Below are 142,733 nucleotides of genomic sequence, written 5' to 3'. Positions count from 1 at the left end.
TCCTCTTAGGAATGGGGTGAGGTCAATGGTAGACAGTTTTTGGTTAAAGCTTTGGGGAGTTTGAGAAGAGACCACAGAGTGAGGTAGTGTGTTAACAACTCTGTTACAAAAGTCATGTTTTCTGCAATCAAGATTGAAGTGGTTAACATTAAGTTTGAATCTATTGTTTGCTCTTGTATTATTGCGATTGAAGCTGAAGTAGTCTTTAACAGGAAGGACATTGCAATAGATGATTCTGTGTGTTAAACACAGGCCTTGTCGGAGTCGGTGGAGTACTAAGTTTTCCAAGCCCAGGATTTCAAGTCTGGTGGCATAAGGTATTTTGTTGTTTTCAGAGGCTTTGTTTGATGTCTTCTGTCTAGGGGCTCTTTTATTCATATGGGGGTGGGGGTGTTGTTGTTTCTAAAATCCTACCTTGTTGGCATCATTGCCCCAAAGGTTCCATGGGGGCAGCCTGTGTGGTAATTACATTGTGCTGAAATGAATGTTCCTCTCCCACAAGCTTCCTTTTATTTATATTTTTCTTTTTGTAAAGAACTGTGATACTTGTTTTAATTGCTGGCTGTATGCTACCCAGGTCATATTTGGGGAGATAGGTGGTCATATTAATTAGAGAGAGGGAGATGATAAAGAGAGAGAGAGAGAGAGGCAGCTGATAGAAAGTGTAATGTATTACTGTAAGTTTTGGCGGGAGTTTTAGGCGGGAAGTATCTCGCTTCTGATTGGATACAGCCTCTGGCTGAAGTGTATATAAGGAGAGGTTTTTCTCCAGAGTTTTGCTGGGTCACACTATATTAAAGAGCTGTTGTCACTAACCTGGTCTCCTGCCTCGTCAATACCCAAACTTAACATTGGCGACGAAGGTGGGATATTGAGGCAGAGCACCAGAACAGAGCTGAACTCACTACGAGAATCAAACCCAGCAAGGTGACGGCGAATGCAGCGATGACCGGCTACACGCCACCCACTCCGTTTGACCCTGCCCAGGAGACATGGGGAATATATATGACCCGTTTGAAAGTTTCCTGGAGGCAACCGAGCTACAGGGAGTCTCCGACAACCGCAAACGGGCTTACTTCATAAGCCACTGTGGGTCCGCAGTCATCGCCGTCGCAGAAGCCCTAGCGGAGCCAACACCGCTACACTCCGTATCGTGGCAGACCCTTCAGACCCTCCTGAAGAATCACTACGCACCAGCCCCGTCCAAATCGTTCGGCAGTGCGAGTTTGGGGAGCGAGGCAACAAGAAGGCGAGTCTATCAGCGACTACATGGCAGCCCTGAGACAAGCCTCCAAGCATTGCGAGTACCGCGATCTGGACGAAGAGCTGCTGGAACAACTTATACGGGGGGTCAGAGACATCCGTTTGAGGAGACGGTTGCTAGCCAAGAGCAACCTGACATTGGCAAACGCTCTGGACGAAGCCAGAGCCCATGAGATGTCCAACCATGCAGCAGACACCTTACAAAAGCGACTCACGCCGATGGCGGGCGCAAAGCCGAGCACAGTCCACCACGAAGAAACCTATCGTGAGTCAACCAGCGAAGAGGAGGAAGAAGTCCACTACACCGGAAAATCGACAAGGAAGACCGGAGGAATGCGGAAGTTGCGGGCGACATCAGCGCCAAAGATGTAAGTTCAGGGCGCCATTTGCGGCGGTGTGAAAGGAAGGGCACCTGGCTCAAGTCTGCCGAGCACCCCAACCTTCCGCCGAAAATTCAAATCGGCCAATCAGAGCGGCTCTGAGTCAGAGATGCAAACCCCACATTCCGCGAAATTTCAAACCAGCCAATCAGAGCGCGAGATCGGCGAGGCGACCAGCGATTGGCCAGGAAAGAAAGAGCGAAGTCAAACCGAATGACTGTTACCATAGACCACGCAGCTACCCGCATCGAAGAAAAGATCTTCACAAACCCGACAATTGAAGGCGTACCGTGCCGACTGGAAGTAGACACAGGATCAGCTATCACAATCATGTCCTGGGACACTTTTGTGAAAGCCTTGCCGCACATCGCAAAGCGCAAGCTACAGAAACAACGGCTCCGGGTGCAGGATTACCAGGGCAACCGCATCCCTGTTCGAGGGACAACGACCGTCGAGGTCAAGTACGGGACATACGAAAAGACCCTGCCCATCACGTTAGTCGAGGGAACCTTGCCAAGCTTGCTGGGGCTAGACTGGTTCAGGCGTTGGGAATGGGGTGACTGGCGTCCACGGACGGATGCAACCTGCAAAACGCCCTAATGGAGGAATTCGCAGACGTATTCGAGGACCGTTTAGGCAAGTACAAGGGGACCCCTATCTCCTTCAATTTAGACCCCCAAATAGCTCCCATTAGGTTAAAGGCAAGGAGGGTTCCTTTTGCACTCAAACCTAAAATCGACAAAGAGTTAGATAAATTAGTCAGCCAGGGGATACTAGTGCCAGTTGACCATGCCAAATGGGAGACGCCAATCGTCACCCTATAAAACCAGACGGGTCCATAAGAATTTGCGCTGATTACAAGGCTACCTTGAACAAAGCATTGCAAAAGCGCCTACCCAGTTCCAGTAGTGCAACACTTATTGCACTCACTAGGGCACGGACAAGTTTTCGCCAAATTAGACTTGGCACAAGCGTACCAACAGCTACCCGTAGATGCTAGCACAGCTGAAGCCCAGACCATTGTAACGCACGGGTGCCTTTAAGTGCACCGGTTACAGTTCGGGTGAGTGTGGCCCGGGCTATTCAAAATTTGATGGAGCGGCTCCTACAAGGGTTACCGAGTCGTACCCTATTTCGATGATGTGTTGGTATCAGGGAAGATTTAAGAGAACTGGGGAAGCGATTAAGGAAAGTTTTGGCCATTTTAGGTCGGCAGGATTAAAAGTCAAAGCAAGCAAGTGTCAGATAGGGTCGAATCTGTTGAATTTTGGGCTATAGAATAGACAAAAAGGATTCACCCCACTGAGAGCAAAGTCAAGGTGATAAAGAGAGCCCCAGCACCCAAAAACAAGACAGAACTCCAGGCTTTCCTGGGTCTGGTAAACTTTTACGCCGTGTTTTTAAAAGACAAGGCAACCGTTGCTGAACCGCTGCATAAATTGCTTGGAAAAAACACTGCTTGGTCGTGGGGGAAGTCAGAGAATAGGGCATTTGAGGCAGTAAAAAGTTTGCTATCAAGCGATAGCCTGTTAATACAATACAACAACAGACTGCCGTTAGTATTGGTTTGTGATCGTCCCCTATGGAGTAGGAGCGGTACTTAGCCACAGACTCCCAAACGGCACTGAAGCCCCTATAGCGTTCTATTCACGAACGATGTCCCGGCTGAGAGGAATTACAGCCAGCTAGATAGGGAGGCTCTCGCAATAGTGTCAGGGTGAAAAATTTCACGAATACGTTTTGGGAGAGACTTTGAAATTATCACTGACCACAGACCGCTATTGGGATTACTGGCTGGCGACCGCCCAACGCCAGTGGCACTATCACCGGCTGACCAGATGGACTATTTTCTGGCCGCCTACTCTTACAAACTGCAGCATCGACCTGGAAAGAGCTGGGGCATGCGGACGCATTGAGCAGATGCCCATTGCCGGGAAATCGAGGACCCTACTCCGGGCACCCCGTTCTACTAATTGACTCTTGGGACTCTGGCCCAGTCACATCGCAGGAAGTGGCTCGGCCTCCTACCGACATTGTTTTAAGAACTGTAATCGGTTGGGTTCAAGGGATGGCCCGCTGGGCGACCGTTTTAGAGAGTTTGTAAAGAAAAGAGAAAGAAAAGAGAGAATAGACAGAGAGAGAGAGAGGCAGACACACAGAGAGAGAGATAGAGAGATAGATAGAGAGAGAGAGAGAAACAGAGTCAGACAGACAGAGATATACGATAGAGAGGCAGACACACAGAGAGAATAGAGATAGATAGATGATAGAAGGATGGACAGACAGATAGACAGACAGAGATATACGATAGAGAGGCAGAGAATAGACAGAGATAGATAGATGATAGAAGGATGGACAGACAGATAGACAGACAGATAGTGTAGAAAGACAGACAGACACACAGAGAGAGACAAAGACCAACAGACAGAGTGTAGAAAGAGAGAGAGAAACAGAGTCAGACAGACAGATAGACAGACAGACACACACAGATAGATATTAGCAGATAGATAGACAGACAGACAAACAGAGATATACAATAGAGAGAGAGAGGCAGACACACAGAGAGAATAGACAGAGATATACAATAGAGAGAGAGAAACAGAGTCAGACAGACAGATGGACAGATATAAAGACCGGCAGACAGAGTGTAGAAAGACAGACAGATAGACAGACAGACAAACAGACAGACAGATAGTGTAGAAAGACAGACAGATAGACAGACAGACAGACACACACAGATAGATATTAGCAGATAGATAGATAGATGATAGAAGGATGGACAGACAGACACACAGAGAGAGACACACAGAGAGAGACAGACAGATGATAGAAAGATAGACAGTGTAGAAAGAGAGAGACAGACAGAGATATACGATAGAGACACAGAGAGAGACAGACAGACAGATAGACAGACAGACAAACAGACAGACAAACAGACAGACAGATAGTGTAGAAAGGAGACAGACAGACAGACAGACAGACAGAGATATACAATAGAGAGAGAGAGATAGATAGACAGACAGATAGACAGATGATAGAAAGACCAACAGACAGAGTGTAGAAAGACAGACAGACAAACAAACAAACAGAGATATAGAGACACAGAGAATAGACATAGAGAGAGAGACACAGAGAGAGAGAGGCAGAGAATAGACAGAGAGAGACAAAGACCAACAGAAAGAAGAGAGAGAGATAGATAGACAGACAGACACACACAGATAGATATTAGCAGATAGATAGATAGATAGACAGACAGATATAGACAGAGTGTAGAAAGGAGACAGACAGACATAGATAGACAGATGATAGAAAGACAGACAGAGATATACGATAGAGAGGCAGAGAATAGACAGAGAGAGACAGACAGACAGACAGACAGATGATAGAAAGACCAACAGACAGAGTGTAGAAAGAGAGACAAACAGACAGACATAGATAGACAGACAGACAAACAGAGATATACAATAGAGAGAGAGAGAGGCAGACACACAGAGAGAGACACACAGAGAGAGAGAAACAGAGTCAGACAGACAGAGATATACGATAGAGAGGCAGAGAATAGACAGAGAGAGAGAGAGACACAGAGAGAGAGAAAGAAAAGAGAGACAGACAGACATAGATAGACAGACAGACACACAGAGAGAGACACAGAGAGAATAGACAGAGAGAGACAGACAGACACACACAGATAGATATTAGCAGATAGATAGAGAGAGAGATAGATAGACAGACAGATATAGACAGAGTGTAGAAAGAGAGAGAGAGGAGGAGTGTAATGTATTACTGTAAGTTTTGGCGGGAGTTTTAGGCGGGAAGTATCTCGCTTCTGATTGGATACAGCCTCTGGCTGAAGTGTATATAAGGAGAGGTTTTTCTCCAGAGTTTTGCTGGGTCACACTATATTAAAGAGCTGTTGTCACTAACCTGGTCTCCTGCCTCGTCAATACCCAAACTTAACAGAAAGACAGTGTAGAAAGACAGACAGACAGACAGACAAACAAACAAACAGAGATATAGAGACACAGAGAGAATAGAGATAGATAGATAGACAGACAGACAGACAGACAGATGATAGAAAGACCAACAGACAGAGTGTAGAAAGAGAGACAAACAGACAGACAGAGATATACGATAGAGAGGCAGAGAATAGACAGAGAGAGAGAGAGAGAGAGAGACAGACAGACATAGATAGACAGATGATAGAAAGACAGACAGATAGTGTAGAAAGGGAGACAGACAGACAAACAAACAGAGATATACGATAGAGACACAGAGAGAATAGAGATAGATAGATAGATAGATAGATAGATAGATAGATAGAGAGAGAGATAGATAGATAGATAGATAGATAGATAGAGACAGACAGACAGACAGACAGACAGACAGATGGACAGATAGAAAGACCGGCAGACAGAGTGTAGAAAGAGAGACAGACAAACAAACAGACAGAGATATACGATAGAGAGAGAGAGAGAGAGAGAGAAAGAGGAGGAGAGAGAGAAAGAAGAGAGACAGAGCCAGAAACAGAGAGAGGGGAGAGAAAGAAAAGAGAAAGAAAGGAGAGAGAGAGAAGAGCTGAGAAAAACAATGGAAAAAGAAGGGAGTTAAAAGGAGAGGCTTTAATTCATCCAGTTTAAAGCAGACACCTTCCCATCCACCTCCCAATCTTATGTTAGAGAGCTGACAGTAGAAGGGAAATGGGAAGGCTTTGATCAGGCTGGTAAGATTTCTTCTCTCTTAAGGGATATTGAGAAATTCGGTGTGCAAATCCCCCCCCCCGGCCTACCCCCCCCCCCGCCATCCATGCAAGGAATGGGGATGGAATTTTTACGAGGACAAAGGGAATGTCTCCGCTTTCCAGCGGATTGAAGTTGCAAATTTAATGTGTGCTGAAACGAGGAGTGGGTTTACCGTGGACTGAATAAGCCATAATCGATTGGGTTCACACCAGGGGGGTGAAATCCAGCAGGCTCTGACAGGTTCTGGAGAACCGGTAGCGGAAATTTTTAGCAGTTCGGAGAACCGGTAGCGGAAATTTTGAGTAATTCAGAGAACTGGGAAATACCACTTCCGGCTGGGGTGGGAATGGGGATATTGTAATCTCCTTCCCCTGCCATGCCCACCAAGCCATGCCCACAGAACTGGTAGTAAAAAAAAATTGGATTTCACCACTGGTTCACACATAGGGCATTGTTGGAAGAGGAGGAGGACTGAAATTCCTGACAGTGACAACCATTTTTTTTATTTTTTATTTATTTTTTGTCATCACTGTGTATATAAGCATTAACATGAAAGAACAATGTAGCATAAGTACGTAATAACTGTATGAATTGGATATAATGAAGAGGAACAATAGGACGGGAAATCCTGCCCTTAATCTTGTCCTTAATCCTGTCCTTAATCGGTGGAATGGCTTGCCTCCATTCCCTCCCCACTCCTGGGGGAAGGATATTGCAAAATCTCCATTCCCACCCCACTCTGGGGCCAGCCGGAGGTGGCATTTGCCGGTTCTCTGAACTGCTCAACATTTTCTTTATTTTTCTTTATTGATTTTGTCACAACAGTATATATAAGCATAAGCATGAAAATAACTATATTATATATAAGCGTAAGTATGTAATAACTATATAAATTGGATATAGTGAAAGGAAACAATAGGACAGGAACGGTAGGCATGTTTGTGCTCTTATGCACGCCCCTTACGGATCTCTTAGGAATGGGGTGAGGTCAATAGTAGACAGTTTTTGGTTAAAGCTTTGGGGATTTTGAGAAGAGACCACAGAGTCAGGTAGTGTGTTCCAAGCATTAACAAATCTGTTACAGAAGTCATATTTTCTGCAATCAAGATTGAAGCGGTTCACATTAAGTTTAAATCTATTGTTTGCTCTTGTATTGTTGCAATTGAAGCTGAAGTAACCTTCAACAGGAAGGACATTGCAATAGATGATTCTATGAGTTAAACACAGGTCCTGTCGAAGGCGGCGGAGTTCTAAGTTTTCTAAACCCAAGATTTCAAGTCTGGTGGCATATGGTATTTTGATGTATTCAGAGGAGTGAAACTCACTTCCACTACCGGTTCTCCCGAACCTGTCAGAACCTGCTGTATTTCACCCCTGCCATGTACATAAAGTTGCATGGATGTTCTAACACGGGGGGGGGGGGGGCTCCAAATCTGGCAACTTTGAGAGTTGTGGACTTCAACACTCCCCAGCGTGGGTGTCTGGGGAATCCTGGGAGTTGAAGTTCTCAAATCTTAAAAGTGGCCAAGTTTGGAGACCCTTGTTCAAACCCAGGAGGTCTCCATGGCTTCTAACACTCCTCTCCTCTGGCATGCCGTGATCCATCTGCTTGCTTTGTTTCTCTTCCTGTCCTGACTAGCCTGAAGCTTTTGGGGAAGGGAATGTTTTCACACCCCCTGTCTAGGAAATCCTTTTCCCAGGAAAGGCCAAGACTTGGTCGTGGTTGCATGCAAAGCACGTATCCTGCCTTTTCTCTTATTAGCGACCATTTCTGAGCAATGGAAGGAACAAACGGAAGGCCAATGCCGTTTCCCTCCCAAACAGTATGGAAAACTGGATCCACGTTTGATCCAAGTGAGGAATTCTTCGCCAGAAATGCCCTCGGAAGCCTTGAACTAGGTTGGGGAAATAGGGAAAAAAAACATTTAAAAATGCAGCTAGAACCAGGAGGGAACTGAAGGGAGAGGGAGGGATTGAGGGAGAGGGACATGATAGATAGATAGATAGATAGATAGATATAGATAGAGACAGACAGACAGACAGAGATATACAGTAGAGACACAGAGAATAGACAGAGATAGATAGATAGATAGATAGATAGATATAGATAGAGACAGACAGACAGACAGACACACACAGATAGATATTAGCAGATAGATAGATGATAGAAGGATGGACAGACAGATATAGACAGAGTGTAGAAAGAGAGGATAGGTAATAGAGAGACGTGTGTGTATTTATGTGTGTGTGTGTGTGTGTGTGTGTGTGTGTGTGTATAGGGGGCGGGGAGAAAGAGGGAGATAGAGAGAGAGAGATGATTGATAGAGATACCAATTGAGAAATTGTTACAATAATTCGAATATATTTCAGCACAAAGGGAAGGCTTGGTGACTCAAATGCCTTCTCCAGGCTGTCCAGACTCTTGATGGATGATTTCAAAGGGCTTCTTCTTAATTAAACAACAGCTGCCACCAGCCACATTAATTCACCTCTGACAGAACTTGTGGGAATTTAGATCTGCGGGGTGATTGTTTGTTGGCAGAGGAGGAAGAAATCTTCCAGCTCTCCTGAAGGAAGCGCATAATTTTACACCCCGGCAACCAGGATGCGAGTAAAACTATAACCACGTCCTTTATTAGGCCAGTTCCAGATTTCTAAAGCGAGACTTGTAACTAAAGAATTCAGAGCTAAGCAAGTGGGAAGAATGTCCATGGAGATTCTCCGTCATCCAGGTGGACACTGGATTTTTGTTTTTCCTTGAAGATGTTTCGCTTCTCATCCAAGAAGCTTCTTCTGTTCCCAAGTCAGAAGCTGCTTGGATGAGAAGTGAAACGTCTTCAAGGAAAAACAAAAGTCCAGGGGCCTTTGCAAAAAAGCACCTTTGGAACAAACAGGAGGAATCCAAACATTTCTTGGATGGAGGAATTGCTGAATGGAGAAGCATCTTTTAACCTTTTATCGGTTTTATTCTGATTTGTTGTGAGCCAGCCAGTATCATTTCTTTCATTGTTAAGATACAAAGCATTTAACTCATCCAAAGCTACTAAGTTGTGGCCTTTAGACATCCAAATATTCTCTCTGCTCCTCCTTGCAAATTATGAAAGATTTTTTAAAATTTAATTTATTTTGTCAATCATAAAATAACAGGTAAAAGTATAAACATAATTTGGATACGTGAAAAGTAAAAAAGGAATATTAGGACAAGGACGGTAGGCACTCTGGTGCACTTATGCACGCCCCTTACAGACCTCTTACGAATGGGGTGAGGTCAACAGTAGACAGTCTAAGGTTAAAGTTTTGGGGGTTTGGGGAAGAAGCCACAGAGTCAGATAGTACATTCCAGGCATTAACAACTCTCTTACTGAAGTCGTATTTTCTGCCATCGAGTTTGGAGCGCTTTACCTTGAGTTTGTATCTATTATTTGCTTGTATATTACTATGGTTGAAGCTGAAGTAGTCATTGACAGGTAGGACATTGTGGTAGATAATTTTATGTACTATGCTTAGGTCAGACTGAAGTTGGCATAGTTCTAAGTTGTCTAAGCCCAAAATTTGGAGTCTGGTGGCATAAGGTATTTTATTGCGAGCAGAGGAGTGGAGGACTCTTCTCGTAAAATATCTCTGGACTCTCTCGATTGTATTTATGTCCGATATGCAGTGCGGGTTCCAGACAGATGAGCTGTATTCAAGAACTGGTCTAGCAAATGTTTTGTATGCTGTAGTTAGTAGTACAATATTACTGGAGAAGAAGCTACTCAAGATTAGGTTAACAACTTTTAGTGCCTTTTTGGCAATGTTGTTACAGTGGGCTCTGGCACTTAAGAACTTTAGAAATGAGTCCTCCAAGGTCTTTGACAGAGTGAGGGTCATCTACAAGGTTATAGCCATCTAATTTGCATTTTATGTATTGATTTTTTTTGCCAATGGCGAAACATTGCTGACAGTAACAGAGTTGGAAGGGACCTTGGAGATCACCTAGTCCAACCCCCTGCTCATGCAGAAGGCCTGTACGAGGGATTCGAACTGCCGATCTTTCTGATCGACAAGTTCGGCGTACAGGTCACTCCCAGCCAGGAGTGGGAATTGGGGGTTCTCCAAACTCTTAACTAGAGGTTCTCCTCAGCCCCTGCAAACCCCCAGCAGCCGACCCCTGGTTTGAATGTAAGAGACTGAAAGTCATTTGAACCTCACGTCATTTTGTTAGCTTCATATTTGCTTTGTTTTTTGGGAAGAACAGCAAAAAAAACCAACCCAGCAACAACCAATTCTTGAATACAGCTCATCTGTCCAGAACCAGTACTGCATATTGGACATTAATACGATCAAACGAGTCCAGAGATATTTCACAAGAAGAGTCCTCCACTCGCAATAAAATACCTTATGCCACCAGACTCCAAATTTTGGGCTTAGACAACTTAGAACTTGGCCGCCTTCGGTCCGACCTAAGCATAGGACATAAAATCATCTGCTACAATGTCCTACCAGCCGATGAATACTTCAGCTTCAACCAAAACAATACAAGAGCACACAATAGATACAAACTCATGGTAAATCGATTCAAACTAGCCTGCAGAAAATACGACTTCAGTAACAGTGGTCAATGCCTGGAATGCACTACCTGACTCTGTGGTTTCTTCCCCAAATCCCCAAAACTTTAACCTTAGACTGTCTACTGTAGACCTCACCCCATTCCTAGGAGGTCTATAAGGGGCGTGTGCATAAGCGCACCAGTGTGCCTACCGTCCTTGTCCTAATGTTTTCTTTTATTTGTATCCTTTTCAGGTATTTATAATTATGTTTACACTTGTATCTGTCATAAAATACATGCTTGACGAAAATAAAATAAAAATAAATAAAATAAAAACCACAATCAGATTAAGTTCTCTTCTAGGTTTATTATGTAGCAAAATGCTTCCTTTTTCCCCACAAGGTGCCACCCTATCAAAGCATTGCCCAAAATGTATAGCTTGATCGCTTGGGGTGAAGTCAACTTATCAAAAGTTTCGCTCTCTGCAGATTCTGGAGATTAGGTTCTGCCATTTTCTGAACTAGAAAAAACATCCATGTGGAAAAAAAAAAAAGCACGATACACATCCGGAAACTATTATATTGGTATGTTTATGGAGAACAAGGATTATCCATCGTTCTGTTTTGGGCTCAGATATGATAACATATGAGGAATGCTGTGTTTCGGGATGTTATATCCATTGTTGGTGGAAAGAATCCCGCAAAGACATGCTAAGAATGCTGGAAGACACTCCTGCCAAATTTATGCTGCTCCACATAAGCCAGGGGCCCAAATTATCTGCCCTAAAACAACATCAGCTTGTGGTGGTATTGACAGAAGAAAAATTAAAAGAGCAGCTGTCTGGCTGGGATCATCATTCTCCTTTCACCGTTTCCCTCTGCCCAGCCTTCTCCTTCTTGCCAAAAGCTTTTCTGAAGACAGCTATGGGATTGTAGAAGAAAAGGCTGCAACGGATAATGCTCTCAGTGATGGTAAGGCAGGAGGGAGCAGGGGAGAGCAAGAAGACCAAAGAATGCAAAAAAGAGGGGGCGGGGGGAGAGAGAGAGAGAGGCAGGCAGACACACAGAGCGAGGAGAGAAAGGAAGAAAGAAAAGAGAAAGAAAGAAGAGAGAAAGAAACAGAGAGAGAGAAAGAAAGAAGACAGAGACAAGAGAGACAGAGAAGAGAAAGAAGAGAGAGAGAGAAACAGAGTCAGACAGACAGAAAGAAGAGAAGAGAGAAAGAAAAAGAGACACACAGAGAGAGACACACAGAGAGAGAGAGACAAAGACCAACAGAAAGAAGAGAGAGAGAGAAAGAAAAATAGAGAAAGAGGAGGAGAGAGAAAGAAAAGAGAAAGAAAGAGAGAGAGACACACAGAGAGAGACACACACAGAGAGAGAGAGACAAAGACCAACAGAAAGAAGAGAGAGAAAGAAAGAAAAAGAGAGAAAGAGGAGGAGAGAGAGAAAGAAGAGAGACAGAGACAGAAACAGAGAGAGGGGAGAGAAAGAAAAGAGAAAGAAAGGAGAGAGAGAGAAGAGCTGAGAAAAACAATGGAAAAAGAAGGGAGTTAAAAGGAGAGGCTTTAATTCATCCAGTTTAAAGCAGACACCTTCCCATCCACCTCCCAATCTTATGTTAGAGAGCTGACAGTAGAAGGGAAATGGGAAGGCTTTGATCAGGCTGGTAAGATTTCTTCTCTCTTAAGGGATATTGAGAAATTTGGTGTGCAAATCCCCCCCCCCGCTTCCTCCTCCCCCCGCCATCCATGCAAGGAATGGGGATGGAATTTTTACGAGGACAAAGGGAATGTCTCCGCTTTCCAGCGGGTTGAAGTTGCAAATTTAATGTGTGCCGAAACGAGGAGTGGGTTTACCATGGACTGAATAAGCCATAATCAATTGGGTTCACATCAGGGAGTGAAATCCAGCAGGCTCTGACAGGTTCTGGAGAACCGGTAGCGGAAATTTTTAGCAGTTCGGAGAACCGGTAGCGGAAATTTTGAGTAATTCAGAGAACCGGGAAATACCACTTCTGGCTGGGGTGGGAATGGGGATATTGTAATCTCCTTCCCCTGCCATGCCCACCAAGCCATGCCCACAGAACTGGTAGTAAAAAAAAATTGGATTTCACCACTGGTTCACACATAGGGCATTGTTGGAAGAGGAGGAGGACTTAAATTCCTGACAGTGACAACCATTTTTTTTATTTTTTATTTATTTTTTGTCATCACTGTGTATATAAGCATTAACATGAAAGAACAATGTAGCATAAGTACGTAATAACTGTATGAATTGGATATAATGAAGAGGAACAATAGGACGGGAAATCCTGCCCTTAATCTTGTCCTTAATCCTGTCCTTAATCGGTGGAATGGCTTGCCTCCATTCCCTCCCCACTCCTGGGGGAAGGATATTGCAAAATCTCCATTCCCACCCCACTCTGGGGCCAGCCGGAGGTGGCATTTGCCGGTTCTCTGAACTGCTCAACATTTTCTTTATTTTTCTTTATTGATTTTGTCACAACAGTATATATAAGCATAAGCATGAAAATAACTATATTATATATAAGCGTAAGTATGTAATAACTATATAAATTGGATATAGTGAAAGGAAACAATAGGACAGGAACGGTAGGCATGTTTGTGCTCTTATGCACGCCCCTTACGGATTTCTTAGGAATGGGGTGAGGTCAATAGTAGACAGTTTTTGGTTAAAGTTTTGGGGATTTTGAGAAGAGACCACAGAGTCAGGTAGTGTGTTCCAAGCATTAACAACTGTTACAAAAGTCATATTTTCTGCAATCAAGATTGAAGCGGTTAACATTAAGTTTAAATCTATTGTTTGCTCGTGTATTGTTGCAATTGAAGCTGAAGTAGTCTTTGACAGGAAGGACATTGCAATAGATGATTCTATGAGTTAAACACAGGTCCTGTCGAAGGTGGCGGAGTTCTAAGTTTTCTAAACCCAAGATTTCAAGTCTGGTGGCATAAGGTATTTTGTTGTATTCAGAGGAGTGAAACTCATTTCCGCTACCGGTTCTCCCGAACCTGTCAGAACCTGCTGGATTTCACCCCTGCCATATACATAAAGTTGCATGGATGTTCTAAGATGGGGAGGCGGGGGCTCCAAATCTGGCAACTTTGAGAGTTGTGGACTTCAACACTCCCCAGCGTGGGTGTTTGGGGAATCCTGGGAGTTGAAGTTCTCAAATCTTAAAAGTGGCCAAGTTTGGAGACCCTTGTTCAAACCCAGGAGGTCACCATGGCTTCTAACACTCCTCTCCTCTGGCATGCCGTGATCCATCTGCTTGCTTTGTTTCTCCTCCTGTCCTGACTAGCCTGAAGCTTTTGGGGAAGGGAATGTTTTCACACCCCCTGTCTAGGAAATCCTTTTCCCAGGAAAGGCCAAGACTTGGTCGTGGTTGCATGCAAAGCACGTATCCTGCCTTTTCTCTTATTAGCGACCATTTCTGAGCAATGGAAGGAACAAACGGAAGGCCAATGCCGTTTCCCTCCCAAACAGTATGGAAAACTGGATCCACGTTTGATCCAAGTGAGGAATTCTTCGCCAGAAATGCCCTCGGAAGCCTTGAACTAGGTTGGGGAAATAGGAAAAAAAAAACATTTAAAAATGCAGCTAGAACCAGGAGGGAACTGAAGGGAGAGGGAGGGATTGAGGGGGGAGAGGGACATGAAAGGATGGGGAAGGGGAAGGGAGGGAAGCGAAGGGAGAGGGAGGGAGCGGAAAGGGGAGAGGGAGGCGAAGGGATGGGGAAGGGGAGGGCAGAGAAGAGGAGGAGGAGGTGAATAGAGAGAAGGAAAGGAGAGAGGAGAGGAGGGAGAGGGACATGAATGGAGGGGAAGGGAGAAAAAGGTGAATAGAGGGAAGGAGAGAGGAGAGGAGGGAGAGGGACATGAATGAATGGGGAAGGGGAGAGGAGGGAAGGGAAGAGGAGAGGGAGGGAAAAGAAGGTGATTAGAGGGAATGGAAGGGAAGGGAAGGAAAGGGAAGGGAAGGGGGCATTGTTTGTAAAAAAAAAAATCCTTCCTTTACAAAAATAAAGACACTCATTGGGAAAATGCCGGATAGATGTTTGCCACACCCAGCTGAGAAGTTCCATTCTCTCGAACTCTGGAAAATTCTAGCAGTTCCATCCCCCCACCCTGCTAGCTCCCGTTATTATCTTACGGGCAACGGGCAATTTTCTCAGCCCTCTTCCTTTCTCTAGCTAGCAGTTGCTAGAAAAACTTCAGGACAATGAACTCCGATCGGACTAGCTCAGTGAACTGTGAAAAGCCAAGTAACACTTTATACTCTCCCTCCCTGCCTGGGAAGAAAGCCTCCTCTTCATCTGGCACAGGAGTTGACATTTAACAACAACAAAAAAAATCCAAACTCCTTTTCACGCCTTTTCATGGAAGCCTTTAGCTTAAGCCCGGCAGCTCAGCAGCCATTGAGTTGATCATTGGATGTCGCGTTGACTAAAGAACATCCAAAAATGGCTCCATTGACAGGGCAGGGTGGGAGACCTGCCCTTGAGAGACCCAAGGACCGCAGAAGAATGAAGGAAGGATGACTTTGCCATCTCTATTTTTTTCTCTTAAATGGGGGCAGCAGGACAGGAATGGTAGGCACGCTGGTGCGCTTATGCACGCCCCTTACAGACCTCTTAGGAATGGGGTGAGGTCCACAGTAGACAGTCTAAGGTTAAAATTTTGGGAGTTTGAGGAAGAATCCACATATTCAGGTAGTGCATTCCAGGTGTTGACAACTCTGTTGCTGAAGTCGTATTTTCTGCAATCAAGTTTGGAGCGTTTCACTTTAAGTTTGCCTCTATTGTGTGCTCGTGTATTGTTGCGATTAAGGCTGAAGTAGTCGTTGATATAGGGACACGGTGGCTCAGGGGCTAGGATGTTGAGCTTGTCGATTGAAAGGTCGGCAGCTCAGCGGTTCGAATCCCTAGTGCTGCCGTGTAACGGGGTGAGCTCCCGTGACTTGTCCCAGCTTCTGCCAACCTAGCAGTTTCGAAAGCACGTCAAAATGCAAGTAGAAAAAATAGGGACCACCTTTGGTGGGAAGGGAACAGCGTTCCGTGCGCCTTTGGCATTGAGTCATGCCGGCCACATGACCACGGAGACGTCTTTGGACAGCGCTGGCTCTTCGGCTTTGAAACAGAGATGAGCACCGCCCCCTAGAGTCGGGAACGACTAGCATGTATATGCGAGGGGAACCTTTACCTTTACTTTAGTCGTTGAGAGGTAGGATGTTGTAGCAGACAATTTTGTGTGAGATGCTTAGGTCAGACCGTAGACGGCATAGTTCTAAGTTGTCTAAGCCCAAAATTTCAAACCTGCATCTTTGTTCCGTGCATCTTTGGTGTTGAGTCATGCTGGCCACATGACCACAGAGACGTCTTCGGACAGCACTGGCTCTTCGGCTTAGAAATGGAGATGAGCACCGCCCCCTAAAGTCGGGAACGACTAGCACTTATATACGAGGGGAACCTTTACCTTTACCTATGACTGTAATAAACTAAATTGAACTGAATTGAATTGCAATGTCTTGCCTTCTAATCATATACCTTTCCTATATTCTTTGTACTACCGACGGATATTAATAACTATCCATTTCTGGGTCGTTCTGAGCTACAGATTATGTTCCCCATAAGAACTGGGACTTGAGAGACAGACAGGATGCTTGGGGTCAAGAAGATCTGAATGCCAAGTTGATTTTTAAAAAAAGTTTGCAAAATGGAAGATTCAGTAGAAGTGCTGCAAATCTTCTTGGGCAGCCAACATCTACACCCAAAAACAGCTGACATACATGAGTTAAGCATATGGAAACCTCACGAGGTCAGGTGGTTGGTCAACCCAACTCAACGGTTGGTTGAAGTAGCCTGGATCCAATCCAGATTCAAAATAACTTTGGGAAAGGAAGGGAGAGGAAATATATTTTATTTTCCGGTTCAGCAGACTCTCTGGGATTATCTAATCCTGTTCCGCCCCACCCAGCCTGCAACAATAATAGAATAGAATAGAATTTTTTTTATTGGCCAAGTGTGATTGGACACACAAGGAATTTATCTTTGGTGCAGAGGCTCTCAGTATACATAAAAAGAAAAGATACATTCGTCAAGAATCATAAGGTACAACACTTAATGACAGTCATAGGGTACAATAAGTAATCAATCATACTAGGAAACAATCAATATCAACGTAAATTTCAAGGATAAAGCAACAAAGTTACAGTCATGCAGTCATAAGTGGGAGGAGGTGGGTGATAGGAACGATGAGAAGACCAATAGCAATAGTAATGCAGCCTATAGTGAATAGTTTGACAGTGTTGAGGGAATTATTTGTTTAGCAGAGTGATAGCGTTCAGGAAAAAAAGACACTGGGTTTTCAAGATAATATTAAACATTAACCTTTTTTTACTGTGCTTCCCCGAAAATAAGACATCCCCTGATAATAAGCCCAATCGGGCTTTTGAGCGCATGCGCTAAAATAAGCCCACCCTGAAAATAAGCTCTCCCCGAAAATACTTAAAAAGCATGCGCAGCATGCTTTTAAATGGAGACTGAGCTGGAAATCAGGTAAGACGGCAAGAGGAGCCCCATCTTGCTCCACGCGCCCCAAAATAATAAGACCTCCCCGAAAATAAGGCCAAGCGCTTATTTTGGGTTCAAAAAATATAAGCGAGGGTCTTATTTTCGGGGAAACACGGGTACTAGGGAATATTTTTCGATGCTTGTTTGTTTTGATGGTCCGTTTTTATTGTACAGATTAGAGTTAACCTTACAGCCATTCATTTAATGACCATTCGAAGTTACGACGGCAGAGAAAAATAATGACTCATGCTTTTTCACACTTACGACCGCTGCGGCATCTCTGGGGTCACATGATTTAAACTTGGAGGTTTGGCAACTGGCATGTATTATGACAGTTGCAGTGTCCCGGGGTCACATGACCCCTTTTCACAACTTGACAAGGAAAAAAAAATGGCTTCCCCATTGACTTTGTTTGTGCAAGGTCGCAAAAGATGATCATGTGACCCCCGGGACACTACAACCGTCATAAATATGAGTCAGTTGCCAAGCGTCTGCATTTTAATTCCTGTGTCGAGACTGAAGCTGGCCTGACCGAGGCCATTTTGAAGCTTCAGTGTTTTCACACTGGAGTTGAGGGATAGAGAGGGGGGAATAGAGATAGCTGGGGATTTGTAGCCAAAACAAAATACTTTCTCCTGGGAACCAAGGTCATTCTCACACCAGGTCAGAGAGAGGAGGAGTGATGTTTCCCGACAACCGGACAGCATGTCGATTGGACCATGTGACTGATTGTTTGGGGAAACAGGGGAAAAAAACTTTTACTTCAGGTGAAACCCGCGGGAACCTTCAGAGTTGGTTTTCACCTGAACTGTGCCAATATGATAGATCCAATAAAAGTATTCTTTGAGGTATCGACCTGCCTTGGAGTTCTGTTTGCTACAGGTGTATTACTCGGAACCCTGACATCCTGACCATGAGGATGCTACAGTGGTCCTAAGTGTGAAAAACAACCGTAAGCCACTTTTTTTCGGTGGCTTTGTAACCTTGAGCGGTCACTAAGTGAACTGTTGCTACGTCTTTTACCTTCTGTGTGATATTACCGAGAGAGATGTCAAAGTTCCCGGTTCATACCCCTGTATAAAGTTTTGGGGCAGGTCCCAGGTCTCAGAAAAAAAGTTCTTGTAAATGAAGATGGAAGGAAAAACAGCCTGGGATGGACTGTGCCCGAAGGTAATTCAACAATGGGCGATCTGCAGGCGGAGAAACCGAACGGCGAGTTTGCTGCCTCTTTCAATTCTGCAGAGCTAGCACCTCGAAGGTGCTGTGCTCAGAATGAAAATTCAAGTCGGGAAAACAACAGTTCGCAGGAGCAAAGCATTGGTCATGCCTCCAAACACTTTGTCGGTGTGTGTGTGTGTGTGTGTGTGTGTGTGTGTGGCTCGCCCACAATACGACTTTGTGCGCTGGAAAAGATGCTGCATTGTACCACCCTGGCCCTGACGGAGCTGTTTCCTCCAGGCCCTTCCTCTTCCTCCCTTCCCCAGGAGAGAAACACGATGGCCCAAAGACAGAGGATAATCGTCCAATCCTATTCACTATCCAGAAGACTGAGGGGCTTCTCCATCCAGAATTAAATCCAGCCTGGGCATAGGATCAGAAAGTTGCTTTTCTTTTTGTTTTTAAGAGTCTCCCTTGTACAGCATCAGCTCAGAAAGTTGGTATGTGCAAGTGTTTATATCTGATGGATGAAGGCAAATATACATGTCCCAACATAACAATAGCACTCTGTTAGACTTATATGCCGCTTCACAGTGCTTTACAGCCCTCACTAAGGGGTTTACAGAGTCAGCATATTGTCCCCAACAATCTGGGTCCTCATTTTACACACTTCGGAAGGATGGAAGGCTGAGTCAACCTTGAGCCTGTTGAGATTTGAACTGCCAAATTGCAGGCATCCAGCAACCAGCAGAAGTAGCCTGCAGTACTGCACTCTAACCACTGCACCACCGCGGCTCATGTTTATCCACCAGGATAATGTTGCAAGATCCAATGTGGGTCGGTCATCAGGAGCAGAGGTTTTGTCTTGTGAGCTTTCGGACTCATGCTGGAAATTCCTCGGGGGATTTCTGTCTCACCAGAATGTTCGCTTTGTCCTTTGGTGACACTATGAAACAAGGCTTAATAACCGGCCACCAACACCATAATCAGCAACTAAAATGCCACACGCAACTAGGCGCCACACGCATAGAATAACTCAAGGGACATATTCCGGTAAAGTGAAATGCCCCGAGGATGGGCTCCAGCATGAGCCTGAAAGCTCAGAAGATTAAACCTCTGGTCTTGGTGACCGATCCAGATTGGATCCTGTGTCTATCTGCTTGTGGGTGTGGGTGTTTTTGTATGTCTGTGTACAAGGGGGGAAGAGCAGTTTTTCAATGGCACGGAAAGAGGGTCTTAAGCGGTCAGTTCAGGGGTCACCAACCTTTCAGACCCCAAGGACCACTAAATTCATAATTTTCAATCCCGCAGACCACTAATATGATCTGCCTAATGAACGGCTGGTCATGTGACTGGATGGGCATGGCCAACTCGATGCCATTCATGTCAAGGGGCACCTCGCCAGCCTCTACTCGCCCATCCCTTCCCAGCCACTCCTCGCCTGCCCGCTTGGGCTCCTTAGGGCCCCAACAGGAAGCAGTTGTTGGAGCTAAGCAGCCACTTTGAGAAAGAGTCCATAGTTTGAGAACCCCTGATTTAGTGCAATATTAAAAAATGCAAATAATTTTTCTGCGGACTACCAAGATTTTCTTGCGGACCACCAATGGTCCACGGACCACCAGTTGAGGACTGCTGGTTCAGATGATTCTAGGCACAAGAACATGAATGCAGAAGCAGAATGCCAATTAAGAGGTCATGACCAGTGTTTATTGATTGCTTTGTTTGATTTGAGATTTGACTCGATGCCAACGGAATTATATATACACACATATACATATATATATATACATCAGGGGTGAAATTTACTTACCTTCGCTACTGGTTTGCAAATTGGAAGTGTCTTGGCGGCGTTTCGGAAGTCTCATTCGTCATCTTCAGGCTTCAGCTTGTGCTTCTGGGAGCAAGCTGAAGCCTGAAGATGACGAAGCTGAGCTTCCTGTTGCCGATGCTACCGGTTTGCCCGAACCTGATAGACCGGATCAACCCAACAACCAAAGACCTATATACAAACACCCGTGAAAACCTCAGAAAACATATACATATATATATATACATCAGGGGTGAAATTTACTTACCTTCGCTACTGGTTTGCAAATGTGAGCATGCACGCTCCACACATGCGCAGCGGGTCAAAAACGGGACGTGAAGGCGTCTGGGGTGTGTATGGGCTGAGCTTCCTGCTGCCGATGCTACCGGTTTGCCCGAACCTGATAGACCGGATCAATTTCACCGCTGATATACATATACATATGAATGGAAGGGGGTGGCTTGAATGGAATTTTAAACTCAAATTTTTAGCAATTTTAATGGGGTTTTTGGTTTTATGGTAAATTTCTTACATTTTTCAGGCTCATTTAATAAGTTTTTAATTGATATTTTAACTTTGTATATTGTATATTGTTCTTTGTTGGTTTTATTCTGTACACCGCCCTGAGTCCTTCGGGAGAAGGGCGGTATAAAAATCAAATAAATATAAATATAATAAATATAAAAATAGGAACAAATGTCAACGTTCCAGAAAATCCCCTCCTGCAGAAAAGACTCCGAGGCAAACATCTTTCAAAGTTCTTTTACTAGCATAGGTAAACTGGCACAGCTGGATAAACTCCGAATCTGGAGATCCGGGTTTTTCCTCAGTAGTACAAAACCCCAGACCACCACCACCCCCTTGACTCCTCTGCAGATCACTTGCTCCAATCACCAACCGTCCCATCTCGAGGCATCACTCCGACCACTCCTTCTCCAGATGCCATCTTGGCCTGACCTTGACCGGCAGGAAGAATGTTATTATTCTTCCTTATTATTGTTGTTGTTGTTGTTGTTGTTATTATTATTATTATTATTTATAAAAAAAAAGCTCTTAAAAGTTGTAAACCTAATTTTGCGTAGCTTCTTTTCCAAAAACACCACACTACTAACCAGAGCATATAAAACATTTGCTAGACCAATTTTAGAATACAGCTCGCCTGTTTGGAACCCTCACCACATCTCTGACATCAATACAATTGAACGTGTCCAGAAATATTTTACAAGAAGAGTTCTCCATTCCTCTGAAAACAACAAAATACCTTATCCCACCAGACTTGAAATCCTAGGCTTAGAAAACTTGGAACTCCGTCGCCTTCGACAAGACCTAAGTTTAACTCACAGAATCATCTATTGTAATGTCCTTCCTGTCAAAGACTACTTCAGCTTTAATTGCAATAATACTAGAGCAACTAATAGATTTAAACTTAATGTCAACCGCTTTAATCTAGATTGCAGAAAATATGACTTCTGTAACAGAATCATCAGTGCTTGGAATACTTTACCTGACTCTGTGGTCTCTTCCCATAATCCTAAAAGCTTTAACCAAAAACTTTCTACTATTGACCTCACCCCATTCCTAAGAGGACCATAAGGGGCGTGCATAAGCGCACAAACGTGCCTACCGTTCCTGTCCTATTGTTTTTCTTTTCTTCTTCCTATATATATATATATATGCTTATACCTCCTTATATTTACTCATATATGTGTTTATATACTATATAATCTTTTTGTATGATACCTACATATATTGTTGTGACAAAATAAAATAAATAAATAAATAAATAAAATTATGTCTAATGGCCCCTTGTACCAACTTCTCCTTCTTTCCCACACAGGAGAAAGTGGCAGCGTGGAAGCCTTCGGCCTAGTATGGCTTCCAAAGCTGACAACACGTTAAGAAGGAACAAGGGGGGGGGGGGAAAGCAGGCTAAAAAGGAAATACGGTGGTCTCAGGAGGATACACAATGGAGTCTTAATAGTGGGAACCCTTCTGTTCGATGAAGCTGTTGGTTGAGTGCGACAGGGTGGGAAAACACGGTTCAGAGAGGGGTTCAAAGCATGTTGCCGCATGAAGGAAAAACAAAAACAGGTCTCGGCTGCGGTGAGCTAATTTGCAGCACACAAAATAATCTCTGAAGCCCAACGAAGGAATGGCTGGCTCTAGATCTGGTCTAGATCGGGTGGGAACAGCAGGACTAGTTTCCCCCTCTTATTGTTAAGTGTCTCCTTGGGGCCACTTTCCTTGACAGACAACAGTTTGTTTAGTGACCGTTCGAAGTTACAACGGCACTGAAAAAAAGTGACTTACGACGACTGCGCTTCATACTTACAAACCACGGCAGCATCCCCGTGGCCACGGGATCAACGTTCAGGTGCTCGGCAACTGACTCGTATTTACGACGGTTGCAGTGTCCCGGGGTCATGTGACACCCCCCCTTTTTTTGCGAACTTCTAATAAGCGAAGTCAATGTGGAAAGTCAGATTCACTTAACAACCGTGCCACTAACTCACCCATTGCAGTGATTCACTTACCAACGGTGTCAAGAAAAGTTGTAAAACGGCCCAAAACTCACTTAACCAATGTCTCATTTAGCAACAGAAGCTTTGGGTTCAGTGGTGGCCGTAAGTCGAGGGCTACCTGTACTGGGGGAGTCTTCATGGATGGATTTGGGAGGGGCTGTCTTTGAGGCGCTCTGAGGTGGAGAGTTCCCGCAGGGCAGCGTCCCCCAACCTTTTAGGCACCAGGGACGGGTTCGGTGGAGAGAGTTTCCCCCACGGGCCGGAGGGAGGAGTGGTTTCACGTGCTGCCTGCATTGCACCGGGTGGGGAGGGGGCATCACTTGTTTGCGCGTCCCAGTTGCAGCCCAGTTAGGGATCCACAGACCGGGGCTTGGGGATACCCCTGTCTTATGGCCTTGCATTTGCCTGTGGTTGCCAGGTGCTGTGGCTAATGCTGATATAAACCATCAATCAGGGTGGACTCGCAGTTCAAAAGAGGCACACTTTTGAAGGTCAGCTGTACTGTGAAGTCAGAATAGAATAGAATAACAGAGTTGGAGGTCTTCTAGTCCAACCCACTGCTTAGGCAGGAAACCCTACACCACTTCACAGAAATGGTTATCCAATCATTTCTTAAAAACTTCCAGTGTTGGAGCATTGACAACATCTGGAGGCAAGTTGTTCCACTGATTAATTGTTCTAACTGTCAGGAAATTTCTCCTTAGTTCTAAGTTGCTTCTCTCCTTGATTAGTTTCCACCCATTGCTTCTTGTTCTACCCTCTGGTGCTTTGGAGAATAGTTTGACTCCCTCTTCTTTGTGGCAGCCCCTGAGATATTGGAAGGCTGCTATCATGTCTCCCCTAGTCCTTCTTTTCATTAAATTAGACATGCCCAGTTCCTGCAACCGTTCTTCATATGTTTTAGCCTCCAGTCCCCTAATCCTCTTGGTTGCTCTTCTCTGCACTCTTTCTAGAGTCTCCATATCTTTTTTACATCGTGGCGACCAAAACTGAACACAGTATTCCAAGTGTGGCCTTAGCAAGGCATTACAGTATAAAGTGGTCTTAAGACTTCACGTGATCTTGATTCTATCCCTCTGTTGATGCAGCCTAGAACAGTGTTGGCTTTTTTGGCAGCTGCTACACACGGCTGGCTCCTATTTAAATGGTTGTCCAATAGGAGTCCAAGATCCCTCTCGCAGTTACTGCTATTGAGCGAGGTGCCACCTATACTGTACCTGTGCATTTTGCTTTTCTTGCCACTTCCATTTTTTTACCATTGAATTTCATTTTGTTAGAAAGCACTCTTTGGCTTGTAAGGATGATACACAAAGGGTAGATAAACCGAAGTGGAAGTAAGACATAAGAGACGCAGGCACAGAATCTGAGGGAAAATTTTTACAAAATGTTTTATAGATGGCATTTAGATCCTAAGAAATTATTGTGTATGTACCCAGATATGCAAGCAAAATGTTGGAGATGTAATTGTGATGACGCTACATATTTTCACATTTGGTGGACTTGTAAGGATATAAAGGCCTTTTGGATAAAAATTTGGTGGATTTTACAAAATGTTTTGAAAAAGAGGATAAAGTTCCTGCCGCAATTTTTTCTGTTGGGAATTATTACGGACTGTACAGTAATTGAGACTAAATTGATTTTAAATCTAATAACAGCAGCAAGATTACTAATAGGACAATACTGGAAGAAAAAAGTACTAGTATATAGAGAATGGATGTGTTTTCAGCATGTTTTTTGTGCTGAAACCCGTCCCCTCGGCTTATACTCGGGTCTATACGGCTTATACTCGAGTTTGTTTTTTTTTTAAGCCCCTCGGCTTATACTCGAGTATATACGGCTTATACTCGAGTTTTTTTTTCTTTTCTTTTTTCACATTTTACCGGACGGCGCGGGGAAGCCCTGCCGGTGCAGTGGGAGGGCGGGGCGGGGGGGCCGCCAGCCTTCTCAGCCGAGGGAGGAGGTTTCCCCAACCGTAGGTGCCTCATTTCCACCCTCGACATACTGAGTCCCCAGTTTACCCCAGTTTTGGGGTAAAATTGGGGACCTTATCTCGGATCGCTTATATTCGGGGACAATACGGTACCTACAATAGAAGAATGGATATTGAAAGTTGCCAATTTGGCTGAGATGGCGAAGATATCAGCCTTTTTGAAAGACAATACGCAAGAAAGATACTTAAAGGAATGGGAAAAATGGATTGACTATATTCAAAGTAGATATCAGACTAAGAGTTATCAGACTGTTTTTGAATCATTATGATGTATTATTTTTGATTGTTTTCGGGGGAAGTTAGGAATTGATGATTGTAGGGGTATAATTAAGTTGGGACAAAAAATTTTTAGCATATGTTTAATTTTAACTATACCTTGTGCTCATTCCAGGAAGTCGGGGGGGGGGGGAGGGGGGTTGTGAAGGGATGGGGGAGGGGAGGTGGGGGAAAAGGGGAAAAAAAATTTTCTGTAAAACTTTTTGAATAAAACAACAACAACAACACATAAGAGCACTCAGAATTGGCCCACAACAACAAATACAGGTAGCCCTCAACCTACGACCATAATCAAAGCCCAAAATTTATGTTGCTAAGTGAGACATTTGCCGAGTGAGCTTTGCCCCATTTTACGACTTTTCTTACCACAGTTGTTAAGTGAATCGCGCCTTGCTCATTGACTTTGGTTGTCAGAAGATCGCAAAAGGGGATCACCTGACCCTGGGCGACATAGCAACTGTCATGAATATGAGTCGGTTGCCAAGCGTCCAAATTTTGATCAATGACCAGGGGAATGCTGCCACAGTAACAAGTCTGAAAAAATGGTCATTTTTTTCCAGTGATGTTGAAAATCAGCCACTAAATCAGCAGTTCTCAACCTGTGGGTCGCCACCCTGTTGGGGGTCGAATGACGATTTGCTAGGGGTCGCCTAAGACCATCGGAAATATGGGAAGTATACTTGCGAGTCAAAGAATCACCCTCTTTGATGGTTGACTCCACAAGCCAGCTGCAGGTTCTTCAAATCCCTAGCCAAATTCGGCTTCAGGCGCGATGAATTAAAAAAGAGAGAAATCTTTGCTCTGATGTCTCCCTCTCAAGCCAGCTGCAATCACTCCCAATTGCTAGCCTAATCTGGCTTCAGGCGCCATAAACTTAATAGGGGAGGAGTCTCCGCTTTAATGCCTCCGTCCTCAAGGCAATCGCAAGCAGTTCAGATCGCTAGCCAATATGGCTTTAGGTGCGATAAATTCAAAAAAACAGTTTGCCGCTTTTTTCCCTCTTCTGCGGCTGCTGAGGCATGCTGAGATCGCTGCCTAAAAAAAATAATTTTACAGTTGGGGTCGCCACATCATGGGGAATTGTATTAAAGGGGTCGCAGCACTATAAAGGTTGAGAACCACTGCACTAAATGAACAGTTGAGGACTACCTGTAAAGATCCAGGTCAGGTCAGTAATAGCCCTAAAAATAAAAGTAAAAATCAAAGAGAGAGAAAGGTATGTTGATGATGGCTTGGTCTTTAGCAATCATGAGTAACTTAAGTGCTTTCAGGAAGGGAGTGTGCTGCTACAATCCACATGGAATCAGCCCAATTACTTTCCACAGAGATTTTTCTAGAGTTTATTTCTAAAGCAGATGTTCTTAACTCAGGAGCCTCGTGCATGCTAGAACTATGAACCTGAGAATGCCTAGCCATTCTAACCACAGGGCATCAGATGCAGGTTTCTGACACTTAAGACTAGAAACCTTTTTTCCTCCATGCCCAGGTGCCCATTAGTGCAATGGTGTGATAAAGCTAATTATGATCGCCCCATTAAGCAAAGACACCAAATTCAGTCCCGTCCTCTCCCCCACCAGGAGAGGTTCAAAGGAAATGTGCATCTTATCTATGACATATAATTAACGGATGGGCTGGCTTAAAACCAGCTTTTAAATAAACACCCGATGCACAATTGGCTGTGAATTCTAGTCTTCAGTCAAGGAAAGTTTGAAGATGATAAATAGTTAAGAATCTTTTGGGAGTCTTACTCCTGGCCTGGACCACCGACATGGCTTTGACAAGTAGGGAAATCGTATTTTCCAACCTGAAGGTCATCCTTCTTTGCTTAGGTTCAAGAAACTTGGACGGCATTCAATTAGCCAAAATAAAGATAAAGGTTCCCTTCGAACATTTGTGCTAGTCATTCCCGACTCTAGGGGGCGGTGCTCACCTTCGTTTCAAAGCCGAAGAGCCGGCGCTGTCCGAAGAAGTCTCCATGGTCATGTGGCCGGCATGACTCAATGCCAAAGGCGCACGGAACTCTGTTCCCTTCCTACCAAAGGTGGTCCCTATTTTTCTACTTGCATTTTTTACCTGCTTTCGAACTGCTAGGTTGGCAGAAGCTGGGACAAGTAACGGGAGCTCACCCCATTATGCACACTAGGGATTTGAACTGCTGAACTGCCGACCTTTCGATCAACAAGCTCAGTGTCTTAGCCACTGTGTCCCTTATATCATCATATATTATTAAATTGCATCCAAAATAGTCCTTGCTTAAAAAAGAAAAAAGGACCTCATTCATCACTCTGGAGTCCCTTGGCACCCACAAGAGATCTAAGTCCAGCCCACCTTGAATTTCGTTGACTCTTATCTACTGCCAGTTTGCCTTGACTGTTAGTAGTTCAGATTCTTGTAGACAGCACAAGCTTGCAATAAACCTTGATATTCATTTGAGCTGCCCGGACACCTGATTTCCTGTGCTTGATCATTGTTCAGGGTGCCTTTTTTTTTTTTTTAATTTTCTTCACCTATGTTTTGCATTTTTGGGTTCTGACAATATTTATTACTGTGGTTTTTATATTTGCATTTCTCTGTTTTTAATTGTAGGCTGCCCAGGGCTGCCTTCAGAGGGAGGGGCGGCTGTATACATTTGATTAATATGGTAATAATTAATAAACACGGGGAGGGAGGGAAGGAAGGAAGGAAGGAAGGAAGGAAGGAAGGAAGGAAGGAAGGAAGGAAGGAAGAAAGATGGGAATAAGAGAAGGAAGGAGAAGGAAGGAAAGAAGATGGGAATGAGAGAAGGAAGGAAGGAAGGAAGGAAGGAAGGAAGGAGATGGGAACGAGAAAAGGAAGAAAGGAAGGAGAAGGAAGGAAAGAAGATGGGAATGAGAGAAGGAAGGAAGGAAGGAAGGAAGGAAGGAAGGAAGGAAGGAAGAAAGATTGGAATAAGAGAAGGAAGGAGAAGGAAGGAAAGAAGATGGGAATGAGAGAAGGAAGGAAGGATGGATGGATGGATGGATGGAAGGAAGGAAGGAAGGAAGGAAGGAAAGAAGGAAGGAGATGGGAACAAGGTAAAGCAGAAAGGAAGGAAGGAAGGAAAGAAGGGCTTCCTCACACAGGCTAAAGTGCTGATGCAACTTATCTTGTTTCTGGCCCTTCCTGCTGGTTATTGCAATAGAAAAATCCTCTACAGTACATAGAAGCATGTCAGACGCTGGATTTAGATTTCTCCAAGTTCTGCAAGAATTCAGAGCCCAGCTGAAAAGATTGGTCTCCATCGTCCAGGATCCTGCTAGCAATAATAGACAGGAGCTGCTTCCCCCTTCAGTTCTTCCCAATGAGGAATGCAATCAAAGATGGCTGGGAAGCACTGGGTATCTTACTGAAGATCCTAGAATTCCAGCACCCTCTGGAACAGTGTTTCTCAAACCTTGGCAAGTTTAAGACGGATGGACTTCAACTCCCAGAATTCCGCAACCAGCATGCTGTTTTGGGGACTTCCTAGACGTGTCTATAAGTAATAAGCAATCAAATGGAATACAGGACATAAGCAGGACACCAAAAACTTGAGAGTCTATTTCTGAACCCTGTAGCCATTCAGTCTTGAGGGCTGAAAGGACCCAAAGAACTGGTTATTTGTGACTTCCCCTAGAACAGGGGTCTCCAACTTGGCAACTTGAAGCCTGGCGGACTTCAACTCCCAGAATTCCCCAGCCAGCAAAGCTGGCTGGGAAATTCTGGGAGTTGAAGTCCGCCAGGCTTCAAATTGCTAAGGTTGGCGACCTCTGCCCTAGAATGGGGGGGGGGAGGGAGGGTTGGTGAATTGGCAGAGGGAGAAGGGGATGGTTCTGTGTGAGTGGCAGGAGGGCGCATGAAGGTGTGCAGCTCCTGCTCGCACAAGCGGAACTGCACACCCCTTGTGAGGCCCTGTTCCAAATGGGCCACAGCCTGATAGTGAGTCGTGGCCTAGTGGGTTGGTGACCCCTACCCGAGACCCTTGCCGCAAGCAGTTTCTGAGTCAGTGATTGCAAACACCCAAAGTTTTTTTCTCCCAAGCGTTGACGTCCAAGTCTTGCAGAGAGTGGGCCCCCCAAAATGCCAGTGTATTTTTTTTTCTGGCTGGGGAATTCTGGGCGTTGAAGTCCACCCGTCTTCAAGTCGCCGGGGTTGAGAAACGCGGCTCTAGATGTGCAGCTACACCTTTACAGAAGGAGCTGCAGAAAACGACATGTCAGAACAAGGCAGGTGGAGAAATGGTACTGTGCGCTGGATACCACGGGGCGGGGTGGGGTGGGGAGGCTCGGGTGTGTGTGTGTTTGTGTGTGTGTGTGTGTGTGTGCTTGCCTTGCAGAATCGCTGCAGGTCCCCATCCCCAAAGCCCTCAAAAGGCACAGCCGGCGAATTCCGTACCCCGATGTTTCCAGAGGAGCAATCCCAAAGGCAGGTTACATCGGACGACGTGATCAGAAAGGACAGCTGGCGGAGGCAGCCGAGCGAGGAATTCATCGACTCCGTAGGAACGTCTTGCTCTCAGGTTCTTGACGGTGGAAGTCAGAACCAAGTACGCTTTGTGGCAAGAGATGCTCCCAAACTCCGATAGGTTCTCCAAGGCGTCTTTGGAGTTCCTCCTGGTTGTTCCCCCCCCCCCCCATATCAGTCTTGCTTCTCCTCCTTGTGCTTCCAAGGGTAAATGAGCTCTCCAACAAACAACTTCCTGCACAGAGAAGCCCAGGAGTCCTTGGGGTAGCAGCTGTAGGTTGGGAGCCTATAGATCTGGACCACGCGGCCGTAAGGAAGAGGGTTGATCTGGCAGGTCGAGAAGATGATGGGGAAAAGACATTCAGAGTGAGTAAATCAGGAGCAGGCCAAACCGTGTCCAGGTAGTCCTCGACTTACAGCAGTCCACTTAGCGAATTGTTCACTGTTGGGCAACAGTCCAACTTCAGTGCCATTTGAAGTTACAAGGGCACCGAACAAAAGTGACTTGTGATCGTTTTTCACGCTTAATGACGGTTGCCGCATCCCCGTAGTCACACGATCAAAATTCAGACACTTGGGAATTGACTCGTATTTATGACGGTGGCCGTGTCCCAGGGTCATGCAATCCCCTATTGCTACTCTCTGGCCGGAAAAGTCAATGGGGAAGCTAGATTCACTGAACGACCGGGTCACCCACTTAATAACTGCAGGGATTCGCTTAAACAACCAAGGCAAGAAAGAGATCATACAACGGGGCAAAATTCACTGAACCGGTGTCTCATTTAGCAGCAGGAATTTCGGGTTGAACTGTGGCTGTAAGTCGAGGACTGCTGGTACAACAAAATCGCAATGCAGCTTTGTGTGCAGATCGCTCAAGAGATGAGGCTGCGGTTGTGTCTTTCCTATATAAAGAGGAATCTGTTTGGGGGAGAATCTGCTCCCAAGCCAGTATTTAAATGAAGACGTTTCTTAACCATTTGATGATTCATCTTTCCCACTCTTAGAAACAAGAAGCCCAAATGACGTCACAATACCAAACGCACAAATAAAAATAATAACCCAAGTAAATCTCGTATTATATCTCCAGAGGGAAGAAATTTAAAATTTGTTACTACCGGTTCTGTGGGCATGGCTTGGTGGTGGTGGGGTAATGTGACTAGGTGGGTGTGGCCAACTTTTTCTTTTTTTTCTTACTTTTAAAATGCTTTTAAAAGCCTCAGATGATCAGGCAACTCAGCTGGGATCGCCAGAGAAGGCTTTTAAAAGCTATAAAGGGTCCTGATGATCCCAGCTGAGTTGCCTGATCGCCAGAACCTTTGAAAAACATTTTTTCTACAACTCTTCAGCCGAAGAAGTTGTAAAAAAACGCTTTTAAAAGGCTCTTCTGACGATCCCAGCTGAGTTGCCTGACCGTCAGAGGCTTTTTTTTCTTTTAAAGGCAAAAAAAATGCTTTTAAAAGCCTCTGATGATCAGGCAACTCAGCTGGGATTGCCAGAGGAGCCTTTTAAAAGCATTTTTTCTATAACCTCTTCAGCCGAAGAGGTTGTAGAAAAAATGCTTTTAAAAGGCTCTGATGATCCCAGCTGAGCCACGTGATCATCAGAGGCTTTTTTTTTTACTTTTAAAGGCAAAAAAAAATGCTTTTAAAAGCCTCTGATGATCAGGCAACTCAGCTGATTGTTAGAGGAGTTTTAAAAGCATTTTTCTATAACCTCTTCAGCCAAGAGGTTGTAGAAAAATGCTTTTAAAAGGTCTGATGATCAGCTGAGTTGCCTGACCGTCAGAGGCTTTTTACTTTTAAAAGCATTTTTTTGGCCAAAAGAAAATATGCTTTAAAAAGAAAGAAACACAAAAACCTCTGATGACCGCGGGGCCCACCTGAGCATTGGGAGGGGGCAGGGATTATTGCTACCGGTTCTCCGAACCACACGCCACCATCGCTACCAGATTGGGCGATCCGTCTGAACCGGGAGCATTTCACCCCTGGAAGAAACTCTATGCGTATCAGAGATAAGAGCATGGTTTTTAATGGACGGGGAGTTTACTAAAACCAGCCTGAAGAATCTTCCTTTTTGAGGACGTGGCACACAGCAGGTTAATATTTCTACATAACCAAAATGTTTACTCCGTTTGTAGCTCTATCCCCCCCACCCCCCATACACAATATGGTATATTTTCTGGCCCCGATCCAGCAAACCACTTCCATATAAGCTTGGCTCAGCATTTAAGAGAATTGAACTGTACTCACATTGAACGCAGTCCAAAATTAAATGCGGCCAGACCTGTTTCTTCTTGCCCCTCCCAGCACCTGTAAACCTAATAATTTATCCGAGGAAGTGGCTTTCTACCGGCACTCTGGTCAAACGGCACGGAAATCTTTGGAAATGGCTTCCATTTCACAGAAGGCCACTGGATCCAATAAAATATCTCCTCTTTGTCTTTGAAAGAATGAAATGTTTGTCTGTGCGTAGCTTCTTCTTCTTTTTTTTAAAGACGTCAGGTTTGAAAGCCAATGCCTGGTTTTTTTGTATGTTTTATTTTCCGCTGATTTCAGATCAGAAAACATGGCGGGAATGTTTTTCGAGGAAATATCTGTTCAATTTGACAGGGCCACCTACCAGTGGTGAAATCTGAACCGGTTTACTACTGATTCGCTGCCTGCGTATGCGCTGTGCGCACCATGAACCAAAAGGAGGCATGGGGTACAGCACGCGTGTGTGTAATTAGCTGTGGCATGCAATCTTTTTTTAAAAAGATTTTAAGTAAAAAAGGCTCTGATTACGCAGCTCCGCTGTGATTGTCAGAGCCTGTTTTTAACCTTTAAAACTATTTTTACAACCTAATTGGGCTGAATAGGTTGTTAAAAATGCTTTTAAAAGGCTCTTCTGATTTATCAGCTGAGTTGCCTGACCGTCAGAGGCTTTTTTCTTTTAAAGGCAAAAAATGCTTTTAAAGCCTCTGATGATCAGGCAACTCAGCTGATTGTTAGAGGAGTTTTAAAAGCATTTTTCTATAACCTCTTCAGCCAAGAGGTTGTAGAAAAATGCTTTTAAAAGGTCTGATGATCCCAGCTGAGACGTGATCATCAGAGGTTTTTTTACTTTTAAAAGCATTTTTTTGGCCAAAGAAAAAATGCTTTTAAAAGTAAGAAAACCAAAAACCTCTGATGATCGCGTGGCTCAGCTGAGCATTGGGAGGGGGCAGGGATTATTGCTACCGGTTCTCCGAACCACACGCCACCATCGCTACCAGATTGGGCGATCCGGTCTGAACCGGGAGCATTTCACCCCTGGAAGAAACTCTATGCGTATCAGAGATAAGAGCATGGTTTTTAATGGACGGGGAGTTTACTAAAACCAGCCTGAAGAATCTTCCTTTTTGAGGACGTGGCACACAGCAGGTTAATATTTCTACATAACCAAAATGTTTACTCCGTTTGTAGCTCTATCCCCCCCACCCCCCATACACAATATGGTATATTTTCTGGCCCCGATCCAGCAAACCACTTCCATATAAGCTTGGCTCAGCATTTAAGAGAATTGAACTGTACTCACATTGAACGCAGTCCAAAATTAAATGCGGCCAGACCTGTTTCTTCTTGCCCCTCCCAGCACCTGTAAACCTAATAATTTATCCGAGGAAGTGGCTTTCTACCGGCACTCTGGTCAAACGGCACGGAAATCTTTGGAAATGGCTTCCATTTCACAGAAGGCCACTGGATCCAATAAAATATCTCCTCTTTGTCTTTGAAAGAATGAAATGTTTGTCTGTGCGTAGCTTCTTCTTCTTTTTTTTAAAGACGTCAGGTTTGAAAGCCAATGCCTGGTTTTTTTGTATGTTTTATTTTCCGGCTGATTTCAGATCAGAAAACATGGCGGGAATGTTTTTCGAGGAAATATCTGTTCAATTTGACAGGGCCACCTACCAGTGGTGAAATCTGAACCGGTTTACTACTGATTCGCTGCCTGCGTATGCGCTGTGCGCACCATGAACCAAAAGGAGGCATGGGGTACAGCACGCGTGTGTGTAATTAGCTGTGGCATGCAATCTTTTTTTTTTAAAAAAGCATTTTAAGTAAAAAAAAAGGCTCTGACGATTACGCAGCTCCGCTGTGATTGTCAGAGCCTGTTTTTTTAACCTTTTAAAACTATTTTTTTACAACCTAATTGGGCTGAATAGGTTGTTAAAAAAATGCTTTTAAAAGTAAAAAAAAAAAAGGCTCTGACAATCGTGCGGCTCAGCTGAGATCATCAGAGCCTTTTTTGAAACTTTTAAAAACATTTTTTACAACCTATCCCTACCATTCGGGTGGGAAAAGCGAGCAAGCTGGAAAGAAGCGGCAAATGGGCAAGGGGGCGACTGGGTGGGCACGGGGGGGGGGGGTGTGTGGCAGGGATTTTTGCTACCGGTTCTACAAACCACCCACCACCATCACTACCGGATCAGTTGATCCGGTCTGAACCGGGAGCATTTCACACCTGCCACCTACCGTGTGGACATCTTTGTTAATAGGATGCCCTCCGTGTAGAACAGGTAAGAGGAGAAATATCTGTATTGGCTTTAGTAACATGCGCCAATTAATTAAATGTTTGATTCAACATTATACCATGTATTGATACAATGTCTTGAGATTAAGGCAGTGCTTCTCATCCTTGGCAAATTTAAGTAATGGGGTGGACTTCAGCTCCCAGAATTCTCCACAATTGCTGGCGCTTTGCTTCCACCTAATGGTCAGGCAAATTCTTACAATCCCAATTGTGATAGCTCTACTCCAGGGGTCAGCAACCTGTGGCTCTGGAGCCGCATGTGGCTCTTTCACCCCTCTGCTTCTCACTCAAAATATGCATCACAACTGCCAATGTGTGACACTGTTTCCGAAGAAAACAGAACGTTTAATTCAACTACATATGCTAGTTTTGTGGCCACTCAAGAAATAGTCAGGCACGGGAAGGGTTTTGTGGCTCCCGGTGTTTTCTTTTCTGTGGAAAACGGGTCCAAATGGCTCTTTGAGTGTTTGAGGTTGCAGACCCCTGGGCTACTCAGTGGAAATAACACAACAGTAGCATTTAAGACATATATACCGCTTCACGATGCTTTACAGCCCTAAGTGGTTTAAGAGTCAGCCTATGGCCCCCCCAACCATCTGGGTCCTCATTTTACCGGCCTCGGAAGGATGGAAGGCTGAGTCAACATTGAGCCAGTCAGAATCAAACTGCTGGCAGTCGGCAGAGTTAGTCTGCAAATGCTGCACTTTAACCACTGCACCACCAGGGCTCATATTACTAGGATCGTGGTGGTGAACCTATGGCACGCGTGCCAGAGGTGGCACGCAGAGCCCTCTCTGTGGGCACGCGTGCCGTCACCAGCTGGTCTTCTGTTTTTTGGGGCTCTGGCACGTGCAAAGATCAGCTGGCCGGCGCATATGCATGCACCGAAAACCAGAAGACCAGCTGGCCGGTGCGCGCATGCATATCGGCTGGCTGGTCTCCGAGTTTCCGGGGCTCCTGCGTGTTCCGGTTTGGGCACTTGGTGCCGAAAAGCTTCGCCATCACTGTACTGGAGTATTAGTAATAGTAAATGAAGCATGAGTATATGCCGACGGTAGGACAGAGTTGCAAGGCATTCTGAATATGAGACATTCCCCAAAGAAACCAAGAAAAAGGACGAGGATTTACCTGCATCAGAAGTCGAAGAGGGATTCCAGTTTCCTGTTCCAGAACTCTGAATTTGACACCAGCTGGAAATACACAAAAAATAAAAGCAGGTGTAGGAAGGAAAAAGGCTTCACTGACTAACCACCGCAATGAGCTGGAGGAATTTTGCAAAGGGCCAAATCTGGTTTTTAAAAACAGAGAATAACATGGAGGTTAAAATCCCACTTTCCTGCAGGAAGTTTAAATGCAACCAGGTTTGTTCATAGGAGTTTATGTTCCAAATGTTGGTTATGTGCTACCTTATCGTTGGTGAAACTCAACTTATAGGTAGCCCAATTACGACTACAATGGACTCTCAAATTTCCATGGCCAACTGTGGCAAGAAAGGTCGTAATTTTTTTTTTTTGTTTACATTTATACCCCGCCCTTCTCCGAAGACTCAGGGCGGCTTACAGTGTATAAGGCAATAGTCTCATTCTATTTGTATATTTTTACAAAGTCAACTTATTGCCCCCCCCAACAATCTGGGTCCTCATTTTACCTACCTTATAAAGGATGGAAGGCTGAGTCAACCTTGGGCCGGGCTCGAACCTGCAGTAATTGCAGGCTACTGTGTTCTTAATAACAGGCTTTTACCAGCGTGAGCTAAACCGGCCCAGTAATTGGGGGCAAAACACAACTGTCTTGCTTAGTAACAGACATATTGGGCTCAATTGTGGCTGTAACTCGAGGACTACCTGTAGTGAGTTGGAATTTACAGGACTTGACCTGTCAGCCGGTAGCAAGTTAATTCTCTGTCCAATTTAGTATGTATCTCTCCTTGTGCCACACTGATTCCTGATTTTAAGCATGTACGGCCAACATAAACGGGACTCCGGGCAAAATGTTCAACCCCACAATTTACAATATGGATTTATAGAGCTTACAGGCAAGTCTGTAGCCTCGGCAGAGTCGAAGGACGATGGCATAAAGGGGCAGAGAGTTGATGAGGTCCACCAGCAGATGGATTAGGCCTTGCACAAGGACCACCAGGAGACGAAGCTAAGGAGGAAAGATTTGTTTCTGTTAAATCTTGGTGTTAACATTCACTGGCCAACCCCTGGCAAGTTCTACAGTCAGGCAACAGTATAAAAATTTCCATCTTAACTGAGTCCCTGTTTGGCTTGGTGGCAGCAGTGCCTCAGATAGAAAGTCCCTACAGAGAGTGGTGAGGACAGCGGAGATTACAGGAAACTCACTTCCCTTTATTCAGGATACTGCTCATAAGCACTATGTGCTTAGAGCTCAAAGCATTGTTAGAGACCGCACACACCCACTTCACAGCCTGTTTCTGTTGCTCCCCTCTGGGAGGAGGTTTCAAAGTATTTCTAGAAGGACTTTCAGGTTCTGTAACTGCTTTGTTCCCTATGCCATCCCTCTGGTAAACTCATAAGATTAGTTTTTCCTTGCCATGCACATGTATATATCCAAAATAGACTGTTTTGTTTCTCTGTGTCATATAATATATGTGGGTATATACATAATTATGTATGTATGTATGTATGTATGTATGTTATGTGTTTGTTTGTTTATCTTGTCATGTTCATGTAGTGTGAAATTGGAGGTGGTGACCTTTTAAGAGCTGTATGCAGCTAAATTTCATTTTTAATGTATGCCAATTTGTGTACATTCAAAGTGACGAACTTTTCTATTCTGTTCTATTCTATTCTTCTATTCAACTGTTCTGTGCTTCTTCTTCCATGTCTAGATCAAACTTTCATAAAGCCACCTTTTTGGCTTTGCTGTTGGCCAAAAATAAGTCATTATTGGTACGTGTTTCTGGTAGTAGCCAACATAGTAACAGACGAGCCAGCCTCTGCGTCTCTCCCCATTCACACAGCGTGTTGCTATCTACTAAGAGCCGCCCCTTGAGCATTAAGATTAAGATTAAGAGAGTTGGAAGGGACCTTGTAGGTCATTTAGTCCAACCCCTCGTCCAGCAGACCCTACACCATTTCTGACAGATGGCAGTCCAGTCTCTTCTTGAAAGCTTCCAGGGATGAAGCTCCCACAACTTCCGAAGGCAACTTCTGTTCCATGGGTTGATGGCTCCCATTGTCAGAAAAATATTCCTTATTTCCAGGTTGAATCTCTCCTTGATCAGCTTCCATCCATTGCTCCTTGTCTGGCCTTCAGTACATTGGAAAATAGCTTGAGCCCCTCCTCTCTGTGGCAGCCCCTCAAATACTGTATTGGAAGATTGCTATCACATCACTCCTGGTCCTTCTCTTCACTAGACTAGCTATGCTCAGTTCCTGCAACCTTAGCATATTGGTGTAAATGTATCAGATATATACCGAGTATAAGCCGAGTTTTCAGCACGCTTTTGTGCTGAAAACGCCCCTCGCTTATACTCGAGTATATACGGCTTATACCGAGTTTTTTTTCTTCTTTTTTTCACATTATACCGGATGGCGCAAACTTGGCGGGCTTTTGCATTAGCGCGGGGAAGCCCTGCCGGTGCAGTGAGAGGGCGGGGCGGGGGAGCCGCCAGCCTTCTCGGCTGAGGGAGGGAGGGTTTCCCCGACCGGTAGCTGCCTCATTTCCCACCCTCGGCTTATACTCGAGTCCCCAGTTTACCCCAGTTTTTTGGGGTAAAATTGGGGACCTCGGCTTATACTCGGATCGGCTTATATTCGAGTATATACGGTAATGTAAAACGTAAATGTAAATCCAAGCATATTGGTTTTACATTTAGGCACTCCAACCCTCAACCTATTCAGGGTCCTCAAAGTAGTATAAGGGAGATCAGATCCCTCAGCCGTACTTCTGTACTGCCGATCTATGTCTTGACCTATCAGCCAGAGTTTTCTCTCGCACACTTAAATTTTGCCTCCTGTCATCCAAAATGATGCTGCTTGGGAAAAGCTGAGTGAGTTAGGGATTGGAATCTGTTTGCAGCCAAACATCGCCTCAACACTACTGAGCATACTAGATTTGAAAGAAGGGGATGTCTAATAAGATTGTGCAACAATTTGGAAAAACCGGAAAAGGTCCTTTTGCGGGCACACGATGGACATAAAGCACTGGTCTGCAAGTCCTTAAATCAAATCCATTTTTCCGGGGGGGGGGGCACAGGCCACTCACACAAGCCTCGAAAAAGAGGCCATTTTTGAAAGGAGAAGCAGACCCATGGCAAAAGAAGCATCATCTTGGCTTTGAATTCAAGGCTTGCCCGCCTCTGTCAATCATCTGAACTGGCTACTTAATTCTCTTGACGTTTTCTCCGGCGTTTTAACAGTCCTTCCAACTTTTTGCACTGCTTTAAATGCAAACCCTCTCAAATCGTGGATTAATTCCACGAAAGGGAGACTCACCAAAGTAAAAACCAAGTAATACAACGCAGTTGTGGGCAGCAGAAACAGCAAGATGGTAAACAGCAAAGTACCAATGAATAGCTGGAGAAGAAAAGACAAGTAAAATGATCAGAGATGATCAGTAAACAGTAATTTTAGAACGGTGGTAATAGAAAGCTGTCCCCATCTGAGTACTTAAAAACCAGGGGTGAAATCCAGCAGGTTCTGACAGGTTCTGGAGAACCAGTAGCGGAAATTTTGAGCAGTTCTGAGAAGCAGCAAATATCACCTTTTGGCTGGCCCCAGGAGTATGGAGGAATGGGATTTTGCAATATCCTTCCCCAGGAGTGGGAGGAATGGGATTTTGCAGTATCCTTCCCCAGGAGTGGGAGGAATGGGATTTTGCAGTATCCTTCCCCAGGAGTGGGAGGAATGGGATTTTGCAGTATCCTTCCCCAGGAGTGGGAGGAATGGGATTTTGCAGTATCCTTCCCCAGGAGTGGGAGGAATGGGATTTTGCAGTATCCTTCCCCAGGAGTGGGAGGAATGGGATTTTGCAGTATCCTTCCCCAGGAGTGGGAGGAATGGGATTTTGCAGTATCCTTCCCCAGGAGTGGGAGGAATGGGATTTTGCAGTATCCTTCCCCAGGAGTGGGAGGAATGGGATTTTGCAATATCCTTCCCCAGGAGTGGGAGGAATGGGATTTTGCAGTATCCTTCCCCAGGAGTGGGAGGAATGGGATTTTGCAGTATCCTTCCCCAGGAGTGGGAGGAATGGGATTTTGCAGTATCCTTCCCCAGGAGTGGGAGGAATGGGATTTTGCAGTATCCTTCCCCAGGAGTGGGAGGAATGGGATTTTGCAGTATCCTTCCCCAGGAGTGGGAGGAATGGGATTTTGCAGTATCCTTCCCCAGGAGTGGGAGGAATGGGATTTTGCAGTATCCTTCCCCAGGAGTGGGAGGAATGGGATTTTGCAATATCCTTCCCCAGGAGTGGGAGGAATGGGATTTTGCAGTATCCTTCCCCAGGAGTGGGAGGAATGGGATTTTGCAGTATCCTTCCCCAGGAGTGGGAGGAATGGGATTTTGCAGTATCCTTCCCCAGGAGTGGGAGGAATGGGATTTTGCAATATCCTTCCCCAGGAGTGGGAGGAATGGGATTTTGCAGTATCCTTCCCCAGGAGTGGGAGGAATGGGATTTTGCAATATCCTTCCCCAGGAGTGGGAGGAATGGGATTTTGCAGTATCCTTCCCCAGGAGTGGGAGGAATGGGATTTTGCAGTATCCTTCCCCAGGAGTGGGAGGAATGGGATTTTGCAGTATCCTTCCCCAGGAGTGGGAGGAATGGGATTTTGCAGTATCCTTCCCCAGGAGTGGGAGGAATGGGATTTTGCAATATCCTTCCCCAGGAGTGGGAGGAATGGGATTGCTATCACATCACTCCTGGTCCTTCTCTTCACTAGACTAGCTATGCTCAGTTCCTGCAACCTTAGCATATTGGTGTAAATGTATCAGATATATACCGAGTATAAGCCGAGTTTTCAGCACGCTTTTGTGCTGAAAACGCCCCTCGCTTATACTCGAGTATATACGGCTTATACCGAGTTTTTTTTTTTCTTTTTTTCACATTATACCGGATGGCGCAAACTTGGCGGGCTTTTGCATTAGCGCGGGGAAGCCCTGCCGGTGCAGTGAGAGGGCGGGGCGGGGGAGCCGCCAGCCTTCTCGGCTGAGGGAGGGAGGGTTTCCCCGACCGGTAGCTGCCTCATTTCCCACCCTCGGCTTATACTCGAGTCCCCAGTTTACCCCAGTTTTTTGGGGTAAAATTGGGGACCTCGGCTTATACTCGGATCGGCTTATATTCGAGTATATACGGTAAATGTAAAACGTAAATGTAAATCCAAGCATATTGGTTTTACATTTAGGCACTCCAACCCTCAACCTATTCAGGGTCCTCAAAGTAGTATAAGGGAGATCAGATCCCTCAGCCGTACTTCTGTACTGCCGATCTATGTCTTGACCTATCAGCCAGAGTTTTCTCTCGCACACTTAAATTTTGCCTCCTGTCATCCAAAATGATGCTGCTTGGGAAAAGCTGAGTGAGTTAGGGATTGGAATCTGTTTGCAGCCAAACATCGCCTCAACACTACTGAGCATACTAGATTTGAAAGAAGGGGATGTCTAATAAGATTGTGCAACAATTTGGAAAAACCGGAAAAGGTCCTTTTGCGGGCACACGATGGACATAAAGCACTGGTCTGCAAGTCCTTAAATCAAATCCATTTTTCCGGGGGGGGGGGGCACAGGCCACTCACACAAGCCTCGAAAAAGAGGCCATTTTTGAAAGGAGAAGCAGACCCATGGCAAAAGAAGCATCATCTTGGCTTTGAATTCAAGGCTTGCCCGCCTCTGTCAATCATCTGAACTGGCTACTTAATTCTCTTGACGTTTTCTCCGGCGTTTTAACAGTCCTTCCAACTTTTTGCACTGCTTTAAATGCAAACCCTCTCAAATCGTGGATTAATTCCACGAAAGGGAGACTCACCAAAGTAAAAACCAAGTAATACAACGCAGTTGTGGGCAGCAGAAACAGCAAGATGGTAAACAGCAAAGTACCAATGAATAGCTGGAGAAGAAAAGACAAGTAAAATGATCAGAGATGATCAGTAAACAGTAATTTTAGAACGGTGGTAATAGAAAGCTGTCCCCATCTGAGTACTTAAAAACCAGGGGTGAAATCCAGCAGGTTCTGACAGGTTCTGGAGAACCAGTAGCGGAAATTTTGAGCAGTTCTGAGAAGCAGCAAATATCACCTTTGGCTGGCCCCAGGAGTATGGAGGGAATGGGGATTTTGCAATATCCTTCCCCAGGATTGGGAGGAATGGGATTTTGCAGTATCCTTCCCGTGCCACACCATTCATTTCCCGTCTCATTTTGCGACTTTCGGACAAGCAGAGTCAACGGAGAACCCAGATTCACTTAACAACTATGCTACTAATTTAACAACCAGCGCAATTCAGTTAACAAACATGGTAAGAAAAGTCAGAAAATGGGGACAAGTTCACTTAATGAATTTTTTACTTAACAGCATAAATTTTGGGCTCAGTTGTGCTCGTAGGTTGAGGACTACCTGTATCTATGGGATCGCTAGGAATGGAAAATGATTCGATGACACATATTCAATCAATCAATCAGATAGGAACTAATTGATCAGGAAAAAGATGCCCCTTGTTTTGGTGATTTTAAATGGGTAAGTATTAAATTATGAATATCCATGAAGGCTATATACCGTGATGGCGAACCTTTGGCACGCGTAGCCATATCAGTGGGCACACGATGGACATAAAGCACTGGTCTGCAAGTCCTTAAATCAAATCCATTTTTCCGGGGGGGGGGGCACAGGCCACTCACACAAGCCTCGAAAAAGAGGCCATTTTTTAAAGGAGGAGCAGACCCATGGCAAAAGAAGCATCATCTTGGCTTTGGATTCCAGGCTTGGCCGCCTCTGTCAATCATCTGAACTGGCTAGTTAATTCTCTTGACGCTTTCTCCGGCGTTTTAACAGTCCTTCCAACTTTTTGCACTGCTTTAAATGCAAACCTCTCAAATCGTGGATTAATTCCACGAAGGAGACTCACCAAAGTAAAACCAAGTAATACAACGAGTTGTGGGCAGCAGAAACAGCAAGATGGTAAACAGCAAAGTACCAATGAATAGCTGGAGAAGAAAAGACAAGTAAAATGACCAGAGATGATCAGTAAACAGTAATTTTAGAACGGTGGTAATAGAAAGCTGTCCCCATCTGAGTACTTAAAAACCAGGGGTGAAATCCAGCAGGTTCTGACAGGTTCTGGAGAACCAGTAGCGAAATTTTGAGCAGTTCTGAGAAGCAGCAAATATCACCTTTGGCTGGCCCCAGGAGTATGGAGGAATGGGATTTTGCAATATGCTTCCCCAGGAGTGGGAGGAATGGGATTTTGCAATATGCTTCCCCAGGATTGGGAGGAATGGGATTTTACAATATCCTTCCCCAGGATTGGGAGGAATGGGATTTTGCAATATGCTTCCCCAGGATTGGGAGGAATGGGATTTTGCAGTATCCTTCCCCAGGATTGGGAGGAATGGAGATTTTACAATATCCTTCCCCCAGGATTGGGGAGGGAATGGGGATTTTGCAGTATCCTTCCCGTGCCACACCATTCATTTCCCGTCTCATTTTGCGACTTTCGGACAAGCAGAGTCAACGGAGAACCCAGATTCACTTAACAACTATGCTACTAATTTAACAACCAGCGCAATTCAGTTAACAAACATGGTAAGAAAAGTCAGAAAATGGGGACCTCGGCTTATACTCGGATCGGCTTATATTCGAGTATATACGGCTTATACTGAGTCCCCAGTTTACCCCAGTTTTTGGGGTAAAATTGGGACCTCGGCTTAAAAGCATTTTTTCTATAACCTCTTCAGCCGAAGAGGTTGTAGAAAAAATGCTTTTAAAAGGCTCTGATGATCCCAGCTGAGCCACGTGATCATCAGAGGCTTTTTTTTTTACTTTTAAAAGCATTTTTTTGGCCAAAGAAAAAATGCTTTTAAAAGTAAGAAAACCAAAAACCTCTGATGATCGCGTGGCTCAGCTGAGCATTGGGAGGGGGCAGGGATTATTGCTACCGGTTCTCCGAACCACACGCCACCATCGCTACCAGATTGGGCGATCCGGTCTGAACCGGGAGCATTTCACCCCTGGAAGAAACTCTATGCGTATCAGAGATAAGAGCATGGTTTTTAATGGACGGGGAGTTTACTAAAACCAGCCTGAAGAATCTTCCTTTTTGAGGACGTGGCACACAGCAGGTTAATATTTCTACATAACCAAAATGTTTACTCCGTTTGTAGCTCTATCCCCCCCACCCCCCATACACAATATGGTATATTTTCTGGCCCCGATCCAGCAAACCACTTCCATATAAGCTTGGCTCAGCATTTAAGAGAATTGAACTGTACTCACATTGAACGCAGTCCAAAATTAAATGCGGCCAGACCTGTTTCTTCTTGCCCCTCCCAGCACCTGTAAACCTAATAATTTATCCGAGGAAGTGGCTTTCTACCGGCACTCTGGTCAAACGGCACGGAAATCTTTGGAAATGGCTTCCATTTCACAGAAGGCCACTGGATCCAATAAAATATCTCCTCTTTGTCTTTGAAAGAATGAAATGTTTGTCTGTGCGTAGCTTCTTCTTCCATGTCTAGATCAAACTTTCATAAAGCCACCTTTTTGGCTTTGCTGTTGGCCAAAAATAAGTCATTATTGGTACGTGTTTCTGGTAGTAGCCAACATAGTAACAGACGAGCCAGCCTCTGCGTCTCTCCCCATTCACACAGCGTGTTGCTATCTACTAAGAGCCGCCCCTTGAGCATTAAGATTAAGATTAAGAGAGTTGGAAGGGACCTTGTAGGTCATTTAGTCCAACCCCTCGTCCAGCAGACCCTACACCATTTCTGACAGATGGCAGTCCAGTCTCTTCTTGAAAGCTTCCAGGGATGAAGCTCCCACAACTTCCGAAGGCAACTTCTGTTCCATGGGTTGATGGCTCCCATTGTCAGAAAAATATTCCTTATTTCCAGGTTGAATCTCTCCTTGATCAGCTTCCATCCATTGCTCCTTGTCTGGCCTTCAGTACATTGGAAAATAGCTTGAGCCCCTCCTCTCTGTGGCAGCCCCTCAAATACTGTATTGGAAGATTGCTATCACATCACTCCTGGTCCTTCTCTTCACTAGACTAGCTATGCTCAGTTCCTGCAACCTTAGCATATTGGTGTAAATGTAAAGTACCGTATATACTCGAGTATAAGCCGAGTTTTTCAGCACGTTTTTTGTGCTGAAAAACGTCCCCTCGGCTTATACTCGAGTATATACGGCTTATACTCGAGTTTTTTTTTCTTCTTTTTTTCACATTATACCGGATGGCGCAAACTTGGCGGGCTTTTGCATTAGCGCGGGGAAGCCCTGCCGGTGCAGTGAGAGGGCGGGGCGGGGGAGCCGCCAGCCTTCTCGGCTGAGGGAGGGAGGGTTTCCCCGACCGGTAGCTGCCTCATTTCCCACCCTCGGCTTATACTCGAGTCCCCAGTTTACCCCAGTTTTTTGGGGTAAAATTGGGGACCTCGGCTTATACTCGGATCGGCTTATATTCGAGTATATACGGTAAATGTAAAACGTAAATGTAAATCCAAGCATATTGGTTTTACATTTAGGCACTCCAACCCTCAACCTATTCAGGGTCCTCAAAGTAGTATAAGGGAGATCAGATCCCTCAGCCGTACTTCTGTACTGCCGATCTATGTCTTGACCTATCAGCCAGAGTTTTCTCTCGCACACTTAAATTTTGCCTCCTGTCATCCAAAATGATGCTGCTTGGGAAAAGCTGAGTGAGTTAGGGATTGGAATCTGTTTGCAGCCAAACATCGCCTCAACACTACTGAGCATACTAGATTTGAAAGAAGGGGATGTCTAATAAGATTGTGCAACAATTTGGAAAAACCGGAAAAGGTCCTTTTGCGGGCACACGATGGACATAAAGCACTGGTCAGCAAGTCCTTAAATCAAATCCATTTTTCCGGGGGGGGGGGCACAGGCCACTCACACAAGCCTCGAAAAAGAGGCCATTTTTGAAAGGAGAAGCAGACCCATGGCAAAAGAAGCATCATCTTGGCTTTGAATTCAAGGCTTGCCCGCCTCTGTCAATCATCTGAACTGGCTACTTAATTCTCTTGACGTTTTCTCCGGCGTTTTAACAGTCCTTCCAACTTTTTGCACTGCTTTAAATGCAAACCCTCTCAAATCGTGGATTAATTCCACGAAAGGGAGACTCACCAAAGTAAAAACCAAGTAATACAACGCAGTTGTGGGCAGCAGAAACAGCAAGATGGTAAACAGCAAAGTACCAATGAATAGCTGGAGAAGAAAAGACAAGTAAAATGATCAGAGATGATCAGTAAACAGTAATTTTAGAACGGTGGTAATAGAAAGCTGTCCCCATCTGAGTACTTAAAAACCAGGGGTGAAATCCAGCAGGTTCTGACAGGTTCTGGAGAACCAGTAGCGGAAATTTTGAGCAGTTCTGAGAAGCAGCAAATATCACCTTTGGCTGGCCCCAGGAGTATGGAGGGAATGGGGATTTTGCAGTATCCTTCCCCCAGGAGTGGGGAGGGAATGGGGATTTTGCAATATCCTTCCCCCAGGAGTGGGGAGGGAATGGGGATTTTGCAATATGCTTCCCCCAGGAGTGGGGAGGGAATGGGGATTTTACAATATCCTTCCCCCAGGATTGGGGAGGGAATGGGGATTTTGCAGTATCCTTCCCGTGCCACACCATTCATTTCCCGTCTCATTTTGCGACTTTCGGACAAGCAGAGTCAACGGAGAACCCAGATTCACTTAACAACTATGCTACTAATTTAACAACCAGCGCAATTCAGTTAACAAACATGGTAAGAAAAGTCAGAAAATGGGGACAAGTTCACTTAATGAATTTTTTACTTAACAGCATAAATTTTGGGCTCAGTTGTGCTCGTAGGTTGAGGACTACCTGTATCTATGGGATCGCTAGGAATGGAAAATGATTCGATGACACATATTCAATCAATCAATCAATCAATCAATCAATCAATCAGATAGGAACTAATTGATCAGGAAAAAAAGATGCCCCTTGTTTTGGTGATTTTAAATGGGTAAGTATTAAATTATGAATATCCATGAAGGCTATATACCGTGATGGCGAACCTTTGGCACGCGTAGCCATATCAGTGGGCACACGAGCTCAGCTCTGGAGTGCATCTGTGTGCCGGCCAGTTGATTTTAGGGCCTTCTGGACCCACCAGAAGTAGGGAAACAGGCTCTTTCCTGCCTCTGGAGGGCCTGGGTTGTGGTGGTGAAGGCCCGACAGTTGTCAGCTGCCTTCGGAGTCGGACATCAGTGAGGCAGAAGAACAGCTGGAGCCTGTTCCCAGTGTGCGCATGTTGTCGTGTCCCACTCCTCCGCTGACGGCCAGGTCAGGGAAATCCGAATCAGGCTTGCCTCTGCAGCTCTGCCCAAAGTAATAGCAAAGTCCTCAGAGCAGGCAGGAGACCAGGAAGTGACTTCAGCAAGATAAGTTCGACTTTGCCTGACTCAGAGACTGCCAGAAAGCAGATCCTTTATATAGGCCATGGGGTGTGGCTCCATGACTCAGCACTCATTAAGGCCTGCCCCTCCCTTCCTTCTGTTGCCTCCGCCTATCCAATCTTCTGATGCGAGGGTCACTCCAATCAGCAGCTGTGGGAAGTAAACTTTCCTCAGGCTCACATGCTGTGGAGGAGGGGGAGGGGTCTAGCTGCTCCGTTTGCCTCGGCATGGAGCCAGGGCTGGGGCCGGGAGGTGCTCCTTCTTCTGCAGTTTGTCTGGGCATGGAGCCAGGACTGGGGCCGGGAGGCATACATTCCTCCGTGTTCGGGAGCAGATAAGCAGACCCCGGCTGCGGTGAGAGCGGGCAAGACACAACACATGTGCAGAGCTGCCAGGAGAAGGGAACAGCTAAGGAACAAGGGTCGACTCAGGAGTAAAGCCACAGTTGGATGGTGAATGGCCCCTCCCATAGGGAATAAAGAGCAGCAAAAGGGGAGGGGAGTTTGCAGGAGACAATTAGTTTGCTTAATTGGTTCGTGACTCTCTGAGACTCCTTGCCAAGTTTTGAAGATATCGGCCTGGCAGCTCCCCAAGCCAGATAAGGTCTGTGACTTGTAAATTCTCCCTTGAAAGACTTTGCTGGATGTGAATGAGAAAGAATTCACAGTAACTTAATAAAAAGGGGTTTTTGTCGGGACAAGGAGTCTGCTTCATGCTCTTGGGAAGCCTAGGTCAGAACACCCTACTGCTGATCAGGCAGTTGCCTTGACGCCTTAACACGGGGTGGAAAAAAAGCAAAGACTTTGTCGCAAATAAATTCCATCCTCCCCACCATCCTCTTGGAAACGTGTGGGCCCAAGTCCCTTCCAAAAAGCCCATGAAATGAAGGGGGGGGCTTTTAATAGAAACACAAATCAGCAGGTAACTATGGCAACGCTGTTGGCTATGGCTGTAATTATTTGGTGTCTTTGATTCAAATCGCTTCCTTCCCTACCGCCAACCCATTATCACACCCGGGCTGTGACTTACGTGGCACAGGGCACCTGCGGCAACGGATCTCTTAAGATTAAGCCCCCTTCTGCTATAATTGTCTGAAAATGGGCCAGGGGAGAACGGTGACGTTCAGGGCTCGGTAATAAACAGGCTACATCGGCGGAAAGAGTGGGCCTGAATTGGCGCATTCGGCAATTGGATTTTAACCGGCTCAAGGTTGACGCAGCCTTCCATCTTTCCAAGGTCAGTAAAATGAGGACACTAGATTGTCAAGGGAAAGAGGCTGATTCTGTAAACTGCTTAGAGAGGGCTGGAAAGCACCGTGATGTACGTACCGTACTTTTCGGAGTATAAGACGCATTTCCCCCCCCCTAAAAGAGGGTGGAAATGTTGGTGCGTCTTATACACCGAATATAGCCATTTTTAGCTCCTGAAACCCCCATGTGTTGTGTTTTTGCCCTCCCCCGCCTCCAGGAGCACTCTGCAGGCCTCCCAAACCCTCTGTGGGCCCCATTTTTGTGAAAAAAAGCTCAGTTTTTGCAAAAAATGGGCCCAGTTTTGACCTCTCTAAACCTCCCATGCATTGCATTTTTGCCCTCCCCAGCCCCCAGGAGCACTCTGCAGGCCTCTCAAACCTTCTATGCATCCCGTTTTTCACAAAAACAGGACGTGCAGAGGGTGTGGGAGGCCTGCAGAGTGGTCCTGGGGGCTGGGGAGGGCAAAAACTTTTCTTTTCTTGTTTACCTCTTCAAAATCTTGGGGCGTCTTATACTCCGGTGCATCTTATAGTCCAAAAAATACGGTATATAAGTCTATAAGGTATATAAGTCTAAGTGCTATTGCTATTCCTGACATTCACAATGCCTAAGATATTTGATGGTTCCCTATGACGCACGGAGATCATACAGGTAGACCTCAACTTACGATCACAATGGAGCCCCGAATTTCTGTTGCTAAGTGAGGCATCCATTAACTGAGTTTTGCTCCATCGTACAACTTTTCTTGCCAAAGTTTTTGAAGCGAACCGCTGCAGTTGTAAAATTAGTAACACGGTTGTTACGTGTATCTGGCTTCCCCCTTGAGTTTGCGGGTCGGAAGGTCGCGAAAGGGGATCGCGTGACCTCCCCCAGGAGACTGCAAATGTCATGAATGTGAACCAGTTGCCAAGGGTCTGAACTTGGATCACGTGAACATGGGGATGCTGCAACAATCATAAGCGTGAAAAACGCTCATAAGTCACTTTTGAGAAATCACTAAATGAACTTCTTATAAGTCAAGGGCTACTTGTATAGAGATTGTAATTGTGGCTATTCCCCCCATCCCCACTCCGGATACATCTACAGATTCTCAGTTGCTGGGAATAAAACCAAATGAAACCCTTTCCCCAATGTTGTTGTGGCCCGCCAGCAGAGCTGGTAGCAAATTTGAACAGTGAGAAGGCTGGGAAGGAACATGGACCAGTCCTGGAGTCTGGGGAAGGCTCGGATGAGGGCTCTGTGTCGGAGGCAGAGAGTGGGCCAGGGCCGGTTATCAGCTGCTTTTGGAGTCAGACGTCAGTGAGGCAGACAAACACCTGGAGCCTGTTCCCAGTGTGTGTCGTGTCACACTCCTCCGCTGACGGCCGGGTCAGGGAAATCCGAATCAGGCGTGCCTCTGCAGCTCTGCCAAAGTCCTAGCAAAGTTCTCACGGCAGGCAGGAGACCAGGATGTGACTTCAGCAAGATAAGGTAGACTTTGCCTGACTCAGAGAATGCCAGAAAGCAGATCCTTTATATAGGCCATGGGGTGTGGCTCCATGACTCAGCACTTATCCAGGCCTGCCCCTCCCTTCCTTCTGTTGCCGCCGCCTATCAATTCTCCTGAAGCGAGGGTCACTCCAGTCTGCAGCTGTTGGTAACTGACCTTCCTCAGGCTCACATGCTGTGGGGGAGGGGGAGGGGTCTAGTTACTCCGTTTGCCTGGGCATGGAGCCAGGGCTGGGGGCTGGAGGCACTTCTTCTTCCTCGGCCTGTCTGGGCATGGAGCCAGGGCTGGGGCCGGGAGGCATGCTAGGACATTCCTCAGCGTTCGGAAGCAGATAAGACGGGCCCGGCTGCGGGGAAAGCGGACGAGGCACAACAGTGTGCGCATGCGCAGAGTTGCCAGACGAAGGGAACAGCTAAAGAACAAGGGTTAACTTGGGAGTAAGGCCACCGGTGGATAATGAATGGCCCCTCCCAGAGGGAATAAAAGAGGAGCGAAAGGGGAGGGGAGTTTCCAGGAGACAATTAATTCGCCTAACTGGTTTGTGACTCTCTGAGACTCCTAGCCAAATTTTGAAGATATCGGCCTGGCAGCTCTCCAAGCCAGATAAGGTCTGTGACTGTAAATTCTCCCTTGAAAGACTTAGCTGGAGGTGAATGAGAAAGAATTCACAGTCACTTAATAAAAAGGGTTTTTTGTCGGGACAAGGTTCTGCTTCATGCTCTTGGGAAGCCTAGATCAGAACAAATGTATCCAGAAATGTATTGGTGATTGCATCATGATTGTCCACTAATGCTACCACTCTGCTGCTGCCCCCACCCCATCCCCCCACTCTGAAAGCCCTTACCTGGTCTAAGTCGTAGGAGCAGGAATCAACGCGTTGCCTCAAGACATTCCATTTCTTCCCACGGAACAAGCGCCACAGAGAGGACAAGCCGTAAATCTTGAAGCAATATAGCCTAAGTCCAGAGGAGGAGAAGAGAAAGTCAGGACCAGAGGTGGGTTTCAGCAGGTTCTGACCAGTTCTGGAGAACCGATAGCGGAAATTTTGAGTAGTTCGGAGAACCGGTAGTAAAAATTCCAACTGTCCCCCACCCCCCACATCTATTCTCTGCCTCCCTAGTCCCAGCTGATTGGGAAGAAATGGGGATTTTGCAGTAACCTTCCCCTGGATTGGGGAAGGAATGGAGATTTTACACTATCTTCCCCCTGCCACACCCACCAGGCCACGCCCACAGAACCGGTAGTAAAAAATTTTTGAAACCCACCATTGGTCAGGATGGCCCTGAAATAAAACCCCAGACTTCTATCCAAGACTCAGTTCCAGTGTGGTCCATCCAAATAACAAAGGCTGTGCCGGGGACGAGCAACCAGCATAGTTACCAGAATGGGTCAAATACGCTCCTTTACTGTTGATGACCAATTTACAAGAATCTCACTGGAGTTTGGCTTTCTCCTGAGAAACACAAGTTTGAGTTTCATCTTCAGGATCTGACCTTTTAAAGAGCAGTCAGGGTTGATCTCCTCTAGGTCTGACCGGTTGTCTAACTTTGCCATAGCTTTCCTCCCCAGGAGCAAGTGTCTTAGCAATAACCTTTCTTGCACATATATATGGAAAATGGAAAATTGTGTGGGTTGGCTGGTGGGCTTAGCAAGGGTAATATGGCATAGGGCCGGGCTACTTACGGGACCGCCTACTGCTATCGAATACCTCTCACCGACCCGTGCGCTCTCACAGAGAGGGACTCCTCAGGGTGCCGTCAGCTAGGCAGTGTCGTCTGGCGACACCCAGGGGAAGGGCCTTCTCTGCGGGGGCTCCCACCCTCTGGAACGAACTACCCCCAGGACTTCGTCAACTTCCGGACCTCCGAACCTTCCATCGCGAGCTTAAAACACATTTATTTATCTGCGCAGGACTGGATTAGATTTTAAATTTATACTGGTTTTAATGGGTTTTATTATTTATATTGCTTTTTAATAATTCGGCTATGTCGAATAAGTTTTTTAACTGTTATTTTAGTCTGTATTTATATGTACTTTTTTACTTGCCTGTGAACCGCCCTGAGTCCCTAGGGAGATAGGGCGGTATATAAATGTGAAAAATAAATAAATAAATAAATAAATAAATATGAGATCCTGAGGTCAGGGCAATGGGGAAAAAGACAGCCTGAGAACTGACTGCCGTGCGAGAAAATTCCCACATGTAAAAATGGCCTCACAATGTGATTCCCATGACTTCCTGTGCTTTCCCAAAGAGAGACGGTTGGGGGTTTTATTTTGGTTTCGGCTACTTAAAAAGAAAAGCCTCTTTAAACGGAAATCAATCCATAAAGCGGGCGTGCTTAACGAAGGGATCGGGAATGGAACGCACTGACAACTTCTTAGCTTGTTTCTTTTGCTGCTGACGCTGATATTGGCATTTTTGTATTTTGGTAAGCTTAAGCCTGACGGAGGCACTCAGTGTTCGGGACATTTTCAAGTCTGCTTGAAGGATTCTAAGAACATATGTCATCTGGATCTGGTTTCGTTTGTCTATTTGCTTTGGGTTTAGCCATAAGTTAAAGATGCTGTCTTTAATCTGTACTACCCTCGTCATTCGTTATCTGTCTGCCAATCTCCTTTTTAACTTCTTTCTGACCTGCTCTCCACAATAAGAAATGTTTTTTTCCAATCTCTGATGATTTCTTTGGTGCACGTGTGTTTGTCTTTTTGCCTATCATTCCAGGAACTTTTAAAGGAAACCAGGTTTTGGTTCTTTTCTTTCACATTTACGTTCGAAATACAAATTTTCCAGATTGGAAGTTAAGTGGTTTAATCAAACAGAAACTATTAATAGCAGAATTGGAAGGGACCTTGGAGTCCAAACACCTACCGCAGGCAGCAAACTCTATACTGTTTCAGACAAATAGTGGTCCAATCTTTTCTTAATTCTATTCTTTAGAATAATAATAGAATTCTTAATTATATTGAATTCAGGCACAGGAGCAGAAGGAGCAGAAGGAGCTGTGGTCCTCTCCTCGTCTGAGAACCTTTCATGGCACCGAGGGTTGTGGTCCGCCACCAGCCTCCGGAGCTGGCCACGGAGTTGGACAGCGATGAGGCTGAGGAAGAACATGGGCCAGTCCTGGAGGCTGGGGAAGGCCTGGATGAGGGCTCTGCGTTGGAGGCAGAGGTGGGGCCAGGGCCATCAGGGAGTAATGTGCGGACTCCGGAGCCTCCAGAGGCTGACAGTAGTGAGGCAGAGGAACAGGAGGAGCCTGTTCCTAATGCACGCATGAGAAGAGCTGCCAGAAGGCAAGAGCGGCTAAAGCAAAATGGATGACTCGGGAGTAGGGCCAAGAGATGATTGGCCCCTCCCAGAAGGCTTAAAAGACCAGCAACTGCATTTGGGCTCTTTGCTGGAAAACAACGTTGATAGCTTTGTCTTTTTGCATTTGTTTCGTATCGGTGTCTTCTGAACTTTTGCCAAGAAAGGCCTTTTGGGCTGTTTTCAGGCCATTTTTTGAGCCATTTTTGGCCTGAAAAACAGCTGGAAAACAGCCTATTTTTTGGCCGTTTTCCAGTGCTCCGGTGCCTGTGAAGAACAGCTGACTGGCACACATGTGCGCACCGGAAACCAGAAGAGCAGCTGGCGATGGCGCTTGTGCCCCCAGAGAGGGCTCTGCGTGCCACCTCTGGCACATGTGCCCTAGGTTCACCATCGCAGTCCTATAGCATTTCAAACAAATGTTGTCCCATCTCTTCTTAGAAAGCTCCAGTGATGGAGAACCCACAAGTTCTGGAAGAAAGTTGTTCCACGGGTTAATTGTTTGCCTGGTAACCCCGTGAACCTGGCGCACCCACCTGGCTCCATAGACATAAAAGCAGTAGATGTGGAACGTCAGGAGGGCAATGATGTCGGAGAGGATGGAAAGGGCCACCGTCAAGCCAAGGCAAGCGGACAAGCCAACGTACCACAGGATCCTCTCAATGAATGGAGACATCAGATGGATGTAGCCTGAACAAGGAAACAGCAGCACTTAAAAAGGAGCAACCATCTCTCTTCGATGAGAGCTATCACAGATAACAGAACAGAATAACAGAATTGGAAGGGACTTTGGAAGTCTCCTAGGGACACGGTGGCTCATGGGGTTAGGACGTTGAGCTTGTCGATCAAAAGGTCGTCAGCTCAGCGGTTCGAATCCCTAGTGCTGCCGTGTAACAGGGTGAGCTCCCGTGACTTGTCCCAGCTTCTGCCAACCTAGCAGTTTCGAAAGCACGTAAAAAATGCAAGTAGAAAAAATAGGGACCACCTTTGGTGGGAAGGGAACAGCGTTCCGTGCGCCTTTGGTGTTGAGTCATGCTGGCCACATGACCACGGAGACGTCTTCGGACAGCGCTGGCTCTTCAGCTTTGAAACGGAGATGAGCACCGCCCCTAGAGTCAGCAATGACTAGCATGTATGTGCGAGGGGAACCTTTACCTTTACCTTTACCTTTGGAGGTCTCCTAGCCCAACCCCCTGCTCAAGTAGAAGACCTATACCAGGGGTCAGCAACCTGCATGTCAGCCTCCACTCCAATCTTCACCCTATTGTGTTCTATGTGTGTAATTTGTATTCAGCAGTTAGATGGCAATATCGTTATGTTTAATGTAGAATAGCTCGTGGACTTAAAATGTATTACTATCCTATTCAGGTAAAAAGAGAGAGGGCCCTTTAAGGGTGTCGTCTGACATAAAGTGAAGAAGGGGGAAGGGAGTAAAGGTTTGAAATCAACTTGAAGCCAGATGCACAGGGCTTTCCAATGAAACCTGCATTCCTGACATGATAAGCAGCCAGAGACCTTCGGAAGAAGATTAGGGGGGCGGGGGGTGGGGCAGAGGGAGCTGGCATTGGTCCAGCCCTGCCTGACCTCTTGGGGGAGGAGGGACTAATGAGGGGATATGGGATGTTAGCCATATCTTGTCTCAGATTCAACTTTACACGGCTGTAGTCCAGATGTATCTAGTAAAAGTACTTTTCTTTATTTTCAAATGAAGTCAAGGTGTTTTCTTTCCTAAATATAATCAGAGACAGTCTGACACTGCGGCTCTGGAGCCGCATGTGGCTCTTTCATCCTTCTGCTGCGGCTCCCTGTCACCAGTTGGCTCCACAATTGATAGGGCTACTGATAGATACAAGTATAGAAATCTAATAAATCTAATAAACAAGTATAGAAATCTAATAAATAATAATAAAATAATAATAATAAAGTGATAGTCATAGGATACTATATAAACAATCAACATAAATCATACTAGGAACCTAAATAAAACAATATAGACTGTGAAGATGCAAGCGACAAGGTTATAGTCATAAGCAAGAAGAGACAGGTAATAGCTAATTTATAAATCTATACATTTATAATCTGTCTATTTTGTGCTTGTTAGGTATCAAAGAGAGTTGTATAGCAACTTAGAGAAGAATGGGACACACAACTCAAAGGTGTCCTGTCCTATTCTCAAACCTTAGGTCAGGGGTTTCCAACCTTGGCAACTTTAAGCCTGTAGGACTTCAATTCCCAGTATTCCCCAGCCAGCAAAGCTGGCTGGGGGAATTCTGGTAGTTGAAGTCCACCAAGCTAAAGTTGCCAAAGTTGGAGAGCTTGAACAAGGAAACAGCAGCACTTAAAAAGGAGCAACCATCTCTCTTCGATGAGAGCTATCACAGATAACAGAACAGAATAACAGAATTGGAAGGGACTTTGGAAGTCTCCTAGGGACACGGTGGCTCATGGGGTTAGGACGTTGAGCTTGTCGATCAAAAGGTCGTCAGCTCAGCGGTTCGAATCCCTAGTGCTGCCGTGTAACAGGGTGAGCTCCCGTGACTTGTCCCAGCTTCTGCCAACCTAGCAGTTTCGAAAGCACGTAAAAAATGCAAGTAGAAAAAATAGGGACCACCTTTGGTGGGAAGGGAACAGCGTTCCGTGCGCCTTTGGTGTTGAGTCATGCTGGCCACATGACCACGGAGACGTCTTCGGACAGCGCTGGCTCTTCAGCTTTGAAACGGAGATGAGCACCGCCCCTAGAGTCAGCAATGACTAGCATGTATGTGCGAGGGGAACCTTTACCTTTACCTTTACCTTTGGAGGTCTCCTAGCCCAACCCCCTGCTCAAGTAGAAGACCTATACCAGGGGTCAGCAACCTGCATGTCAGCCTCCACTCCAATCTTCACCCTATTGTGTTCTATGTGTGTAATTTGTATTCAGCAGTTAGATGGCAATATCGTTATGTTTAATGTAGAATAGCTCGTGGACTTAAAATGTATTACTATCCTATTCAGGTAAAAAGAGAGAGGGCCCTTTAAGGGTGTCGTCTGACATAAAGTGAAGAAGGGGGAAGGGAGTAAAGGTTTGAAATCAACTTGAAGCCAGATGCACAGGGCTTTCCAATGAAACCTGCATTCCTGACATGATAAGCAGCCAGAGACCTTCGGAAGAAGATTAGGGGCGGGGTGGGGCAGAGGGAGCTGGCATTGGTCCAGCCCTGCCTGACCTCTTGGGGGAGGAGGGACTAATGAGGGGATATGGGATGTTAGCCATATCTTGTCTCAGATTCAACTTTACACGGCTGTAGTCCAGATGTATCTAGTAAAAGTACTTTTCTTTATTTTCAAATGAAGTCAAGGTGTTTTCTTTCCTAAATATAATCAGAGACAGTCTGACACTGCGGCTCTGGAGCCGCATGTGGCTCTTTCATCCTTCTGCTGCGGCTCCCTGTCACCAGTTGGCTCCACAATTGATAGGGCTACTGATAGATACAAGTATAGAAATCTAATAAATCTAATAAACAAGTATAGAAATCTAATAAATAATAATAAAATAATAATAATAAAGTGATAGTCATAGGATACTATATAAACAATCAACATAAATCATACTAGGAACCTAAATAAAACAATATAGACTGTGAAGATGCAAGCGACAAGGTTATAGTCATAAGCAAGAAGAGACAGGTAATAGCTAATTTATAAATCTATACATTTATAATCTGTCTATTTTGTGCTTGTTAGGTATCAAAGAGAGTTGTATAGCAACTTAGAGAAGAATGGGACACACAACTCAAAGGTGTCCTGTCCTATTCTCAAACCTTAGGTCAGGGGTTTCCAACCTTGGCAACTTTAAGCCTGGAGGACTTCAAGTCCCAGAATTCCCCAGCCAGCAAAGCTGGCTGGGGGAATTCTGGTAGTTGAAGTCCACCAAGCTTAAAGTTGCCAAAGTTGGAGAGCTTGAACTAGGGAACGCTTGGTGGCCCAATTCACACAACCCCCCAATCCCTGGGTTTAATTCCTGCATCAGGCGAAGAATTCTGATGGGGGGAATTCTGGTAGTTGAAGTCCTCCAGGTTTAAAGTTGCCAAGGTTGGAGACCCCTGCCTTAGGTCACCAGTTCCAGAACACGGCTTCTAGAACCTCTACAAGAGATTTGTCATTCAACAACACACTGAGATGTGGGCCGTTCTTGCTTTCTCCAGCCTGGTGCCTGCCAGCCAGCAAAGTCAACGATGATAAGATTTGCAGTCTAAATGATCAGATGGCATCAGCTGGTTTTCCTTGATTGGCGCAAAGGAATTTGTCACATGTCACAGACAAAGGAAGAGAAGGGCACTTACTAAGCCAGAGGTGGATGTGGTAAAGGAAAAAACGGCCCAGCACCTGATCCAAAGCTCTGTTCATTTTTAGACCAGCTGGCACGCCCATCAGCCACTGCAGGAGGTTCTGGAGCTGCTGGGCGATATGCTGCCAAAAGAGGAAGAGATTAGTAGCATCAGTGGAAAATAGCTCGTATAGAACAAAGGATGATTTTCAGAAAAGCTAAAATATCCTGAACGGTTTTATTATTTGTTTCTCAACCATCACACCTTGGACGATAGGCGGACTTCAACTCCCAGAATTCCCCAGCCAGCCATATCTTAAAGTTGCTAAGGTTAAGAAACACTGATCAATATAATGTTCTATATCAATATATCCACTCTAGAAAAAGTGCAGAGAAGAGCAACCAGGATGATGAGGGGAGTGGAAACTAAAACATACGGTGAACAGTTACAGGAACTGGGCATGGCTAGTCTACTGAAGAGAAGGACCAGGGGAGGCAGGATAGCAGTTTTCCAATATTTGAAGGGCTGCCACAGAGAGGGTCAAGCTATTTTCCAAAGCACCCGAAGGCCAGACAACGAATAATGTATGGAAACTGAACAAGGAGAGATTCAACCTAGAAATAAGGATAAATTTTCTGACAGTGAGAACCAATCAACCAATGGGACAGCTTTGCCTTCAGAAGTTGTGGGAGCTTCATCCTTGGAGGTTTTCAAGAAGAGAATGGACTGCCCTCTGTCAGAAATGATGTAGGGTCTCCTGCTTGGGGGGGGGGGTTGGACTAGATGACCTACAAAGCCCCTTCCAACTCGGTTAATCCATACATATTTAAATGCCATTGGGAACTTTCCTGGCCAGATTTTGTGTTCTGTATATTAAACCACAATAGCAAATTAGGATGCTGTTTCTTAGTCTGGATTGGGGGGGGGGGAATGACTTTGGTGCCCAGTGATTTGGGGCTAAGGACCGTTAATGGGAATGGAAACTAGAGAGGCAGGAGGAAGGAGAGCGAAGGAATGCAATCTTACACGAGGGATGTAATTTTTTTATCAGTACTTGGTGAGGGTTCATAAGTTCTTTTGATTTATGGATGGAAAGGTCTTGTATGTATTTGCCACAGGGCTTTTTAGCAGTCAAAAGCCACAAGAATTCATCATGGGAATAACAACCACAGCCGCAGCCGCCACCACAAATCTTCCTCTTTCTGGCTGGGCTCTAAGTCAACTCAACTTGCATCGGAGGGAAAGAGATTTCACTTAAAATGGTTTAGTGGTGATGCTTTTATAAAACAACGAACCGTGTTAAGTGAAGCATTTTTGTGGTAGGAACACTCTAAACCTTTCTGGTGGCTGCGGCTCTGCGTGTTGGTCCACAGTGACATTATGGTCACTGGAGCCTTTTGGAGGGAATCCAGGGGAAATATTTGATCCTGGACCAGAGCGAAAGGGATCTGAAGTAGCCCAGGCCTTTATTTGCAATTATTAAGCTAAGCAACTGACGTCAAGCAAGGAGGCCAAAGATGGAAAATCAGTGGAAGTCTCAGCTATTATGGGACCACCTAGTCAAAAGTTCTTCTGTCCACGTTCCACTGAAGATAAAAGGGGGGGAAGAGGTGTTTATACACCTTCCCACCAATTTAGTGGCCAAAATTGTGGGAACCTTTTGGGAAAAGTGTATTTTTGAGGTTTGATGGCTAATAACACCACTTGTTGGGGGGGGGGGGAGTTTCAAGATAATCCTATTCCACTGCTGGAATGGCCTGGGAATAGCCCAGACCGTCACCCAATTGAAAATCTATGGAGCTGACTGAAGAAACTTATTAGTCAGAAGTGACCCAGCAATAAAACCCAGTTAATAGAAGCAATCCTTCAATCTTGGTTTCACATTAGAACAGCTGCAGAACTAAAAGACTTGGTTCAGTCCATGGGAAGACATTGTAAGGCCGTAATTCATGCTAAAGGTTACCCAACAAGGTATTAATTAACTTGGTGATCATTTTTGTATATCTCATTTTTTCTACGGTGATCATTTTTGTATATCTCGTTTTTTTCTAGATATTTCACTTTTATTCTTTATACTGTAACTGCTATTCTAATAATCCAGCAGACCCTACACCATTTCTGACAGACGGCAGTCCAGTCTCTTCTTGAAAGCTTCCAAGGATGAAGCTCCCACAACTTCCGGAGGCAACTTCTGTCCCACTTATTAATTGTTTTCACTGTCAGAAAATTTCTCCTTATTTCCAGGTTGAATCTCTCCTTGTTCAGTTTTCTTCCATTGTTCCTTATCTGGCCTTCGGGTGCTTTGGAGAATAGCTTGGCCCCCCTCCTCCTCTCTGTGGCAGCCCCTCAAATATTGGAAAGACTGCTATCCTGTCTCCCCGATCCTTCTCTTCACTAGACTAGCCAGGCCCAACTTTAGCATACTGGTGTAAATGTAAAATAAATGTAAATGTCCAATTGCCTCCTGAAAAAAGGGCCTTTGGGATTACATGCACACAGGGTAAACCAGGGAGAATTTAAATCAACATTTGCTAGACAAGCTGCAGGGAACTAGTTCAGGGGATCTTCCAACCGGTGGGCCATGAGGGGTTTGCAATTGGCCCGTGGAAATGGCCGGTGAGCGTGCGCGCCCGCACGCACATCCTCACTTCCACGATGGAGCTGTGCGTGCTTGCCAGCTGTTTGCGTGACCCATCTCCTCCCCCACCCACCAGTCTGCAAAGCCGAAAACGATGGGGAACTCTGATCTAGTTCCTAGTGTCAGACTTATAATCCAGCTGCACGATGATTCACTGAGTGTGTGAACCAGGCTGTTGCTTCGTTTTGAACGGACTTCCCGAAATACAGGTGGTCCTCGACTTAACAACCGTTCGTTTAGCGACCGTTCAAAGTTACAACGGCACTTGAAAAAAGTGACCGATGACCATGGTTCACACTTCCATTACAGCATCTCCGCGGTCACCTGATCAAAATTCGGACGCTTTTGTGACCTTCTGACAAGGAAAAGCCAGATTCACTAAATGATTACATTACTAGCTTAAGAACTGCACTGATTCCCTTAACAGCTGTGTGGCCAGAAAGGTCATAAAAGGGGACAAAACTCAACAACGATCTCACTCAGCAACAACAAAAATTTGGGGCACAATTGTGGTCGTAAGTCAAGGACTACCTGTACACTACTACCAGGCTGAGTTAAACTTCAGGATAGGATGCACAAAGAAAACTTACATCAGCCACTGGGACGAGGCCACTGGCAAGATAACCGATCCAGTTCATTTGATACAACCAGGACATGAGAAGGACACCCAGAGCCACATCGATGAAGAGAGAGATAAAGATGTTGGCTTTCCTGTGTTGGAAAAAAACAACAACATGGTTTGCCATGTCAGGTAGAGTTAAACTTTTGTTGGGCCCTCTAGCGGCCAGCAGAGGTGGCAGCAGATTCGGACAGTGAGGAGGTTGGGGAGGAACATGGGCCAGTCCTGGAGTCTGGGGAAGGCTCGGATGAGGGCTCTGCATCGGAGGCAGAGAGAGGGCCAGGGCCGGATGCTAGCTATCAGCTGCCTTTGGAATCAGACATCAGTGGGGCAGATGAACAGCTGGAACCTGTTCCCAGTGTGCTCATGCGCAGAATTGCCAGACGAAGGGAACAGCTAAAGAACAAGGTTCGACTTGGGAGTAAGGCCACGGGTGGACAATGAATGGCCCCTCCCAGAGGGAATAAAAGAGGAGCGAAAGGGGAGTGGAGTTTGCAGGAGACAATTAGTTTGCCTAATTGGTTTGTGACTCTCCAAGATTCCTGGCCAAGTTTTGAAGATATCATCCTGGCAGCTCTCCAAGCCAGATAAGGTCTGTGACTGTAAATTCTCCCTTGAAAGACTTTGCTGAAGGTGAATGAGAGGAATTCACTGTTTGTTTAATAAAAGGGGTTTTGTCGGGACCAGGAGTTTGCTTCGTGCTTTTTGGGGAAGCCTAGGTCAGAACAACGTTCTTTAAAATTCAGACACATTCAAGCTTTCCTTTTAGGATGAGAACCACATTTATATGCTGCCCCAGGGGAATCAGGAGATCCAGGCAGTTCAATTGTAGGTAAAGATTGATTGCAAACTCAAGCTCTCTACAAGAATCTGAACTACTAGCGGTCGAGGGAAACGAGCGGGAGATAAGAATAGAAAGGAATTCAAGGTGGACTAGACTTAGATCTCTTGTGGGTGCTCAGGGACTCATGACTGATAACGCCTTTGACTCTTCCCTCGGGCTTAGCCTGGTCGTCTCCTACAATAAGACGCCATTGGCTAGATTTTCCAAACATGCTACTACGGCACAACGGTGGGGATGTTGTGACGGTCGTAACTGCGAGGAACGGTTACAAGTCATCTTTTTCAGTGCCGTTGTAACTCTGAACGGTCACTAAACGAATGGTGGTAAGGCGAGGACTACGCGTAAAGGGAAAAGTAGAATCCAGGAGTTCTCCAAAGGCATTTGAGGTTTCTGCAACCACGCAGAGGCAGGTGCTGTACAGATATTTCCTACAGCTGTGCCAGGGTTGGCATGCCAGCCTCTGTTTCCTGGGCAACTCTCTCGTTTGCTGGATAGAAATGGAAGTTGTGTGGGCAGCGGTACGGGGGCAGCAGCAGGGAGAAAAAAAAAGAAAGAGCCCAAAATGTTCAGTCCAATGTGATTGTCTCAGGTGCAGCACCACAAAATATAAACACAATGGAACAGAATGTTTCCAGAAACAATGAGAAGTGTGCCCACACGCGCAACTATATTTTGGGAAACAGAATGTTCTATCCTCACCTATAAAAAAACCTTCTCGCTCCCTCACACACACACACACACACACACACAAAGACAATACCACAATATTGAGAGTCCTTTTTTTTTTCTGCCCCAGGGAGCTCTTTGCATATAAACCTACTGGGATACCAAAATGGCAACTTCGTGATCATGGTTTAGGCTGACAACTCCTTTCTTCCTTTCTTCTTTCTTTTCTTTTCTTTTCTTTTCTTTTCTTTTCTTTTCTTTTCTTTTCTTTTCTTTTCTTTTCTTCCTTCCTTCCTTCCTTCCTTCTCTCTTTTCTTTTCTTCCTTCCTTTCTTTTCTTCTTTCTTTTCTTTTCTTTTCTTTTCTTCCTTCCTTCTCCCTCCCTTCCTTTTCTCTTTCGTTCTTTCTTTTCTTCCTTCCTTCCTTCCTTCTTTCCCTCTCTCTCTCTCTTCCTTCCCTTTCCTTTCTTTCTTTCTCTTTCTTTCTTTCTTTTTTCTTTCTTCCTTTTCTTCCTTCCCTCCCTCCTTCCTTCTCTCTGTCTCCTTTCCCTTTCTTCTTTCTTTCTTTCTTTCTTTCTTTCTCTTTCTTTCTTTTCTTCCTTCCTTCCCTCTCTCCCTTTCCTCCCTCCCTCCCTCCCTTTCCTTTCTTTCTCTCCCTTCTTTTTCTCTCTTTCTCTCTCTCTCCATTCCTTTTCTCTCTCTCTCTCTCTCTCTTTTTCTCTTTTCTTTCTTTTCCTCCCTCCTTCCCTCTGGGTTGGTTGAGAGTCAGTGCTGTTTCTGGTTAGCTGTGTGGCTGGTTTGGAATCTGAGGGATTCATAGGCTGACTGTAGCTCAATGTGTCTGTTGATATCACTTTTTTTCAGTGATGTTGTAACTCTGAACAGTCATTAAAGGAACTGTTGTTAAGTCAACATTACTATGGTATCTTTGGATATTGGACATGGAGCCTATATCAGGATACAGAGCAGCGGAATTCTTACCTCATCCCTTGGGCCTGATCGGAAGCTGCCTTCTCACTGCTGATGACTTGGAGATGTTGGAAGCGATGCCTCAACTGCTCATAGGTGGAAAGTTTGCTCCAGACGAAGGACAGGGGCCAAAATGTCAGAGCCCTGGAGAAAAAAAAAACAGACAAGTACCCCAATGAAACCAACGTTGCTAATGAAGGATCCCCCCCTTCTGAGAACTTCTTTCTCAGAAAGCAATGTAGTAGTATTCCTTTGAGTGTGGGGCAAAGGCATTTTATAGGTAGTCCTCAACTTACAATATTCAGTCCTAGTGGATAACCATTTAAATAGGAACCAGCCGTGTGCAGCAGCTGCCAAAAAAGCCAACACAGTTCTGGGCTGCATCAACAGAGGGATAGAATCAAGATCATGTGCAGTTTTAATACCACTTTATAAGGCCTTGGTAAGGCCACACTTGGAATACTGCACCCAGTTTTGGTCACCACGATGTAAAAAAGATGTGAAGACTCTAGAAAGAGTGCAGAGAAGAGCAACAAAGAGGATTAGGGGACTGGAGGCTAAAACATATGAAGAACAGTTGCAGGAACTCGGTATGTCTAGTTTAACAAAAAGAAGGACTAGGGGAGACATAGCAGTCTTCCAATATTTGAGGGGCTGCCACAAAGAAGAGGGAGTCAAGCTATTCTCCAAAGCACCTGAGGGCAAGGCAAGAAGCAATGGGTGGAAACTAATCAAGGAGAGAAGCAACTTAGAACTAAGGAGAAATTTCCTGACAATGAGAACAATTAATCAGTGGAACAACTTGCCTCCAGAAGTTGTGAATGCTCCAACAATGGAAGTTTTTAAGAAGATGTTGGATAACTGAATTGTTAACCCTTAGGCAGGGTTTCCTGCCTAAGCAGGGGGTTGGGCTAGAAGACCTCCAAGGTCCCTTCCAACTCTGTTATTCTAGTCTAGTCTAGTCTATTCTGTTCTATTCTAAGATTTAGCGACTGTTCAAAGTTACAACAGCACAGAAAAATCTGACTTAGGAGCGTTTTTCACACTTACGACCGTTGCAGCATCCTCATGGTCACGCGATCAAAGTTCAGATACTTGGCAACTGGTTCATCTTTATGACGGTTGCAGTGTCCTGGGTTCACACGGTCACTTTTTGTGACTTTCTCACAAATAAAGCCAGCGGGGAAGCCGGATTCACTTAACAACCAGGTTATTAATTTAACAAATGCAGTGACTCGCTTAACAACTGTGGTGAGAAAGGTTGTAAAAATGGGGCCAAACTCCTTTAACAAATGTCTCCCTTAGCTAAAAAAATTTGGAGGCTCGATTGGGGTCATAAGTTGAGGATTGCCTGTAGCTGACAGTAACAAAAGGTAAGGTAAAGGTTCCTCTCGCACATATGTGTTAGTCATTCCCGCCTCTAGGGGGCGGTGCTCATCCCTGTTTCAAAGCCGAAGAGCCAGCGCTGTCCGAAGACGTCTCCGTGGTCATGTGGCCAGCATGACTCAACCCCAAAGGCGCACGGAACGCTGTTCCCTTCCCACCAAAGGTGGTCCCTATTTTTTCTACTTGCATTTTTACGTGCTTTCGAAACTGCTAGGTTGGCAGAAGCTGGGACAAGTAACGGGAGCTCACCCCATTACACAGCAGAACTAGGGATTCGAACCGCTGAACTGCCGACCTTTCGATCGACAAGCTCAGCGTCTTAGCCACTGAGCTACCACGTCCCTGAAAGTAACAAACGAATGCTTAAATCAAAACTTTACTCCCTGACATCGTAGCTTTCCACAAGGCTGGGAATTCTGCCCTGGAAGGTTGATTAAAATATGCCATTGCTCACTTGGACAATAAACTGGCATAATTCTGATAGTTCAATTCCGTATGACATTTCAGAATTAACGATCCACTTTTAGAGGCATCGTGTGGTGTCATCTCCCGAAGGCTAATTACAAGGGGTTATTTCCTCCCAATGCCTTCTAATAAATTATATCCACAAGTGTGATAAAGAGCAACTGCTGGAGCTAAAAATCAACGCTTGGAAATGACAAGGGCAGTCTCTTCATTAACACGTTTTCAAAGATCTAGCATTTAATATCTGGAGAGGAGATGCAAGATAAAACACTGAGGTCTGTTCACATCAAATTACGCAACATATACAGTATACAAAACAATTAGGAGATGCACTTGCTCCCAAGAACCGAATGGATTGCTGCAGGATATACAGTATATTTGCAATAAATAAATGTATAAGCTTTACGTGCAAAGGTATCACTGTTCAATCCACCCTCCGTATTCTTCAATCCAAATGCCAAGAACAAGAATCCCAAAAGTTCCAAAGTCCAGATATTGCCACTGGGATTTAGATTTGGGATTTAGTGTAGAAAAGAGTAACAAAGATGATTAGGGGGCTGGAAGGTAAGACATATGAAGAACGGCTGCAGGGATTGAGTATGCCTGGTCTAGAACTAGACTAGACTAGGCTAGACTAGACTAGACTAGACTAACAGAGTTGGAAGGGACCTTGGAGGTCTTCTAGTTCAACCCCCTACTTAGGCAGAAAACCAGTGGTGGGATACAAATAATTTAACAACCGGTTCTCTGCCTTAATGATTTCTTCCAACAACCAGTTCACCAAACTGCTCAGAAAGTTAACAACCGGTTCTCCCGAAGTGGTGCGAACTGGCTGAATCCCACCACTGCAGAAAACCCTACATCAATTTAGACAAATGGTTATCCATTTGTCTCACTAGGGGTGACATTATGGCAATGTTCCAATATTTGAGGGGCTGCCACAAAGAAGATGGGGTCAAGCTACTTTCCAAAGCATCAGAAGGCAAGACAAGAAGCAAGGGATGGAAATCAATCGGAGAAAGATCCAACCTAGAACTAAGGAGAAATTTCCTGACGCTGAGAACAATTGCCCAGTGAAACAACATGCCTTCAGAGGTTGTGGATGCTCCATCAATGGAGGTATTTAAGAAGAGACTGGAATGATATATAGTATCCTGCTTGAGCAGAGGATTGGACTAGAAGACCCCCAAGGTCCCTTCAAACTGTTATCTCTTTTGTTATCATCTATCATTTAGCCTACAAAGCCAGAAGCCTCCAGATCAGGGATCTCCAACCAATCTCTTTGGCAACTTTAAGACTTGTAGACTTCAACTCCCAGAATTCCTCAGCCAGCAAAGTCTTAAAGTTGCCAAGGTTGGAGACCTTGAGAGATGATAGACGATGTAGAGTGCCAGCAGTGCTAAAGTCTTCATCATCCATACTTTTTAGCTGTCACCTGGCCAGTGCTTACGTCTTATCAAAATTAAAGCTGTGGTGGTGCCATGGTTAGAATGCAGCATTGCAGGCTAATTCTGCCAACTGCCAGCAGTTTGAGTCTCACCGGCTCAAGGTTGACTCAGCCTTCCATCCTTCCGAGGTGGGTAAAATGAGGACCCAGGTTGTTGGGGGCAATATTTATCCAGGGAAGATGAACTAAGGCAGGGGTCTTCAACCTTGGTCCCTTGGCTGAGGAACTCTGGGAGTTGAAGTCCCCAAGTCTTAAAGGGACCAAGGCTGGAGACCCCTGAACTAAGGGACTCATCGAGATGCTGTTTCCTTCTGTCTCTTGTTTCGGAATTAACGATGGGAATTTATAGTAAGAGAGCTGAACAGTGGCAAGAAATCAGAAACAATCTGATAGACGTGGAAGGCATCCAGCTTTTGTGAGTTGCAACCCCAGTCGGCTCTTTCTGACTGCAAATAACGGGACAGTATCTCATTGTAATAAAAATTTAAAGCACCCAGTCGCACGCCTGCATTCTATTTCGCTAGCGGCTAGAAGAACCGTATGGAAAGGTTCTTTCTTTTTAAATTGCCGATCTTTACACTGTTAGATCTATTCAAGTTTTTTTTTTTTTAAAAATAGAAGGGCATCCTGATTAACAAGGATGATTTGTCGATTAAAGAAATGTTCAAGCTCTCAATTGATAAATATACTGAAGGAGGGTTTTTCAGACTCAGTCATTAAGGCGAAATAGGCCAAATGTGATCATTGTATGATGACGGGGGTGGATTGACGTAGGGAGACACAGTTCCAGTCCATTGTCAGTCGCAGAAGCTTCCTGAATAACTCTGGACCAGGCACTCTCTCTTAACCGGACCTACCTTGCAGGGTTGGGGTTTTTTGGGGGGGAGGGGGAAACAGGAGAGAATGATATGCATGCCACCTGAGCTACCAAATGAAAGGTGGGGGTATAAATGTTTTGATTTGGATGCTGCTTTCTTCTAAACCAGTTTGGGAAAGTGTTGTGCCTCGCTCGCCCCCCTCTCCGCAGCCGGGCCCCGCTCATCTCCTGCTATCTCAGCCAGAGACTGATAGTGCAGAAGAATGTCCTGGCATGCCTTCAGCCCCCAGCCCTGGCACCATGCCCGGACAAACCGAGCAAACAAACCTCCCTCTGATAGCATGTGTGCCTGAAGCCAGCCACGAGCTGGAATTGCCGGCAGCTGGGGACGAAACGATGCAGTGGATAGATCCACGCTTCCGGAGAATGGAGAGGCGACGTCAGCAAAAGGAAGGGAGGGGCAGGCCTGGATAAGTGCTGAGTCATGGAGCCACACTTCATGGCCTATATAAAGGATCTGCTTTCTGGCATTCTTTGAGTCAGGCAAAGTCTAATTTGGATTGCTGAAGTCACATCCTGGTCTCCTGCCTGCCCTGAGAACTCTGACAGAACTTTGGCAAAGCTGCAGAGGCTTTGTGGCCACGCTTGATATGGACTTCCACGACCCGGCCGTCAGAGGAGGAGTGGGACACGACAGAAAGCGGTGAAGGTGCTGCCCTAAAAGCCAGGAGACTGGGAGTTCTAGTCCTGCCTTAGGTATGAAAGACAGCTGGATAACTTTGGGCCAGTCCTAATCTCTTAGCCCACTCAGACGTATGTGTATGTGTGTGTATGAAAAAATAATATTGTAATAATCTATACATATAAAAACAGATGTGTGTGTGTGTGTATGTTCTAGCATAACTCTGGAACACCTTGAGCAATTTCAACTAAACTTGGTACACAGATTCACTTGACACTTCTGGGGGCACAGGGAAAACATTTTTAACTAATTTAATTCTCACCGAAATCAGGGCTCAGGGTGAAGTTGCTCATCCTGTCTAATACAAGATTGGGATAAATAAATACCCGGGCTACGCCGGGTTATCAGCCGGTAATAATAATAATAATTATTATATGAGAAATGGTGCCTACAGAGGAGGAGCTGGTATGATGGACTACAGTAAAGTGGCTGTTTCCCAGGAAGGAAGGATCACATCCCAGAAAGGAAGATGGGGACAAGAGGCAGGATAGCCCAGAGATGGATCGGAGACAAAGGAAGAGAGTCAGGATAACCACTCCCTCGAAATTCCCAGGTATATCTGTTAGAGTGAGAGCAATGCAGATTTAGTTCGGCAAGATTCTGTCTATTGGGTGTAACCAAATAAAGAACTGAATTCTGGCTGAATTTCTCTTTGTTGTTCTTGGGCTTAGCCTGACAAATAACAACAATTTCCTGACTTTTTCGACATACGACTTTGGAGCATTCTTAGACATAGTAAGATGTTTGCAAATTCTAATGTGATGCCTCCTATGGCTCACTGTTGGCCTACGGGGCCTGACTTTTGATACACCCTATGTACATATATGTACATACACAGTACATACACATACAGACAGATTAGTGCCTATTTCATGCCACTTGAAGATACGGTAATAACGAAGCAGAGGAAGCTGACAGGTAGAAAGAAGCGGAAAATGGGCCACAGTGAGTAAATATGATCCTTCAAATGTGGTATTATCTAGCTACCAAGTACAACCTCCCCAGATAGAATCCCTTGGAAATTGGCGGAAGGAATAAAAAACAAGTTAATTTTGAGGAATGGCTGCTTATGCGCAATGTGTGACCTCAAGTTCATGTGGCTTGCCATTTCCCTCTTCAGCTTGATGGGACTTCATTTCCTCTTATTATTCTATTTATGGGTTGAATACGAGCATTCCAAACGCAAAGGCAGGATATAAATTAAGCCAGGCTGAAATGGCTCCATATTCCATTGAACTTGACACACCGCTGCTTATATAAAATATACCCGCTCCAGATTATAGCTGTAGTGACTATTGTTTTTTCTTCTTTTTCTGTTCAGTTTGTCAGGATCAGACGAGAACCATTCAGCTTTTCATCTCCTTGTCCCAGGCCTTGCAACTAGGGAAGGAGCAGTTACGGAATGTAATGGATCAGATAATATTTTCAGGGTTTTATTTGGTATGCTTCCAGCTTATGAATCAGCAAAAAGCAAGCAACCTTATGCCCAAATTTTTTTTTTTAAACTTAGCATTTGTTGGAGCCGTTTCTTTCTTTGAAAAAGGCTAATTCCAATTTCCATAGATGTCAACTAATTTTTATGAAAGAATCTATCAATCCTATATTAATGGGTGAAAGGCTGCAGTACGGAGTCAGAAAACCCTTTATATGGTTGTGTTGGAATAATTATTTTGGCTTAGACCAGTGATGGCTAACCATTTTCTTGTCGTGTGGCCAAAAGTGCGCAAGTGTACGGGCAACAGCACACGTGTGTGCCGGCACCCATAATGGAAAGTGTGCGCCCCCTGCACATGCGCGCATGACCGCCCCACTCCATCACTCTGCACATGTGACACACACACCATTTTTGGCCTAGCAGGCCTCCCTGCAGCCTCCTGGGCTCAAAAATGGGCTATGAGGGGGCGGGCCGCACCCCCCAAGCGCCATTTTTGGGCTGGCATGCCTCCCTGTAGCTTCCTGGGCCCAAAAACAGGCTGCTCCCCCCACTCCACCCGCCCCCCCTGCGCTTGTGCACAAGTCTCCCGCATGCAGCTCGCTCCCCGTGCATCCAGAAAATTAGCTGGCTGGCGGGAGGTGCGCATGCATGCATGGTGGAGCTGAGCTGGGAGACGGCTTGCATGCCTGCAGAGGGCTCTGCATGCCAGCTTGGCACACGTGCCATAGGTTCGCCTTCACGGGCTTAGACTGTCAGAAAAATGACAAGCTTTTCTCTTCAATAAAGCGCTACCCTGGTTCCCTAGAGCTTGCACTTGAATATTTTGTTGACTTTCTGTAAAACTGTACGAGATTTTGCCAGTCGAGGATTGTTAAATGAGCATTACCTGTAAGTTCTTAGGAACTCGTCATTCCATACTTTTAACCGTCGAATGAATTTGAACAAATTAACTACTCCCTGGGGAAGAGCCTAATGCTGGGAACGATGGAGGGCAAAAGAAGAAGGGGACGGCAGAGAACGAGGTGGCTGGATGGAGTCACTGAAGCAGCCGGCGTGAGCTTAAATGGACTCCAGGGGATGGTAGAGGACAGGAAGGCCTGGAGGAACGTTGTCCATGGGGTCGCAATGGGTCGGACACGACTTTGCAACTAACAACAACAAAACTGCAAACTCATTCCCCAAATGGAGACCATTATATACCTAAAATGCACAGAGGGGTTAGGCTTTAGAGAGCCTGAGGGATTTCAGAAATATAACAACATTTCTACACAAGTAACTATAAAGAGAGAAATGGGCTCAAACGTGAATTAACAAGAATTCTGATAAACATAGAAAGGAATGCAAATCGAATAAAAGGTGCTGGAAAACAAAGTGATTCCCAGTTAGGACGTTAGTGTAACATCCTGTTGCAGATTTTGTCTATCCAAAAATAGCTTTATGGTGTGATTGCTCATATTGTTGTGTCTGCGCCACCCGAGCCGGGCCCCCTGCCAGAAAGTGACTTGGAAGGTGAGGGGGAAGGGCCATCAGGACTTACCTTGGGAGCACTGGCTTCCCTGGCTCAGCTCCAGGACCCAGAGGCAGGCCAGATGGAGGAGATAACGAGGTCTCCGTCCCCTGACTCTTTCCACCCACAGGCCACGTCTCCAGACCCAGCTGATGGCAATCAGGCCTGGCTGGACCCTAGGTTTCGTAGGCAGGAGAGGCGGGAACAACAGAAGCAGGGGTGGGGCAGGCCTAGGAAGTGCTGAGTCATGGAGCCACACCCCACAGGATATAAAAGCAGCAAGGGCTGCTATGCCTCTTTGTAGCTGGCAAATCAACTGCTTGACTAGAGCTGAAGTACTGTTTGTTGACTCATCGGCATCAAGGGAGATAACAGAGACACTTGGCGGACGCTCGCTAGTTTGCTGCCAGAGCTGATAGTGCCGGCTAATTAAGCCATCGTTCGGACTGAGGCGAGGGGGACAGAACACATATCCCTATACCCATGATGGAGAACCTATGGCACATGTGCCACAGTTGGCACACAACGTCCTCTCTGTGGGCACGGAGTTGCCCCAGTTGAGCTCCACAGGGTCTGCACACATTCCTCCCACTGGTCAGCTGATCTGGTGTCTCCTTATTCCTAATGGGTCTTTGAGTTATGGCACAGCAGAATTCTGGATATTTTGAGACATTTCAAACCCTAGCAGGTCAGAACATTTAGGAGAGAGGCTCTGTCTAGCTGTGTGTGGAGAAAACTGGACAACTAATAACCCGAAAGAAAGCTAATTTAAAATGACCAGTTGATGTAAGGAAAGGGTGTTATGAAATCCTTACGCTGTTTTAATTGCTGTATTTGAAGGCAAGCAGCAGTTCACAGGAGCAACACAGTAAAAACTTCTGTTGATTAAAATAAAATTAGTCTCTGCTGTGCATGCGTGGGGGGCAGGGGCCATGCGGGAGGAGGCGTGTGCGCATGCCTGGGAGAATGGGGCACATGCAGGGTGTGTGTGCGCATGCACGGGGGGGCATGCAGGGGGCCGCACGCTCATTGCATTTTGGGAATTTGGGTGCGGGCAGGCACATTCGCACTCAAGCTTTGGGCACTCGGTCCGGAAAAGATTAGCCATCACTGCCCTATACAATTATGTTTATCCTACATACTCATTTCAAGCAATTTCTGATCCACAAGATGAACGTAAGGTTAGCAATGTGATGTTATCACGTTTGAAGACGCTTACAAAAAAATGTTAAAGGATGAATGGTTTAAAACACGACTTTAGAGAAGCCAGACTGATTTCTTCCCTCGGCTTGTTCCAGAGTTTATATCTGTCTGAAGTGAAAAGGACGTATTGAATTATTTTGCGATTCTTCTCCTCCTCCCTTGGATACTTTTGGTTGAACTTTCCTGTGTAAAGACCCCACTGCCCAGCTTCTAAAAATAAAGTTTACGAGCAGTTTTGCACCTTTCACAAGTTGTGTCATCTTTTCTTCAGCCCATGCCCAAAGAATGAGCAGCAAAATATCCTTTGAATGCACATCCTGATAGACCTATTTGCCACAAGACACGTCTGTGCGTGCTCAGGAGGGAAGATCGCGAGTAACTGCGCTGTCCCAAAGGTGCTTTTTTTCAAGAGGCAGCTGGGCTTTCTGGTTTTTTTTCTTTGAAGACGTTTTGCTTCTCATCCAAGAAGCTTCTTCAGCCTCTTGAAAAACGCACCTTTGGGACAACCATGACCTGGATGACTGAGAATCTCTCCATAGACAAGTAAACTGGCTAATTTAAAAAGCTAAATGTAAAGTAACCCTTTCTAACCAAGAGATGGTGCTAAAGAGCAACCGAAGAGCCCTCTTTCTTAAATGTACAATGAAAGTAACCCCTTCGCTCACATCCAGATCACTTCGGTTCCATTGTGTTTGATTCTCGGAGATTGCCTGGACAAGTCCCTGCAGTTTTCTTGGCCAGGTTTTTTCAGAAGTGGTTTGTCATTTCCTTCTTCCTAGAGCTGAGAGAAAGCGACTGGCCAAAGACAGGGCTAGAACTCCCAGTTTCTAGGCTGATGCCCTAACCATGTCAAACTGACGTTTAAAACATCCAGCATTTTAAATATAAACTGACCTCCATTTGCAAGGGCTCGTTCTTCTAATTTTATTGGCAAAGCTCAATTACCTCCCATAGTAAAACTGGTAGGATGCAGCTTTGATTACAGAAGGAAGGTATCTTGGGTAGACAGCACAGAACGGCCTTACTGTGGGTTACAGAATTTCACACACACACACGCACACACACAAACACAGAGGCTAAAGTAAAGGTAAAGGTTCCCCTTGCACATATGTGCTAGTCGTTCCCGACTCTAGGGGGCGGTGCTCATCTCCGTTTCAAAGCCGAAGAGCCAGCGCTGTCCGAAGACGTCTCCGTGGTCATGTGGCCGGCATGACTCAATGCCAAAGGCACACAGAACGCTGTTCCCTTCCCACCAAAGGTGGTCCCTATTTTTCTACTTGCATTTTTTACCTGCTTTCGAACTGCTAGGTTGGCAGAAGCTGGGACAAGGAACGGGAGCTCACCCCGTTACGCGGCACTAGGGATTTGAACCACTGAACTGCTGACCTTTCGACCGACAAGCTCAGCGTCTTAGCCACTGAGCCACCGCATCCCAACACAGAGGCTAGTGTGTCTCAAATTCGACCACTTTAAAATGTGTGGATCTCACCTGCAACATACTGGCTGGGGAATTCTGGGAGTTGAAGTCCATGCCTTTAAAATTGATTGGAGCATGCTGGGAGAGAGTAGGGAATGCTAACTGGGAAATTCTGGGAGTTGAAGTCCACACATTTAAAGTTGATTGGGGTATTCTGGGAGTGCAGGGAGAATGCTGGCTAGGGAATTCCACATGTTTGCTAACTGGGAAATTCTGGGAGTTGAAGTCCACACATTTAAAGTTGACTGGAGCATTCTGGGGGTGTAGGGAATGCTGGCTGGGGAATTCTGGGAGTTGAAGTCCATGCCTTTAAAATTGATTGGAGCATGCTGGAAGAGTAGGGAGAATGCTGGTTAGGGAATTCTGGGAAGTTGAAGTCCAGGCATTTTGTCTATCCTAGTATGTTTTCCCTGACTTTACCTCAGGAAAAAGAACCACTAGTTTTCCTCATGCACTACAATATGGTCCTGTGTGGAAGCAAAAATCCTGAGGATGTGAACAGCATTCGGCCCATGTCTTTAGCCGTCCAACGATCTAACTTTCAATGAATGCTTCATGAATAACCATTGATTAGCACAATTAGCTCAAACCAGGCTGATAGTTAGTCATCTGTACACTCAAGGACTGCAGTTTGTCCATTCCCTTCCGTTCCCCCACAGGCATCTCAAACACATGTGAAAGCTAACAGGCTTCTACTTCCAACAGATAGTATGAATGCCTTAGCTGTAATCTTTTACGACAGTATTATTCAGTTGGAAACCGGCTTATGGTTTCTGTTTTCGTAGCCCGAGGCTGCACTTGCTAAGCTTTGAGTGGCTGAGAAGCCACTATCCAAATGGAATTAAATCAAACTGCCCTTTGCCGGCTTGGGAACGAAACTTCAATTCCCGTTTCCCTCTTGGCGGTACAACGAGATCCCCTCGGAAGGCCCAATCTGCTCTAAAGTATAAGCTTACACCTCCCGCCCCCACAAAAAAAGGTTTTTAATTCCACACCCGCTCAGAATGACAGGTCGGAGGTTTGCCTTTTGGGGCTCTTCCAGAGTTTTCCATTCAAAACACTTCAGAGGGAAAGTCGGCAACATGAGGCCTTGAAGCAGCTAAACTCCCACTTCTGAGTCAACAGAAGTTAACTTCTGGGAGCCAGTGTGTCTAGTGGTGAAGGCACCAGGCTACAAACTAGGGGACAGTGAGCTCTAGTCCTGCCTTAGGCATGAAAGCTGCTTGGGTGACTTTGGATTGTAGGAAGTTAGCACTCACTCCTCTCCTAGAAGAATGAAATATTTTAGAAAATATTAAAAAGGGCAGAAGATTATATTACCCTGGATAAGAAATTGAGAAACCTGTTTTAAAGAAAGCAGCTTCCTGCCTCCCCACCCCCCTTTGTCAATAGGTCAGAGATAGAAACTCACTTCCCCCCCACCTTTTCAATGGGCAATTAAGGCTTCAGCCAAGCTCACTCAATCCCCCCCACCTTTGCAAATGGACTGTCATTTGCAACACAATAGGACTCATCTAGCAACAGAAACTCACCACATGGCAAGGCTCAAGCAAGCTTGAGAGACAACCTACAACCTTAGCTAAGACCCCTAGACCACCTGGGAGTTTGACAACAAATCAGGGTACATTTCTTATACAGGAACAGGAAACACCAAGGTGGGACCCTACAGAGAGTATAAACTCAGGCGCTCAGCATCCCTTCTGCCCTTCGACCCTACTCCCCTCTTCTTCTCTTCTTCTCCTTTCCTCTCTGGTTCTTCACCCAACGCCTTGAACATGTGACCACCATTAAACCATCTTTCCAAGCAGTCTCCATGTTTCCAGTGTCTTTGTCCCCACTTGGAACTGAACCCAGATGGATATTTCTTCCAACAGGATCAACCACTAGGAGACAGTGAGTTCTAGTTCTGCTTTAGGCATGAAAACTGGCTAGGTGACTTTGGATCAACCACTAGGAGACAGTGAGTTCTAGTCCTGCTTTAAGCATGAAATCTGGCTGGATGACTTTGAGTCAATCACTAGGAAACAGTGAATTCTAGTCCTGCCTTAAGCATGAAAGCTGGCTGGGTGACTTTGAGTCAATCAATAGGAAACAGTGAGTTCTAGCCCTGCCTTAGGCATGAAAACTGGTTAGGTGACTTTGGGTCAATCACTAGGAGACAGTGAGTTCTAGTCCTGTCTTAGGCATGAAAGCTGGCTGGGTGATTTTGGGCCAGTCACTCTTTCTCAGCCGAAGTCACCTTACAGGGTGGTTGTTGTGGGGAAAATAAGAGGAGGGAGGAGTTTTTTGTGTATTCGCCACCTTGAGTTATTTATAAAAATAATAAAGCTGGGATATAAACAAACAAACAATCCATTTTATTGCAAAAGTCTATTTCGCACCTGGGATTTCTGTCCTCCAGGAAAGCAGCGATCAGACATGATTCGAAGAGCACTGTTTTAAGTCACCCATTAATATGAAAGAATCAAGAATTAGGTTGGCGAGAAGATCTATTTCTTGTTTTCCTTTGACACATTCGCTACTGGAAACACTGATGTTTCAACAGCAAGCAAATAGGTACAGTGTACTTCCTTATACTAAAGGTGAGCTCTCTGTCACTTAGGAAAAAGTTCCCAATTCCCCCACCACCACCCGTCCATCTTTTTATTTTAAAAAAAATTTCTGACATTACAGAACTAATACTGAAATGTATTAATTCCACTCTTACATTTCATGACATAACAGAAAAATGTCATGAGCCAAGAAAAGGCGAAGAAGCTTAAACCAAAATACGAACCAGCATTTTAACAGCTGAACAGAGAAAAGGAATTAAAATGCTGCAGTTTAAAAAAAAATCATGAATGAATGGATGGGTAAAGCACATAGAACTGAAAATTTACAAATTACTCTGTTTCCCCAAAAATAAGACCAGAAAACCGGAAAATAAGTCGTAGCGTGATTTTTCAGGATGTTCATAATATAAGCTCTAACCCCCAAAATAAGCCCCAGTTAAAATATTTCTGGAACGAGTCCAGAAATATTTTACAAGAAGAGTTCTCCACTCCTCTGAAAACAACAAAATACCTTATCCCACCAGACTTGAAATCCTAGGCTTAGAAAACTTGGAACTCCGTCGCCTTCGACAAGACCTAAGTTTAACTCATAGAATCATCTATTGTAATGACCTTCCTGTTAAAGACTACTTCAGCTTTAATTGCAATAATACTAGAGCAACCAATAGATTTAAACTTAATGTCAACCGCTTTAATCTAGATTGCAGAAAATATGACTTCTGTAACAGAATCATCAGTGCTTGGAATACTTTACCTGACTCTGTGGTCTCTTCCCATAATCCTAAAAGCTTTAACCAAAAACTTTCTACCATTGACCTCACCCCATTCCTAAGAGGAGCATAAGGGGCGTGCATAAGCGCACAAACGTGCCTACTGTTCCTGTCCTATTGTTTTTCTTTTCTTCTTCCTATATATATATATATATATATATTTATATATATATATATATATATATAGATATATATATATATATATATATATATATATATATATATATATATATATATATATATATGTATATATATATATGTGCTTATACCTCCTAATTTTTACTCATATATATGTTTATATACTATATAATCTTTTTATATGTTGTGACAAAATAAATAAATAAATAAAAAATAAATATTTTGATTGTCAGCCAGGTGAGTGCATTTAGTACCATATTTCCCCCAAAATAAGACCTAACCAGAAAATAAGCCCTAATACATCTTTTGGAGCAAAAATTAATATAAGACCCGGTCTTATTTTTGGGGAAACACGGTAGTTTAAAACCTGGAATTGCTGATGGCTCAAAAACTAGTTCCCCATTTTTGAACCCTATGATCTCCTATCCATCTTTCCCGTTCAGCCCACGTACCTGCTTTTACAGATGGCCGCTACGAAGGAAAGGAGGAGTGTTATTAGCATGCACGCAGGGACTGACACCTGTTTCAACAGCTCTACGATAATGCTGGCCTCCACCCCTTCAGACTGCCAGTGGGTGAGCCTGATGGGTCCCTCGTCGTACCGGCTCTTCATGAACAGCAATTTGCTTTTTGCCACGGTGTCAAACACAGCGGCTAGCTTGGAAGCGTCGGCTGCCTTCTGATCGGAAGCAATCCCGTGATTGTCAGGAGGGTGAAGCTGCGACAGCATCACTTTTTGCTGGTCGTAATAGATCACAATGATTTCTTCGACGCCGCTGCCGTTGCCGCCGCCGCTGGATTCCTTCCAGGTGGCCACACAGTTCCAAAACTTGCCGTCTTTTCGCCTGCCGAGTTGGATCCAGGAGCCCTGGGAAAAAATGATGCCCAGGTCTTCCAGGAACTTTTGCAGCATCTGCTTTTCTTGGCTGTTGGTCCACGAACCCAAGACGGACAGTTGGACGTGGGTGGCATGTTGCATTTTGGAGAGATACTGCTTCACCTGAGCCGGGATCAAAGGGAAATGGATCACAGCCAGGATAACGACGGAGTTCTGTTCTGGAATCCATCGTCCAATCAGAAGGCCATCTTCCGCCGAAGCGCAGCAAAGAGGGAAAAAGACTTTAAAGGCCATGATGTGGAAATCTGAAATGTATAAGGGAACGGGGGGGGGGGGAGGGAGAAAAAAATGAAATAAACAAGCTGCTTTCCGAATTCGTGCACTGGAGCAAATTAAAAAGCCTTCAACTAACTGAAGGAAGTACTTTTGTTGCTGTTTCTATGGACAGTATGTGACGGGAGAACAGATGGATTATTCAAAAACTGGGAGGATTAGAAAAGATCAAAAGAAAACAATCCTAAAGTCTCATCGAGGACAGCTGAAAGATTTGGCACGTGTAGCTAGAAGACACAGTAACAATTCCAAAAATATAAATGGCCAACACACAGAAGTTGAGGCAGAGTTTTCGATTGCTCCGAAGCTCAGAATTCTGTCTGGAAAATTCAGCAACTGGTTCATGTTTATGACGGTTGCAGTGATCCTCTCTGGGTCGCGTGATCCCCTTTGGTGACCTTTGGCGAGTAGCGAAGCCAATGGGAAAATCAGATTCACTTAAGCACCACGTTGCTAACTTAACTACTGCCGAGATTCCCTTAACAACTGTGGCAAGAAAGGGCATAAAATGGGACAAAATTCACGTAGCCACTGTCTCGCTTAGCAACAGAAATTTCGAGCTCAATGGCGGTTGTAACTTGAGGGCTACCTGTAGTCAAGCATAGAGATAGCCGGACTGAGGTAGTCGATTACAGTCCTGGATTAGAAACCAGGAGGCTGTGAGTTTGAGTCCTTCCTTAGAAAAACCAGCTGTTGATTTTGGGTCAACCTCTCTCTCTCTCTCTCTCTCAATCCAACCTACTTTACAGGGTTTGTCAGAAAAAGAGGAGATGGGAACATTATGTACGTTTTCTTGAGTTGTACAACGATGGAATATAAATATAACAGAATAAATATGTTCAGACAGCCATCTCTCAGATAAATCGCTTATTACAGGACAAAGGGGACGTAAAGGGTCTCCAATTGTTATTATTTTCCAACTATGAAATGTGGATAAAGTGGCATTTCTTTGTACAGCTGCCACGGGGACAATTAAGTTAATTAATCAGATGATTAAGCTAACAAGCGCAAGGACTGCCACGGCGGATGAGATTAATGGATCGGCTCAAAAGCCGGTTGCCATTTGAATAGTTCCGAACTGGGATTCTCTTGAAAGAGAGAGCTGGGTGGTCTAATTAAAAGCAAGCATTTCATCCGAGATATTAAGTCGAGCGCTGGTTTTTATTCCAAAGACATTTAAAGTCACGATGCTGATGCCGCCCTCAGACACAAGAAATACACGACTCCTTTCTAAACCCCAGCATAATGTGGGATGTTACGTACCCACATTTTTGGCAGTTAAAAAAAAAACCCAATTAAGTTCTTAATGGGAAGTTTCTATAGACAGCCCAGCTGGAGTACCCAGCATTTAACTGTAGAAGGCTCCAATGTCTTTAGCAATAGCCTGGCTGCCATCCACCCACAAAATACAGTATACCTTAAGCTTATCATTATCAGCAGCTTAATTTCATCAGTACAGTCCTACAGGGAAGGCACAAAACAGCAGTCAGAAGAGTTCTCAAGGCCAGCTTTTGTACTCTCCCAGTTACTGTATCCTTTTTAGCAGCCATCTAATTGTATTTTCTGAATTCCTGCTGCTTTCTTCTTGCTGGGAGATCCTGGTGAGATCCAGCAGCCGGAAAATAGAGACTATTTAGCCGTGACAAGGTCGCGTTGCCTGGGGTGTCCCACGAGGAGGCTAGTCGACATTGGACCCGCTACATGACATAGGCTTAACCACCCCGGGAGTAACTGCTCATACACAATTTAATTTTATACGCAATTGTATCCGTCACCCGTGCTGTGCGGTTTTTTAAAGAACGATTCAACTGCTCTGGTGTTTTTGATTTTGATAGACATTCTATATGCAGTTTTTGTGAATCTTGGGGGGGTGGCATCGACGCTGTTTTGTGATGCCATAAAAAGGTAAAGGTAAAGGTTCCTCTCACACATATGTGCATCTTATCTATGGCATATAATTAACGGATGGGCTGGCTTGAAACCAGCTTTTAAATAAACACCCAATGCACAATTGGCTGTGAATTCTAGTCTCCAGTCAAGGTAAGTTTGAAGATGATAAATAGCTAAGAATCTTTTGGGAGTCTTACTCCCGGCCTGGACCACCGGCATGGCTTTGACAAGTAGGGAAATCATATTTTCCAACCTGAAGGTCATCCTTCTGTGCTTAGGTTCAATACACTTGGAGGGCATTCAATTAGCCAAAATAAAGGTAACAGTTCCCCTTGCACATTTGTGCTAGTCGTTCCCGACTCTAGGGGGCGGTGCTCATCTCCGTTTCAAAGCCGAAGAGCCAGCGCTGTCTGAAGACATCTCCATGGTCATGTGGCCAGCATGACTCAATGCCAAAGGCGCATGGAATGCTGTTCCCTTCCCACCAAAGGTGATCCCTATTTTTTCTACTTGCATTTTTTACGTGCTTTCGAACTGCTAGGTTGGCAGAAGCAGGGACAAGCAACGGGAGCTCACCCCGTTACGCGGCACTAGGGATTTGAACCGCTGAACTGCCGACCTTTCGATCGACAAGCTCAGCGCCTTAGCTACTGAGCCACCACTTCCCTTCTATGCAGAGGTGGGTTTCAGCAGGTTCTGACCAGTTCTGGAGAACCGGTCGTGGAAATTTTGAGTAGTTCAGAGAACCGGTAGTAAAAATTCTGACTGGCCCCGCTCCCATCTATTCTCTGCCTCCCGAGTCCCAGCTGATCAGGAGGAAATGGGGATTTTTGCAGTATCCTTTCCCTGCCACACCCACCAAGCCACGTCCAACAAGCCACACCCACAGAACCGGTAGTAAAAATGTTTTGAAACCCACCACTGCTTCTATGTGACGCCAGACAAAATAGTAAATAAATAAATAATAAATAAAAATATGTTACACTTATGTGACGCCATACAAAATTAATTAATTAATTAATTAATTAATTAATTAATAAGCAAGCAAGCAGCAATCCAACTCCAGCGCGCTTAGCAAATGATGTTAATCCCACCACTTACCTCCCTTCTAACAAATGATTTGCCTTTTAGGCTTCTGCCTCAGAAGAACAAGGAGACAGAAGTTGTTAAAAAAAAAAAGCAAGAGATTTTGGCTGCGGCATGTAAAAGGTTTTACCAAGCACTGCAGGGTTTCCTAGATGGAAGGCACAAAAGAGGGATAAGTATCACCTTATCTGAATCCTCCGCCCCAATCAACCACTCTGTTTTCACTCTAAAAATCCAAGGTGACATCAAAACACGTGACCTTGGAATGGAGGAATTCTTATCTTTTTAAGTAACTTAAATATCAAAACATAAACATTACGGTCCATAAGACCAGTTTACAGTATCCAGCGGTCTGCTGTCCTTCAGCACCATTCCAAGGTTGTCATGCCATAAAAAAAAAAAAACACCTTTGGGCTGTTTTTATAGGTCTAATCAGCAAAATGGAAATGTTGGTTTTTTACAGCAAGTAGATTGGAAAGCATTTATGCAGAAAGGGAAGTTGTTGCTGACTTCCTTTCTGTTAAAATAAAAGTACAGCTGATCTCTGACATTTTGCCCTGGAAAAGGGACAATCCATTTGAATTGAAAATGCCTTGACTTATCCAGGGGGGGGGAAAATATATCAGCCTGTCAAATGGTGTTGCAGGAGGCAGTGTCTGTTTATGGATGAATTCCCAGTCTCTTGAGGCAGAAAAGAAGTGTCTGGTTGATACATGGTCTTTACCATGAATGTGGAGTACAGTTTCTGGGAAGGGGCTATTTCCTCTTCAGCCCCATTCACTTAGGAATGTGGGGCAGCTGTCATTGTGGGTAAATGTTGGAGAGTCAATTGATCTCCAGGCTCAGGAGGAAGAAACAGGAATAAGAGTCACAGTGCGGTCACACCAGCAAATTTTAGGAGTAGCAAGCGTTGAAAACACCTTAGACATCCCATTGCTTAGCTGAAGAGATCAACTGCCAGGAAAGTAAGACATTTGTGGGGGGGAAATAAGCATTAAACAAATTTGCAGATGACACCAAGCTGGCAGGAATAGCCAACACTCCAGAAGATAGGCTTAAGATACAGAAGGATCTTGACAGACTTGAACATCAGGCCCTATCTAATAAAATGAAATTCAATGGTGAAAAAAAGCAAGGTTCTACATTTAGGCAAGAAAAACAAAATGCACAGGTACAGTATATGTGGTGCCTTGCTCAACAGTACTAACTGTGAGAGGGATCTTGGAGTCCTAGTGGACAACCATTTAAATATGAGCCAGACGTGTGTAGCAGCTGCCAAAAAAGCCAACACTGTTCTAGGCTGCATCAACAGAGGAATAGAATCAAGATCACGTGAAGTCTTAAGACCATTTTTTAATGCCTTGGTAAGGCCACACTTGGAAAGCTGCATCCAGTTTTGGTTGCCATGATATAAAAAAAGATGCGGAGATTCCAGAAAGAGTGCAGAGAAGAGCAACAAAGAGGATGAGGGGACTGGAGGCTAAAACATATGAAGAACGGTTGCAGGAACTGGGTATATCTAGTTTAATGAAAAGAAGGGGAGACTAGGGGAGACATGATAGCAGTGCTCCAATATCTCAGGGGCTGCCACAAAGAGGGAGTCAAGCTATTCTCCAAAGCACCAGAGGGTAGAACAAGAAGCAATGGGTGGAAACTAATCCAGGAAAGAAGCAATTTAGAACTAAGAAGAAATTTCCTGACAGTGAGAACAATTAATCAGTGGAACAACTTGCCTCCAGAAGTTGTGAATGCTCCAACAATGGAAGTTTTAAAGAAGATGTTGGATAACTGAAGTGTTGCTGGATTTCCTGCCTAAGAAGGAGGGTTGGACTAGAAGACCTCCAAGGTCCCTTCCAACTCTGTTATTCTATTCTATTCTATTCTATTCTATTCTATTCTATTCTATTCTATTCTATTCTATTCTATTCTATTCTATTTGTGCTTTGCAAAATTGTTTCCTGCCAAGTCTGCAACAGGGCTATTTTTCTGTAAAATATTGGTACTTAAGCAAGTGAGCACTAATATTGGTGCTTCATTCTACTCAAACCTACCCTATATATCTATTGCAACCGAATTCCCCAGCCACAATATATATGCCAGGGAAAACCTTGCGAGAAGAAAGTGAACAACTGAAGAGGTAAAACTCACACTGTACTTACTGTAGAAATGCTTCTATTATGCATTATTAGGAAAACCATGTTTTCCACACCCAGTTGACAGTTCACAGCCCTGCCCCACACTCACAAGTTCATCACATTGTCCAATCAATTCTTCACACTCAATTGGATAAATCAGACGCAGGATGTCCTTGAATACAGAATGTTGTTATGAGTAACTTTCTACCGCTCCAACAACAACCCCCTCCCAACTTCCCCCGCTAAAATATGTGGCAGTTAAGAAGCAAAAAGAAAACTGCCTTCCAAAACTGACAACTAAATCTAGTCTAAACATCTGGCTGAACCATAATAAGTGAAATTTTTTAAAAGTTAAAGGGAAGGTTTTTTTTTTTAAAAAGGGAAGTTCAGCAGTTCTAAAGGATAACATTTTACTTAGTCGTTGAAGAACGAACATCTGTTAAGAGTCCATTTGCCCAAGTTTCATAGAGGGAAGGCATTAATAAATAACAATCTGGCTGTTGGACCAGGGTGCTTGGAGGACCCCAATGGGTGGTAAATGTTGGTGGGATATGTGGCTTACTGAATTTGCCACCTTGCTCTTCTTTTCCAGATTCTATTTATTGTAATACAAACCACCCAGGGTGTTGCCTAATTAAAAAAAAAAGTAAATATCTGAAAAGTCTCCTGAGCCTTAAAAAAACAACAATAACCCTGAATTGCAGCATAAGCTGTCACAGATTTTAATGATACCTCAAAATATTCAGTGCCTTCCTTTTCCTTAATTTCAAATGTTAGTTTATTCATTTCTGCACATTCTAAAATTTTTGTTATTATCTTTACTATTATCATTACTGTGATGTTTATCACTCAAAAGAACTGTAACCAAACAACACACTGTCTATATGGATTTTGAATATGCTGCTCTTTTTTATTTATATTAATAAAAAGAAAAGAAAATATCCTAGGGCAAAGACCGCATCCCAAAGATCCTCCCCTCAAAGACCCCCAAACACAAAGACTCTCTTCCCCAAGACAGCACCCCAAACATCTTCTCCCAAATACCCTCCCTCCAAAGATAACCCCCACCCCGCCACCCTATTCTAGGCTTAACAAGCAGACCCTTTTGCAATCTGCGAAAGCTTCTTCCCCTTACAGGGTCCCTCCCAACAAACAGGCAACTTTCCTCCTCGCCCATCTGCTTCCCATCAAGTCCCGTTTCCAGGACTCAACTAAGCAGGGGTGAAATCCAGCAGGTTTTGAGTACTTTGGAGAACTGGCAAAAACCATCTCTGGCTGCTCCCAGAGTGGGATGGGAATGGGGATTTTGCAGTATCCTTCCCCAGGAGTGGGGTGGGAATGGAGATTTTACAGTATCCTTCCCCTGGAGTGGGGAGGGAATGGGGATTTTGCAATATACTTCCCCTGGAGTGGGGAGGGAATGGGGATTTTGCAGTAGCTTTCCCCTGCCACGCCCACCAAGCCACACCACACCCACTTAGCCACGCCCACAGAACCGGTAGTAAAATTTTTGAATTTCAGCACTGTCTCCAACCTTGGCAACTTTAAGCCTGGAGGACTTCAACTCCCAGAATTCCCCAGCCAGGTCCACCAGGCTTAAAGTTGCCAAAGTTGGAGAGCCTGAACTAGGGAACCCTTGGTGGCCCAATTCACACAACCCCCCCAATCCCTGGGTTTAATTCCTGCATCAGGCGACCCCCACCCACCCGCGGGGATTCTACGCCGGTGAAAGGCCCAGCATCCCAAAAGAGACCCATCCCCATGGTGGTTTATTCAACGAACTCTGTTTAAGCGTGCCTATGCTTCGACAGCTGCAGGGACCCAAGACCCCCCCCCGAAAGGGGGGGGGCTCCCGTGTCCCCATTTGCCCTTTTTTCAGTGCCTCCCCATTTGTTCCCCAAACTTACCCTCCCCCCTCGCTTTTGCTGCCCCCCAGAAACGCGGAAGAGGGAGAAAAGAACTCGCGCCGCTTGACATTCAACCCACTTCCGGGTGCTACTGGGTGGTTTCTAGGAGACGCAGTCCGGCGCTCAAAGACGTCCGTCCGGGGTGTCCTTGCCTAATAGCCTTCCGGCGACCTCCCGCCTTCGCCTCTATTGAGTTCCGCCTCATCGAGCTTCCCTTTTGCGGGAAGAAAGGAGGCGTACCCATGGCCCTGTAGAATTATTATTATTATTTTTGAAACTGATCCGGCTGTTTATTTTAGATTTTTTACTACTGCTTTCTTCGGTCTCACCAGCAGTTCGACCCATTTTTATGCCCCCCATCAAAAGCTGCTCTTTTAGTTTTGCTCAATGAGGTTTTTAGTTTTGCTCAATGAGGTCAATAATAATAAAGCTAATAACAATAATAAAATGTGAAACATCAACAATAAAGGCGGATCGTTATCCTGATAACGCTGAACTTTCCACACATTGCCGGCTCAGAAACAAATCCACTGAAAGCAAGTGAAGAAGTGGAAAGTTTGTCTCCTTTTGGAGACATTCAAATTTTTATTTTTTTATTTATTTTATTTCGTCAAGCATGTATTTTAGGACAGATACAAGTGTAAACATAATTATAAATGCATGTAAAGGATATGAATAAAAGAAAACATTAGGACAGGGACGGTAGGCACGCTGAATTTGGCAGATGTGTGTGGACTACCACTCCCAAAATTCCCCAACCAGCTGGCTGGGGAATTCTGGGAGTTCAAGTCCAAATGTCAAGTTTCAGAAAGACTGAAATAAAATAATAATATAAAAGTCATACTACATCAGTCAAATTGCTTAAAAAAAGTCTTTCTGAAAATTCTCGAAGATGTTTTCTTGCATCCTATGAATACAGAACCACCTGAACTGTTAAAATTTTTACTTTACATTTCTTACCATAGTGAAAATAAAGAAACAAACTACAGTATGAGTTTGTACACTTAAACTACAGTACACTTTATTGAGTTTGTACACAATAAACTACAGTACACTTTATTCTTAAGCAACTTGGTTTTGCCTTGAATGACCTTTTGTAGAATAAAGCAATATAGCAATAGCAGTACACTTATAGACTGCTTGACCGGGCTTTACAGTCCTCTCTAAGTGGTTTACAGAGTCAGCATATTGCCCCCAACAATATTAAATTCATATGCACATTAATTACAGCCATGCACACAACTATAGAACAGAACTTGCAAGTTTATCCAGGTGCAGCATATAATTTGATGCCACAATACAGACACTACAGCCACGAAATTTCACTAACAATCTACACAGATATGAAATGCGGTTTGCTTACATCAGGCATGAATTTGACTTTTGTTTAGAATTAAGAACTCTTTAGCATTTAGAATAACAGAGTTGGAAGGGATCTTGGAGGTCTTCTAGTCCAACCCCCCTGCTTAGGCAGGAACACCACTTCAGACAAATAGCTATCCAATCTCTTTTTAAAAGCTTCCAGTGTTGGAGCATTCACAACCTCTGGAGGTAAGTTATTCCACTGATTAATTGTTCAGGACTGTCAGGACTGTCCTTAGTTCTAAGTTGCTTCTCTCCTTGATTAGATTCCACCCACTGCTTCTTTTCCTACCCTCAGTGCTTTGGAGAATAGCTTGACCCCCTCTTCTTTATGGCAGCCCCTCAGATATTGGAACACTGCTATCATGTCACCCCTAGTCCTTCTTTTCAAAAAACTAGACATACCCAGTTCCTGCAACCGTTCCTTCATATGTTTTAGCCTCCAGTCCCCTAATCATCTTTGTTGCTCTTCTCTGCACTCTTTCTAGAGTCTCCACATCTTTTTTTACATCATGGCGACCAAAACTGAATGCAGGATTCCAAGTGTGGCCTTACCAAGGCATTATAAAGTGGTATTAACACTTCACATAATCTTGATTCTATCCCTCTGTTTATGCAGCCTAGAACTGTGTTGGCTTTTTGGCAGCTGCTGCACACGGCTGGCTCATATTTAAATGGTTGTCCACTAGGACTCCAAGATCCCTCTCGCAGTTACTGCTATTGAGCGAGGTACCACATATATATAATGTAGAACCTTATATAGTTTCATACTGACCTGATTAAATGCAGAAAGTAGAAGCTCTGGTAGTGGCTTTTCAGATTGCCAAATGCTTACTGCCCTAAGAGCCTTTGCTTTGCAAAGCGAAATTAACCGTTGCTGTCCACACCCTGGGCAGAACACAGCTTCCTTTCAAAGCCAGGTCTGCATCTTCCAATTTCCTGATAAGCTTCATGCCATCTCAACTGTTATGTCTTTGAGGATTAGCCTTGTCTCCCTCCACAATAATTTGTTGGAAGCTGATAACTCTACAGAATGGCTCAGAATCTTCCCTTTTACAATTTCCCTCTTTAATATCTGTCTTTGGTACTGTGACAGTGTGTCTTTTATTATAAAAGGCAGTCTTTCATTCCAGAAAGTTGTCCTTTAGATTTATTTATTTATTTATTTTTCAAAAACTCACTTATGTCCTTTATTTTGATCATTTTACTGGACAAATGTTACAGTCTGGCTGTAGAAATCCTTTTTAATCTTTGCTCCTTACAACTTCATAGCTTTTAAAGCTTTTGGGATATTTTTTTTTTATTTATATACACATTTTTATAAAGGTTTTGCTCTTGAATTTTTCATTGTAAAGCAAAGTTATAAATAAACATTGCTTTCATATTTATGTACATCTTTCAGATTTGCTCCTTCTTCAGGTTTGCCCTTAATTTTCTTGCAAGAAAATACGCTCACTATACTTTTGGGAGAAAACAAAATGTTAACAGTGTATTTTTTATCAAAACATTGCTGGGGATAAGCATTAAATCTTTGGGACGAAAGGAAAAAAACCATTTTCTTTATATTGGCTAGATTCATATTATATCAACTGTTGTTTGTTTGTTTGCTTAAGTTTAAATTTATACAGCTGCCATCTCATTTGTGAGACTCTAGGCAGTTTACAAGCTGAAAACAGCAAAAAATAAACTGGCATAAATAAAATGAAAAAACAGTTAAAACAACAGATCAACAGATAAAAACACAGAAGAGAAACCTTACAAACTTACAAATAATACAGCCACTTTCAGGCTTACTATATTTATTTATGCTTCGTCAAACAAGTGGCTTATAAACACAACTCTACAATATTTGTTTTAAATAACAAAATACAGGTATGATGCAAACCAGATTCATGGCTGGCTGAGGAATTATGGAAGTGGAAGTCCACTCATCTGAAAACTGTCAAGGTTGAGAAACATTGCCCTAGGATTGCTATCCTGATCTGGAGTGGAGATAGCTGAAAGGCCCATTTCAAAGAAGGGAACTCATCATCCTTGCCCAGCCAGGTTTCAAATAATACCTGGAAATTGGGATTCTCCTCTGGTCAGAAGAAGGGATGCCTTAAATTTTCAACTGCCTGTTCTGTAATCTGCCAGTTCTTCCCATCATACCTCCCTTTGCCGATCACTCTCTCTTTCTAAAAATCCTCTATATACTACCATTCAGAATCCTCCCGGAGACCAAGTGCCAACATGCTGGCTGGGGAATTCTGGGAGTTGAAGTCCACAGGTGTTAAGGTAGCCAAGGTTGGACACCCCTGCCATAAACCTTGCTTGCTTTCTCCCGTTCTCTGCAGATACCCAGGTAGACCACAGTCCTCAATTAGATTCACTCTTTAACCAGTGGTGGGTTTCACATTTTGTTGCTATCGGTTCACCGTGCGCTGGCACACTTGCTTTACGCACTTATGCACCTTTCGCACATGTGCCAGGCCGTCTGCGCATGTGCTTTGCTCATGCGTATGCCTTCTGCGCATGCACAGGGCCTCAAAACCATGACTAAATAGGATGGCATGGAGCCAGGGCAGGCGGCTCACCCCACCCCACCCACAATCTCTGCTACCGGTTCACTGGAACCTGTTGTGGCTCCAACCACCCACCCCGGGCCTGGCCCTCTGCCAGAGAGTGACTCAGAGAGTGAGGGGGAAGGGCTGTCAGGGCTCCCTTCTGTAGGGCCCCAGGAGCCAGAGGCAGGCCAGCTGGAAGAAATAACGAGGCCTCTTTCTCCTATATCTCCCCCCGCCCAGGCAATGCTCCCAGACCCAGCTGAGGACAATCAGTCCTGGTTGGACCCTAGGTTTCGTAGACAGGAGAGGCGGGAACAACAGAAGCAGGGGTGGGGCAGGCCTAGGAAGTGCTGAGTCATGGAGCCACACCCCACAGGGTATAAAAGCAGCAGGGGCTGCTATACTACTCCGTGGTGAACAAATCAACTGCTTAGAGAGAACTTGAGCTGAAGTACTGCTTGTTCCTGGTTTCCTGATTGACTCGCCGGCATCAAGAAAAGATAACAGAGAAACTTGGCAGATGCTCGCTAGTTTGCTGCCAGAGCTGATAGCTGCCGTGGACTGAATTGCCGGCTAATTAAGTCATTGCTCATGCCTCCTGGACTGAGATGGGGGGGACAGAACAGAACCAGTACAAACCGGCTGGTTAACCTTTTCTTGTCTCTACCTTTAAAATCAGTCTCCTTTCTCTTCCATTCCATGCTTCCTAATCACCACCTTAGAGCCATATCACCAATCACCATCTTCTTCCATTCCCAGTAAGATCCTGCTGACCAAAACCATCCTAAAAGCTAAAAATTGGGCATGCTCTCTCACTTTCCAGATCAAAATACTCTCATCGGTGCCATGTTAAAAAAAGAAAAAAGAAAAGAAAGCCCGCTTGTGATCCAACCTCCTTCTCCCATGGTCCCTTCTGACATTTTGCTCCCTACAAAAAGAAGGTCCATTAAGGAAGAAACAGTTAATTATTGGACAAACTGTCCATTTAGCACCAATTTCAGGTTCTCTCCTTTTGGGCGTCATTTGTTGAGGTTGTTTTCTTTCTTTGGGGTGGGTCTTCTCCATGAATCACCGCAAATTATAGTTCCTCCCCAGAGTAGGTTGACGTACTGTTGATTGAACAAATGAGTGCAGATTTGATGAGATAATGTGGCAAAGAAATGGATGCATTTGTAAAAGTAATACAGGTAGTTCTCGACTTGCAGCTATTTGTTTGTTCAAAGTTACGACGGCACTGACAGAAAGAGACTTTGGGGTGCCAGGGGTGAAATCCAAAATTTTCCCCTACTGGTTCTGTGGGTATGGCTTGGTGGGTGTGGCAGGGGAAGGATATTGCAAAATCTCCATTCCCTCCCCACTGCTGGGGAAAGGATGTTGCAAAATCCCTATTCCCACCCCACTCTGGGGCCAGCCAGAGGTAGTATTTGCTGGTTCTCTGAACTACTCAAAATTTCTGCTACCGGTTCTCTAGAACCTGTTAGAACCAGCTGGATTTCACCCCTGCTCATGGCCATTTTTCACACTTACGATTTTTGCTGCATCCCCACGGTCACATGGTCAAAATTCAGGTGCTTCATATTTATCACGGTTGCAGCATCCCGGGGTCGCGCGATCCCCTTTTGTGACCTTCGGACAAGCAAAGTCAGTTGGGGGAGCCAGATTCATTTTAACAACCGTGTTACTAACAGAACGGCTGCAGTGATTCACTTAAAAACGGTGGCAAGAACGGTCACAAAATAGGGTATAAAGCTCACTTAACAGCTCCCTTGCTTAACAACGGATATTTCGGGCTCGGTTGCAGTCATAAGTCAAGGACTACCTGTGGGGGACAGTAGAAGATCCTACCCTGCCTTCCCTCGAGGTGAATAATTTGGACTGTCACCAGGTACAACGTCAGGATTGTAATGGGGCCTCACGCGATATTTGAAGACTTTGACATCGTTGTCCCCGCTGTCGGTGACAAAAAGCGAGCCATCAGTGGCACAGGCGATGCTGGTCGGTCTCAGAAGACCTTTAGAAACGAGACAGATTGGAGATCCGTTCTTAGGAAACAGCTGCACTTTCTGACGCTGTTCGTCCGCAACTATAATATTGCCTTCCTTATCGGCACAAATGCCGGCAGGGTTGCCAAACTGGTGGCCGTATTTGCTGCTGACGGAAGAGACCAGCTTGTGGCTGCTGTCGAAGACTTTGACGTCCCCACATTCTTCGCTCACTGCAAACCCCCCGTCGGGGATGTTGCAGACGTAGCGTGGCCCGCTTAAGTTGGAGATGGAGTGAGCATTCTGCATCTTGAAAGCGCGGTCCAGGGCAAAGACGTGGACTTTTCCTTCGGTGTAATCAGCCACCAGTATCCTTCCTGATGCTTCGACGGCAATCCCTCTGGGGGAGCGGAACTTCCCAATTCTGAGCCATTGACCCTTGGAGAACATGGAGTGGTCTTTGAAGACATGGACAGTTCCGTTCAACATGTCCGTAACAGCCACCATCCCAGCTCTGGTGATGGCCACGTCCTCCGGTAAAAAAACCTCCTTCTTCCATTCCACACAGGGGATGGACCGAAACACCTGGCCAGAGCGATTAAGAACGTCCACTCTGGGCGCGTTCTCCGTAGTGATGTAGACCACCCCATCTGGGGAGCAGTGAATTCCACCCACTGCTCCGTAGTGGTTCCTGTTGGGATTTGAGATCCTCCGGACGAGGTCATCTTGCCGATAGTAGAGGTGGTTTTTGATATTGTCGAGGTCATGGCAGATGACCCTGGTTTTCTCCACCAGTTGGTGAACTTGGTGGTCAGTCACCATGCCCATGCCTGGGTGGTTGGTCAGGAGAGGACTAGCCTTCTGAAAAGTAGAGTCTGATTTGACTTGCAGGGTATAAACTGTCTTCAGAAGTTTCTCCTTGCGTTGTGTGTCTTCCAAGGTATAATCCATCCTTTATTTAAAAAAAAAAAATCAACACAGTGGTTATAAATCATCATACAGTCTGAGAAGGGTTTCGGGGAGTCGGGGGGAGATAGTTCTGAAGACTACCTTGGGAGTGGGTCAGTGGTGGGATTCAGCCAGTTCGCACCTATTCGGGAGAACCGGTTGGTGGACGAAATCTTATTTTGTTTCCCCCCCACACACACACTTTACAGGGCTAATCCTGTAAGGAAGGCAGGAAGGGAACATTCTGCTGTTGTTTCTAGCCTAATCTTTATTGCCCTGCTTACAGAAACTGCCTCTCTGGTTAATCTTTATTACGTTGTAACAGCTAAGGCGAAGCGTCCATCAACGTGAGTGACGTTGAGTTGGCCATGCCTACACGGTCACATGACCACCAAGCCTACCCAGCTGGTCATTAGGGCAGAGAACTGGTTGTTAAATTATTTGAATCCCACCACTGGAGTGGATAAAGGCCACAGTTTTAGATGCAGAAGATTCCAAGTGAAATGAAGTTTTCCACTCGGATGGAATGTATTTAAAACTGTAGAGTTCCTGGTGCTCTCTGAGCTTGGTTGCTTTCTTGTAGATTTTTCATTATCCAACTAGGTAACATCATCAGTGCTAGAAGGGAATAGGGTTTACAGAGTAGAGGAGAAAGAGAATGGGAGGAGGAGGAGGAGGAGGAGAAGGACTGTTGATGCTCTCTGAGCTTGGTTGCTTTCTTGCAGGTCTTTCATTACCCAACTAGGTAACATCATCAGTGCTAGAAGGGAGTGGGGTGTCAACTCACCATGCATCCCTGGCCTGCTCTTGAGTTGCCATAGGCCAGGGGGGATGGCAAAACCGGCGAAACAGCATGGCAGCTAAAGACAGATGCACATTGCAAACTTATCTCTCTCAAGGCTGTATCCCAGGGTTACCCACAGTGGCTGGAGGGGAATGACATTTACAACCTGCGAAATTGCTCCATGGAATGTGATTGTTGACACACCCTGTGAGGAGGGGGGAAATAGGGTCATAATTGGGGCATAAATTACGTAGGGTCAGAGCTGGCTTCATTTGAGAACTTGGGACATGAAGCTCCTAATAAATAAATAAATAGCCCAGGTAGTCCAGAGACTGGATTTCTTTTGAAGCTTGGCTTGAGGCTCATGATTTAATTAGGGCATCCATCAGAACCCTGATATGGGGTTTACAAAGTAGAGGAGAAATAGAATGGGAGGAGGAGGAGGAGGAGAAGGAGGAGGACTGTTGGTGCTCTCTGAGCTTGGTTGTTTTCTTGCAGATCTCATCTTTCATTACCCAACTAGGTAACATCAACAGGGAGTAGGGTTTACAGAGGAGAGGAGAAAGAGAAGAGGAGGAGGAGGAGGGGGAGGAGGGGGGAGGAGGAGGGAATGTTGGTGCTCTCTGAGTCTGATTGTTTTCTTGCAGTTCTTTCTTTACCCAACTAGGTAACATCATCAGTGCTAGAAATTTGCTTCCTGTTTACATGCTCCCTGTTAAGACAAGCCACTTGAATATAAAAAGAGAGCAAATCCCATTCACTTCTAGCACTGATGAGCACTGGATTCTACCCAGTTAGGTGAGAAATGTCTACAAGAAAACAAGCAAGCTCAGAGAGGACCAGGGATCCCACAGTTCAACCCTGAGCTCCGAACACTAAACCATCATCCCCACCCACCCCACCTTCCCATCCTTGACCTTTCCTTGCTAGATAGAGTCCGAAACCTAGATTAGCATACAGATAATCCTTGATTTACAATTCTCTATATAGCGGCTGTTCAAAGTTACCATGATGCTGGGAAAAAAAAAAAGACTTAAAAATGGCCTTTGCACTTATGACTGCCGAAGCATCTCTGCATTCACACAGTCACAATTCAGGTGATTGGCAACACTTTTACGAAAGCTGCAGCATCCCGCAATCACACGGTCCCCCTTTGGGATCTACTCGGACATGCAAACTCAATGCAAACTCAATGGAGTTTGCAAACTCAATGGACATTGAGTTTGACATGCAAACTCAATGGAGAAGCCGGCGGGGAGGACTCACAAGTCATGATCAGGTGATGCTTCGCTTAACGACTGCACCAGGGGTGGCTTTCACATCATTTTACCACCGGTTTGCCGCGCGCTGAAAATGTGAGCTCGTGTGCGTGGCTTGCACACATGCGCGAGGCTTAGAAAATGTAGCTAAATAGGACTGTAGAGTGGGCTCACCACTACCGGTTCGCTGAAACCGGCTGAATGCCACCACTGGACTGCACCACTTAACAATTAAAATTCCCAGTGCTTATTAAAGTCATAAAGGCAAGGATTACCTGGAGAATTGTCCTAAAATCTAAGTGACTCTCACACTGGCGAGCAGCCTTTCTTCGCCACCCTTTTCCCGCCTGCCTAACACCTGTTTGAGGAAGTAGAGAATGATTTTACACAAACGGGCTTCACGCCAAACAATACACCAGCTCTCCCACCTCTTCCAGCCAGAGTTTCACAAAGCAAATGGCCCAATTTTATCCAAGCGAGCATTCCCAGTTTCAGGTACCTGCGGTCCAAGTTGAATGAATAATGTCCTGCTCTTTACCTGAACACAACAGCAGGTGAGAAGGATCTGTTTCTTGTGATATACACTGCTGAAATTAGTCACCTAGGGCTTTTGTTGTTAGTGACAGGAATTTCCTTTGCTGACCAATACTTGTGTCAATAGGGGTTTACAATTTCACCCTGTAAACACAAAGACACTCACATTGTCATAGACGACAGAGGGATCCTTTTTGGCATTGAGGCTGCGCAAAGTGAAAAATGTAAATGAAATGGCATTAGCAGCCTAATACTAGTGATCTACTATTCTGTGCCAGGTCTTTGAAACTGGGTTTACCCTTTATGATTCATCTTTTAAGTGTCTCGGGTGAACTCGGCTTTTGGGGTTCATAAATCAAGTGTTTTGCCTTAGTGTGATATAAGATCAGATAGAGAAGATAGATAGAGAAGATAGATAGATAGATAGATAGATAGATAGATAGATAGATAGATAGATAGATAGATAGATAGATAGATAATAGAAAGAAAGATAGATAGATATAGATGATAGATAGATAGAAAGATAGATAGATAGATAGATAGATAGATAGATAGATAGATAGATAGATAATAGAAAGATAGATATAGATGATAGATAGATGATAGATAGATAGATAGATAGATAGATAGATAATAGAAAGATAGATAGATATAGGTGATAGATGTAGATATAGATGATAGATAGATAGATAGATAATAGAAAGAAAGATAGATAGATATAGATGATAGATATAGATGATAAATAGATAATAGAAAGATAGATAGATAGATAGATAGATAGATAGATAGATAGATAGATAGATAGATAGATAGATAGATAGATAAAATATAGGTAGATAGATATAGATGATAGATGAGGGAGAGAGAGAGAGAGAGAGAGAGAGAGAGAGAGGGAGAATCAGGGGTGGGATTCAGCCAGTTCAGACCGGTTTGGGCGAATCGGTAGTTGCGACCTGCGGTTGGGCCTGCCTACCCATCCCTCCTATGCCATCCTATTTAGTCGCGTTTTTTAGCCACATGCATGCATGCAAACTGCACGCACAAGCAAAATGCATGTGTAGAAGGCCATGTGCATGCTCACAATTTCAATACTGGGCAAACTGGTTTTTAAATTATGTGAAGCCTACCTCTGATATAGATATACTGGTAGATATAAATTGGACAGATAGACAGAGACAGACAGACAGAAAGAGATTTCAAAGAAAGGATAGCTGAGCACGATCTCTGGCGATCCTGCCTTCTTATTTCTGTCCCCAGAGTTCAGATATATAAATCTGCAGAAACTTGTATTAGAGGAAGAACCAAGTAGTTGAAAATAGAATAATAGAGCTGGAAAGGACCTTGGAGGTCTTCTAATCCAACCCCCTGCTCAAGCAGGAGACCCTATAACATTTCAGACAAGTGGCTGTCCAGTCTCTTCTTAAAAACCTCCAGTGATGGAACATCCAGAACTTCCAGAGGCAAGCTGTTCCACTGATTGTTCTCACTGTCAGGAAATTTATCCTTACTTCTAGGATGGTTCTCTTTTTAATGATCTCCCACCTATTGCTTCTTCTGCTGCCCTGAGATGCTTTGGAGAATAAGTTGACTCCTTTTTCTTCTCCGTGGCAGCTTCTCAAGTTACTGGAAGACTGTTATCATATCACCTCTAGTTCATCTCTTCATTAGACTAGACATACCTAGTACAGGGGTCGGCAACCTTAAACACTCAAAGAGCCACAAAGGCGCCAACCGGAAGCCCCCCATTCAATTCTGGAGCCAACCAGAAGTCGGGTTCCCCCACCATAGAGTCGCCTTCTAGTGCGGCGTCCTTTTTCCTCTACCTATCCTAAAAAAAAGGGCTATCAATTGTGGAGCCAACTGGCGACAGGGAGCCTCAGCAGAGGGATGAAAGAGCCACATGCGGCTCCAGAGCCGCAGGTTGCCGACCACTAACCTAGGAGTTTGAGTGGGATCCAAGAAACCTTGATTCAAGTTCTTTCCATTATTATAAACTTCGGTAGCTGCCTTGGGCCACCTTCTCCCTTAACGTAGCTTGGCAGCCAGGTCCATGCGATCAAGGAGAACCAGGATTGTGGTCTAGATGGACGGATGGAGACTTTTAACAATGAGAAAGTGAATTAATAAGTGATAATTTGATCCCGGCTGCCTGGCAGGTCATAACTCAGGAACTGCCAGAAAGCCAAATTGGGACCTTTTGGACATTCAGAAAGTCATGGGCTTTAGAGGGCCCATTAGCGACTTTTGGTGGCTTCTAAACAGGCTGTGACAAGTTTTCATCTCTGGAAAGGTGAAGGAATGCCTGCAGCCTCCTGGATATGTTTATCTCTATGATTAAAGCCACAACAGCTCCACAAAAGGTCAGAGTTGGTTGCCGAGCGCCATTGTTTTCATAAAACAAGGAGGAAGCAAACATAGAAACACAGATCTACATAGCTAAAACAAGAAACTCTGAGAATTTTAAAGAAAGCTTTTATCAACAAGCTGTTTGACCTTTAAATGAGTAAGACTTACAACTTCAAAGAACAAGACAGAGAACAACTGATCATAAGAGAAATACACAAATGGCTTTTAAGCAAGGAACACAAGAAACAACTATAGGACTGGAATAATAAGAAAAAAAAAGAATAAGAGCTGCTTCTTGCAATATCAGCGAATAAAGAATTTATGATGTTGAATTGTATACTTAAAAGAATATACAGAGGCTATTAGAGTGATATAAGAAGGGGGGAAAAGAGGAAAAGAGAATTAATGGATAATTTAAGAAAATATGGAATTTCTAAGCATATACAATTAAACTATAATAATCTAAGATTAATACTTCCAAGAGAATATATAAGCACAAATATGAAACTTTTTGAAATAAGAGAAATGTTGGCTCCTTTTCACTTTGGTTTTTGTTTATTAAGAATAGAGTACTAAACAAGGTTGAAATATTAAAGAGATGAGAACTAAATATACAAGAGATTTTTTTTGAAATATTAAAAAGTGAGAATTAAATGAATGAGAGATTTCTTGAAATAATGAATGTCAAGTTGATACTATTTTGTTTTTTCCTTTTTGCTACTGTTCTTTTTTCCTTGATAAAATTAAGGATAAGAATAATTATCTTTATGTTTAATGAAATGTATGAGTAGAAATTATTAAAATACAAGAATATAAGATTTTAAAGCAAGGAATTTTAAAATGTAACAAGAAGGGAATTAACATAGATTGAGATGAAAATATTAAGGAGATGAGAATTAAATACATAAGAGATTTCTTTTTCTCTTTCTTTTAATACTAAGATGAGAATTAAATATATGAGGGATTTTTTGAAATAAGGAATGCTAGTTGGTATTACCTTGTTTTTTAATTTTTTGTTATGGTTTTTTTTTTTAATTTGGAGAGAGAGATGTGAAAGGGGTCAAAGAGTGGGGGGACTAGATTTGATTTAAGAGTTAAATTCAGGGTAGAGGGATAGAAAGAATTTTATATTAGTGGTATGCAAATAATGAAATTTAAAGAGGGTAAGGGAAATATATTGGATAAAATATACATTGAGAGTGGTGGGAAATGGAATTGGGATTGACTATGTACTTGATTGATGTTTTTGTTAAAAAAAAATGCTGTATGTGGTTTGTTCTAAAAAATTTTTTAAAAAAATTCTCAAAAAAGTAGAAGAAGAAAGAAACACAGATCTCCACCTGCTTCCTGGCTCTCCAGCTGAGGCTACTCAGCTTACCTGTTGGGTCGAGTTATTGAATTCTCACAATAAAACTAGTTTCGGACGGAAGCGTTCAGCTCCACGCCCAGCGGGTGAAGATCCAATTCTGAGATTGAACTTCATCCATCATTTTAAGCCATCGCAATATGGTTTTGGTAGCAATGTATAAGCCCACTTTTGCATCTTGAAGATCCTGGTTGACGGATTAGCAGGTAGGAGAAACGAGGCTATGAATCAGGGGTGAAATGCTCCCGGTTCGGACCGGATCAGCCAATCCGGTAGCGATGGCAGCAGGTGGTTCGGAGAACCGGTAGCAAAAATCCCTGACTGCCCCATGCCCACCCAATCGCCCACTTGCATGCTTGCCGCTTCTTTTAAAAAATGCTTTTAAAGGTAAAAAAAAGAGGCTCTGATGATCACAGCTGAGCCGTGCGATCATCAGAGCCTTTTTTTTACTTTTAAAAACATTTTTTACAACCTATTCAGCAGAAAAAAAATGTTTTTAAAAGTAAAAAAAAGATTGCGCACCACGGCTGATCACCCCTCCCCGCATGCTGTTCCGCTTACCCCATGCCTCCATTTGGTGTGCACTGCATGTGCGCGCACCTCACAACTGGTGCATGGTGCACATTGCGCATGTGTGTATGCAGTGCGCATGCGCAGCCAGCGAACTGGTAGTAAACTGGTTCAGATTTCACCACTGCTATGAATGTTTATTAATATTTATTTATTAATATGAATGGTTCAACCAACCATGCATTGGCACCAAGCCATCTTTTAAAGTTAGCGTCTCTCAACCTGGGCTTTGCTGTTGCCTTCGGACGGCATCTTCGATAATTTTCTGCTAGTTTTTATTATTATTTTTATTTGCATTTATATCCCGCCCTTCTCCGAAGACTCAGGGCGGCTTACAATGTGTTAAGCAATAGTCTTCATCGATTTGTATATTATATACAAAGTCAACTTTTATTGCCCCCAACAATCTGGGTCCTCATTTTACCTACCTTATAAAGGATGGAAGGCTGAGTCAACCTTGGGCCTGGTGGGACTTGAACCTGCAGTAATTGCAAGCAGCTGCTGTTAATAACAGACTGTCTTAGCAGTCTGAGCCACTCAAGGACCCTCAAGTGGAGGATCTTCAATAATTTTCTGCTAGTGTGCCTTTTGGCAATGTCTGGTGGGAATTCTTGGCATTGTAGTCCAAAGCTCCTGTGGAAGATGCCTTTTTGAAATTTATTTATTTATTTTCGAGAATTATTTCTAATATGTAACTGGGTGCCTTAGAGGAACTGGTTCCACAAGGCTTCAAGTCATTCATAATGGTTTACAAACGATCTGGATTGTAGCTGGCCCAAACTACAAACAAACAAACTGTGTTTTGAGCAAAACATGAATGCTAATGCAAACTCGATGCATGCTTTGTTGCAGTTTCATCGGATGAGCACAAGGTGGGGCTGTCCAGCCAAACAATCAAAGGGAAATAGGTGATTGGCCTAAATATTCTTCTCCAGGATGAGTATATTTCTGGAGCAAACTTCTCTGTCATTTGTATTTTAAAATTAGAAAGCTTGCACAAAGCTGAGTGGCTATTAAGCCTGCCAGTCATGAATCAGTTTAATTTGGAAACAAGGAGGAAACAGCTGCCTCCCCAAGATAGGATAATTAATAATCCAATAAATGGGTTAAGAAGTATGCCTGCTGGAGGCCATTGTTGAGAAGGACCCTAACCCTTTTTCAATCAATCAATCACTCACTCATTCACTCAATCAATCAATCAAATACACCTGGAATACTGCAACCAGTTTTGGTCACCGTACTATAAAAAAGATGTTGAGACTTTGGAAAAAGTTCAGAGAAGAGCAACTAGAGAGATCAAGATTAAGGTACTTTACGAGAAGAGTTCTCCACTCCTCCGTAACCAATAAAATACCTTATTCCACCAGACTTGATATCCTGAGTCTAGAAAACTTGAAACTTCGTCGCCTTCGACAGGACCTGGGTTTAGCTCATAGAATCATCCGTTATAATGTCCTTCCTGCCAATGACTACTTCAGTTTCAACTACAATAGAATAGAATAGAATAGAATTTTATTGGCCACGTGTGATTGGACACACAAGGAATTTGTCTTGGTGCATATGCTCTCAGTGTACATAAAAGAAAAGATACGTTCATCAAGGTACAACATTTACAACACAATTGATGATCAATATATCAATATAAATCATAAGGATTGCCAGCAACAAGTTATAGTCATACAGTCATAAGTGGAAAGAGATTAGTGATGGGAACTATGAGAAGAGTAGTGCAGATTCAGTAAATAGTCTGACAGTGTTGAGGGAATTATTTGTTTAGCAGAGTGATGGCCTTCGGGAAAAAACTGTTCTTGTGTCTAGTTGTTCTGGTGTGCAGTGCTCTATAGCGTCGTTTTGAGGGTAGGAGTTGAAACAGTTTATGTCCAGGATGCGAGTGATCTGCAAATATTTTCACGGCCCTCTTCTTGATTCGTGAAGTATACAGGTCCTCAATGGAAGGCAGGTTGGTAGCAATTATTTTTTCTGCAGTTCTAGTTATCCTCTGAAGTCTGTGTTTTTCTTGTTGGGTTGCAGAACCGAACCAGACAGTTATAGAGGTGCAAATGACAGACTCAATAATTCCTCTGTAGAATAACACAAGAGCTACCAACAGATTTAAACTTAATGTCAACCGCTCCAGTTTAGATTGCAGAAAACACGATTTCTGTAACAGAATTATCTATGCTTGGAATGCATTACCTGACTCTGTGGTCTCTTCTCATAACCCCAAAAGCTTTATTCAAAATCTATCCACTGTTGACTTCACCCCATTCCTAAGAGGACTCTAAGGGGCGTGCATAAGAGCACAAATGTGCCTACCGTTCCTGTCCTATTGTTTCTTCCCCTATATATATATATATATGTTTTCTGAGGTTTTCACGGGTGTTTGTATGTAGGTCTTTGGTTGTTCGGGTTTTCTCCCGTGTAAAATTGGAAATGTCTTGGCAACGTTTCGACGAAGTCTCATTCGTCATCTTCAGGCTTCAGCTTCGTGCTCCCAGAAGCGCAAGCTGAAGCCTGAAGATGACGAATGAGACTTCGTCAAACGCTGCCAAGACATTTCCAATTTACACGGAGAAACCCAACAACCAAAGACCTCATATATATATATATATGTTTTCTGAGGTTTTCACGGGTGTTTGTATGTAGGTCTTTGGTTGTTGGGTTTTCTCCGTGTAAAATTGAAATGTCTTGGCAGCGTTTGATGAAGTCTCATTCGTCATCTTCAGGCTTCAGCCGTGCTCCCAGAAGCACGGCTGAAGCCTGAAGATGACGAATGAGACTTCAAACGCTGCCAAGACATTTCCAATTTACACGGAGAAACCCAACAACCAAAGACCTACATATATATATATGTTTATACTACCTTGTTTCTCCTCATATATATGTTTATATATTATATAATCTTATATGTTATGCTTGTGTATATTGTTTTGACAAAAATAAATAAATAAATAAATAAATAAATAAATAAATAAATAAAAAAAAAATATAAAAAAAAAAGATCAAAGGCCTGGAGACTAAAACATATGAAAAAGAGCTGCAGGATTTGGGTCTGGCTAGACTCTTCTTAAAAACCTTCGGTGATGGAGCGCCCATAATTCCTGGAGGCAAGCTGTTCCACTGGTTAATTGTCCTCACTGTTAGGAAGTTTCTCCTGAATTCCATGTTGCTTCTCTCCTTGATTAATTGCCATCGATTGTTTTTTGTCCTGCCTTCTGGTGCTTTGGAGAATAATTTGACCCCCCTCTTCTTTGTGGCAGCCCCTCAAATACTGGAATATTACTATCATGTCACCTCAATTTACAACGCTTTAGTTAGCGAGCGTTTGAAGTGATAACGGCCCTGAAAATAGTGACTTACGACTCACATCAAATACCTGTACAATTAGCACAGGGGCCCCCCAAGGCTGTGTGCTCTCCCCACTTCTCTTCTCTCTGTATACCAATGACTGCATCTCCAATGATCCATCTGTTAAGCTACTGAAGTTCGCAGATGACACAACAGTGATTGGTCTCATTCGAGACAATGACGAATCCGCATATAGACGAGAGGTCGAACGACTAGCCTTGTGGTGCAACCAAAACAATCTGGAACTGAACACACTCAAAACCGTAGAAATGGTGGTAGACTTTAGGAGAAACCCTTCCATACTTCCACCTCTCACAATACTAGACAACACAGTATCAACAGTAGAAACCTTCAAATTTCTAGGTTCTATCATATCGCAAGATCTAAAATGGACAGCTAACATCAAAAAAGGACAACAAAGAATGTTCTTTCTGCGCCAACTCAGTAAGCTCAAACTGCCCAAGGAGCTGCTGATTCAGTTCTAAAGAGGAATTATTGAGTCTGTCATTTGCACCTCTATAACTGTCTGGTTCGGTTCTGCAACCCAACACAGACTTCAGAGGATAACTAGAACTGCAGAAAAAATAATTGCTACCAACCTGCCTTCCATTGAGGACCTGTATACTGCACGAATCAAGAAGAGGGCCGTGAAAATATTTACAGACCCCTCGCATCCTGGACATAAACTGTTTCAACTCCTACCCTCAAAACGACGCTATAGAGCACTGCACACCAGAACAACTAGACACAAGAACAGTTTTTTCCCGAAGGCCATCACTCTGCTAAACAAATAATTCCCTCAACACTGTCAGACTATTTACTGAATCTGCACTACTATTAATCTTCTCATCGTTCCCATCACCAATCTCTTTCCACTTATGACTGTATGACTATAACTTTGTTGCTGGCAATCCTTATGATTTATATTGATATATTTACCATTGTATTGTAAACGTTGTACCTTGATGAACGTATCTTTTCTTTTATGTACACTGAGAGCATATGCACCAAGACAAATTCCTTGTGTGTCCAATCACACTTGGCCAATAAAATTCTATCCTATTCTATTCTATTCTGTTCTTGTGCTTAACAACTGTCACAGCATTCCCAAATTATCAAAATTTGGGTGCTTGGCAGCCAGCGTGTATTTTGATTGGTTACACCATCCTGGGATCATGTGATCCCATTTGTGATCTTCCGGGTTGGTTTTGAGAAGCAAAGTCAATGGGGAAGCCGGATTCATTTAATGACATGATTAACTTAATAACTCTAATGGTTGCTTAACAACCGTGGCAAAAACAGTTTTAAAATTCGGCACACACAATTGACTTGCTTAGCAACAGAATTTCTTATCTTATTTGTGGCCCTAAGTAGATAACTTCCTGTACTGTGAAGGAGTATAGTAATCAAACTAATATTGGCTAGTTGCTTTTATTATGAATTGCTTATGCTGCTATATAATTGTTATTCATTGAACCAATATTTGCTGTTTGCTTCTGATACAATATACTGCTAGAAATTATTTATTGGTAATTAAGCTTTGTTATTGGCTTCTGCTTATATTATATTATTGTATACTGCCAGAAATCAGTTGTTAGGAATTAATTCTAGCTTAGTAAATGGTAACCTTGATACTGGTTGGCATTAATACAAAATTTGTTATCTTGCTTCTGCGTGTGGCTTTTTTTTCTTTTTTTTTGAATTTATATCCCGCCCTTCTCTGAAAACTCAGGGCGGTTTACACTATGTTAAGCAATAGTCTTCATCCATTTTGTATATTATATACAAAGTCAACTTTATTGCCCCCAACAATCTGGGTCCTCATTTTACCTACCTTATAAAGGATGGAAGGCTGAGTCAACCTTGGGCCTGGTGGGACTTGAACTTGCTGTAATTGCAAGCAGCTGTGTTAATAACAGACAGACTTAGTCTGCTGAGTCACCAGAGGCTTCTATTCTTGGCTTGAAAGCTAGGCACGTCCTTGAAAATATAGAAGAAACTGTTACCCAGGAATATCAGGCCCCATAGATAAAGGAACTAGGGAGTTTTCCTGCCTCATAAATTCTATAGGAATACTCTATAGATAAGGCAGACAGAGACAGAGGTCTAAACAAAGAATGCTTTAAAGAGTACGTTGGTAACGAACCTTTGTCTCTGATTGGGTAAACTTTGCTTCTGTCGGCGTAAAATGTATACAATATTCTGAGCCACTCTCGCAGGGGTGTGGCTATTCCTTACATGCATTTTGTCTGTATGTTTTGGATATAGTTTTGTCACTCATTCTTTTTGCTTTGGCCAAAGAATAATTTTATATATATATATTTTTTGCAAGCTTCGTCTCAAGTCCCACTGTCTTTGGCATCTCAGTGGCTTGGGAAAACTTTCTGGGACCTTACAACTGTATATAGGGTGAGCTATAGGGCCATCGGTTTTTTATAGCCTTCTTTGGAATCTCCTGCCCTTTCTAAAGTGGTGTCGTGTCCCATTCCTCCGCTGACGGCCGGGTCAGGGAAATCCGAATCAGGCGTGCCTCTGCAGCTCTGCCAAAGTCCTAGCAAAGTCCTCAGGGCAGGCAGGAGACCAGAAAGTGACTTCAGCAAGATATGTTTAGACTTTGCCTGACTCAGAGAATGCCAGAAAGCAGGTCCTTTATATAGGCCATGGGGTGTGGCTCCATGACTCAGCACTTATCCAGGCCTGCTTCTCCCTTCCTTCTGTCGCCTCCGTCTATCAAGTCTTCTGACGCGAGGGTCACTCCAGTCTGCAGCTGTTGGCAATTGACCTCCCTCAGGCTCACATGCTGTGGAGGAGGGGGAGGGGTCTAGTTGCTCCGTTTGCCTGGGCATGGAGCCAGAGCTGGGGGCTGGAGGTACTTCTTCCTCCTCAGCCTGTCTGGGCATGGAGCCAGGGCTGGGGCCGGGAGGCATACTAGGACATTCCTCCGTGTTCGGAAGCAGATAAGAAGGCCCCGGCTGTGGTGAGATCGGACGAGACACAATAAGTGGTACATTGCTTCTGTCTGTGCTGGTTGCTCTAGGACAGGGATCAGCAACCTACGGCTCTGGAGCCGCATGTGGCTCTTTCATCCCTCTGCTGCGGCTCCCTGTCGACAGTCAGCTCCACAATTGATAGGGCTTTTGCTTAGGATAGGTAGAGGAAAAAGGACGCCACACTAGGAGACTCTATGGTGGGGGAATCGGACTTCCGGTTGGCTCCAGAATTGAATGGGAGGCTTCCAGTTAGCACCTTTGTGGCTCTTTGAGTGTTGTGCCTCGCCCGCCCTCCTCTCCGCAGCTGGGCCCCTCCCATCTCCTGCTATCTCAGCCAGAGACTGATAGTGAAGAAGAATGGACTGGCATGCCTCCAGCCCCCAGCCCTGGCACCATGCCCGGACAGACTGAGCAAACAAACCTCCCTCCTATAGCATGTAAGCATGAAGCCAGCCACGAGCTAGAATTGTCGGCAGCTGAGCAGGAAGACGAAAAGTGGACAGATCCCCGCTTCCGGAGAATGGAGAGGCGACATCAGCAAAAGGAAGGGAGGGGCAGGCCTGGATAAGTGCTGAGTCATGGAGCCACACCCCATGGCCTATATAAAGGATCTGCTTTTTGGCATTCCTTGAGTCAGGCAAAGTCTCATCTGGTTGCTGAAGTCACACCTTGGATTCCTGCCTGCCCTGAGAACTCTGACAGGAATTGGGCAAAGCTGCAGAGGCTTCGTGGCCACGCTTGATACAGACTTCCCAGACCCAGCCGTCAGAGGAGGAGTGGGACACGACATTGAGTGTTTAAGGTTGCTGACCCCTGCTCTAGGATTTTAGAAGAAGGTTTGGTGGTGATTCCTTCCAGGGCTGATCCTGCTGTTTGGATCTCCTCATCTGCAGGGAGAGCTTTCATATCAAGTCTGCAAATTTTCAATTAACCACTAGATGAGAGTAAAGATTTTCATACCTCTGAGCTGCCATCCGGTGGCTCTCTGAAATTCTGCAGCTCTTGGTGCATGAAGCAGGACCTGCAGAGTTTTGAAAGCCGGTTTTATTCCCTTCTTCACCACATACTTTACGCTGGATCATATTGGCTGAAGGGCCGTGATGGTGCAGTGGTTGGAATGCAGTATTGCAGGCTAATTCTGCCAGCAGTTCAATCCTGACGGTATATAAGCCTAAGTGCTATTGCTATTGCTGTAGCTGATTGGATGTTGCATTAGGAACCCTGGTGGCACAGTGGTTAGAATGCAGGACTGCAGTCTACTTCTCCTGGCTGCCAGCTGTTCAATTCTCACCAGGTCAAGGTTGACTCAGCCTTCCATCCTTCCAAGGTGGGTAAATTGAGGACCCAAAATTGTTGGGGGCCATAGGCTGACTCTGTAAACTGTTTAGAGAGGGCTGTAAAGCACTGTGAAGCGGTATATAAGTCTAAGTGCTGCTGCTATGGCTATTCCTTCCTTCCTTCCTTCCTTCCTTCCTTCCTTCCTTCCTTCCTTCCTTCCTTCCTTCCTTCCTTCCTTCCTTCCTTCCTTCCTTCCATGGTGCACAGTGGTTAGAATGCAGTATTGCAGGCTAACTCTGCCAACTGTCAGCAGTTCGATCCTGACTGGCTCAAGGTTGACTCAGCCTTCCATCCTTCCGAGGTGGATAAAATGAGGACCCAGATTGTTGGGGACAAGAGGTTGACTCTGTAAACCGCTTAGAGAGGTCTGTAAAAGCACTGTAAAGCGGCATATAAGTCTAAGCACTATTGCCCTTCCTTCCTTCCTTCCTTCCTTCCTTCCTTCCTTCCTTCCTTCCTTCCTTCCTTCCTTCCTTCCTTCCTTCCTTCCCTCCCTCCCTCCCTCCCTCCCTCCCTCCTTCCTTCCGTGGTGTGCAGTGGTAAGAATGCAGTACTGCAGGCTACTTCTGCTGACTGCCTCCTGCCAACAGTTCAGCAGTTCGATCCTGACCAGCTCAAGATTGACTTAGCCTTCCATCCTTCCGAAGTGGGTCAAATGAGGACCCAGATTGTTGGGGACAAGAGGTTGACTCTGTAAACCGCTTAGAGAGGTCTGTAAAAGCACTGTAAAGCGGCATATAAGTCTAAGCACTATTGCCCTTCCTTCCTTCCTTCCTTCCTTCCTCCTCCTCCCTCCCTCCCTGGTATGCAGTGGTAAGAATGCAGTACTGCAGGCTACTTCTGCTGACTGCCTCCTGCCAACAGTTCAGCAGTTCGATCCTGACCAGCTCAAGATTGACTTAGCCTTCCATCCTTCCGAAGTGAGTCAAATGAGGACCCAGATTGTTGGGGGCAATAGGCTGACTCTAAACCACTTAGAGAGGGCTGTAAAAGCACCGTGAAGCGGTATATAAATCTAAGTGCTATTGCTCTTCCTTTTCCCCTTCCTTCCTTCCTTCCTTCCTTCCTTCCTTCCTTCCTTCCTTCCTTCCTTCCTTCCTTCCCTCCCTCCCTCCCTCCCTCCCTCCCTCCTTCCTTCCGTGGTGTGCAGTGGTAAGAATGCAGTACTGCAGGCTACTTCTGCTGACTGCCTCCTGCCAACAGTTCAGCAGTTCGATCCTGACCAGCTCAAGATTGACTTAGCCTTCCATCCTTCCGAAGTGGGTCAAATGAGGACCCAGATTGTTGGGGACAAGAGGTTGACTCTGTAAACCGCTTAGAGAGGTCTGTAAAAGCACTGTAAAGCGGCATATAAGTCTAAGCACTATTGCCCTTCCTTCCTTCCTTCCTTCCTTCCCTCCCTCCCTCCCTCCCTCCCTGGTATGCAGTGGTAAGAATGCAGTACTGCAGGCTACTTCTGCTGACTGCCTCCTGCCAACAGTTCAGCAGTTCGATCCTGACCAGCTCAAGATTGACTTAGCCTTCCATCCTTCCGAAGTGAGTCAAATGAGGACCCAGATTGTTGGGGGCAATAGGCTGACTCTAAACCACTTAGAGAGGGCTGTAAAAGCACCGTGAAGCGGTATATAAATCTAAGTGCTATTGCTCTTCCTTTTCCCCTTCCTTCCTTCCTTCCTTCCTTCCTTCCTTCCTTCCTTCCTTCTGCACAGTGGTTAGAATGCAGTATTTCAGGCTAACTGCCCACTGCTAGGAGTTCGATCCTGACCAGCTCAAAGTTGACTCAGCCTTCCATCCTTCCGAGGTGGGTAAAATGAGGACCCAGATTGTTGGGGGCAAGAGGCTGACTCTGTAAACTGCTTAGAGAGGGCTGTAAAAGCACCGTGAAGCGGTGTGTAAGTCTAATTGCCGAGTGCTATTGCTGCAGAATCTGAGAACAGCCGTTTTCTTCCTGTAACAGGATTACAAGGTGGCCTCCACGGATGAAGGCATGCGAGGTGACTTTCCCTGATGCCTTAGGTGGGAGCAAAGCGGGCTTTCCGTCTTCGCTCACCTGAGACCAGCCCAGATGCCTATCAACAACCCTCCAGAAGGGCTGGCTATCCAATTGCCTTGAGGTGGATCAAATCACCATGTAATGGGCTGGCGCTGGAGAGAGCTGGGTGCCCGCGGGGCCTGATGAGAGCCAGGATAAAGGCCTGCGAGTTCTTCGACCCCGATTCAATTATTGAAACGTAAAGCTAAAGGCCTTTGCCTTTTGAACTTGGGAGTCCGGTTGGCCTCGTTCACTCTCTGCCCTCCGCCCTGCAGCCCGTAGTGTCACAAAAGTCCCCTCCCTTATGCCTCATTTTTTTAACCTCCCTGCCAGCTATGTTGTTGCTGTTCTCGGGAGCTTTTTGTGTTGTTCAGTACCCGGACGCAATGTGCTTAAAAAGCCGTTGACCTTGGCTGTGCAGCCTGGATTTGGGAGTCCAGACTATAGAACAAAATACAGGTCATCCTCAACTTGCAACGGTTCGAAGTTACGACAGCCCTGAAAAAAAGTGACTTGTGACCGGTTTTTTTTCACACTTACGGCCCTGGCAGCATCCCCGTGGTCATTGTGATCAGGATTCAAATGCTGGTGATTGTCCTGGGATCACCTTTTGTGACCTTCTGAGAGAGCAAAGCCAACGGGGAAGCCAGGTTCATTTCACAATTTGGTGACTCATTTAACAACGGCCGTGACTCGCTTAATGGCAGTATTTCAAAATTTGAGGGGCTACCACAAAGAAGGGGGGGGAGGGGCAAATTATTCTCCAAAGCACCAGAAGTCAGGACAAAGAAACAAGGGTTGGAAACTAATCAAAGAGAGAAGCGACCTGGAATTAAGGAGAAACTTCCTAATAGTGAGGATAATTAGTCAGTGGAACAGCTTGCCTCCAGAAGTTGTAGGTGCTTCATCACTGGAGGTGTTTAAGAAGAGACTGGACAGTCACTTGTCTGAGATTGTATAGGTTCTCCTGCTTGAGCAGGGGGCTGGACTAGAAGACCTCCAAGGTCCCTTCCAGATCTTTCTATTCTATTCTATTCTATTCTATTCTATTCTATTCTATGCTATGCTATGCTATGCTATGCTATGCTATGCTATGCTATGCTATGCTATGCTATGCTATGCTATGCTATGCTATGCTATGCTATGCTATGCTATTCTATTCTATTCTATTCTATTCTATTCTATTCTATTCTATTCTATCGGATCCAATTGACTGTGGCATGAAAGATCTTGGGGCCAATGCTTACACTTTGATTAAGGATTAACAGAATATTATAGGGCTGTATATTACATTGAGAAATCAGGACAAAGAAGACAATGGCCACAACTTCTAAATTGTTATCATTGGTCTTGTCCGTGAAGTCATCAAGATTTAGATCTTCCTGGAAGAAGACTTTAATGTAAATAGAAATGCAATTAAAGTAAAGTCATTTCTCTAAATGGGAACAAACCAGGTGTGAAATCCAGCAGGTTCTGACAGGTTCTGGAGAACCAGTAGCGGAAATTTTGAGTAGTTCGGAGAACCGGCAAATACCACCTCTGGCTGGTCCCAGAGAGGAGTGGGAATGGGGATTTTGCAGTATCCTTCCCCTGCCGAGCCCACCAAGCCATGCCCACCAAGCCACACCCACCAAGCCATGCCTACAGAACCGGTAGTAAAAAAAATTGGATTCACCACTGGAACAAAGGTATATGTGCTCACCTCTATAAGGGTATACAGCAGTACGAAGTGGCATCTGATAGCTTCCTGTTTTCCATCCAAGAGTCCTTTGTATGTTGGCTAGTTTGAAGCTCACCCAAGCCAAGCTGAGCCTTCATCAACCCCACCCCCAGAAAAAGAACAAGGCGTAAATATAATAAATGCAATTTACCTGCGCACAAAGCAGATCTCTTGCTCGATTGCAAAACCTCTTGCGATAAGATCGTGTGATCCAGAGAAAACCATAGCTGGAACAGCCAAGCGCTGTTGCTACTGGAATTCCTCCAGTTACTTACTAACGCACGAGGAGAGAAAAGGCTGTTGCTATCACTAGTAAGCAAAATTCACCTTTGTCGGTGTTTGTCGACCTGGGTCAGTCTTAGTGAACCTGTTTGGCACCAATTGCCAAAATGGGAGCATGTGGGTGTGTGCGCAGGAGCACCGGAGCGCCGGAAACCGGAAGAGCCGCTCCCTGACACACATGTGTGTGCCGGGAAGATGGGCTTCCTTACATGCACACCGGTTACCTGGTCTTCTGGTTTCTGGCATGCTTGCACGCATGTAGACCAGCTGGCTGGCATACTTGCATATTCCAGAAACCTGAAGCTCAGCTTCCAGGCACATGCATGCGCACCAGGGAGCTGCTCTTCCAGTTTCTGGCACTCCCATGTGCGCAAAGACCAGCTGGCTGGTCCCATACGAGCAACGGGCGACAGCTGGTTTGCCTGGAGAGATGGCTCTGCATGTGTGCCATAGGTTCACCATCACTGACCTAGGTTCATTATTATGTGACTTGGTCGTTTGAACTGATGCTTCTTTTCCATAGTTGATTGTCAACTCACCGGGATGGATTGATTGAGTGATTTTTTCTAGGGAATTCTGATATAGGTTATTGTGGGGTCCTCGACGCTCTCTTAGTTTGGTTGTTTTCTTGCAAACGTTTCATTACCCATCTTGGTAGCATCATCAGAGCTACCAAGGGAGGGAGGTTTGTTCTCTGTTTACATATAAGTGGATAAACCCTGTCAGTGTCGGTGGGAGTGTTCTTGGTACTGTAGGTCCTGAATTTGGCTGTTGTTGACTGTTAGATTGTTTGTCTGGATTGGTTGTTACCAGTAGAAAAAATAATTGCTACCAACCTGCCTTCCATTGAGGACCTGTATACTGCACGAATCAAGAAGAGGGCCGTGAAAATATTTGCAGATCCCTCGCATCCTGGACATAAACTGTTTCAGCTCCTACCCTCAAAACGACGCTATAGAGCACTGCACACCAGAACAACTAGACACAAGAACAGTTTTTTCCCGAAGGCCATCACTCTGCTAAACAAATAATTCCCTCAACACTGTCAGACTATTTACTGAATCTGCAGTACTATTAATCGTTTCACAGTTCCCATCTCCAATCTCTTTCCGCTTATGACTGTATGACTGTAACTTTGTTGCTGGCAATCCTTATGATTTATATTGATATATTGACCATTAATTGTGTTGTAAATGTTGTACCTTGATGAACGTATCTTTTCTTTTATGTACACTGAGAGCATATGCACCAAGACAAATTCCTTGTGTGTCCAATCACACTTGGCCAATAAAAAATTCTATTCTATTCTATTCTATTCTAGTGGGTTTCAAATCCCGGTGCTACCGGTTTGCTATCGGTAGCGTGCAGTGCTTCTGCGCATGTGCAGAGCATTTTTGATGATGTCTGGGCAGGTGGGTGGAGCCTTCTCCACCTCCCCTGCTGCTGCCGCTACCAGTTCACCTGAACTGGGGCGAACTGGGAGCAGCCCAACACTGGTTGTTACCTAAATGGAATATTGCTTCCCGCTTGATTTCCAGTGATGTGAGCGGCTATCGAGTCTGTATGAGTGCAGTCCTTGCATTAAAATAAAACACTGAGGTAAATTTTCCCTTAAATTATATCAATTGGCTTTAAAGGTACTTGTGTACCATTTAAAGGGCTATAAAATAGAGAAAAGATGAAAGGCTGGGAAATTTGAGAGCAAGGATATTTAGGGCAGAGTTGAGGAACTGGAGATAAATGCCAGGCAGAATTGAAATCGTAATATACACTGGAGAATGCCTTATGTGGATGGATCTGCACAATAAAAATAGTAGGCTTCGATGCAACAATTCCCATCACATATGCTTGTCTGCTACATATGTTCAATTTCATTAAACGTTCCCCAAATGTTCATTTCTTTTTGCTAAAGCAAATGGACATGAGGAAGGTTTAGATCAAGATTTCTCCAAAGACAATATCAACCCCCCCAACGGCCAATGACCATCCACGATTGTTTTTGATGCTAATATTATTCATAGTACAATCAAAGTGGTATTTATTAAATTGGTTTCATATGATGAATGCTTGGAGGTCAATGAACAATCTGAAACATCACGAAGGGGTTGATGAGCTGAAGTGTTTGGGGATCCCTGATTTAGGTGAATTTGAGAAGAATAGGCATTGGTGCTACCATATCTTCTAATAAAACAGAACCTGTCTTACTTCATCACAGAACAGAACAGAATTACAAAGTTGGAAAGGACTTTGAAGGTCTTCTAGTCTAACCCTCTTCTCAAGCAGGAGACCTCATACCATTTCAGACAAACAGTTGTCCAATCTCTTCTTGAAAACCTCCAGGGATGGAGCATTACAACTTCTGGAGGCAAGTCATTACACTGATTAATTATTCTAGTTGTCAGGAAATTTCTCTTTATTTCTAGGTTGCTTCTCTCCTTAATTAGTTTCCATCCGTTGCTTCTTGTCCTGCCTTCAGGTGCTTCGGGGAATAATTTGACCCCCTCTTCTTTGTGGCAGCCCCTCAAATATTGGAACACTGCTAGCATGTCACCCTCAGTCCTTCTTTTCATTAAACTGGAACAGTTTAATTCCTGCAACTCTTATTTATTTTTAACCTCCAATCCCCTAATCATCCGGGTTGCTCTTCTCTGCACTCTTTCTAGAGTCTCCACATCTTTTTTATATTGTGGTGACCAAAACTGGACTATTCCAAGTGTGGAATATTACCCACCCAGGCTTTATAAAATGGTCCTTCACAGGAAAATCTCCCCGTTCAAAATGAGGCTCGGACATTATGTTCCAATTGTTTTTAATTGAATCGTCTATATTTTTGTACGTATTTCCAACGGTGGACAATAAATAACCTGTGAATGCTGTCTCCCACCCTTTCCCTCTCTCCTCAGAATACCATTCCACATTATAAATAAATAACTTTAGGGCACATGTTCTCCCCCAGTGATTGTAGTGGTTGACACACAACAAGTGCAGTGGAAATATGTCCCAGCAACGACTGAAGGATTACATTTAGAGATGGTTCGAGAGCAAGGATCGATGGGTATATCATCGGGGCATCGCACAATTCAGTCTGATGAGGTGGAACCATTGTGAAAGCAAAAGAATACTGCAGTGGAAAATGCTTTTATTTTGGGCCCTAATTGTGGTGTGCGTTCGTACTCAACTTCAGAAGCGTATTACTGCATCCTCAGCAAAGGCGTTGAGTTCTGTGCTGATGAAGGTTAGTTTTGGGTCCCTGGGTTGATGATCCTCCAGTGCTAGTCACCAAGATGGCTGGACATTGATGCTTCTGTTTAGCTCTCTGTGAGTTGTTGAGTTGTTGATCAGTGTCTTCATGAGTCACCTGAATCAGAGTGCAAATGGGCCTGGAACCTTCTTGGAACTGCTGAAAGGACTGTTGTGGTCCGCCAGCAGCCTGCAGAGCTGGCACCAGAGTCAGACAGTGAGGAGGTTGGGGAGGAACTTGGGCCAGTCTTGGGGGCTGTGGGAAAGCTCGGACAAGGGCTCTGCATCAGAGGCAGAGAGGGGGCCATCTGATAGTTATGTGCAGCCTCTGGAGTCTGCCATCAGTGAGGCAGAAGAACAGCGGGAGCCTGTTCCCAATATGTGCATGCACAGAGCTGCCAGCTGACAAGAACAATTAAGAAAACAGGGTCGACTTGGGAGTAAGGCTTGGAGATGATTGGCCCATAAGACATAAAAGAAGAGTGAACGGGATGTGAGCTTTTGCAGGAAGCAATTAGATAATTTGGCCGATTCAAGATTCACAAGTGACTCAGTGCCAAGTTTGGTCTTGCCCTGCATCTGGAAATTAGCTTTCTGGCAGCGTTCCATGTGAGATAGGTGGGTGTTGATAACTTTCCTCTGAAAGACTGTTTATCAAGCCTCGTGGACTGTAAATGAAAGTAATTTACAGTCGTATAAATAAAAGAGGTTTTGTGGGACTAAGACTTTGCTTCATGCTTTCTAAGGAAGCCTAGGTCAGAACCGCTCTTAGTAAGCAAATATTTTGCAGTGTTTGATATTCTGCAATATCAAAGAGCACAGGAAACCCTTGAGTCAGAAAACTGTCTTATCATTGCCTAGCTAGAAAGCTAGTAGGTCAACCAGTTCTCCAATAGTCTCCAAGAAAACTTTGCTTCCTTTTCTGTAAATCATCTTTTCTTAGAAAAGATGAAAAGTGTGACGAGGTCCCGTTTAATTGTCCTCTCAAACTTTGAGAAGTCTACTCTAATTTGAGGGCAGAGGTTTTCCTTGGAAAGGTCTTAGCTCCAGCGTGAAAAGACCAGCACGATTTTGCCTGGAGGCAGGGATGATTAAATCAATCTGCAATGTCCAGAAGATGACCCCTCACGGAAAAGCTTGTCAGGATGGAGAAAAGTCTTCGTATTTGCTCAGAAGCGTGCTCTGCTAGCCTCAACAAAGCTTCAGGCAAAAAATAAAAATGGTTCCCCATCATCGTTCGCTACGGAGACAATTTATACGGTGAGAATTCTGGAGGAAGAATTTAAATCAAAAGAAGAATTTAAACTCAAGCAGGGGGCTACGAAGGGGATCCCTTTAGAAGAACCTGGATAACCGTTCAGGAACGTAGCGGGTTCTGGGGAAAAAACGTGATTTCTCATGCACGTTCTCAAATTGTTTTTTTGCTGAAAAGGCAACTGGGATTGTAGTCAATCCACAATTTATCTTGCAGCTGTTTTTATCATTGATATTGCGGGATTCTTGGGGAAAGGAATGATATCTAGAAACTGCTTGATCCCAAGGAGATTTGGCATCAGACAATGCATCTCACTCAACGGGTGGTGCGGTAGCCTTGAGGTGGAGCTCTCACCTCACAATCAGGAGGCTGTGAGTTCGATCCTAGGTGGAGGCAGATATGTCTCTCTCTGGGCACGCTGAGAATATATCTGCTGAACAAAACTCCGCACTGGCAACAGGAAGGGCATCTGGCCATTAAAACACTCTGCTAGCTCCATTCAGTTGCCCAGATTCCACCCTGCCAGGGATTATGGGGTCGTTAAAAGATGATGATGATGAATGCATCTTGCTCAACCGGCCAGGCAAGAGTTGGATTGGATCTTCTAAACTGCAAAGGCACCTGTCCTTCTGGGAAAAAAAAAAAAGTCACCTCTCTCTTACTCTCTCTTCCCCACCCCGCTCCCCTTGTCCTGGTCTGCAGAATGGGGAGGCAATGAGAAACGCTAATGGAGAAACAGACCTTGCCGAGTTGCGTGTCATTCATAAAACGGTGGACGAGAAATGCTTTACAAACCCATCTGGATCCTCAAAAGTTCTGAACACGATAGTGACGGATCAGAAGGGTTTCCAGATTTAAACCGTCTCATTTCTTTGGGCTCAAAGAGCAAATGTGAAGTTTTGGACTCTACACCTCACCGGTTTCACTGGTCAAATTGCAGGACAAAGAACATGGAATTGCCCGGCATCCTAGTGAAGTTTCTTCAGTCATGGAAAGTGGTGGGGCTTGGTTGCCACTTGACCTTCCATCGTTGCAGAGCAGGACGCTGGAATCCGCCTCACATTTGGTAGTATGACTGTAGTAAGGTTCCATGACGTGCCTGAATTCTAGTGGGATGTTCAGGGGAAGCACTTCGGCTTTGATGACAGCTCCCAGGTGGGTCTCAGAAGAGGAATTCTGGATGTTCTTGGAATGGCTCATCTTGATTAGCAGGTCAATGGTTTTATTCTGCGTCTCAAGGAAACAATCGGATACCTTTTCTAGATTAGCTTCTCCCACCTCCAAACATTTATTGGTGGAACCCAGGTCTTTGCCTTGGACTTTCTCTCCCTGGATGCCAACCTTGGACTCTTTCTTGTCTTGGTGTCCTTTCTCTGGATTCTTTGAAGATCTTTTCACCGAGAGATCCAAAGGACCTTCACTGACCTTGTTTGCCTTCTCTAATGCTTGGTGGATATGGAAAAGTTCCTGCCGGATTTTGACCAGCTGGTCTCTAAGTTGCTTCTGTGCGGGAGTGTCCTCTTTTGCCAAATGTGAGAGCTTCTTCTCCACCTCCTGGTACTCTTCTAAGGTTTTTGACAAGTCCCCAATAAGCACTGTAGTCATCTCTTGGTCCCTTGGACCAACAGTTATGACGTGATCGTTGCTTGGCTTTAAAAAGGGCTGGTCTGAAGCTGTAATTATCTCAGAGCTCCCAGTTTTCTCCTGGCCTTCAGAGAGGAGATCATGAGGTTCTACCTGCCAGTGGTCCATGGTCTTTGAAGCTCGCATCGATGTAACTTGCAAACCACTGCTGGGAGAAGGGGGGGGGGGGGAAGCAAGAAACCATTAATAAAACAAAACAAACTGTTGAAGGAGTGTGCATAATCCACTAACTAACCATGATTTAAGCTCTCTTTCCTTGTCTCAAATTGTAGTAAACAGAGCAGAGTAAAACCTGCAATCAATACAGGCTGGTAATAAGGTTATGATTTATTATATGGTTGGCATGCATATTTATTGTATGATAAGAAAGTAGACAAAGCTTTTAAGAATCATGTGTTGAGAATTGCTCTTTTGTGTGTCTGGAAAAAATATTATTATAAGTTAAATTATAAAATTCCTATATGGGTGAGTCCTCGGCACGCAGTAGAGAATATAAATATAGATCAGGAACAAGAAATGATTACTTATAAAGATCTTTTATATAACGGGAAATTTACAATTAAAATCTTTGTATACATTAAAAGAAGAAGGGAGGAATTACACTTGGTTTCAATATGGGCAGTTAAAGGCTAGATGGAAAGAAGATCAGAAAATTGGTATTATTCAAAATGAAGAAAATTTGGTAAAAAAAATTAGAAATCAAACCCAGGGGCATATAAAGAGATTGTATAATGTGTTGGTAGAAATAGATTCTGAAAGAGATTTAATAAAGGATTGTATGATAAAATGGGCACAGAACATTAAGGAACCAATAATGTTGGAAACATGGGAGAAAATTTATTTGTTTTTGTAAAACCTTTTCAATTAAAAAAAAATACAGGCTGGTAATTACATGCCCTACAAGCCCGATTCTTATATTTTGAACATTTCACATACTACACGGATCAAAGCAGAAACCATATGATCATCATTTTAACAAGAGTCCATGATTGCCCTAAAAGCCAGGAGATTTAGTTAGCACAGCAGAAGACACCAAGATGGGGCAGGAAGAGGGAGGAAGGTATGGCTTCACCATTCCCCAGGACATTCATTGAGTTAATGCTGTTATCAAATCAATCCATTTCCATCAAGCCACCAGCAAGGCCAACAAGGGGAACCAATCAGTCAATCCTGAAGGAAATCAACCCTGACTGTCCTTTGGAAGCACAGATACCGAAGCTGAAGCTCAAAAAACTCTGGCCACCAAATGAGAAGAGTGTCAAATCCTGGAAACTAGGCAGTGGAGGAGGAGGGTAGAGGTGGGGAAAATACTCAGATTGAACAGCCAAGAAGCAGATGTAGGAAGTGATAAAGATTCTAGAGAGGAATACAGAAGACAGGTCAAAAAGACAAAAAAAAGCATAGCAACTAAAGTATTGAAGCGGGCAAGAGTTGATGGATAGACGATTCTTTGTTTTTGGTGTTGTTTTGATTTGCCTTCCCTTTCCTCTTTCTTCCCTTTCTTTCTTTTTCTAGGTAGGTGACCTGATTAGAAGTTAGGTAGAATAGAAAGAAAATGTTTTTTTTAAACTAAGGATGACATGATTAAAGTTAGAATAAGAGATAGAAATAAGAGAAAGGGGGAATATTAGCGTATACACTTTTATATAATAAAATAAGAGCAATAAGAGAAAACATGGAATAATTGAATAATGAAAGATTGCAACTGTATATAAATATGAATTACTATTAGAAATATATCAGTTGGATTGAAAGTAATAATTATGACTAATGTTAGTAGCCTTATTTGTATTAGAATATAATAAAATAAGAGTAATAATAAGAGAAAATATGAAATAATTGAATGAGATTGCAACTTTATATAAATATCTATGACTATTAGAAATAAATATATATATTGGATTCAAAGTATTAACTATGACTAATGCTATTAATCTTATTTGTATTAGAATGTATGACACCCAGGCGCCACACTGTTTACTCATTGATAAGTTTGTAAAAAAACAACAATTAAAACAAAAAGAGAGAGAAGAGTGTCAACCTGGAAAACAACATCAGCTGAAGCTATGCTTACTTCTGCTTCGTTTCTTGGTTGCCATTCAAGGGGGAAGGGGGAGACCATGGGGGGAGGGACTCAGGAATGTGGTGCCTCAGCTGGCTAGTCACAACATCTCCCAGCCGGCATGTGAACCAAGGTCGTGGAAGTTGAGCGGGAACCTACATCTGGACTGATTGGCCCATGTGACCCGAGGGACAAAGGGGTGGGTGGGGAAGTTTTATTCTTTTAACTATTCCTGAGCATGGGAATAATTTAGATGTCAAGCCTGGATTTGATTGGGATGAATTTGAATTTGATTGGGACGTCAAGTGCCTGATCTTCGGACTTTTCGCCGTGAGCTGAAAACGCACCTATTTATTCAAGCGGGACTGGCTTAGAAGTTTTACTAAATTTTAACTGGGGCTATTTATATTTTAGGGTTTTAAACTGTTTTAAATTTTGGCCATCTTGTAATATGTTTTGTTTTAGTTTTGTTTTAAAGTGTATATTGTGGATTTTTATTTGGCTGTACACCGCGCTGAGTCCTTCGGGAGAAGGGCGGTATAAAAATCGAATAAAATAAAAAATAAAAAAATGTGGGATTGTTTGTATCCTTGGGCATTCTGGCATGAATTCAGTTTGACAGAGTTTGGAGCTGGAAACATCAAAACATCATTCCTAGCTGATGAGTCAACCACAGTCCAACATCTGGCTGACCGGAGGAGGAAAAGGAGGAGAGATGTCACCGAGCAACCAGCTCCCATCTTGGTTGGACAATGTGACCGTTGTTTTGAAAACTTGAGAAACTGAAAACATATATTGGAGTGAAAAGCCCGGGAACTTTACTACTGGCTTTTCACCAGTAGTGCCAAGATGGTGTATTTAAATAAATTTGTTCTTTGAGGAAAAGCCATGCCTCGGAGTTCGATTTGTGATGGGTGCATTACTTGGAGCCTGACATTAGGGCTAGCTTCACCTTCCTAAGTGCCGATATGATCTACTCAGTAAAGGATCTCTTGAACCTAAACAAAGTGTCAGAGTCCTGACTCCTCGAATTCACTACTGGGAATGATGACAAAGAGAGGACTCATTGGAGAAGATCCTTATGTTGGGGAAGATGGAAGGCAAAAGGAGAAGGGGACAGCAGAGGATGAGATGCCTAGATAGAGTCAGGGGTGGGCTGCTGGGGGTTCGCAGGGGATCGGGAGAACCTCTAGCTAAGATTCTGTGCAGCTCGGAGAACCTCTAGATCCCAATCCTGGCTTGCCCCACCCACCCCTTCCCTCCCAGGAGTCCCCACATGGCCTGTTTTGGATGCAGGGCGCACACGGAGGCTTGGGGAGGGTGAAAAATGGGCCTACCGGAAGTTCAGGAAAGCAGGAAATGGGCCCGTTTCCGGCCTCCAGAGGGGCTCTGGCGCCCGAGGAGGCCATTTTTGCCCTCCCAAAGGCTCGAGGAAAGCCTCCAGAGGCCAGGGAGGGCAAAAAAAAAGTCCCTATTGTAGTGCAGGAAGCTGACTAGGCCATGCCCACCATGGCCACGCCCATCCAGCAACCAGGCAGAGAACCTCTTGCTAAAATTTTTGAAGCCCACCCCTGGATAGTGTCATCAACACAATGAACATAAGTTTGGGCAAACTCTGGGAGACAGGGGCAGCAGACAGGTGGGCCTGGTTTGTTATGATCCATGAGGGTCATGTAAAGTCAGACACGACTCTTAGCAACTGAACAGCAACGAGTGAATGGAGAAACAGGGCACCTCATACCTGGGTGGATAGATCTCTTTTTCTGGTATTGTCATATCGGGGCTTGTCAAGTCAAGGCCACTCTTTGCAAACTTCCTCTTCAGGTTACTTGGGGTGACCCCACCATTGTCCAAACCAGCAGCTCCATGGACGTCTGTTTTCTTGAGGCTGTTGGGGAGAACAGCAGCCCCCTCTTTCATGCCCAGCAGACCCTGGTAAGCCTCAGGAGATGACTTCCTGCACAGATGGCCAGCGGCCAGCAAGGAATAGCTTTCCCTTTCATGGATCAGCCATTTCTTCTCTTCCTCCTGCAGTAGCAATCTTTTGTGGCCCTGCTCAGGAAGAGACTCTTCACGGAAACCTTTCGCCCAAGGAAGACTGGTCTTCAGCATCGGGACTTTCAACACGCCTCCTTTTGAGGGGTCCGTGGGGGTCTGGGGCTGGAGGGGAGCAGATACGGCCGCAGCAGGCAGTTGTTGAGTATCCGGCTTGGCGGCGGCCATCTTGTTTTCTGCCGAAGTGAAGGAATGCTCGAAAAGCAGAGGGTAGTAGAAGCGTGGGAGGAAAGTGGACCTCTCGGGGCTCTGCAAAGGTTGGAAATGAGCCGAATGGGGGTGCATCAGCTGGGCGGTGGAGGTCAGGAAAGGGAATTGGGCCAAGTGGGAATGGGAAGCGGCCCCACTGGTCACCGAAGGGCTGAAATAGGAGAAGAGGTTGGGAGCCAGCGGGTAGTTGATCCCCAGCAGAGAGAAGTTGAGGCCTTGAGATTCATGGAAATCCCCGTAAGCCGGAGGAGGGTAACAAGGGATGACGTTGCCGTCGGTGCACGGAGTCAGAACCCCAGTGGCGCTTCTCCGTTGCCCGTTGGCCACCAGCTTCCATTGCTCCATGAAGACCCCGCCGCTTCCTGAACATTTGGAGGGCATTTTGCAATGCTTTGGTTTGGGATCCAGCTCCACGGAGGGCATCTCCTTCCCTTTGGCCATGTGCTTCTTCAAGGAGAAGACATCCGTGATGATGAAGTCAGGAGTGGGGTCTTTAGAGGCCTTGTCCTGCTTGTTTTTCAGCTGAAAAAGGAGAGTGTTGACATCGGGTTCGGTGGTCTCCCCGGCAGAGAGAGCCCCCTTGACCATCTCCTTCTTCTCGCCTGTGTCTACCTCCTGCAAGAACCTAGATAACTCTTCTTCTTCCACCTCCTCCTCCTCCTCCTCCTCTTCTTCTTGGAACTGGCTGGTTTCGTCGCTCATCCTTTCCGAGGAGGCCGTGTCTTCTGTCGCCTTGCCTTCTCCACCATCTCGGTCTGCTTCATGTTTAGAGTGAGTTGCCTCCATCACCATTGTGTCGTAGGTCTCTGGCTCCTCCTGCCTCCCCCGGATCCGAGACGTCTCCGTGGCTTGCAAGAGCCGGAGTTCCGGATGGAGGAGGCCCCCTTTCTTATAAGGCCAGTCTGATTCGATTAGCAGAGACAAGGAATTCTTACAGAGGCTGTACTTCATGTGGTTGTAGAGATGCGATTTCTCCATACAAGTGAACGGGCACTGGAAGCACTTGTAATTATACGGTTTTCCCCAAGGACGGGGGATGTAATGGGGCTTCTTAGGTTTGCGCTCCTTGTGCTTGTAAACCGGAGCCAGCTTACAGCCTGCTTCATCCTTTGACATGGCTGCTTCCAACCGACCCAGATGCCAGGGATCCTTTGCTGGGCACCAGGCATTCACCCCTTCTCCCCAACTTGCTCGGTTCTTTTCCGCTTACTCTGAAAAGAGAGAAATCAAAAGGGCGCATTTAAATCAGGATAAATGCCTTTTGCTCCCAACTGCAGGCACCTCAAACCCCATGTGCCAGCAGTATAAGAGTTTAGGTCTGTGTTTCTCAACTTTTGCGCATAATGGAATGATTTTGCTCGTGATCTAGTTTGTGTCCAGTGCAAACAGTGCCCTTCATATGTAATTCCCCTGAAAAATTAAGTTATTTTTTCCCCAACTTTGGCCATTTAAAAATGTGTAGATTTCAACTCCCAGAATACCCTAGCCAGCAATGGAATACACGCAGCTCATGACTGAACGTCTATAGAGATTCTCAATCATCCAGGTAACAGTAATAGTAACAGAGTTGGAAGTCTAAGTGCTATTGCTCTTCCTTTTCTCCTTCCTTCCTTCCTTCCTTCCTTCCTTCCTTCCTTCCTTCCTTCCTTCCTTCCTTCCTTCCTTCCTTCCTTCCTTCCTTCCTTCCTTCCTTCCTCTCTTACTCCCTTTCTCTTTCTCCTTCCTGGTGGCGCAGTGGTTAGAATGCAATATTGCAGATGACCTGAAGATGATGAATGAGACTTCGTCGAAACGTCTCCAAGACACTTCCAATTTTACATGGGAGAAAACCTGAATAACCAAAGACCTACATACAAACACCCGCGAAAACCTCAGAATATATATATATATATATATATATATATATATATATATATATATATAGGTCTTTGGTTGTTGGGTTTTCTCCGTGTAAAATTGGAAGTGTCTTGGCGACGTTCGACAAGTCTCATTGGTCATCTTCAGGCTTCAGCTTCGTGCTTCTGGGAGCAATGTGTGATCGCAGCTGTTTCTTCCTTTTAACTGCTAGTGGGGGTTTGAACTGATTGGGTGGGAGCTTGGCTGTGCTCTGATTGGATGGGGTTTTTTCTGTGCTCTGATTGGCTGGGGGTGTGTCCTGTGTTGGTGGGGGCTTGGTTGTGCTCAGTCTAGTCTGTGCTGCGAACCAACTTCTTCCCTGGTCCAACACTTTAAAGTCACAGGACATGATATTGACTTTAAAAAGACCAGAACTATCGCCAAAACTGAACACTTTAACAACAGAATAATCAGAGAAGCCATTGATATAGAAAAACGCCCACACAGCATGAACAAACGAGATGACACCTCCCGCCTACCAGCCATTTGGAAACCCGCCCTTATTGACAAACGAGTCCCTAACACGAGGAATGACACCAGACCCACACTCACAAGGTCCACACAGGATGTCACCACCGCACATCCACCCAGAAAGCAGACCCAAACCCACACTGATCATGAAGCACGACCAAGGACCAGAAGCCAGACCGCAGCTGCAACATTAGCCATTTCAAACCCCTCCAATCCATTCATGCAGCAGACTGACACCCACTATGAAGATGTAGCACCACCACAAAGCCAAACAACAGCTATGCAGCTCACCAGCTCAAATCCCCCTGCAGCACAGACTAGACTGAGCACAACCAAGCCCCCACCAACACAGGACACACCCCCAGCCAATCAGAGCACAGAAAAACCCCCATCCTATCAGAGCACAGCCAAGCTCCCACCCAATCAGTTCAAACCCCACTAGCAGTTAAAAGGAAGAAACAGCTGCGATCACACATTGCTCCCAGAAGCACGGCTGAAGCCTGAAGATGACGAATGAGACTTCAAACGCCGCCAAGACACTTCCAATTTTACACGGGAGAAAACCCGAACAACCAAAGACCTACATACAAACACCCGCGAAAACCTCAGAAAACATATATATATATATATATATGTTTTCTGAGGTTTTGTCTCCGATTTTTTCCGTGTAAGTTGTTCTTCGACGAGTCTCATTCGTCATCTTCTTCGTGCCAGAAGCACGAAGCTGAAGCCTGAAGATGACGAATGAGACTTCGTCAAACGTCGCCAAGACACTTCCAATTTTACACGGAGAAAACCCGAACAACCAAAGACCTATATATATATATATATATATATATATATATATATATATATATATATATATATATATATATATATATATATATATATATATAATATAATATAATATAATATAATATAATATAATATAATATGATAGGCTGACATTGTCTGTAAGGGGCGTGCATAAGAGCAGCAGCATGCCTACCGTTCCTCTCCTAATGTTCCCTTTGATTGTATCCAATTCGTATGGTTATTTCATGCTTATACTTATATATACTGTTGTGCTTGACAAATAAATAAAATAAATAAAAATAAATAAATAAATAAATTGTAAACTGCCCAGAGAATGCTGTAAAAGCATTATGGGACAGTACATAAAGTCTAAATGCTCATCGCTATCCGTATGCGACCATTCCTTAACCCCAGCCAGTGGGGCCAAACCAGCGTCTTTAAAAAGCAGCTTCTGATCTTCCTCTTTCTCTCCCGCGCTCCCTTCCTGCTCCCTTTTTATTGTAACACTCCCGCCCCCCCCCAAGGCAGGAGCTCTCCAACCTGCTTGTTCTCGGGAAGCCGCCCTAGGCGCCCTTTGAATTAAACAGCAGGGTTAAAGGCCATCGAGTACAACAAAGGAATTGAAAAAACGCCCATTAAAGGCAACAAAAGAACGAAGAATGAACTTTCCTCCACAGCCAGCGAAGACTCCCGATTTTGCACACCCTGCTTGGGCTTATCTCGGACACTTGCTAAATGTCTGCGAGGCAAGCGCCCGGCTGGGGAAAAATCTCTCTGTCCACCATGTCAATTTCAATCAGCTTTTCCTTTGGGTAAGGTTGTTGAACTCGGTTTGTCAAAGGCAAGCATTGTGTAAAAAAAAGAGAGAGAGAGAGAGAGAAAGAAAGAAAGAGAGAGAGAGAAAGAGAGAAAGAAAAAAAGAGAGCGAGAGAGAGAGAGAGAGAGAGAAAGAGAAAGAAAGAAACAGAGAGAGAAAAAGAAAGAGAAAGAGAGAGAAAGAAAGAGAGAGAGAGAGAGAAAGAGAGAAAGAAAGAAAGAGACAGAGACGGAAAGAGAGAAAGAGAGAAAGAAAGAGAGAGAGAAAGAAAGAAAGAGGGAGAAACAAAGAGAAAGAAAGAGAGAGAGAGAGAAAGAAAGAAAGAAAGAAAAGAAAAGAAAAGAAAAAAAGGTATCAATCAAATTTACAGCACATTTTTCTAAACCTTTTACAGAAATTATTTGGCTCATGTCATCTTTGCAAACGGTTCATGCATTCCAGATACGCTTTTCTATGAATGGACAGCTTGCATTTCCTACGGAGGTTTGCAGCACTAACTAATAATAGCAGGCGTTCGTCTAATGTTTGCAAAAATCTCCTTTGAGCCAAATCCATCCCCCGTGACTTTGCGGATACCTACATTTTTCTTGGCAGAGCATGGAAAAGGTGCACCACTTCCCCCCCAACTTTTTGTCTAACCTACAATGTTGGTCTCTCCAGGCAAGTTCAGCTTTTGGTCAACCAGATGCACAATTTGCACACCACACAATTTCAAAAGTAGGAATTTCCTGTGACAACTATTTTTTGGTTTATGACTGCCGGGAACCTGCAGAATTAGTTAAGTTTATACTCAACTCCGGAGATCAACCCTGACTGCTCTTTAGAAGGCCAGATCCTGAAGAGGAAATTCAAATGCTTTGGTTAGAACAGTTTTTTCCCGAAGGCCATTACTCTGCTAAAGAAATAATTCCCTCAACACTGTCAAACTATTTACTGAATCTGCACTACTATTAATCTTCTCATCGTTCCCATCACCAATCTCCTCCCACTTATGACGGCGTGACCGTAACTTTGTTGCTGGTAACCCTTATGATTTATACTGATATATTGATCATCATTTGTGTTGTAAATGTTGTACCTTGATGAACGTATCTTTTCTTTTATGTACACTGAGAGCGTATGCACTAAGACAAATTCCTTGTGTGTCCAATCACACTTGGCCAATAAAGAATTCTATTCTATTCTATTCTAATGCTGGGAACAATGGAGGGCAAAAGAAGAAGGGGACGGCAGAGAAGGAGGTGGCTGGATGGAGTCACTGAAGCAGTCGGCATGAGCTTAAATGGACTCCAGAGGATCGTAGAGGACAGGAAGGCCTGGAGGAACTTTGTCCATGGGGTTGCAATGAGTCAGACATGACTTTGCAACTAACAACAATACTTAACTCCAAATTAATGCACAGGTGGTCCTCAACATATAACGGTAATTGAGCCTGGTGTTTATGGTTGTCAGTCATGATGGTTGTGTAAAGCAAGTCATCATGTGACCGACCGGATTTTACAACCTTTTTGGGGAATCATTTGTTATGCAAATGCGGCACTTGTAAAGCCAAGCCCGTTGTTTGCTTAAGGGCTGGATTTTGCTGGAAAACTGGAGGCAACAATCTCATGAATTAAATGCTGCAAATGGCTGTGAAGGTAGACCGGTTGCCCAGCACCCAAAATGCAGTCACATGACTGTAGTGTGTGTGTGTGTGTGTGTGTGTGTGTGTGTGACAGAGAGAGAGAGAGGGAGAGAGAGCGCCTTCAAAACTTCAGAACCAGATCATCAGTAGCTTCTGAAGGGTCTATTACTTTGAACGGGCTGTTTCCGGCCTCGAGAGGGCCTCTGAGGGGGTGGGGAAAGCCCTTTTCACCCTTCCCAGGCTCCTAGAAAGACTCTGGTGCCTGGGGAGAGCAAAAAACAAGTCTTCCGGTCTTACCGGAAGTTTGCAAATGGGCCATTTCTGGCCTCCGGAGGGCCTCCAGGGGAGGGAAGACCGTTTTCACTCTCCCCAGGCTCCTAGAAAACCTCTGGAGCCTGGGGAGGGTGGAAAAAGGGCCTACCGCGCCCACTGCGCCATCGCGTTCCAAAAGCGGGTGTAGTGCGGGGGGTGGGTGGGTTGCACGTGCATAGATAGGGGGACGGGGTGCATAGAATTATGGGTGTGGGCACATGGACATGCAGCTCCCCTGCACTCTCCCCCCCCCCGCTTTTGGCACACGATGGCAAAAAGGTTAGCCATCACTGGTGTAATGTCTCCTGCTTGGGCAGGGGGTTGGACTAGATGACCTACAAGGTCCCTTCCGACTCTGCTAATCTGTAAAACCCTACACCATTTCAGACAAAGGCTTGTCCAGTCTCTTTTTAAAAGCCTCCCTGTTTGATCACACAGCACCAAAGGAGGATGCAAGAGGCAAAACTGAGGCCCTAGCAGACTTGACACCTTCAAGAGTCGCTCCTTTGCTCTAGTGCAGGGGTCTCCAACCTTGGTCCCAAAGACCTGTGGACTTCAACTCCCAGAGTCCCTCAGCCAGCAAAAGAATGGTAACATTCTTCAAGCGGTCAAGGTCGGATGGTGTTCACATCTGCAGGAAGAGTGGCAAGAAGATATTCGAATGAACTGGGAGAACGTGGGACCATGTGACCATCAAAGGGGTCAGGGGGGTGGGACTCTTGGGGTTTGTATAACTGGGAAAAGAATCCGGAAATTCAGTTTTGGAATTTCACTCATCGTGTGCCAGTTTCCTCATGCTAGTAAAGAACTCTGAAAAACAATGGCTTCTGAGTTTTTTTTATGCAGAAGAGGTTTTTCTGGAACCCTGACATTATTCCAAAACTGAATTTCCGGATTCTTTTCCCAGTTATACAAACCCCAAGAGTCCCACCCCCCTGACCCCTTTGATGGTCACATGGTCCCACGTTCTCCCAGTTCATTCGAATATCTTCTTGCCACTCTTCCTGCAGATGTGAACACCATCCGACCTTGACCGCTTGAAGAATGTTACCATATCCCTCAGCCCCCCTTCTTCCCCTCAGGGGAAAAATGTGGCAGCGTCTGGAACCCTAAAGTCTAGTATGGTTTCCAGGCCTGACACTGAGGGACTCTGGGAGTTGAAGACCACAAGTCTTAAAGGGACCTGTTGTGACTCGTCCTCCCTCCTCTCCTCAGCCGGGCCCCTCCCGTCTCCAACCGGGCCTTTTATCAGATTCTGAGTTTGATAATGAAGATGAACAGCCTGTCATGACTCCAGTCCCCGGTCCTGGCCCCATGCCCGGAGAGGATTCCAGGAGTGAAAGGACCAGCCCGATAAACCTCATTCATACAGCGTGTGTTCCTTTGGCTCAGCCTTCAGAGCAGGAAGCCAGCCAGGTGCTGGAATCACTCGGCCCTACTCCCTCTGACCCCTCCCTTTCCCAGAAGCTGACAGCAGATCCAGCTGAACACAATTCAGTGTTGGAGGACCCTCGCTTCCGGAGATCTGAGGGGCGACGCCAGCAGAAGGAGGGGTGGGGCAGGCCTGGATAAATGCTGAGTCATGGAGCCACACCCCACAGCCTATATAAAGGACCTGCTTTTGGCATTCCAACCTTGAGTCAAGCAAAGTCTTATCTAGTTTGCTGATATCGGACCCTATCGCTGAAGTCACAACTTGGACTCCTGTCTGCCCTGATAAACCTCGAAGGAACTTGGCAAGCTGCAAAGGCTTCATTGCCAAGTTTGTTACGGACTCCCTTGACTCGTTCGTCGGAGTGGGAGTGGGACACGACAGGACCAAGGTTGGAGACCCCTGCTCTAGTACAGTCTGGGAAGCGAAATCTGGGAGGGGGCGAAGGTTCTGCTGCCCCAAACAGAATTTCCCAGATTCAAAACAGGTGTCGGGAAGCTTGCTCGGTAAGTCGCTCCCCCACCAGCAGATATTCTGAGTCTGTAGCTTTTCTCCACCTGCCACAACGCGTTATTTCCGGCAGGTGAAGGAGACAAAGCATTTTGGGGACGTGTCCGGGGGGCCAATGCCACGTCAGTGGTTTTGCACCTGTGCAGGGAATTGCAGGATCCCTTTGCCATGAGCGGCCTCGGGATAGGGGGCAAAGGAGGGGCAGGGAGCACAGAAGTGGAAGCAGAGATGAACGAAGAGGGAAGAACTGCACAAGCAAACAACCTGTCCCCTAAGTTGTCATGGCGGGCTGTGTTGCAGTTTGTGTGCCATGCTACTTATTCAATTGCTTAATGCACACAGCGTTTCCAAGCGTATTGCTTGTCTCAACCCCCACCTCACCCAATGCTGCACTCATGAATATCAAAGGGACCCATTTAACTATGAAGACTCTAAACTCAAGTAATTTTTCTTTGTCTTTTTTCCTTTCCTTTCCTTTTTCTTTTCCTTTCCTTCTCTCTTCCTTTCCTTCTCTCTTCCTTTCCTTTGCTTCTCTTGTCTCTTCCTTTCTTCCTCTCTTCCTTTCCTTCCCTCTTCCTTTCCTTTTCCTTTTCCTTTCCTTTCCTTTCCTTCCCTCTTCCTTTCCTTTCCTTTCCTTTCCTTTTTTTTTCCTTCCCTCTTCCTTTCCTTCCCTCTTCCTTTCCTTCCCTCTTCCTTTCCTTTCCTTCCCTTTTCCTTTCCTTCCCTCTTCCTTTCCTTTCCTTTCCTCTCCTCTCCTCTCCTCTCCTCTCCTCTATCCCACCCTCCCTCCCTCCTTTTTTTTGAAGACCCATCAAACAAACTCATGTTTTGCAGAGGACAAGACAAGCATACATGGACAAGCATACATCTGTATACTAACTGGGGAATTCTGGGAGATGAAGTCCATATATCTTAACATTGCCACAGTTAAGAAACCCTGTTCTATCTAGAGGACCCCGTGTGTTTTATCTGGTCCTAACCGGACACTAGATGTCACTAGGTGTCTTCAGCCCACTTCAGGCATCTTCTACTACTGAAGCCTCAACATCAGCTGTTTTTCTTTAATGTTTATCAATAACATTTTCCATCCAGTTGCTTTGGCAGCTAGAATGAGTAACCAGTTGGTTCTCCAGAAGTGCTTGGGCTATAGTCCCCATCACAAGTTGTATTGGCTAGGGTTGATGGGAGTTGGAATCCACAAGCATCGGGAAGGCTTCATGGTTTGATGTTGAATGGGAGAATTAAAGACATCCTCCAAAAAATGTGAGATTACAAATGTTATCAGAACAGGCCTCTGTGGCAGGAATCCACCTGGTACTTTGAGGCAATGGGCTGTACCTTTCCTTGTTTTATGTAGCTCATAGGGTTGGGAAGAAGCTTGGAGGTTTCCTAGCCCAGGAGTCTTCAACCTTCGACATGACCTGAGTTTAACTCATAGAATCATCTATTGCAATGTCCTTCCTGTCGAAGACTACTTGAGCTTCAATCGCAACAATACACGAGCACACAATAGATTTAAACTTAATGTGAACTGCTCCAATCTTGATTGTCGAAAATATGACTTCAGTAATAAAGTTGTTGGGATGCCGTGGCGGCTCAGGGGTTAGGACGTTGAACTTGTCGATCGGAAGGTCGGCAGCTCAGCGGTTCGAATCCCTAGTGCTGGCGTGTAACGGAGTTGTTAATTGTTGTTAATGCCTGGAATGCACTACCTCACTCTGTGGTCTCTTCCCAAAATCCCCAAAGCTTTAACCAAAGACTATCTACTATTGACCTCATCCCATTCCTAAGAGGTCTGTAAGGGGCGTGCATAAGAGCACCAGCGTACTTACCCTTCCTGTCCTAATGTTCCCTTTGATTGTATCCAATTCGTATAATTATTTCATGCTTATGCTTATATATATGTTATATATCGTATAGTTATTTCATGCTTATGCTTTTATATACTGTTGTGACAAATAAATAAATAATAAATAAATAAATAAACTTTGGCAACTTTGCCTGTGAACCGCCCTGAGTCCCTCGGGAGATAGGGCGGTATATAAATATGATAAATAAATAAATAAATAAGACTTGTGGACTTCAACTCCCAGAGTTCTTCAGACAGCTTTGCTGGCTGAGGAACTCTGGGAGTTGAAGTCCACAAGTCTTAAAGTTGCCAAGGTTGGAGATACCCATCCTAGCCCAGCATTCTGCCCAGAGTAGGAATCTTCAGACTATTCTAGATAAAGCAATTAATATAATGATTCCCATATATTTCATAATATATAGGTCTTCTGCTTCATGAAAAAAAAGCACACCATCTGGTAGAATTTAATGAAGGACTCCAATATCTTGGAAGTATTCCAATATCTCAGGGGCTGCCCCAAAGAAGAGAGAGTCAAGCTCTTCTCCAAAGTACCTGAGGGCAGGAGAAGAAGCAATGGATGGAAACCAATCAAGGAGAGAAGAAATTTAGAACTAAGGAGGAATTTCCTGACAGTTAGAACAATTAATCAGTGGAACGACTTGCCTGCAGAAGTTGTGAATGCTCCAACACTGGAAGTTTTAAGAAGATGTTGGATAACCATTTGTCTGAAGTGGCATCAAGTTTCCTGCCTAAGCAGGTGGTTCGACTAGAAGACCTCCAAGGTCCCTTCCAACTCTGTTATTCTATTTTTTTTAAATTTGAATTTATATCCCGCCCTTCTCCGAAGACTCAGGGCGGCTTACATTGTGTTAAGCAATAGTCTCATCCATTTGTATATTATATACAAAGTCAACTTTTTATTGCCCCCAACAATCTGGTTCCTCATTTTACCTACCTTATAAAGCAGGGGTGTCCAAACTTGGTCCCTTTAAGACTTTTGGACTTCAACTCCCAGAGTCCCTCAGCCAGCAAAGCTGGCTGAGGAACTCTGGGAGTTGAAGTCCAAAAGTCTTAAAGGGACCAAGTTTGGACACCCCTGTTATAAAGGATGGAAGGCTGAGTCAACCTTGGGCCTGGTGGGACTTGAACTTGCAGTAATTGCAAGCAGCTGTGTTAATAACAGACTGCATTAGTCTGTTGAGCCACCAGAGGCCCTATTCTATTCTATTCTATTCTGACTCAAGGCTGCAACAAGCACTCCTCTGATTTTTAAAATGGGCTAAGAACATTTTTGCAAAAAAGGCAGGTCCTCCTACAACGTCCCTGATTTAACATATGATGACAGTTAGAACAATTAATCAGCCCCTCCCCCCCCTAGGTAGACCAGATCAGGAAATCAACTCCACAGAAAGATTAAAACTACACTTATTGAAACTGGCTGTCATCCCAGAATTTTGCATATCCCTTGGCGCTGAACAGCCCCTGCCTCCTTACCCTGCAGTGAATCAGGAAGGTGTTTGTCTGAGCTACTTCCCGATGTTTTCTCATCACTGCGCTGGACTTAAAAGATGTTTTATCCTACGTTGTCCTTTTTTTTTTTTTTTTAATTTACATTTATATCCCGCCCTTCTCCGAAGACTCAGGGCGGCTTACAGTGTATAAGGCAATAGTCTCATTCTATTTGTATATTATACACAAAGTCAACTTATTGCCCCCCCAACAATCTGGGTCCTCATTTTACCTACCTTATAAAGGATGGAAGGCTGAGTCAACCTCGGGCCGGGCTTGAACCTGCAGTAATTGCAGGCTGCTGTGTTCTAATAACAGGCTTCTAACAGCCTGAGCTATCCTGGCCATGGAGCTTACATCTACCTGCCAAGGTCATCTTCCTTATTGTCTATACCAGGAGTCTACAAACTTGGCTCTTTTAAGGGCCTCTGGTGGCTCAACAGACTAAGACAGTCTGTTATTAACACAGCTGCTTGCAATTACTGCAAGTTCAAGCCCCACCAGGCCCAAGGTTGACTCAGCCTTCCATCCTTTATAAGGTAGGTAAAATGAGGACCCAGATTGTTGGGGGCAATAAGTTGACTTTGTATATAATATACAAATGGATGAAGACTATTGCTTGACATAGTGTAATCCGCCCTGAGTCTTCGGAGAAGGGCGGGATATATATGCAAATAAAAAAAAGACTTGTGGACTTCAACATCCAGAGTTTTGCTGGCTGAGGAACTCTGGGAGTTGAAGTCCACAAGTCTTAAAAGAGCCAAGTTTGCAGACCCCCTGGTCTATACCACAGATATGTGATTCACACAATTGTGTATGCATGCATGGATTAAAACATAAAAATCAATCTTGGTTTAAATCTTGGTTTAGGGGCCTCTGGTGGCTCAGCAGACTAAGTATGTCTATTATTAACACAGCTGCTTGCAATTACTGCAAGTTCAAGTCCCACCAGGCCCAAGGTTGACTCAGCCTTCCATCCTTTAAACCAAAAAAAAAATTGCACGGAATTTGGAATGACCGCAAGGTCTCTGCAATCTCTTTGAATTACTGACAAAGAGCGATCAGTCACTGCGCAGCCCCTGAGTGAGGAAGGGTGCTAGAAGATGTGGGAAGGAGAGAAAGAATGGCAAAAGGAAGGAGAGACGAGAGACAGCAGGAAAAAAAAATCAGGAGGCAATAAAAAAAAGAAAGAAAAGAGATTAAAAATAAACTGGAATTGGGAGAAGGGTATAGAAAAAAAAAGAAGCCCGCCCAGAATATCCAGCAGAAATGATCATCCATCATCATCTCTATAGAAATGCAATTCTGGTATTATTATACAAAAATGAGAATTCTTTTACGGACTTTTTGCTGAAGGTGGAAAAAATGATTTTTTTGCGATTAGAAAGGAATGAACATGATTTAAAGGTAAAGGTTCCCCTCGCACATATGTGCTAGTCGTTCCCAACTCTAGGGGGCGGTGCTCATCTCCATTTCAAAGCCGAAGAGCCAGCACTGTCCGAAGACGTCTCCATGGTCATGTGGCCAGCATGACTCAATGCCAAAGGCACACGAAACACTGTTCCCTTCCCACCAAAGATGGTCCCTATTTTTCTACTTGCGTTTTTTACCTGCTTTCGAACTGCTAGGTTGGCAGAAGCTGGGACAAGTAATGGGGACTCACCCCGTTGCGTGGCGCTAGGGATTCGAACCGCTGAACTGCCGACCTTTTGACAAGCTCAACGTCTTAGCCACTGAGCCCTGAACATGGTTTAGAAGGGAACTATTAATTCTTTTAAATAGGAAGGATTTTTCTAACTGCTGAAAGAAGATGCTATATATATAGCAACTTTAATTCTTTCCCCCCCCCTCTTGCTATCTTCCGTCTTCTCCCCTTTTTCTTTTATCTTTCCTTTTTTAAACTTTTTTTATTTTCATATTTATTTTTTTAACTCTTGGGGGAAAAAAAGCGAATTAAAACCAAAATCTACAGGAATGCAGGTCTCCTCGCATCAAATGGCCTGGGAACTGACCGGTTGAATCCCGTAGTAGCTGTTCTTCACATAAATTTTCTTTTCTTCAGATTCTTGGTTTTCAAAGCAATCTCAAGCTGGAGGCTCTTCAAATGAAGGATGCTTTCAAAGAGAGCCCCATCCTTTATAAAGTTGGACACAGGGCTAACCTGCAAGGGAAGGCAAGAAGGTAAGAAAGCAGGTCCTATTGGACTAAATTAACCACTGTAGTTTCTACACACTGTTCTCCAGGTGTCCTTTGGTATTGTAGCCAATCAATACAAAAGTCACAATGGTGCTTCTAGGCCTTCCCCATCTCCAAAACAGGAAGTTCAGAGGCCTCCTGAAGTTAGATGAGAGCATCAAATTAAGCCTTTGTCAGCATTGGTGCTAACCAGGGGCAAAATCCAGGAGGTTCTGGAGAACCAGTAGCGGAAATTTTGAGCAGTTTGGAGAACCGGTAAATATCACCTCTGGCTGGCCCCAGAGTGGGGTGGGAATGGGGATTTTGCAATATGCTTCCCCCAGGAGTGGGGAGGGAATGGGGATTTTGCAGTATCCTTCCCTTGCCACGCCCACCAAGCCACACCACGCCCACCAAGCCGCACCCACAGAACCGGTAGTAAAAAAAAATTGGATTGCTAGAACATGTCAGATATTATTGTGGATGCCCCATCGCTGGAGTTTTTAAAGGAAGAGATTGGACAATCATTTGTCTAAAATGCCAGGGTCTCCTGATTGAGAAGGGCATTGGACTGGGAAACCACCAAGGTCCCTTCCAACTCTGTTATTCTGTTACTTCTGTTATGTTGCTTGTATCTTTCAAGTGATATTGTTTTTGTTTCCTAGTATGATTTGATAGTTTATTAGTAACCTTGACTAAGTGTTGTATCTTTTTATTCTTGATGAATGTATTTTATTCTCCTTATGTACACTGAGAGCATATGCACCAAAGACAAATTCCTTGTGTGCAGCAAAGAAGAAGGAGTCAAGCTATTCTCCAAAGTATCTGAGGGCAGGACAAGAAACAATGGGTAGAAACTAATCAAGGAGAGAAGTAACCTAAAAATAAGAAGCAATGGGTGGAAACTCATCAAGGAGAGAAGCAATCTAGAACTAAGGAAAAATTTCCTGACAGTGAGAACAATTAATCAGTGGAACAATTTGCCTCCAGAAGTTGTGAATGCTCCAACACTAGAAGTTTTTAAGATGATGTTGGATAACCTTTTGTCTGAAGTGGTATAGGGTTTTCTGTCTAAGGAAGGGTTGGACTAGAAGACCTCCAAGGTCCCTTCCAACTCTGTTATTCTAATCATCTTTTTGTTGCTCTTCTCTGCACGCATTCTAGGGACTGAGTCAGCATTGTATTCAGGGGGTTGGACTAGAAGACCTCCAAGGTCCCTTCCAACTCTGTTATTCTATTATATCACTATCACCAACAGCAGCAGCTTTAAGAAAGCCATATTGAATATTTATTTTTAATGCTATCAATAATGTCAGGAATTAATTGCTGATGCTCTTCTATTCTCTATAGCCGAAGAGTAGTAAAGGAAGGGATCCCCCCCACCCCCGTTGTTGACCTTCACTTGCCCAAACTGGCATTAGTGCAGCCCACCCAGGGCTGCCCAAGTAGTAACAGCTTGGTGCAATAAGGGACTTTTCAGCCAGTCCAGGAAGAAACGCTTGCTGAGTTCAACCTTTGCGCCGAACAGCTTGGGAGAAAAGATGCCCAAGGAGGAAACCAATGGGAAGATGGCCAAATGATATCATCAGGACCAGGATGGTGGCAGCTGTAAGCCTGGGGAGAAAAGGAGGAGGAGGAGGAGAAACAGTGTATGCAAGGATGAAAGTTTACAACCAGTAGATCACTTAAGGGTGAAGGAGTTACATTTGGCATGGAGTAGAAAGAACTATGGAGGTGACCTTGGAGAAAGAATCTACAAGCTGTTGGTGCAGAAGAAATATGTTTTAAGACCCGAGAGAGAGGAAACTACAGGCAGTCCTTGACTTACGACTCAATGGACCCCAATATTTCTCTGGCTAAGCAAGAGAGTTGTTAAAGATCTTTGCCCAGGGGTGAAATGTAAAATTTGTTACTACCGGTTCTGTGGGGGTGGCTTGGTGGGGGCGTTAATGTGATTGGGTGGGCATGGCCAACTTTTTTTTGTTTTTTTACTTTTAAAAGCATTTTTTCTACAACCTCTTCGGCTGAAGAGGTTGTAAAAAAAATGCTTTTAAAAGGCTCTGATGACCCCAGCTGAGTCGCCTGATGGTCAGAGGCTTTTGTTTTCTTTTAGAAGCATTTTTTTTTCCTTTAAAAGAAAAAAACGCCTCTGACGATCAGGCAACTCAGCTGGGATCATCAGAGCCTTTTAAAAGCATTTTTTTACAACCTCTTCGGCTGAAAAAATGCTTTTAAAGGGTCCTGATGATCCCAGCTGAGCAACGCGATCATCAGAGGGTTGTTTTTTTTTAAACTTTTAAAAGCATTTTTTCTTCGGCCAAAAAATGCTTTTAAAAGGAAAAAAAAGTCTCTGATGATCGTGCGGCTCAGCTGGGATCGGCAGAACCCTTTAAAAGCATTTTTTCTACAACCTCTTCGGTTGAAGAGGTTGTAGAAAAAAGGCTTTTAAAAGGTTCTGGGGATCAGGCAACTCAGCTGGGATCGGCAGAACCCTTTAAAAGCATTTTTCCCTCTGGCAATCCCAGCTGAGTTGCCTGACCATCACAGGCTTTTAAAAGCATTTTTTTTTTAGAAAAAATGCTTTTAAAAATGATTTTAGAAAAAATGCTTTTAAAAGTAAAAAAAAAAAAGCTGGCCACGCCCACCCAGTCACATGATCCCCTCCCCCACCAAGCCACGCCCACAGAACCGGTAGTAACAAATTTTGCATTTCACCCTTGCCATTTCCTATCACCAAAGTTCTCTAGATCAGGGGTCTCCAACCTTGGTCCCTTTAAGACTTGTGGACTTCAACTCTTTGAAGCTTTGCTGGCTGAGGGACTCTGGGAGTTGAAGTCCACAAGTCTTAAAGGGACCAAGGTTGGAAACCCCTGATCTAGATGACTTTGAATCAGTTGCTCTTTCAATACATATCCCAGGGTTTTTCTGACAGGGAGCTCAGAAAGCATGAAATGAGCTTATCCCTCTATCCCAAATGGGGGTACAAACACCCACCCACCCCTCAATCCCTAACAGGAAATATCTTCACTCCCAGATCATTTCAAGGGGAACTTTCGCCACTCTTCCCCTGGGGCAAGTGTTTTCGTCCAAGGAGAAGGGCGATTATCTTGATGAATTATCAGAATTGACATTCCTCAAGTCTCAAGCTCAGCCAGAAACCTGCGCCAAGAGATCTGGTTCCAAAATGGGTTGATTTTGATCAGATAGTTCCCAACCTTCTACCCTGTTTTGGTAAAAGGGTTTCGGGGGAGATTTCCACTACTCTGATCCAGTTGGAAGGAAAGAACGGTTGGTTTCAGAAACACCAAGGAGAACTTCGTTGTGCTTTGAATAACCCTTGGTGGAACTCATAAACACTCTTTTTCCTTCTTTCCAACCCCATGGAATGCTGGGAAGAAATGAATGTAATGGGAAAGTCAGGATTCTCTTTTATTTCTCTGTCAGCATGACTTTAAGTTCTAACTGCACAGACTGGGATCCAGTCTGGTGTAGTAGGAAAGAAATGGCAGAAGAGAGATTGAGTCCAAAAATGAGCTAGATCAGTGATGGCTAATCTTTTTGCCATCGCGCACCAGGAGCGGGGGAAGGGGAGGCCATGCGGTTGCACGCTCGTGTGCCCACACCCATAATTCTGTGTCCCACCCCTGCGCATGTGTGCGTGACCCCCCAACTCCTCCAGCTCCTGGTACACGATGGCCCGGTAGGCTTGTTTTTCTCTCTTACTTGGTTCCAGAGCCTTTCTAGGAGTCTGGGAGGGGGGGGCAAAAATGGCTTCCCCAGACTCCTAGAGATGCCCTGGAGGCTGGGGACAGCAAAAAATGGGCCTTCCGGTCCCACCGGAAGTTGGCAAATGGGCCGTTTTCGGCCTCCGGAGGACCTCCGTGAGGGGAGGCCATTTTTGCCCCTCCCCCAGACTCCTAGAGAGGCACTGGAGCCAGGTAAGAGAGAAAAACGGGCCTTCCCCACCACCCACAAGGCCCTCCAGAGGCAGGAAACAACCTGTTTCCCTACTTCTGGTGGGCCCAGAAGACCCGAAAATCAACTGGCTGGCGTGTGCATGCGCACTGGAGCTGAGCTCGCGTGCCCACTGATATGGCTACGCATGCCACCTGTATGCCAAGGACCATCTGTAACAATACATTAAACTGTACAATGGAACATAAGGAACATATGTACACAATTGTACATTTTAACGTATTGTTATAAATGGTCCTGTTAAGGAGCAGCTCCTGAGGATACACTGACCTCTCTTCCCCTTCCTAACTCCATGCCCCTGAAAAAAAAACTCCTCCATCACTGCCCAAGTCCATTTAAACAGCTTTATATAGTTAATCTTGCATTTGAGAGCGGGTGCCGTTTCAAGGATTGGGTTAATTCATAACCCATCCGCCGGTCCGTGCCAGAGATCCTCGGACAGATTGCAAAGGCCTGTTACTTCTGGGGTGGTAGGGCGAAGGGCTCTCTTGATCGCAGGATAAGGGAATTCACTCGGCACGTTTCAAACGGAGTTTTCATCCTGGGAAGCTTGAAAGTTTTGGTCCCCTGTCCCGGGTTGGAAGATCAACTCATCTTTTCTCCGTCCCAATGTGGTTCTTTCTCCTTGTAAATGTGTTGTAAATGTTGTACCTTGATGAAGGTATCTTTTCTTTTATGTACACTGAGAGCATATGCACCAAGACAAATTCCTTGTGTGTCCAATCACACTTGGCCAATAAAATTCTATTCTATTCTATTCTATTCTTTGGCACAATGTTCATTTATTTACTTGTTTCAGTGGTGGGTTGCCCCCGGTTCGCACCGGTTCTATAGAACCGGTAGTAAAACCGACAGGAGGCTCTGCCTACTGACCCGAACGTCATCAAAAGCGATCTGCGCCTGTGCAGAAGAGCACGGGCATGATGCAAACCGGTAGTAAAGTAAGTAGAACCCTGATTTGTTTGTTTGCTTGTCAAACATGTTCAAGATGGCAGGTATGAATACGAACACGGACATGAATGAGGGAAATGAATACAAATAAATGGGGACAGTAGGACAGGGACGGTAGGCACGATGGTGCGCTTATGCACGCCCCCTTTACGGACCTCTTAGGAAAGGGGTGAGGTCTACGGTAGACAGTTTGAGATTGAAGCTGGGGGGGCTAGAGGATTTATTTATTTTATTTATTTATTTTGTCACAACAGTATATATAAGCATAAGCCTGAAAGCAACTATATAATATATAAGCACATATATATAAGCATAAGCATGCAATAACTATATTAATTGGATATAATGAAAGAAAACAATAGGACAGGAATGGTAGGCACGTTTGTGTTCTTATGCACGCTCCTTACGGACCTCTTAGGAATGGGGTGAGGTCAATAGTAGACAGTTTTTGGGTAAAGCTTTGGGGATTTTGAGAAGAGACCACAGAGTCAGGTAGTGTGTTCCAAGCATTAACAACTCTGTTACAGAAGTCATATTTTCTGCAACAACAACAACAACAATGGAGTCGGGGTCGGGTAGAGCATGCCAGGCGTTGACCACTCTGTTGCTGAAGTCGTATTTCCTGCAGTCGAGTTTGGAGCGGTTTACCTTGAGTTTGTACCGATTGCTTGCGTCTGTATTATTGAGGTTGAAGCTGAAGAAGTCTTTGACAGGTAAGATGTTGTAGCGGACAATTTTGTGTACTATGCTTAGATCAGCCCACAGACGGCGCAGTTCCAGATGGTCCAAGTCCAAAATTTTAAGCCTGGTGGCATAAGGGATTCTATTGTGAGCAGAGGAGTGGAGGACTCTTCTCATGAAGTACCTCTGGACCCGCTCAATCGTATTAATGTCTGATATACAGTGTGGATGCCAGGCAGACGCGCTGTATTCGAGAATTGGTCTGGCAAAGGTTTTGTATGCCCTGGTTTGGAGTACAACGTTACGGGAGAAGAAGCTTTGCAAAATAAGGTTAACAACTCTTAATGCCTTTTTGGCAATGCTGTTACAGTGTTGCCGATGCATTGATCAGAGATATGTTCCTTTCTAAAGGTTTCTTAACTGGGTTGTAATTGCCTCGGCCTGCTGGCTGGGTCACTTTCAAAACTGTTTAGAGGCAGATTTTTGTTGTTTATGTTGTTGTTGAAAGGAAAACCCATTGGGATTGCTGTGGAGGGGGAAAAAAATAAGAGAAAGACGAAGAGGAAATAACAGAGTAACAGAATAGGAAGGGACCTTGGAGATCTTCTAGTCCAACTCTTTACTATTCCAGACTTGTGGCTGTCCAGTCTCTTCTTAAAAACATCCAGTGATAAGAGCACTCACAACTTCTGAAAGCAAGCCATTCCACTGGTTGCTTGTTCTCACTGTCAGGAAATTTCTCCTTAATTCCATGTTGTTTCTGTCCTTGATTAGCTTCCACCCATTACCTCTTCTCCTACCCTCAGGTGCTTTGGAGAATAGCTTGACTTCCTCTTCTTTGAGGCAGCCCCTGAGATATTGGAAGACTGCTATCATGTCCCCTCCTAGTCCTTCTCTTCATTAAACTAGACATACCCAGTTCCTGCAGCCGTTCTTCATATGTTTTAGCCTCCAGTTCCCTAATCATCTTTGTTGCTCTTCTCTGCAATCTTTCTTAAGTCTAGATAATTTGTTTCCATCCATTGCTTCTTGTCCCTCAGGTGCTTTGGAGAATAGCTTGACTCCCTCTTCTTTGGGGCAGCCCCTGAGATATTGGAAGACTGCTATCATGTCTCCCCTAGTCCTTCTTTTCATTAAAGTAGACATACCCAGTTCCTGCAACCGTTCTTCATATGTTTTAGACTCCAGTCCCCTAATCGTCTTGGTTGCTCTTCTCTGCACTCTTTCTAGAGTCTCCACATCTTTTTTATATTGCGACGCCCAAAACTGGATACTGGAAATGCTGGAAATGAAGGTGGAAAGGAATGATCAAGGATGGAAAAATAAGCAGGAGGGGAAATGGCTCGAACCCACTTTTCACGTGTGCAAATTCTGTGTTGCCTAAATAATGCTGGAAATAAGGCCTAACTGATTACAGAACAGTGGATCTCTTTAGATTTTAACCACATCTTGTTTTTAGATGATTCCTCTTTATGCTTCCTATTCTGCAATATTTTAAGAGTTGCCCAGTTAAGAAGCGCATGCCACATTTTTATGTGTTGTTTTATTTTTGTGACGCAGTATTTTATTTCATCTGTTTGCTTTTGCTTTTTTTTTATTTTCCTAAGCATTGACTAGATAAACAATCTTTAAAAAGAAGAAGAAGAAGAAGAAGAAGAAGGCGATGAAACAATGACAGAGCTGCAGTTGCCAAGCTGCAGAGAGAATGGATTCGGGCAGCGCTAATAACGTTCCGTGTGTAACTACCCAGATACTGTCATCTCGCAACACACCAAACCACAAATCAGCCAACTCCGTTAGAGCCCAGCAAGTAGCACAAATCCAGCTTGGGCCCCTGATATACTGTTGGATGTGTAACGTGATCCTGGAAGATTGGGTTGATTGAGCAAATCACTGTTTATTATTTACTGATTGTTATTTATTTCTCTGTGCATTTACTGTATTTCTCATAAAATAACAAAGTTGGAAGGGACTTTGGAGGTCTTCTAGACCAACTTCCTGCTCAAACAGGAAATTCTGTACCATTTCAGACAAATGGTTGTCCAATCTCTTCTTAAAAACTTCCAGTGTTGGATCATTCACAACTCCTGGAGGCAAGTTGTTCCACTGGTTAATTGTTCTCACTGTCAGGAAATTCCTCCTTAGTTCTAGGTTGCTTGTCTCCTTGATTAGTTGCCACCCATCGCTTCTTGTCCTGCCTTCTGGTGCTTTGGAGAATAGCTTGACTTCCTCTTCTTTGTGTTAGTTAAAGAAAGACAATGATATCTTAGGAATGAAGCAAGAGCAACTTGGATGAAGTTGCCGCAGTTCCAGTGGTGGGATTCAGCCAGTTCGCACCTATTCGGGAGAACCGGTTGTTAACTATCTAAGCAGTTCGGAGAACCGGTTGCTGGAAGAAATCTTATTTTGTTTTTTTCCACTTTACCAGGGCTAATCCTGTAAGGAAGGCAGGAAGGAAACATTCTGGAGTTGTTTCTAGCCTAATCTTTATTGCTCTGCTTACAGAAACTGCCTCTCTGGTTAACCCTTATTACATTGTAACAGCTAAGGCGAAGAAACCATCGACGTGAGTGACATTGAGTTTGGCACGCCCACACAGTCACATGATCCCCGAGCCACGCCTACCCAGCTGGTCGTTAGGGCAGAGAACCGGTAGTTAAATTATTTGAATCCCACCACTGCCCAGTTCACACCATTCTGCCTCCGTCCTGGATCCACTGAGGGATGGACTCAAAGGGGAAAAGCAATTTTATGTTCAGTTTTGTCACAGACAGAGGACTTTGTTGGC

At 44.7% G+C, this 142,733-nt stretch overlaps 2 protein-coding genes across 7 annotated transcripts; both read right to left on the bottom strand.

Moving 5' to 3' along the window:
• Nucleotides 1-25,395: 25,395 nt before the first annotated feature.
• PIGQ (phosphatidylinositol glycan anchor biosynthesis class Q) lies at nucleotides 25,396-85,170 on the bottom strand. The gene is made up of 11 exons (XM_058157165.1): nucleotides 85,076-85,170; nucleotides 77,339-78,029; nucleotides 62,960-63,091; nucleotides 60,442-60,562; nucleotides 57,229-57,355; nucleotides 53,443-53,596; nucleotides 50,447-50,558; nucleotides 45,574-45,654; nucleotides 36,297-36,411; nucleotides 35,392-35,453; nucleotides 25,396-30,042 (listed from the first exon to the last, which is right to left on the bottom strand). Exons 1-11 carry the CDS (start codon nucleotides 85,143-85,145, stop codon nucleotides 29,890-29,892), a joined length of 1,818 nt encoding a protein of 605 aa, XP_058013148.1. The 5' UTR covers nucleotides 85,146-85,170; the 3' UTR covers nucleotides 25,396-29,889.
• Nucleotides 85,171-85,802: 632 nt separating this feature from the next.
• NHLRC4 (NHL repeat containing 4) lies at nucleotides 85,803-110,586 on the bottom strand. 6 transcript variants are annotated; one of them, XR_009152069.1, is made up of 3 exons: nucleotides 110,352-110,586; nucleotides 90,511-91,917; nucleotides 85,803-90,092 (listed from the first exon to the last, which is right to left on the bottom strand). XR_009152069.1 is itself a non-coding variant. In XM_058156990.1 (3 exons), the coding sequence occupies exons 2-3, from the start codon at nucleotides 92,766-92,768 to the stop codon at nucleotides 90,825-90,827; spliced, it is 1,161 nt and encodes a 386-aa protein (XP_058012973.1). In that variant the 5' UTR covers nucleotides 92,769-92,902; nucleotides 110,352-110,418; the 3' UTR covers nucleotides 85,803-90,824. The 6 variants fall into 6 exon arrangements, 5 of the variants coding, with proteins under 5 accessions (XP_058012973.1, XP_058012975.1, XP_058012972.1 ...); XM_058156990.1 differs by adding an exon at nucleotides 92,701-92,902 and having other exon boundaries at nucleotides 85,803-91,917; nucleotides 110,352-110,418; XM_058156992.1 differs by lacking the exon at nucleotides 110,352-110,586 and adding exons at nucleotides 100,127-100,256; nucleotides 110,183-110,343 and having other exon boundaries at nucleotides 85,803-91,917.
• Nucleotides 110,587-142,733: the final 32,147 nt, after the last annotated feature.

This window comes from Ahaetulla prasina, chromosome 14, assembly GCF_028640845.1.
Source record: "Ahaetulla prasina isolate Xishuangbanna chromosome 14, ASM2864084v1, whole genome shotgun sequence".
Lineage (NCBI taxonomy): Eukaryota > Metazoa > Chordata > Lepidosauria > Squamata > Colubridae > Ahaetulla > Ahaetulla prasina.
Note: the sequence above shows the minus strand (reverse complement) of the source record. Positions and strands in the feature narration are given on the sequence as shown.

What these genes read in the sequence shown, in the direction of transcription:
- PIGQ (XM_058157165.1), bottom strand. Translation starts at nt 85,145, where the DNA reads ATGTCAAGCGGCGCGAGTTCTTTTCTCCCTCTTCCGCGTTTCTGGGGG. An exon ending in GATCAGGCCCAAGGGATGAG is followed by an intron (nt 60,563 to 62,959) that starts GTAAGAATTCCG and finishes TTTCCAACACAG; the next exon opens with GAAAGCCAACATCTTTATCT. An exon ending in CTCTTCGACTTCTGATGCAG is followed by an intron (nt 30,043 to 35,391) that starts GTAAATCCTCGT and finishes TCGACCTGCCAG; the next exon opens with ATCAACCCTCTTCCTTACGG.
- NHLRC4 (XM_058156987.1), bottom strand. Translation starts at nt 110,425, where the DNA reads ATGGTTTTCTCTGGATCACACGATCTTATCGCAAGAGGTTTTGCAATC. An exon ending in GAGATCTGCTTTGTGCGCAG is followed by an intron (nt 91,918 to 110,351) that starts GTAAATTGCATT and finishes TTTTAAATAAAG; the next exon opens with GATGGATTATACCTTGGAAG.